We start from the raw sequence: 144,179 nt of genomic DNA, 5'->3' as shown, positions 1-144,179 counted from the left end.
GGGTTTTGCCGCTAATCTCAGAACTGCGGGCGAGCTCCGGTGCTGCTAATGCTGGTCTGGCACAGGAGTTCTGTTTGCTAACGGAGACCAGAAACAAAATCAGAATTCTGATACCGGCTTCAGATGGAAATAGAATACATTTTGTTCTCTGATCATCATTGTCATATTTAATGGGAAGCATGTGTGCTAGGTAAGCACAGCAGGATCAAAATAATTCCCTGATGGAGAGACTGAGGCCTTCAGGAAAGGGTCAGTCTTTATTGCCTGTGAGGGTGCTGTCAGTGTAAATAATTATCATGAACTTCAACTTCAAGCAATCAAACTTCATCGTATTGAAGAAGCCCCATTAAATGCTCATATTGTTCTTAATTTGATCTAGTGCAGTCAATTCCTTGGGGAAGGAGAGACTGCAAAAAAAAAATCAATACAGCGTCGCAAAGGAAGCCGAGGTGTCTTGTTGGTTGTGTCTACCAGGGGGAGTGGAACCATCGGAAGGAGGAGGGGAGTTTGTCTGGGTGCCGCGGAGACACAAGGGCGACAAAGCTTGTGAGCTGGTCGGAAGCCCCAGAGTCGCTTGGACCAGATGCTGAGTTTCAAAGACAACTCACCTGAGATGACTCAGACTCGGAGCAGCATTTCTCCTGAAGCTCCGCTGAGATGGCATTAAGCTCCTCCTTTAGGTTTCCTTGTTTCCCAGTTTGCATGACGGCATCTGGTCTGCCGTGACCTTGCTTTTCCGCCGCTGGCTGCGTGCAGCTGCTGGGGCCATCGCCGCCGGCTCGTCTCGCTCGGCTTTAACTTCTCCTGTCTGTGGGGAGAGGCAGGGAGCGATGCAGGCTTCAGTGCACCTTCTGCTCCCTCGCCGTGTATAGTTCTGCAAGTCAAAATAATGCTGCTGGCTTTAATTTATTTTTTTTTAAATCTCCCCTCATCACTTTCTTCAGAGATAGTGAAATACTTAAGGGAAAGATTGTGGATTTGTGGGCAAATCTAAGACTCAAAACCTAACCTACTAGATCAAGCTTTAGTATTCATAACATTTAAACTTATTTAACTACACTGCCTGGACCCGTACAAACACCCCCTCCCTAAGTGAGCCCCTTTTCCTACCCTATATATCTTGCACTGTGAGCTCCTACACTACCTTTTGCAATTGTTGTTAGAGGGCACTAAAAAGTTGAAACAATTGGCACAAATTTTTTTGTTAGAAGTACTCTTGTCTCTCGTGATTTAAAAATTACCCTCTGGCACTTCGTAGTTATTCTTTTAACCAAAGTTCGTATTGAAATATTTCTAAACAAAAGAAGAGCTTGTGGTGAGCAGGTATTTTTTTGGCTCATATTTTGAGGACTGTGGAAAAAAAGTTAACTTAAAAAAAAAAACAAACCCAAAACAGCAAAAATAATAAATCCAAGGCCATTTGTAAAGTAAAATGCCTTTTCATTTGAAAGCTCCCTGGACCTGCCCGCTTACAGGAGTGGGTATCGCACGTGTGCATTGGGCTTTGGGGATCCGAGTTTTCCACCAAAAAAGAGAATGAGAGATGCTTCTTCTGAATTGTGGCTTAGATAATTAAATTAATTTAATGTCAGAGATATTGCAAATGACACAGATAAAGATTTTACAAACAGATTTCATGGTATTCCCCCTTCTTCTTGCTGGTTGAATACTGGGAAACTTGACCTAATTCAGAGCAGGAATAACAACTCCTACTCTTTCAAGTGGGCTTCAGTGGACAAAAGACGCCTTGCTCCTACTCCTCCGAGGGAAAGAAAGAAAAGCGGGCTTTCATATCGCTTTAGCCTTTCCCCTGCAGCAGGTTCAGAGTGCACGCTTAAATCTGCAAAGGGAGGATGCCCAGCTTTCCCTTGGCTTTTCAAAATAAATGAACAAAACTTTCAGCTTGCTTGTACCGAGCAGCCACCGTTTTGTGCGGCAGAAGATGGCTTTTGACTGACTGACACGGCAGGTGCCGTGGGAGCCAAGACAATTCTGCATTTCAACTGATTGTTGTCACTACCAAAGCCTATTATCTAGGGTAATAAAGTTTAAGATTAAGGGGATTGTGCATGTTTGTGTTATTCTCCACAAAGCTTATCTTCTAATAGACCAGCTGCTTTATTACACTTCGCCCACCCCTTCTCATTGTATGGAGAAGCCACATGCACGGATGGGAACGCACCGCGGCAGGCCTTGGCTACCAGCTGGGAATATCACATCGCCTTCCCTCTCCATCTGGGAGTATTAAGTTACCAGCAGTTGCCAGCTGGGAACGTCGCATCTTCCACCTTGCCCAGCAAAGCACATCGTGTTATTGTCAGGCTTCTGCCAAGACCATAACCCGGTTGCGTTCCCACTTTTTTTCTTCCTGACTTTCTGGCCCACGGTGACCATGCCTGCCTCCTACGAGAGATGCAAGTATTCCCATGAAAACCTCTCCTCATTCTGTTCTCTGGCTTATGCCCTTGGAAAAAAATGTTAAACATCTGTAGCAGAAAGTACTCAAATGAAACTGCCAACCATTCATCACTCAGAGAATTTATGGACATCTTTCCCTCAAGTCTTAAACCTTGCATTCACTGAAGGCCACAACATTGAGATATTATTGCCATATATCTTATACCAAACAGGGACTCAACTAACCTCAGGTCGGGGGGGTGGGGGAACATGGAGAGATACTCTGTGTCCTTGTTCCCCCAACCCTTTTTTTTTTTCTTCTCTGGATATATCCTAGATGCATTTTAAGAAATAGGATCTGCCAGCATAACATCCCGCCTTCCTCACAGCGCACATAGGAACATTAGCATTTCTCTTTCGATCCAAAGATCTCGGAGTGTTTCCGAGGGACAGAAGCAGACTGGAGGAACGGGCCAACAGCAGCCTTACCAAATTCAGCAAGGACAAACACGAAGTGCTGCGCTTCGGAGGGACTAACCCCGTGATACAGGACCGGGGAGCAGCCACGCTGAAAGGAAGCGGTGGGTCGTGGGAGGCCGTGAGCTGACGGGGAGCCAGCAGAGTGCCGTGGCAGCCAAAGTGGCCAACACCATCGGGGCTGTATTCCAGAGAGCATGGCCAGTAGATGAAGTGATCAGACGCCTGCCCTCAGCACTTGTTAGGGCATATCTGTACTATTGCATCCAGTTCTGGGGTCCCTGGTGTAAGGAAGACAAAGAAACTACGAAAACGATTTTATCTAGCTTCTGTATTACAATCTGATTCTGCAATAGGAGTGTCCTTAACAGCCCCCCGATAATGCAGTGGGGGGGAGTGCAATAGCAAGTCAACCCCAAAGTCCCTGTCCTTCATTCAAGGCACTTGGTGTCGGATCTTATGATACCTTACAGCTCCAGAATGAAGACCAGGGCTGACAGTTTCGGTCTTTTGGGGATGTCATTACCTTTAATTAGCAAATAAGAGTACCCCTAATGTAGAAACTGAGTCATCTTTGGGATTGACACAGCAAAGCCAGAATAAACTGTCTTGAGGTTTGAGAACAGCTTCAAATATCACTTATTTCCAGCCCTGATTCAGGCACACTGTCTTCATATCGGCTCAAGAAAACAAGCACATCAAAGATCAATATACTTTAGGGAACAGATGGGAGGAAGAGAAGAAGAGTAATGGTGAGATAATTCTCATATTTCTTTGAGGCATATTAATATTTCCTTGGCCACAAAATGCAGCTCACAGGTGTCCTAAACTCCAGAATATAGTAGGTCTTTGCTACAAGATGCATAATACTTGTATGAGCTGTGAGCCCCGCAGGTATCTCTAACAGGCACCAAACTTTTATAGGGAAAACAAGAAGAAAGAGTGGCGACTGTGGGCCAAAACGGTCTTCATGGATGGGAGGACTCAGGCTCTTCTCCTCCTCAGGGACATCTGCAGCAGTAACACCCCCTGACAAACGTAGGCAATAATGTGCATCACTCTGCAAACCCAGAGCCGCAGACAAAAAAGACCGGGTAAGAATGAACCAAGTATCAACAAAAAAGCCAAAAGAATATCAAACACGAGATTTCCCCTTCAGTAATTCACTTTTGGGAAAGATCTAGCCTGTCTGACTAGAGCTCGAGATCAGGGCAGAGAGTGTACGTACACTATAGTGACAATACCACAGTTCACACTCTGTAAGCTGCTTTATCATAAGGCAACAGCACTTAATTTAGCTCTTAATAAAAAGTGTCAGAAGATTAAGACCAAGCCGAAGATTTCTACTGCCATCCTGGGATTTAGAGGTTATGCTGAAATCATTAATACAACCACTATTTGAACTCTTTTGATCACCAAGTATTAAATTCATCCGTAAGTACATAAATCCCAGGAAGCAGGAAAGCAGAGCTACCCAGCATCACCCATCCTTTTTCACTTGCTCTTCTCATCATTGCCTGTGGTTGTAATGTCTTTCAATCATCTCCTGAACCGCATAAAGAACCAATACTGCAGTCCCTCCCCGTAAAACGCTGTCCTAAATTCTCTTGGAAGCTCTGTTTTCTTATTTCAGGCTCTCAGATGCATTAAAATCCCAGGTGGCTCAGTTCCCTCCCCAGGCAGATGCTTTGTGCCACCCCTGAGTGCAGAGAAGCAGGCTTGGCTTCGGCCCCGGCGCTTTGTGGCAAGCAGGTATTTCTCAGGCGCGTTTAAATGATGCTGATAAGCCTGGATACATTTGCGGTACCCCCGGGTCGTCACAGCCAAGCTCAGCCACTGTCCTTCTTTTTCATGCTCTGGTCTTGCTAGCGTGTATGGCTTTTGCATTTATCCCTGAAGATTTTATTCCGTATTTTATTATGTTGTTGTTGAGTCCGTGGCTATGAGTACTCGTCTGCAGGCAGAGCTGACCTAACCGAGCTGTTCTGGGTTGCGCGTGCCACCATGGTAGGTCTGGTTGTAGGTCCGAGACCTTATCCCTGTGCTGCGGTGATAAAGAAGAAAGCTTTTATTTATTTATTTTTATTTAATAAAATGAGTGACTAATATAAAACCCACCCTCAAACCATTTATTAAAACAAAATCTACGCTGGAAGTGGATGAGTTAGCACAGCAGTCAGGGAACTCTAATGGCAAATGTTTTGTTGTTGTTCTAGAAGTTCTTAACAAACATCTCTAAGTCAGACAAAGGATTATGCTAGTGACCCTGCTGAGTTGACACTGCCTTCCCACAGCCGCAGCTTTTTAGACAATGGCTGTGTTTTCTTCTAAAAACAACTCCCTCATTAAAAGAAAGACCTCCAGAATACACCGATTCTCACAGAAAAACAATTCCTTTAGTTATATCTTCTATGCTACTTTAAGGAGTATTTGGATAAAACTGTCACTCCACAGTATTAAGCCATTGTTTCATATTCTTTCATTTCCCATTCTTTTCTACCCTTAAAATGAAAATTTGTGTGCAACCTCTGCTTACTATTGCAGAAAACTGTTGTTTCGAGTTTGTTTTTTTTTAAGTGCCCCTCACGGCAGCGCTGACAGCTCAGGTTAGATTATGGGATCTCTGAGGAGCTGAAATGGTCTTAGTAATGCTTTCGAGTTTCATTACTCAGCCAGATTGTGGAGTCTATCAATTATACCCACATTGACACGCTGGTGAATTAATTGGCGCATTTGACAAGGACGGCTATTACCTCGTGTTGTTCTGACAGCTGGGTTTGATATCAGAAATTTGTCAACCTTCCCCTTCACGTGCGCTGCTGGAGGAAGAGTTGAGTAGATCAGGCGAGGACATTGCAAGACTTTTTTTTTTGATTCCCCCCCTCCTTTTACAATCTCAACATCTGGCGATAACCTAAACCCTAAATAAAATCACAGACATTCATAACATCAATAAGCAAACAGCATGCCAGAGCCGCGCTATAAAACAATCTCCTGTCTGGGCTGACAAAGTGTTCAAGGAGTCAGAAAACTAATTTATTATGAGAAAAGTTTGCACCTTTCAGTAATGACTTTCTACGTGTCCTTCAGGTGCCAGTTATACTTATTGGGTGGAAGTATTTTAAGTTTATCCGAGTTTGGGGACTGGCGGTTACAAGACAGCTGATAACTTAAACTTCACCTCGCTTAAGATCAGGGGCAAGACTTGAGTTACAGTTGGGTGTAAATAGTCCTGGGCACAGAGCACCTTGCTGGAGAGCCGAACTGCTCGCTGGCTACCGCTGCCCCGCTTTGAGACAGTTTCTGATACTTTCTCATTTTTCTTTCTTTTCCGTGGCTGCTCAGGAGAGCTTTTCCCTTCCCTTTTAAGACCAAACTAGAGAATTACTCAGTATTTTAATAAAGAAAAGAACACGCAGGTGTGCTCACCCCTGGAGCTGGCAGGGACTTGCTGGCCTCACAGCCTTAGAATTTAGCACCAGTCATGCCCAAAAGCTAATTTGTAAACAATTAGCATACGTTAAAGCTATTAGAGAGTCAAGACTTACAGCAGCTCTGTAAAACAGAAAAAAAAAGAGCCCCAAACTTCCTGATTTCCCCGCTCAGCAAACAAGTACCAGCTACTTGACTTTCCTAAGGCCATGTGGCAAATTGCAGCTGTATCAGGGAGAGAGCCAGCTGTTTTGGGGCAGTCCTTCAGACACAAAGCAAGTATCTTTTTTCTTGAAATAGAATTATTTCATTTTTTTAAATAATAATCTGCAGAATAGGTTATCAGCATCTGTTACCCTACGAATGCGGACATGGACGGGCTTTCAGCTGGGCTCTGGAAGGGATGAAATCCATGGGGGGACTGGTCTGCCTAGCTGGTGGCACCATGGGAGCAGAGTCCAAGCCTGACTGCTGGCCTCTCCGGGAAGTACTCTGGACTTCACTGGTCATAGAATCATAGAATTGTTAGGGTTGGAAGGGACCCTAAAGATCATCTAGTTCCAGCCCCCCTGCCATGGGCAGGGACACCTCCCACTAGACCAGGTTGCTCAGAGCCCCGTCCAGCCTGGCCTTAAAAACTTCCAGGCATGGGGCTTCCACCACCTCTCTGGGCAACCTGTTCCACTGTCTCACCACCCTCATGGTGAAGAACTTCTTCCTAACGTCCAGTCTGAATCGTCCCATCTCTAGTTTTAATCCATTCCCTCATGTCCTACCGACATCCTAGAAAGTCCCTCACCAGCTTTCTTGTAGGCCCCCTTAAGATACTGGTAGGCCACTGTAAGGTCTCCTCGGAGCCTTCTGGCATTTTTGGAAGTCGTCATGCTCAACAGAGAGCTGCCCAGAGCTGCCCGAACTGGCCAGCAAAGGACAGTTGAATCCCCATCTCTGCGCTTTCCTTCAACGCGAGCGAAGCGTTTGTCTCCACATAGAGCATCCCTGTAAATCCTTTCTCCTACAACTGCGGTTCCCTTTCTTGGGAAAACACAACGAGGAGGAGCTGCTCCCCTCCACCTCTTAGCCAGTAATCCCTGGCTTAATTGTGGGCCTTGATAAGATTTCAACACCAGCTAGGTACTGGAGCGCACAGCACTCCGAAGGTTTCAGCAAACTCTGGCTATGCCAAAAGCATTTAGAAATATTTATTGGGAGGCATTTAAACACCTGAGGAGTTAAAGCACAGTGGCTCGGTGGCAACAGAGCAGGAGGAGGGAGGTCTCATTACTTCCTAGGCACTTACATGGTTAGGGGTTTTTTGCACTTTCCCACCCTCCTCACACTAAGAAGCCTTTAAATCTGTGTTTCTTGATATTACACTTGCTGCTCAGAAAACCAAAAAGGACCTAATTGTTAAATATTGTCAAGACCTTGGCATGATGAAGCATTGCTATCCTGGATAGCATTTGGCTAAGAGCTTCAAAATTTCGAATGACCATATTATCATTAGATCTGGAAATTACTGGTCTTTTAAAAAGATAGTAATGCAGCCAGGTTTTTATTTATACTTTACTATACCTTTTGGGAGTAGGGGATGTACAGTAAGGATTCAATCATCCAAAGCTTGGTGAGAAGATACATAGGAATTGCTATTACGGTGTTTATGACTGTTGAGGGGAAATAGCTGTAACCAGCTCATTTATTTTCTTTGACCAGGTCACATGTTGGCGGACGGCAAATTCATTTCATCCGACACACAGACACGTGGTTGACACCAAACTTCTTTAGCAGCGAGTCCAAGAAAAGTGAAGTTAAAAAAGTAAAGGTCTTGTTATAACACATTCAAAAAACTAGCAGAAGGCGATCTGGCAGGCTCAGTCCCAAAGATGCTTGTAGGAAAAATTTGTCTCATGAAAGTCAGTGGTTCCACTTGCATGACCACGGGCTGCTCGCGTGCGCGAGGGTTTCCAAAGCTCAGCTGCAGGCTTTCCTTTGCTGCTGGCTTTCCACTGCAAGAAGCACTGTGACACCCGCCTGTCTCGGCCTCCTGCCATAAAGAAATGGACTCCTGGGTGGTGTCTTGTTCTGCATTTCATCCCAGAGAAACATAAGGTGGGGGCAGGATGCAAGGGAAGCTGCTTGCTTATTCCTTCCACATCTGGCTGCAAAGCTGGTAAGTGATAAATTGTTAGTAAAGAGCTGCAAATATGCAAGGGACATAACATACCCTGATCTCTGCAAGTTTGGTGATATCACCTCTGAATTAAATGGGGGATTTAGAAAGATGATTCAATCAGCGAGCAGAGAAAGGTGCAAAAATTAAATGCAGCTTAATGGTGAAATATTTCAATTTTTGAGGCACTACATTAAATTATGCAGCTGTACATCAAACTAACTTTCAAGTCAAAGTGACCTTTGGTTAAGGTATATTGAAATAATCTTATTTTATTAAATATTTATTTGGGGGGGGGGCGACACATGACATACATAGATTTTGCCATTTCAGGTACTAGTCTTACTAAATTAAAAAATACAGCCCTGTGAGCGTTCATTAGCAGCAGAAGCACAGGGATACACACAGTTAGTGTGATCACACTGAAGTGTTAAATTACCTGAGCCAGAACTGCAGTAGCAGATTTCTTTTAGAAAAAGGATGGTCAAGTAGACATAGGCGGTAAGATTACCTTTAAAATGTTTTACTGTAGACCTAAAATAGCTACCCAGCTTTAAAAAAAAGAAGAGAGAGAGAGAAGGGGAGGGGGGGAAAGAGAGAGAGAACATAATTTCAAAACCCTTAGCTTATTTTTAATTTATAGTCCTTGGAAAAAAAATAAGTGGATAGCCCAATCATTTATATGCCTGGGCAAAAGCAATACATCTATATAAAAGTACAGTGATATATTTCTGTTGCTAGTTTAATGTGCTGCTCTGTGCCCTGCGTGTTCTGATTCATTGGAGAGCAGCAATCATGTCGACAGGAGCTGTTCTTCAGTTCCCATCAGCGACAACTAAAGGCCAATTCAAGGTTGTGGTGGGGTCATGAATCTAACATAGTCACTGATAGAACAATTTCCCTTCCGCATGACACTGTCGGTGGGACACAGAGGGAATATACGGCAAGGACTGCTGCAGGTATGTCTTGTTATTCCCACCCCTCCTCGCCTCTTCCCCCCCCCTCCTATTTTATTTTTAATTTTTGGCAATGGCCTGTGCTGTTAACAAGGAGCCTCTGGGGAATACAGAGTCAGTCAGTGGAAAATAAGAAGAGGGGAAACTTCTAAGCCTTTAAGAAACCAGCAAACTCCTGGCCTCTGTGCAGGGCAGCTCCGCAATACCAGCTCAGTTTGAAAGCTGGATCCACCCCAAGACAATACGAGCTGCACATCCCTGCCAGCCTTATAAACCAGAAAGATGCTGGACCGAACTCCACAGCTATTTCACCTCTGGTCCAGCACCCCTTGGATTAAATAAAAAGGCATTTTTTAGAGTCGCTATCCTTCTGCGGTATGAAAATCAGACCTGAATTTTGCCAAACGCTGCTGCTATTTTCACACACTGAAGCCCATAGATGATCCTTCCAGGGGACTTGGCACAAGCCTTGAACAAGTTGCAAAAGAAAGAGCGAACTCTCGCTATTGTTTCTGCCATACGTGTCCCAGGGAGAGCAGATTTTGGACCAGATGAGTAATATTTCATTCTCATGACACTATTGGTCACCACGAGATTAACCACACAGTTAATTCGGTGTGGCTTAGCCCTGCAAATTCTAACCACCGGGCGTGGGACTGATGTTGAGGAGCAACTGCATTGCAGCTGATAGAAATAGGTAATGCAGTAAGCTTTACATTTTGAAAAATTACTTCCAGTACCTCAAGTCTGCAGACTGTACTGTTTCCTGCTTTCCCTATTAGAAGAAGCAGACCTGTAAAATGCGGATTTGCAGATTTTGTTAGAAAGGGACCACATACTACGACAGTTCATTTGCAATTACTGTTTAAATGATGCTAGAAAGAGTTGCAGACCACTGGTTCAAAATCTAAAGTAATCAGCTACAGCAAGATGCATGGTTATACACAGTGCTTTGTATTTCCCATGTCTCGAAAGCCAAAAGCCAAAAGCCTAGGTCATACTCACAGCGAATATGGATAAGTCCAAGCTTTTCTTACGACCTAATTTTCCTCCCTTGTGCATTATGCTTAATTCACACCCGTAGCAAGGCCATGCTGCAGAGGTCTCTGAAAAGGCCATAAGTGACCTCGACCACCCTGAGGCTCAAGTCCTCCTTCAATGGGCTGAGCACAGAAGGGCTGCAAGGACGACGACCGTTCCTATTCACATGGATGGTGTTCAACAGGGGCATGGGGAGCTTGGCCAGCCTGTGGGGTTGAGCCTGTTCTCCGGTTCAGCCTTCCCCTTCTGGTACGAATACACCAGGCACGACTCAGCAAAGATGGGAGAGAGGGAGCCGCAGCAGTACCAGCAAGCTGTGGCAGTCCCAAGAGGACCTCTACTCTCTTGAGGTATCTCCCCAGCTTTGTAGTCAATCTCCAAAAGAAGTTCTGCCCTCCCTACAAAATAAGGGGGTTCTCTCCTTGTTTTAAGCAGCTTCAAAGCTAGATGAGCCCCAGTATGCCATTTCCCTTTGATCCCCAAAGCAATTTCAATGATAGTTTACACGGAAACACCAACAGGAGCCATTTTAGGTACCCAAACAAAATTTAGATCCTCTCCTCATCTCTACTGCTATGGCCTTTAAGATTTTTCAGACCATCAGCATTTCACAGCTCAACATTAGGAAACTTGAATGCACCTTGGCTTGCACTTTGGTATCAGGATTCTTAGACCAAGGAGCATGGGGGTTTCATGTGAGTCGAGCGATGGAGCCAGCATGGCCTCAGGCCCCACTGAGGCCTCAGTACATCAAGTAGTGTCGTAGTGTATTTGGGTGGTGTTTTGGTGGCCTCCCCAGAGTCAGCACGAGGGCTCGCAGCCACGTTGCCTGCACAGTTAGCATCTTAAGTAGGACCTCAGTGGAGGCTGTGATGAAGGACCTCACTCTGAGCACTCTTCAATCGGTAGGCAAAGGCACAAGGAGAGGTCACCTGCTCATTTGTGATGGTTGGTTTCATGGGCATCGCTAGTACATCTGCTCACATGCACTGATATTAAACCACAGACATTAAATGAGAAAAATCATCCCTTTTTCAGTGCAAATGATTCTTCAACAACATGCAAAGCAGCTTTGCCTTTGTGTGGATTTGGATGGGTCCATGAAGCTCTGGACAACCTTCTCAGTCCCAGAGATGGTCCTTCTCAGGCTGAGACACATTGGCAAAGCAAAGCCTGAAAAGTGTTAGTGGGTCTGTTTGTATGCCGGGATATAAATATAAGGCTTCAGAGCCCAGAGTTGTCCCACAGTTACCAGCTGCAAATACTAAAATCACAGTGTTTCTGGGAAACATTGAAACCAAATTAACAAAAAGCTCAAATCTAAAAATACAGCTGTAATTTACGATTCCCTTTAATAAAATGTTATTCCTGCACTTGTTGTAATTGAAGATATTTATAGAGAGCGTAAAAAAAAAAAAGGGAACTGGAATTTTGTGTTTAAGAATAATAAGGAAGAGCTGTAAATGGAAAGAAGAGAGGTTGTGCAACGTTCCTGCTGAAATGCCGGCTCCCCCACCAGCGTCCCATTGAGGATGTTAGCCCTCACCCGCTAGCTCGTGACTCTGGCTTGGGCTCCGGCAGCTGTACGCAGCTGTGTTTAAGCTTGGGATGGCTTTTACTCATGTTTATACCGTTGTAGATGCTCCTCATCAAACCAGCTGCAGATAAGATCACAGCATGCATTTGAACACGAAGGTGAAAGCACACATCTTTATCCTCTTACCGACCAACTTCAACGTGCGTGTGGGCATCTGTCGCACCACAGGTGAAGAAAATGGTGGGTCCGAAGCCCCTTGTCCTCAGGCTTTACAGATACGCTCAGTTTTTAGCCTTTCTTCGGGCAGAATCTTTTGTCATATTGATTTCACGTGCATTAAAAATTCTTCTCTGGAAATGAAAGACTTGGATCTGTCTCATTATTTTAGATCTGAGCTGGCAACTGAGTTAATATTAAAATGCCATACACACACAAATCACATTTCCTATGTTACAAATAACTAGAGCAAAGCGAATATACCAACATTAATAATTTACCTTATGAGCTTAGCTCCTTTTTCTTTTTCTGGAACTTCCACAAGCAGATTGCAATTTTCCCCAATTTATTTATTATTCAGATTCAGTCAACAGTTTAAAAGAAAATGTTTACCTACCAGATAGCTTGCATTTTGCTTCCATTTTCACTACTCAGTATTTGTAACAAAGTGTTAGTCACAACTGTGTAATTAAATCGCATATTATAATTTCTTTTCCTCAGCTAAATCAAAATTCAATACCTCTCAGAAGAAGTACTGTCGATGTGTCTATAAAACTCAAATTTCTACAAATAGTCTTGTGCATGTCTGAATTTCATTGATGTTCATTCTGACTAACAGCCCAACTGCTCAGATATTTAGCAAATGATCATTAACACAGGCAAAGCAGTTTTATTTCCTTGCTTCTCTGTACGGAAAGAAAATACATTTTCCCTCCTTTAGCAACCTTTAACAACTTCTGCTCCCCAGTTCTTCCCCTTTCCCCTGGTTCTGCAGGTGCCATTAACAATTAAAAGGCTACCGACAGCAGCCGTCTTTTAGCCAGCTTTTGTTCACTTCCTAGAAGCAGCCTTTGGGTTTCTGCAGATCCATGGGCCACAAGAAGAAAGGTTTCCCACAAAGTTTCCAAAGAAACCTCGGGTATCAGGAGCAGAACAATGAATCTTCTTTCACTCTTCCCCCAATTCTTATTTTGTTTTCATTTTTCTTACCCGGCTTTTTTTCAAGCTTTTTTTCATCCCTTTTTAGTCACTTTTATTGTTAATTTCTAATCATATTCTTCATTTATTGAAGGCTAACCAGACCTGAAACCTGCAAACAGAAGCTTAAAGGCACCAAAGAGACCTTTGCCACTTCTCCCTCTGATTTCAGCTAAGCATTCAGGTGTTCCTCCCACGCAGAAATCTCTGCCATCACAGTAGGATGCAATTTCTTCCATTACAACTGGAAAGACGTCCGCCCACCAGCCCGAAGTCCTTACCACATAATGCAAATACAAGCAGAAGACCAAATTTGGTCAGACATCATCCCCTCGTGTGAACAGTGTAAGTTATCGGTGAGACACTGGCCCAGGTTGCCCAGAGAGGTGGTGGAGGCCCCATCCCTGGAGACATCCAAGGCCAGGCTTGACGAGGCTCTGAGCAATCCGGTCTGCTTAAAGATGTCCCTGCTTACTGCAGGGGGGGTTGGACTAGATGACCTTTAAAAGTCCCTTCCAACACAACACATTCTATGATTCTGTGATTCTATTTTGCCAAGCTCCGTGGGCTGCGTGGTTCCTGTGAGGTGAGAAACCCAGATGGCTCTTGGTTACTGTCCCAAATATCTGTACCGTCAAATGAGAATAGAAATAAATACACAAAGATGAAAAAAATGTCCTAGGACACAGCACTACTAAAGCATATTTAGGAGCAGTTTCTCTCTGCTGCTCCTCTATAATGACGGCATAACTTTCAGCTGTCTGCCACAGCGATCACTGAAGGTGAGCAAATTGAGTATGAAACCTGTGGAATGCTCTGTTAGACACCGTGAGGATTAAAGGTGCCTGCCACCCGGGCAGCTGCTCCAGCACAAGCACTGCAAGTCCTACAATGGGAGATGGAGTTCTATCAAAAAGCAATTGTGGAATTAACATAGCGAATATGCAATAGCAGGTGACAGCTGTATGCAAACTGCAGATCTTCCAGGTCGAGGGAGGTGATTCTGCCCCTCTACTCTGCCCTGGTGAGACCCCACCTGGAGTATTGCATCCAGCTCTGGAGTCCTCAGCACAAGAGGGACATGAACCTGTCGGAACGGGTCCAGCGGAGGGCCACGAAGATGATCAGGGGCTGGAACACCTCTGCTATGAGGACAGGCTGAGAGAGTTGTGGTTGTTCAGCCTGGAGAAGAGAAGGCTCCGGGGAGACCTTATAGCCCTTTCCAGTACCTAAAGAGGACTACAGGAGAGATGGGGAGGGACTCTTTACCAGGGAGTGTAATGATAGGACACGGGGTAACAGCCTCAAATTGAAAGAGAGTAGATTTAGATTGGATATCAGGAAAAAATTCTTTACTGTGAGGGTGGTGAGACACTGGCCCAGGTTGCCCAGAGAAGCTGTGGATGCCCCATCCCAGGGGCATCCCAGAGGTGTTCAAGGCCAGGCTGGATGGGGCTTTGAGCAGCCTGGTCTAGTGGGAGGTGTCCCTGCCCATGGCAGGGGGCTTGGAACTAGATGATCTTTAAGGTCCCTTCCAACATGAGCCATTCTACGATTTTATGATTCTATGACTCTGCAGCCTGATTTAGCTGCCCTGACAATAGGGCTTGTCCACAGCGGACACTGGCTACCCTGGCCACCACTGGTAGGAGCTGTTAGATACCTCCAAGGTCTGTCCCAGGTTCAGCCGAGCACTTGCAGCAGCTGCTGAATCACAAAGCATATATGTGATTCAACCCTGCGAGAAGACTTCATTCCGTGGAGGATTTCTGCCAACCCGGTCTCTGATGCTGCTAAATGAACATAAGGATTGTAGTGCCGCTTAGAAATGGGCAAGGGCTTTTCCGAAGCAGCGCAGGGTCACGGCAGGAGCCACGCTGCTGTGGCCAGGGCTGTGTGATGGCAGGGTCCCCAGCAGGCACGCAGCTCTCCGAGGGCAGCGATCGCCTCCTAAATCCATTCTACCTTCCGAACGCCAGCGCTCTCCCTGCATTTTTGCAGGAGACAGAATAGATTTAGAAAGCGGCTGCTTATCGATTTATAGTCTTTATGCTGGACATAGCTTTTTATTAAAGAAAGCAGATACTCAATATTGTTAACTAGTAATGGGAATTGACTTTTCACTAATTGCACAGAACCTGGCATTAATACACTTTAATAGAGAATAGGCCTGTGCACTCCAGATCAATCCAAAAGTTTTTCCTGACTACGCTACAGACAAAGGACTCCAACAACAACAGCACAGCTAAATAAGACATTTTATTTATTTATTTATTATTCTTCCAATTATTGAGATAAGGACATATCTCCAGGGAACGAGGGAAACGCTTTAACTCGGCTGCTCGCCCGCTGTTTGTTTGCTCCACAGGGATCATTATTTCCCGGTGTGCTTTTTCTGCCCCATTCACCTAGTTTGTACACAGAGGAGTGTTTTTGTCTGCCTCAGGTACGGTGGCACGCGGGCAGAATAAATGTCCTGGAAGTAAGGTTGACATTTGAAATAAAGCTATCATTTAATAAATATAATTATTTAGAAATGAATATTATCTTTAATTTTTATTACAGGCTTGTTTGAAATATTAATGTTACGAAATGAATTCTCTATGTGTTCAGCTTCACCTTGTGGTTTCTCATTAGAGGAGCAGAGGGGGATGAAGAGCTGTGCCCGGCTGAGCATCCTCTCCTTCCCCAGCCCTCTGCCTCCAGCCAGCCCCCTCTTGAATTACTCCTTCACTTGAAAAGCTCCAGCTTCCACAAGAGCAGTCCCTGCTTTGCTGGGTTTCTCTCTTTTTGTCCAGAGACCGTGTAGCCACCGTAGGAATTCTCTGTGACAAAAAGGTTGTTAGAAACCCCTCAAGGCTCTCAGGTGTGTCGCTCCCCAGGGCTCAGCAGCTGGTTGCTGAGAGGACACCGTGAGTTTGTGGAGGCTGGCAAAGGAAAGCTAGTGTGCTCGTTTACAGACATTGCATTTTTCATTAGCTGTCACTAATTTTGAACATTTACTAAGGTCAGTCTTGCTCTCATTATGCAGTTTACATGTAGCTTGCATTGCCTGTCAGCCACCTCCATAAAAAAGTTGAGGACGGATGAAACGGGATCAAGACTCAGTCACTGTCCCACTGACACTCCTGTAGAAAATGAGAATATATGCTCTCACAGCAAGTAGCGGTTCAAAGTGAAGCAAATTGGAGTCCCGGCCCCTTTTAGGCACTATTACCAGTCAAATAAAGCAGCTAATAATAAAGGATTGCTGTTTTATTTCATGCACTTAAATAAAACATATTGGCAAAACCTCACTAATGGTTTGTGACGCTCGAGCCTTACACCAGCTGGCTCCTGGGGACAGGCTCCTGCACAAAGGCAGTTTTTTCCACCAGCTTCAAACTTTTAAAAGGCAGAAGTCCACGACTCTATCTGCATGAGGTTTGAAGAACCCTCGCCTTTGTAACTACCCCTCCCATAGTTATCGGCTGCTTTTAGATCCCCCTTTAGCCGCCTCTGAGCCCAACTGAAAAAAAAAGCCCCGTTCCCCAGGGTACCAGCAGTGATAGGGGGCTGACGAAGGGCAATGCTAATTAATGCTTCATGCTAGTTAATGATGTATGCTAGTGTCACGAGAAAATAATTTTTAGCTCCCTGTAGTTTGCATGGCTTTACTTCTATCACCGGCTTCCCATCGAACGGACCCTGAGGTGAGCCGGAATACAGCAAGGCTGTATTTCTCCCCATGGAGGCAAAAGCAGCGCTGAAAAAGGAAACTTTGGAAAACTTCTGGCTCACCACAACACTCCTTGTATGACAGAGCCAAACTGCAGAGGGAAACTCCGTCCACAGGGGAGAGGACATACTGAAACCTCTCTCTGGGCTGGTCCCACTTGGGCACAGGAGGACGCAGGAAGGCAGGAGGTCCCCTCTGGTAGGGCTTAAGGTGGAGTGTGTAGATTTGCCATCTGAAAGGACAGTGAACGTGGTCTTGCAAGCAGCTGAAGGGATGCAGTACAAAAGTACTCGTTTAGCTCAGTTTTGGCCCGGGTCACAGGAATGAAAACCCGGAGCCACGCCACCGGTGTTGCTTGGTTTGTGTTGCTGCAGGGCTCCAGGCATGGAGCTGGGGCCGGCTGTCGCAGCAGGGGGATGCTGCACCTCCCTGGTGGGCTGAGCTTCCACTCGGGGCCCGAAGGCTCCGCTTTGCAGCTCGCCTGTCACACCAAATCCCTTCTGCTGGGGACACAAACCTCCCCCAGTCCTCACTGGGGCTACCCTGGAGCGCCCTGATAAACATGCTCCATAACTACCCAACAAAGCATTGACAACTACATAATTATTTTTTTCTTCTCTATTTTGTTCCTGATAGTTTATCAAAGAAACAAGAAGTCAAACTACAGCTCAGTATTAAGGAAATAATAGCAGTTTGCCACGACTATTTAAAAGCATGTTATGGTATTGCCTTTAAAACGCTACTAATATAATGTTAATATCTTATCCTGGTGTGAATTTATGCCATTATTAACCAGTGATAAAGCCATCTATATTTGTCCTCTTTTCATAATATGGTAGTTTATACACAAAGAGCTGCTCTAGTAGTAGCGCTGGACATTTGGTTTCTTCTGGATACCTGCAGACATGCGGAGTAACTTGCCCCGCGGGAATGTTTTATTTAGTAAGACAGGACTTCGAAGTGAAAGGGTAACCATTTCTGATCATAACCTTGGCTTTTCACTTCTAGTAATTATCCTTTAATTGCATTACCCTATTTGAAATGAAGTTGTAATTGGAAAAAAACAATTTGACATTCCCTGATGCGTACTCTGACATGCGTTATTTGCTTTTTATTCAAATATAAATGTTCTCTATAATACTGTCAAAGAAAGGGGAAAAATAAAGCTGAAATGTCAGTAGCAATTTCTGACATGTGAGAAGCATCATCAACTAGTGCTGGATGGTAGGCAAGGGTTTTCAATTCACTCAAAAAAAAAAAATCAAATTGCAAAATTAGTGGAATCAGAGGAAAGGAGAGATGTAAAGCGGAAAAGAGCTGCAGCTCCGTTCCTCCAGGAGCTCTCTCTCTTGCACGTGGTAGTATCAAAATAGCAAGCCAGCTACCAGCTGTAATGGAGTGATGAATGGGCCTTTCAGATTACATTGAAGCAGAAGATGCAGAAGGATAATTTCCAGCCTTCCAGTTAACTACTGAATAATTGTTAAGGCCAATGAAAGTCAATGAAAGGCAGGTCCCCTTTACTCATACCCTAGAGGACAGAACATGAGATTAGGTAGAAAAGTGGTTTTACACCTTCCTTCTCGGGCAGATTCAAACAAACCCACTCTGACCAGTGGCAACTTATACCATGCCATTTGCACGCGTTTCTGAGAGGAGAGCTCCAACTGGTTTGGCTGGATCAACTTCATATACAGTCCTATAAGCCCTTACACATACACACACAGAGCTTCAGAAGAAGTAAAGAAGAAGTAAAGAAGAGCTTGGAAGAAGTAAAAACTACCTGATGAGGTTCAGGATCTGAATCAGCCTTGGACCATTTGGGGCACTGTGCAGATTAAAAATTAAATAAATTACAGGTCCAAAGTTAGTGGCTTAGGTTCTGCCATTCTGGAGGAAAAACATTAATTAAAACGAAGGAATCGGTATGTTTTCAGACAGTAGATGAGGAATACCGTGGCTCAGCATGGTACCCCAGTTTGGGATGGAGGTACCCGGTTGGGATGGGGGTGCGTGCATGTGGAGCTGGATGTTGCAGTTCTCTCACACCGGAGGAGGAGAAACTGCAGACGTCTTCTGCAGCGATGCCTATGATGGATGTCCTTTGTCAGTGGCCCTGCATTCTCATTTGCTCCAAACCAGATCCAGCCCAACGTTTTACTTCAAAGAGTCAGCAGTTCACAGACAAGAAATTAACACAGGGGAGTGATAAAGCAGAGGTAGTTGGCACAGACTAGGCTGGATACATTGTGCCTTTTCTGTTCTTTTGATAAAAGCAAAAACAAACCCAAAACACAACAGTAGGAAGAAAACCTTCTCTGGAGAAAAAGTAAAATTCTGGGTTTGCCTAGAGATATAACCAACTTTCATTAGTGGAAGTTAATTACTCTGGGCTTTCTACCCAGCTAGTTCATTATGACCACATCCAACAGAAAGCATGGGAGAAGTTATCTATTCTACCTCTCCGTGTTCGGCTGCCTTGTCCCCATCTCCAAGCCTGACTCTGAACTCCGACGGGAAGCCCAAATATTTAAGCCCAGATCCAGGCATTCGGCACTTATCGTTTCGTAGGGACTTCAGGCTTCTCCAGATCTGGTCTTTAGGGGACAGCCCTGTAAATCTTACCCAAAGATTTTGTTTTGGGGCCCCAGCAGCAGAATTTATTTGAGATGTACACTGATGGTTGCTCCGTAGCTGCCTTCCACTGGGGGGGCTCGGTGGCTTCTTAAGATCCTAAGTTCATAGGATCTGGGGCATAGCCTCTGCTCCTGTGTCAGTACCAAAGCACACATAACAGCTGAGGGTGAATGGTGTCTTCGTCCAAACAGTCCCACCTGCTTCAGCATTTCGTCATGACACATAAGGTCTCCAGGGACACCTTATAGCAGCCTTCCAGGACCTGAAGGAGGCCTACAGGAGAGATGGGGAGGGACTCTTTATGAGGGACTGTAGTGATAGGACAAGGAGTAACGGTTTTAAACTGAAAGAGGGGATATTTAGATTGGATATTAGGAAGAAATTCTTTACTGTGAGGGTGGTGAAGACACTGGAACAGGTTGCCAGTTGTGGCTGCCCCATCCCTGGAAGTGTTCAAGGCCAGGCTGGGTGGGGCTTTGAGCAACCTGGTCTGGTGGGAGGTGTCCCTGCCCAGGGCAGGGGGGTTGGAACTAGATGATCTTCAAGGTCCCTTCCAACCCAAAACATTCTATGATTCTATGATTTCACTTGTGCAAAACCCATCTATTTGCTCGGCCTGCTTACCCCCCGAGCAATTTCACTGAAGTCCGTTAAGCTGAGTTCACTAATGAGACAGAAGAGCCTGCTATTGCCAATCAAACACGTAGACAAACTGGTGTGATGGAACAGTGTAGCTGAGATTTGGGGCCCTTTTGGTGGTGACCTGAGGAGCCTGTGCAGTTTAGGGAGTCTGCCTGGAGGTTAGGCGTCCTATACAAGTGTATTCAACCGGGTAATAACTCTGATTATCTCCTTTCTTAGACCTTGAGCTAAAACTTCCAGGAAGCAGCACAAAGATAATAAATGAATAAGATAAGTCAAAATGTAATCTCTCTAATTAATACCTGTTAAGAAGAGCAGGTTGTCAGGGGAAGGGTTGCAGCAAGATTGAATTCAGCTGGCAGGACCCAGTCTGTCTGATTGGAAACTGCCAAGGCAGTCACCTGCCAGTGCACCGCGGCGTTATAAAACAGAAGGAAAAGAGTAGCTTGGAGCTTTGCTAGGGTGGGATTTTTATGCTTGTTTCAGATTTTTTTTGTGTTACAAATGTGCAATAGAAAATGAAGTGAGGAGAAAACTCATTCTCCTGAATATATCTGGATTATCAGATACTCCTGGGAAGGATGAACTAGAATGAGAAACACTGAATTTAGGAAACTTTGCTACTGGAAGTTGGTAAAATTTTATTTTCTACCTTTAAGCAAAGTATTTGCATTAATGGAATTGCTCTGTAGTCTTTACATATATATATCAGATTATGATGCTTATTTCTTCTCGATCTGGAGAACATACTATAATCCTTAGTTCCAGTTTCTTAGATGACTTAAGAGGCCTTAAGAACTGTGAATTGAATAGGATCCCAGTGGTTTCTATCAGAGAAGTTTTTAAGTTCTGATGGTTCTGGTAAGTGGCTCAAATTGGGAAATTTATTTGGTGCTTCCTGGGACTATTTTGGTTTGTGTTTTGGTTTTGTGTGTTGTTTTTTTTTTTTTAATGGAAATCAATGTTGTCTGCTTCATGGCATTAATTCAGTAGCTAAAATTAACAATTTAAAATAGGTAGAGTTATCAATTAAAATGCAAGAACAAATAGAAGAATAGCAAGGCGAAAATTGGAGGATGATGGAAGAGAATTGCTTTTGCATCTGGTTGTAGTCTGGGGCTGTGCATGGACACTAAGTCACTGGTTACTCTGGGGAGGTTACAGTACATAGTGCTGTCACCTGTGGGGGAGATGGAGAACTGAGGGTTTTTGCAGTCTAGTTGTTAACATTTTGCTAACTAGAGCCTAGAAGGACAAGTCATTTAGTGTGCCATATAGATTGAATTTGCTGGTGAGTGCATGTGAAAGGCTGCCAAAGGAAGCTGGGGGAAGAAGAGAAGAATTAGGGCAATTTTCTCACCACTTAGTAATAGTAGGAGACCCAAGGAAACTTTTCCCATCCCCAGCTGCCCCCCTTATCTTTCCCCACCCTGGCCTACCACAGCTTATGCTGGACTTCTTCTGGTTGCTATTGTAGCTACTGTGGTAAAATACTGCCACAGTATTTCTTCTGTTTGTCTGGCGAACAGGACACAGGCGGACCTCCAGCTGCGTGTTGCACCCTGGCAGTAGCGCCAGTGTGGAAGTCAGAAAGTCTCCTGTTTCGCTAAGGAACGCAGGACCCTGCTGTGAGTGGCTTTCTCAGCTCTGCGACACTGAATTTCCAAGGGAATCCTCAGGTAGAAGCTTTAAACCAAGGTTTCCTAGTGAACACTGTAAATTGCAAATGTATCTATGAAGAATTGTGTTGCTCTCTACTTAAAGAACAAACAACTGGCAAAGTATCTGGGGGGAGGAGATAGGTGAGAAGCTTTTATAAAGACCAAAAAGAAAATCAGTTTTGCTTACTTTTAAATGCTAATCTTGTACTTGAGCCTGCTATATTTCAACCTCATAGACGTGGGTAATGCATCTCTTGTCTTGGGCTCGATTCCTGAACCTGCCCAATAACGAAACACCCTCTGCTCAGGGGACTGGGGATGGAGCTGGAAGAGGGGCACCAGGAGAAGTTCATGGTCAGGTTTGCAGTAAGCTGATGCCCTCTGCTGGCTATGAGGAACTTTTAAAATGTAAAAACCCTCTCTCAGAGCAGGACAACGAGTTTCCAACAAAACCCCTACAAAGAGTGAATGGGCAGTCTAATCGCAACCGTTCAAATCTCCCTACAATATTTTTTAACATGTGCTTGGAGGAGATATGTTCATTTGAAATCTAATAATGGTGAATGAATATGGGAGTAGTTCCATTTATGGCTTCCACGTTGGTAAATATTAGATGCAACTTCTAATTAACAACCTTTAAATAAAAATATAATCATTTTAATAAACTGTTCCTCTACTATTAGTAGGATTTAAAAGCATGTATAACTTAAAAATGGAGACGACTGTTTAGCCTGCTTAAATAAAGTTGTCATTCATATGATATCAACTGGTTAGAAATCAGTATAAAGGTGAATAAAATGTTAAAAATGTTTGCTGAAGAATTATTGGGAAAAATTATCTGGATCATGAGGGACAAGCTACTGCACATCTGTACATCCTACATGGAGAAATCAGTTTAAAAATGCTGAAACTCTGCATTTATTGAGACACAAATGTGACCAAAACCGTGAAATGTTAATTATAGAGGAAAACAAACTGAAACTGGAAATTGTATGTTTATGCTTTGTCATGAGACTGGGAGAACGCGAAGGCTTTCATGCTGATTCCAGCAAGTTGTAGCTGTTTGTCACATAGCGAGTGACGGGTGTCCACCTGGCCAGTTAACCTCTGTGCAGCTGTGTCACTGCGGGAGCTCAGGGCGAGCTCTTGTGCGCTTGTCTATCGGCCCATTCTGGCTCATACGGGTAACACCTGTATGAAAAGGCTAAATAGAACATTAAACCTGGTCTTAAATCAGGGGGGGAAAAAAAAAAGTTAGTTACCTTAACTCAGTTTTCTGATTTTCCTTTAGAGGCTTTAATTCTGACTTCTAGGTTTACAAAAAAAATTTTTGTGTAGGTTTGTCCACTTTCTGCTGTCTCTGATGTCTTGAATGGTCAGGCAAGAGGTTAAAAAGTTTAGAGTCTCCTCATGCTAGTTTCTAAGAGTTATGAACTTAATGATCAAAAGAAAAACGGTTTTCTGCACAATATGCTATTAATTTCAGAGAGTTAGAAGCGGTTTAGCTAAAAGTAAAATTACAAAATAGAAAGTTGGTTCTGTTTTACCTCAAACCGGGACACCAGGGCAGGCTTTATCAGTTTGAAACTTTCACCTCGACCCCAAGTTCTCTGGTAACCCTCAGAAGGTCTTCACAGGAGAGCTCTCACTGACTTTAGAAGATGTTAAACTTGACCATGTTCTAAACTTGATGTGAATTTTGCTGTGTGTGAGAAAGAAACCAAAACAGTACGTAACACTGTACTTAACAGATCACAGATCTGGAGCTTCTGTTCAAAAAAACCTCAAATCGATCTATGGGATGTGTGTTATTCATAAACCAGGTTCTTTTATTGTCATTGATTTTTGTCTTTTGAATCGGCCAGCGTAGAGGACAACATTCAGCATCTCCAGGACTTAATGCAGCAAATGGAACGACCTACTGGTGGTGCCTGGCTGGATGAGTGGTTTGATTCCCTGACGGGGTGAGTGGAACACCTGATTCAAAGCACTACTGTAGAGAGATGTTTGTTCCTCTGCATTGCATGCCTCTGTAAATGACCCTGCCCTACATCCCCCAAGCCCAAATGGACATCTCCAGCTTTGCCAGCCCCAGTGGCAGTGGTCTCAGCTCTCTTGAGGGGTGGAATGTGAGAAAATAATGGAGGATTGTAAACATGCTCAAGTGACTTGCAGCTGAGGTGTTGAAAAAATGCATATATCATACTAATTTTTGGCCTTGTGTGCTGGACAAGTAGAACATCTGTGTTTAGGTAACATAGGCCTGCGATAGACTTAGAGGTGCCCTGTTGAACGTGCGTGAGATTCCTGCCCTGGGAAAGATCCAAGCACAGTGGTAAACTACACCTGTGTGAATCCTCGATAAACATGTGGAAACAGCAGGTTCGCTGATCCTCTAGAATGAAGAGAATTCCGTGGCGCCTGTGTCCCCACTTGTGTGCCTCTGCCCGGGTGCTGCTTTGGAGATCCCCTGGTTGGCAAGGTAAGAAAAAGAAACTTATTCTTTGCGTTTCATCCATGTTTTTGTGGTTCTTCCTGCATCCTGTCTGCGCAGGCTCACACAGCAATTAATATCAAAAGGTGAGTTTTAACATGGTAATGGGGGTATATCTGCAGCTGGCTTCTCTTTAACGCATGCAGAGTTTAAAGTGGTTATTATACCTGGTTTAGGAACTTTGGCTTTTATGGAAAATAGCTGTTTCCTTTGGCTATATTAAAAGAACAGACCGTTTAACAGGCGTAGTTGTAGAGTAATTCTGAAAGATGGGGAACTGCATGTGCTCTTGGGAACAATATGCAATCGCTTTTAGATGATGATAAAATAGCTTGTATTATGCTGATAGCATAAGCTTGTGTGGTGTTTATAAAAACACACAGAAAAAAAATCAGACAAATTCATAGCTGTAAGCATTTTAAACCTAGTAAGATGGTAAAGTTTGACTTGCAACAATGTCTTTTAACAGAAAAATAGGTGAGGGAGACATGGAAGTGTATAAAAGCATACTATTGAACTTAACATGCCTAGGTTGTAGTGCATTATTAAGGAAATGCAGCTAAATGGAAATGCCCTAAATATGTAAGCAGGACATGTGAACAACCAACAAAGTCCCATTTTACTGGAAAACCCCCTGAGTCTCCTGTAGCTTCTATAGCAATCAGCAGTACCTGGTACTTGGTGCGGGTTTTTAGTCACACAGCAGTCCTATGCATTTTGTTAGGAAACAACTTGAGTGATTGATTTGGGAAAGTACTCAGGACTAGTGAATCTGTAAAATGAGAGACTGAATATACCAACTTTTCTGAGACTTAATGGAGAAATACGGTTCTAATAATGGGATGCTCTAAGCAATTTAAGCTACTGGTAGACTTCCCTTTCCCTTCAGTGAAATCATAGAACCATAGGGTTGGAAAGGACCTCTGGAGATCATCTAGTCCAACCCCCCTGCCAGAGCAGGGTCACCCAGAGCAGGGTCACCCAGAGCAGGCTCCACAAGAACGCGTCCAGGTGGGTTTTGAATGTCTCGAGTTGGAGGCTCCACCACGTCTCCATGGTGGAGTTACAGCATGAAATGCTGTAACAGTTACTGAATCCAAAGTCTAACTGTGGACTTAAGTGGTAAACTATATTCACCAAACAGTTGGAAGCCTGTTAAGTTTATTGACAATGGGTACTGCTGACTCTGGTGTAACTTAAAATAAAAAATACATAAAAATTACAAGATTGGACCAGCTTTTCCCCCTGTCGCTTTCATGGAGGTATCATCTATTTATTTTTTTCATGTAATTCAAAAGGTTGGTTAAGAGATGAAACAGTTACAAACATGGATCAAGCACACAAGATTTGCTGTGTCAGGACAAGCACGCTCTATAGTCAACAAAGTAAAACATATTAAAAGCCACTTGCAGGTAGGGGAGCCATGGGTATTATTTAGTTGTGGTGTTGCTATCTGGAAAAGTGTAAAGAGCGTGCTGCTTTCCCTAAATAAACTCACATGATGGTTCTTGTCATAAATGTGGCTGGAATGAAAGGCCAATGAGAGAGACCTCCATTGGCAGAACAGCCAGTGCTCTGACCAAAAAAAGAAAGCCTGTTTATTTTCATAGCAGATATAATAAGGATGTCGTTGATGCTCATACTTCACTAGGACCAGCAGATGTCAGTACAACTCAAAGTGTAACTTTGGATTTTAGCGATGCACGCTTGATGACGCTTACCAGAAAAGAAAACACTCTAAACAAATAGCAAGATTACAAAAATGTATCATAGAATCAAAGAATAGTTGGGACCCTTACAGGTCAGCTAGTGCAACCTCCCCTGCAATAAGCAGGGAGATCTGGTTGCTCAGAGCCCCGTACAACCTGACCTTGAATGTTTCCAAGGATGGGGCATCTACCACCTCTCTGGGCAACCTGTGCCAGTATTTCACCACCCTCATTGTGAAAAATTTCCTCCTTATATCTAGTGTAAATCTACCCTCTTTTAGCTTAAAACCTTTGCCCTGTGTCCTACTGCTACAGGCCCTGGTAAAACTTTATCCCCATCTTTCTTATAAGCCCCCTCTACGTACTGAAAAGCTGCAATAAGGTCTCCCTGGAGCCTTCTCTTCTCCAAGCTGAACAACCCCAACTCTCCCAGCCTGTCCTCATAGCAGAGGTGTTCCACCCCTCTGATCATTTTTGTGGCCCTCCTCTGGACCTGCTCCAACAGGTCCATGTCTTTCCTGTGTTGCGGGCTCCAGAGCTGGATGCAGTACTCCGGGTGGGAGTAGAGTAGAGGGGCAGAATTCTTTCCCTTGACCTGCTGGCCACACTTCTTCTGATGCAGCCCAGGATACAGTTGGCCTTCTGGGCTGCAAATACATGCTGCTGGCTCATGTCCAGCTTTTCATCCACCAGTACCCCCAAGCCCCTCTCAGCAGGGCTGCTCTCCATCTCTTCATCCCCCAGCCTGTATTGATACTGGGGGTTGCCCTGACCCAGGTGCAGGAGCGTGCACTTGGCCTTATTGAACCCCCTGAGGTTCACATGGGTCCACCTACTTTACCAAGTGGGTCTTCAGCAATCAACAGTTAACAGTATTCTTTAATAAATGTGACCCAATAGACATGCAGATCTTCCAAGTCTATCACAGAAATAAGAAATTTATCCAAAACGCAACAAAAATACCAAGGGTTAACATTTAATGTTACCAAGATTTCAATTATAAAATCTCTTCCATAAATCCTGTTATATTGTAAAATTTTAATGTTGTGAGGATAGGATAATGCATCAACCAAACATAATTTCAATTCAACTGTGGTTTTTTTTGTAGCACTGTAGATATCTTTAGTTTGGGAACAGACATTCATTTCAGCTGCATGTAAACCTTTACCTTAAGAACAAATAAATAGTAAAAAAGGGGAAAGGGCTGTTGAAGTACCAGTCCAATCCAATTACAGACTGATAACAAATACAGCAGAACTATTTCAATTGTGTTATATAGAAACCAACAAAACAGTACCGTATTTAAGTACTTTAACATATTTTTTCAATGCCTTGACAGTTTAATAACACTTTAACAGTGAGGCCTGAATTCATAAGAATAACATGATCTGAAATTCCAATAACTTGGGTGGGATCTCAACTCCTAAATGCCTCTGAATCCATTTAAGTGAACAGGATTGAATTTATCAGATGTAGCTGGGATAATCTACAGAAGATACAGCATTGACTAGTAACACTGGAGAGAGCATTATTAATACTGCATGTAAATTCACCGAGAACTTTTAGAGCGTTTCACATAAAACAAATTCAAAACCATGAGATCCTGAAAGAGAGAAGGAAAAATGAGGGATACATCGAGATGGTACACTCTACAAAACAGTATATGAAACAATGGTGAATGGCTCAGGATTTGTCACATGAAAATGTAGTACCTTAAATACAGTGTAAGACTGTTCAATGAAAACTTTCTTAGATGACTAACAATACAAGGCAGACTGAAGTATGAAAAAACAGTAGTATGATTATTTCCATGAATGTAAAAGTGACCACATGAATCATGTGGATCTTGATAAATTCAATGGTTTTTATTAAACCACTGAATGATGAACGTGCTGAGTTTAATCAAAGCATGGAATACCTACTTAGGATAAACAATGTGCATATACACTAACCAACATGTTTATTTTTAATTACTTCTCCTCCCTCTATCTCAATTTGCTCATATAGCCACTTGCGGTCACAGCGACATTCTGCTCCACACTTGTTGGAGCCACACTTGGGGCAAGCATAGAAACATCCCAGGCAATCTTCATCAAGACAATCACAGAGGTCCATCCCGCTGTAAAGCAGCAGTCCCTGGCTATCGTAGACTTTACTCTTGGCTGGTATAACTTGCCTGTACAATGAAAAACAACAGTTACTTCCGTATTAAAAATCCACCTGTTTTGATGCCAAGCTGACAATGGTTGTGGACAGAAGTTTGCTTTCTTCAGGTGTTCATTTTAAGACACTGTTAATTTTAAAGATGTATATATCTTACTGTATTTGACAACATTTCTCAGTCCTAGTTGTATCTCCACTACAGTGCTTTTGAAATAATTTCAAGAATGGGAATGTTTTATTTCTTCAATAGCATGGTTATTCAGGCACTTATGAATATTCTTTGTTATAGGATGTAAAGTTCAGATTACCTTTCAGATAATGTGAAACGCTCCCTTAATTTACTCTTCTTTTCTAATGTCTAGCTGTAATTCAAAGGCGGTCATACAGAATCATTTAGGGTGTGCACATCCCAATTTAAAATTTTTTTATGCTTTTATCATTACTCATCTCTGTTAACAGTTCTGTTAAACTGCAGAATTGCAGAAAAACTCTGTTTGGAAGGGACCCTTGGAAGTCACCTTGCCTGACCTTCTGTTCAAAGCCAGGTCAACTGAAATTAGGTTGCTTAGGGCTGCATCTAGTTGAGTTCTGAATACCTCTGCTGTCAGAGATGCCACGTCACTTTTGATCCAGCGTTTTACTACACACATCATAGAAAAAGTTTTCCTAACATCTCAACAAAATTTCCCTGGTTGCAACCTGTGCCCAAACTGAGTAGAAGAAACAAATGGAGGGGGAAAAGGATGTGTAGTTTGTGAGCAGCACACTAGTGTCTGTTTCTGTCTTGTAAGGTTAAACTTAGGTGGAGAGCAGGGGAAAGGCATTAATGTGATCTTTCTCGCATGTTTTAACAAATATTGTATGACTAGTTAAAGCTGGGATTTCTATCACTCTCCTATTAGGACAAGACTGAATTGGTACAAACTTTTAGTAGAAAATGACAGGCAAAATTCTACTGCATATACCTTTCCTCTGCAGAAAGAGTGACTTTACGATCAGTCACATTAGAAGGCTGTAATTTGTTATCCAGTATTGTCCAACTTGGACACTAACTTCCTGTTTTAAAAGGAAGGCAAGGTCCTAACTTGCACACTTTTGTTTAAAAAGTGGAAATACTGAGTTTATGGAAAGATGACAACTCCAATATTTTAAGTGTAGTCTACTTGATCTTAATATATTCAAATTTAGCCTAATATTGTAACTTTAGTTTATGCATAAATTAATACCTTCATCTACGATCTGTGTAGCATTATCGTGCCTTACCAAATACTTTTTTGTATTCTAATTGCCTGAAATATGGATTACATGCTAACACTTTATCTTCTGTTTTATCTCAGTAATGAGAGTACCAAAAAAGCAATCCATAAACACACAAACATCCATATAAAAAGTGCTAGTGTTACAAGGACACTGACCAGGAAAGACACTTTATTTTGAAGTGAAAGTTAAAGATAATGTAAATACAGGGAACGGCTCACCTGTCTGAATTAAATGATGCATTTTTTGTTTGCAGCCTTCTCTTTTCCCTCTTACTGGTCTCAGGAGTGAATTCAGTCTGTCGTCCTGGATTAGCAAACTGTAGAGACTTTAAAGCCTTAGCTGTACGCCCCTGAACAAAGACAGGAAAATCACATTTAATTACAAATACAAACCTAAATTCATAGAAAATGTCCAGTCAAACCAGGATATTGTAATAACTTAGGTAAACTGTTGACCTCAACTCTAAGCACTGGATTTCTCAGGAGCAACAACTCAAGTCTTAAAACTTTTATACTGGAGAATTGTACCAGTCTCAAAACCAAACTATACAAGCTTTACAGTAGTAGTTTTAATCAATGCTTTCCAATTCTGTCCCCTACCAGTCTCCTAATCATACTGACATGTAATTGAAAAGTACAGTGGAGCAAAAGTCTCTGGGCTGAAAGCGACAACAGTGTCTAGAATGCAATTCTGCTTTGCTACATCTTGAACAATGCATCCAACATGGTACAAGCTGTATTCCAAACTCAGTGCTTACAGCATTACCCTCCCACACCAGTTTATTACTGTCTGAACAAGCACCATGGCCTTCACAGCTCAGACAGCCACAACAAGAGTACACTTAGTTCACGTCAATGCAGATTCACTTGGTAATGAACTGATAGAGAAAGTGGATTTTTTTTTTTTCTTTTTTTCCAAACAGAAGAGACTAAACCAGAAGTTTCTCAACATCCTTAGGACCAACCTTTGCTGTGTTCAGTTTTAAGCACACAAGCTTGTTTTTGGCAAGGCTTAAGTAATAGCTTAAAATACCAGCAGCAGTCTGGTATTTACATAAACTTTTGAGTTTTAAGTCACCCTAACAGACAGGGTCATTTGAATTTAAAAGGCCACAATATTAAATTAGGGAAGAGGATTTTTTTAAGGTCCTCCAAATAAAGGTTTAAATACAGTAAACTTCCACACATCTAAAAGACTACTCTTTCATATTTCTATCAAAAAACTTAATTTCTATATGTAGGACTTGCATGAAGCCCAGTTCCAATAGCTTGCAGAACCTGGTGGCGGGGGAGGGAGGAAGGAAAACCTGATCCATATACATACATCTGAATCAAGTTTTCTTCTTTGGCGATCTTCAGATTCAACATCCACACTTCCATTTATTATCTGCATACATTTGGGACAAAGCTTCCAACCAGGTACAAACTGTCTTCCAAATTTGGCACTTAGAAAAGTTGCATCATCTAAGTCAATTGGTCGTAAGTTTTTCTTTGATAGTTTTCTGTGTATATTAAAGGGATCACAACATGATTTTTGTAAGTCTTCAAATCTTTCAATGTAAATTTTTGCGTGGTGGAAGCAGATTGTATTGCTCTCTGAAAGGGTTATTCCAGTCCTAAGCTGAAGTAACAGTAGATCAGACGAAGACAGATCTTGCTTAGTCTTGAAGCCAGTATGACGTGTATAAAAGATCCTGTGGCATTCGTTGGTAGCTTGAAGCTGAACTCCAACTGAACAAGGATCCATTTTACTTTATCAGAACAACTTATTTCACTTATTTTGTCTCAAATGAATTCTTTGAAGTCTTCAGTAGTTTCTATGAAGATGACCCTAGAGAAAGCATTAAAATCCATCAGATTTGTGCTGCAAACCTTTTATCTACCAGCTAGACAGACTAGGTTTAAGTAATTTTAAAAACATGTAAAGAAATTATAGCCTTCTAGTCTAGATAAGACTAAAAATGCACTAAATTTAATTCTGGAATTACCATCTTAGTGAACCAGCTATACTCAGAACGAATCTTTTTTTCGTTAGGTGCACAAAGTTTGTCTTTCAAACCAAGGTAACTGGAACTGTGTACGGTCTAAGCTCACTACAGCTGAGTTAACATTTTAACAACTTAGCTAATTTCAAAGAGGTCTATTATGGGCTACGCACCAAGCTTGCTTCAAGTGCAAACGTGTATTTTTGACTGATTCCTGCTGTGGAAGGTGGGGGTTATGTGTGTGGATGAGGAAACACGCTAGGTCAATAGAATAGTAATGATCTGAATTTTCAAAATTTGCAGACGTATTAGAAATCAGAACTCTTGCAAGATGTTATAATTAAAAAAATAACTTGTTTTCTATAAAACAGAAAGTAATTATTACAATGCTATCCTTGGCAGGCATCTGTTTTGACAGTGGACTATACTACCTGAAATACCCCTATGTTAAACAGACGGAAAGTGCACATCAAGTCTTTCGCCACACTTTGTTCAAGTAACAGTGTGCTGGTGATATAAGTTCTGTATCTCATCCACTTGATTTGTGAGAATTCTTGGTAGAAGCTTCAGAGGAATTTCTTCCCTTGGGGGAAGACACAGCTTTTTGCCTTTGATTTCTCTTTGGTGGAAACAGGAAAAAGCTTTGAAAACCAAGTACTTGAATGAAGGTTTGTATTGACACCTGTGAAATCATCAATTAGTGTTTACCACACTAAACACAATAAACTAAAGCAGAAGACAGCGATGAAAAAGACAGGCATGTGCAGAAATAAGCCTGCTGTAATAGCACCGATTCAGCAAGAGGCTTCTAGCTCCTTGCTGCAGGAGGAAACAAAGGACAGAGGAAAATGCAGTTCTGACAGGAAAAGGAAGGGAAAGATCAGTCCTGAAATTGCCGATGTGACCCCCTGTCCGAACACGCTGCGCTGGATGCACAGCACTGCACCACAGCCCCTCATCCAAACGGTGAGGGAGCCTAGGCCAGGGCCGCGAGTTGAGAACCGCGCGTCAGCCCAGCGGACAGCCCGGCTGCTCCTCTGCCTTTGCGGGGGACACGAACCCTGCGAGAGGCAGCCGGCTGGGCGGAAAGCAGGGCGGGAGGCGAGCAGCGGGCCTGCCCGCGGCCCAGGCTGAGCTGGCCACCACCGGGAAGGGCCCTCCGCGGCCTAGGCGCGGCCCGTCGCCTCGCACCGCCCATCCCGCCGCGGGCAGGTGGCTGCCCCGGTACCTTGCTGCGGACTTTCTTCCGCCGGGACGCCGGCACCGAACTCCTGCGTTCGCCCAGCAGCAGCGGGAGCAGCCATTAACCGCCCCTCCCTCTGCCTGCCCTCCGCCTCACCATAGAGCAGCGGAACCGCCGAGCGGGTCAGAGCGGCACTTCCGGCTGGAGGCGGGGGGGAGCGGCGGCAGGGGCCGCTACGGAGCCAAACGGCGGGAGGATGAGGAGGGTCACGTGGCCAAGCACGGGCTCGCGCGCGGCCGTTCAGTGCGCGACGTGACGCGCCGCCGGGCGGGGTTCGCGCTGCGCACGCGCTGCCCGCTCGCTGCGGGGCGGTGTGAGGCGGAGGCGGGGCGGTGTGAGGCGGAGGCGGGGCCGGGGTCGGGGCCGTGAGGGGAGGAGAAGGAGAAGGAGAAGGAGAGGGGAAGAGGGGGAGGTGCCGGCGTCCGCCGCCACCGGGAGAGAAAATCCGGGGGGGAAAATCCGGCGGGGACACAGGGGTTTGTGGGGCTGTTCAGCTCGTCAGGTGTAAATGTCCTACAGAAAAACAGCGGTGAAACGGAGGTCCGCGCCCCCAGGGCTCTCCATCCCTCCCCGGCGGCTGCAGTGGGGCGGTGGGGGCCGCAGAGGGCGCAGCATGGCGGCTGTCGTTGGGTGCTTAATGAGGGAGCCTAGCTAATTAAAATGGGGAAAGCTTTCAGTGTTACTAGATTAGGGCAATATCAGGGAGTAAGTAATTATTTTGTTTTTTCCTCCAGGATCGTCGCGACACTACTCCCCCTTCTCACGCCCCGAAGTCAGTGCTACTGAAGCTGTTATTTATTTGAAATAAAACAGAAATCTTGAATATCTGTTGCTTTGTTTAGGCAGGAAAAACAAAATCCCCAACAATTTCTCCGTCATTAGACTGTCCCTCAAAAGTCCTTTATGTGTGTTATGTAGTTGGGGTTTCTTGTTTGTCTGTTTTTTAATTGTATAATGTTTTCAGGATAATGGATCTTTTCAGGGAGGAGGTATGAAATTGTGACTATTATTTGTTTGCTCTAAAGCTAGGTAGTGACACCACACCCTGCTTGGGAGTTTTTGGGACAATAATGATAAAAAACAACATAGATGTACTAATAAGTACCTTAAATTTATAATACTGATGCTTTGTTAGTGATAGCTAAAAGTAAGCCTTAAATTACCATTTAATGCCTATACAAAGTAGTTGTTGGTTATCTCTTTCAAGTTTTAGTGCTTGCAAGAAAGAAGTGCTGGACGAGAATATTTTTCTTCTATTTCAGTCAGCTTGCTCTCTTTCCAGATTAGGTGTAACCCAGAATTTTTTAGAGGAAGTGACTGTTCTTTCCAAACCTCTTCAAAGGCAGGATAGCCTTTTGAAAACGTTGCCCTTCTCATAAATAAGATGTGACGTGCAGACTTGTTAGGCGCTGGGCTGCTCTACCTGTGTTGCTCCTGTCCTGCACAATAACTGCATATTGCTGAGTTATGACACGATGGGGCAGAAAAGATCTTTGAGATCATCTGATGTATGTTTCTGCCCACTCAGAGCTATTGCCAATAGTACATCAGCGTATCACAGCCCAAATAACATCAGTAGCAAATTAAGGCAACCCAGTTAGTCACGCTAGAGGCTTAAGTCTCCCTCCCCAGTCATTTATAACTAAATAATTACTATCTGGCTTTCCAGCAGGTTTTCAGTGGGTGGTAATAGTGAGAAAGTTGAATTATAGTCAGAGCAAATACAAAAAGGCATGGCATGAATTTAAAAAAATAATTTTAATGAGCCATAGAAAGTAATATATAGTAACAGAATAGCGAGTAATACTGTCCCCGTTACTTGGGGCTTGACACAGCTGGTGGGTAGTATAACAGGTGACAGTTCTAAACAAATAAACAATTTTGGGACTGGGCTAGGGTAGTAATTAGTGTAATAGAAGCCAGTCTTGATTCACCATAGATACTTGGGTGTAGGTCTAGGTGATTGAAGTTGTGATTCAAACAGCTTTGGGGCCTCATTTCATTGGAATCATTCTTAAGCTGAAGCTATGTCAGAATCTTGGATTTGGCAAATACTAGCCAAGCCTTAAAGAAACTAAATTTGCCTTAGAGGGCAAAACAACTGGCTTAAAATATGTAGGCAACTTAAGCTAAAAAAGTTTTAAATACACAACTTTCTTGAGGCCTAGTAGTAGTTTTTTATGGCTCTGCTATGTTTTGCTTTTAGAAAAAAAAATCTGAGCATAATGAAATACTGAACACTAGGCACAACTGTAAGAAGCAGCATGTGAGATCCAAAGCAGCAAAGTGGGGGATTTTCTCTTGCAGTCTGTTATTCACAGTAGCCTTTGTCAGTACTGGTAAAGAGATCAGTGAAAGGATATTTCCAGGTAGAAATACAATTTTGAAATGGCTTGTATCCCTTTAAAATGCAAGACTGTAAATCAGGACGTCTTTTTATATAGCTTTTTGCACCAGTGTTGAAGAATTGGTGGAATAGTTGTCTGAAAATAATTAAAAGCCTGTGGAGGTGAGAAATAATTTTAGACTTGCTTCAGGAGATACCCAGGAATCTAAAGGAGAGGAATATAAAGCTTTAATTGTAATGTGACAGTAACAGCGTGTAGGCTGTGCCATTTTCCATTTCTCCATCTGACCATTAAAAAAAGCCGTTACAAATTCCACATATATTACTTAAGTCATATATTGGCTCAGTGATGACAGAGAGACTGCGAAGTGCTATCATTCAAGGAGGCTTCAATGAGGCTTCCTCTGCTGACTTGTACTGCTTAGGATGAAATGTGTGGAATTAATGAAGGTGAATAATTCATGAGAGGAGATATTTGACATACAGGTTGTGACATCGATTTGTGTTAAATAAATATAGGAGGAGCAGTGAGGTGTGTGTATTCACTTTTTCAGTGTTAGTGTCAATTTGTGAGGCGGATTGTATAGGACTAGATAAGAGATTTTGGGTTATTCAGTTGTTAACTTGTAACATGTCTGCCATCCATGGATTTAGACTGATTTTGGTTGATCACAATAGCTTTTATCTATGTAAACAGAATTGTTCCTTAATGAGGGAGAAGTTGGGGTTTAGAGTAAAAGGATTCTGGATATGGAAGATGGAAGGTAACAGGATGATGAGCTAGACTAGATGTGGTAAAAATATTCTCATGTATTTTTGGTAATGCTGGGCTGGAATTTAAATTTGTTTCTCTGCCAGTGCAGGTTGACTGCATGTGCCGTTTTCATTCATGAGTGCATCTGAAAACTGTCAGAGCTTGTGCTGCAAAGGAATATGTATGTCAAGGTAATTTTTAATGAATTTCATGTTAAAGAGTAGTAGATGTCATACTCTCTAAATCCAGTTTTGGTCTACTTGCTAAGATTCAGTGATTAGTGTGTGCCTTAATTCACTTACATGTAAGATTGAATAAAGTAGTATTGACAGATATAATCACATAAAAATTGCTACGTCTTTCTGTCGCCCTGATTTTTCCAGAATTTGAAGCAGTAGCAGATTTGTTACTGACCTGCAAAACACAGGGATAGACTCAGAAGAAAGATGATATTAGTACCGTATTCAGTACAGTACAAATTCCAGGTAGCTCAGCTCAATTTCAAAGATAATCAAGCACAAGTTTTTACAGGAGAGGACTACCTGAGAAAACACAGAAAGTAAATCTTTTGGTAGTTTCTCCTTTGGAAGCACTACCTCACTACCTGGGGTTTAAGTTTTTCATAACTTTACCTTGCACATGAACAGCATTGTTTTAAAAGCCTACAGCTCATCCATTTAACTACCTAATATCCAGGCAGACTGGCCTAGAAACCAGCAAAATGCTGGTATAGGTCAGAGATTTGATTTAATTGCTTCTGTAAGCTAAGCAAATTTGAGGATGCTGTTAAATTGTTTTTTTTTATTAAAGTGAAACAGATTAAGATACTACATTAGTACAGAACCTTTGTATCTCATGAAGTGTCTCTTTTAAACAAGCGTTGAATGAAAACAAAATTTGCTTATTATTATATATGGCATATTTGATAAGAAAAAAGCATTTAATTTAGTTTATTTATTTTTGTTACAACCAGAGATCCTGTTTCTTTCTTTCTCAGTTTTTAGGCAAGCATCTAAATGTGTGTAGCTCCTAGCAAATGTGCGGGAACACTAAGTAGGTATAGATGATGTCTGCTTTGAGTTTTTCTGTGAGTTTCTTATGAAGTATTGTCATGTGCTTTTTTAAAAACATAAAGTCAGAGACAGAGTGATTGTTGCAGGAAAAGAGAAAGAAAAAAGCTGACAGCTTTGGGAGGGAGCATTTAGTCAGAAATAGAAAAAAGAAAACCTTTACTATTAAGGAATACCCCAGTAAATTCAGTGTGAAGGGGCAAAATCCCGTGTGAGGTGCAGTTCACATCCTTTGAAGGTGCATAAGGAGTAGGAAGACCCAAGGGGGCTGTATCAGTTGAAAGGATTACTGGGCTCTTGATAATAAAAAATAAAGATATGATGGGAGAAAGCAGGTGACAAATTTGGAGTAAATCCTAAATTGTGTTTGGAAGCTGCCACTCTTACACCTTGTAGATACCCTTATGCTGTTGGGATCCCCAGCTCAGGAGGCTTCTTTCTCTTGTGACTGAACTTTACACTCTGGGAGTAAGTATTAACCTGTCTAAATATTGCATGTGGAACAAAAACACTAGTTTATGGAAGGGCGAAAGAAGAGGACCTTTTAGAATTTATTATATCGCTGTTGAATTTATGTTGTCTAACTGAAGATTAATATTTAATGACACGAAATTTTAAATCTTAATGAAGATTTTTTTTTTCTTTTGTGTTCCCATTTGTTAAGTTGCCTTGTCTTTACCCTGTAAAAGAAACTACAGTTTCATTTGAATGACACCTAAATAAATACCTTTTGTTACAAATAAGGGTAAATGTCCTTCATGCCTTTGCCCACACAAACTCAAATACGAGCAGAAAGACTAAACCCTAAACAGAGTTGTAAATAAGTAGCCCACACGATTTTTCATTTGTAAAAAATGTGATGTCAAGTGCTGCATTTTATCAGTCATGAGCTAATGACGTGTCACCAACAGAACTGTTTCTTTCATACCAAATCTTAAAGTTGTCAAAAAGTCTGTATATCACCATAAAGAAATCTTAAACAGTATCTGAGGATACTTTGTAACATGATAATAACTTTTATTTTGTAAGATATGGATATAAAAGCATGCATACACTGTCTTAAATCACTTTCTGGCCTGGTTGTGGTTTGGTTTTATTTTAATTTGGCAATATTATAAAAATTATGAATTGTTTTCAAAATTTGCATTTAAATTTTGACCCACAGATGATGTATATTTGGATTCATATCATGCTGCATTTTTTGATTAATATATTTCTATTCTGTCAGGCTGGAAAAAACCCTGAAATCCCCTCAACGCTTTGATTCTCACCGTGTCACAATGAGAATCTTCTGCTTTCCTGGCATCTGGCTTTGGGATGTCTCTTTGGGAATCTTTTGCCCTTTCCAGGCTGATTTCTTGGTAGTCTTTATAAATTTATTGCCCAGAATGTTCTGTCTGCCTCCTCAGTGAGATCTTTCTTTTTTTTTTTTTTTTTTTTTTTTTGTGTTGAGCAGGATTTTGGCTGCTACTTCCAATCTGCTCCTCTTGTTTCAGCAACTTCACAGATGATGTAGCATCACCCTGTTGCTATACTGTGTTCTTTGCTTCGGGGCTGAAGAGAACGTGCTTAGAAACATGGATATCTGCTGTCCTTTGGAATTGGTGCAGCATCTCTCTGCCAGGTTTGTATCTCATTAGAAAGCCCCAGTAGATAGCATTTTGTTCTAACATTTGTGTCTCAAATGGTGCTGATTTTCAGAAGTTTTCCTTACCCATCTGTAAAGTTATTGAATTTATTTCTGATTCAAAAAGCAGAGACATTAGTTTTTGCTGTTATTAAAAGCAATCTCATTCAGCCACTTCCTAGCCTCTTAGAGAGCAACAAATATTTGCACAGACCTAAGACCAGTTAATGCTTACTCACTGGTAACAGGTCAGGGTGTTCAAGGAATTTAGGATTTGTCCTTTGCTAAGAAAAATGTCCTCTCCATGCTTGGTTTGGTGGAAAATGGGGTTTGTTAATCTGACAGTTGGCGAATCAAAGAGGGAAAAATACTGTTTTCACATTGGTGTATGCTCAAGCGTTTGTCTATTTATCTGTTACTTCTTCCCGATGCACTCTTACATCCAAGGAAGCAAACAGCACAGATAATGAATACATGCCTGTGAATGGGCATTATGTCAGAATGTAAGTGTGCATTTATGGGTCATACATCATTTTAGGAAGCCTTGCATGATTGTTTCCAATTAAACACTAGGCCTTGATTCATGGTTATTCTGCATTTCTTTTGTCTGCCACAGAGAGCAAGCTCTAAGGCTGTCTTAATTGAACACTAAAGTGGAGGAGAAGAAACGGACAGATCAGTTTTCAGGTCTAGGAGTATTGGTTGTATAGCTGCCATCAGCTATTGACGAGGACTGTAGTTTAAAGTCCTAGTTTTGGAAAGCCTATTCAGCGCAAATGGCTAGTGATTATTAGCCATATCCTGGAAACTCTTGTGCATGATTGTGTATATGTATAAGAAAATTTCCTGTGATATTTTTATTCAAGGAAAAGATTTACTCTGTTGACATGGTTATAGTGACATAAAAGTATTTCTGATACTATGGGTAGTTGACACATAATATATTTTAAAAGGGTGTTTTCAAGGGCAAATCATGTCTATCTTAACACTCATCAGTTTGTTACCTTATTGAGAAGGCCCTAAACAATATCACTTAGAGAAGTTGAATGATGCGCTGAAATCCTGAAGCAGTTCAGTAGCAAAGCAAGAATAGCATCGAGCAAGTCTCAGTGTAGACTTATGTCCCCGAAGGCACCTGTGCAAGGTTTTATTGGTGCAGTTGTACTGGTGTTATTCATAGGGGACACATACTTTAGTACAGCCTGTTGCTCTAGTGAGGCCCTGCTGCAAGAGTACCTTTACTTACTAAGCTTGCTGTTCCTAACGCATCCATTCTACCACACTTCCTCGGTTACGCTCATGGAACAGCGAGTGCTGAAATGCTTGTGACAAGGAATGTCAGAAACTGACTCTTATGTTTGACTATATTAAGTGTGTTGCAGAATATAAAGTCTTGGTATTAAAATGGTCAGTGCAGCTAGGTGTATACGTACACCAAAAAGAAACATATCTGTGAGCTTAGATTTTCTTTCCAGGCCTCTTCTGTTACAGGAGTTAGACTCTACCCACAATTCTGTAACTGTATTCTACAGTTCTACAGCATTCTGCTCCATGACTTACTGTTCATCATCAACTGTAGCTATGGGAATTGCCATGGTTCCTTGAAATCCTTATAGAAATGAGACAGTTATCCCATTAAATCTTAACTGAAATCAAGTTTATTTATATACTTTCTATTGTTACATTAGAGAATGATTTTACTTTTTTTTTTTACTTTGAGACATGTTACATTGCCCAGTAGTTTTATAGCATGGGAGACAGTTACATTGTGCAGTAGTTCTATAGCCTTGTGACAAATCAGTGACCTAAAAACACGCTGTGTGTTCCCTTATTTCCTGCATTGTTATGTATTTGGAGAGAAAATGGTGCATTTGTCTGCAACTGATAGGTTTTTTAGTAGGTACCATCAAATACTGCAAATAATCGGAGTCTAAACATAGCGGTTTTTAACTTCCAAAAACCAATGAAAAACCATTACGTATTGTATTAGACTGTATTATTTTAAAATGTTCAAGGAATCAGATTTTGGATGTTTTATCCTCTGCCTTTGTCATTTTGAAATGGAAAACAGGAAAGCCTCTGATAAATTATGGGAGATAATCCAAGTGTCGTCCACCCCGCCTCAAAACACACCGTATAACATGTTCCAACGTAAGATCACTTTGTTGATGTACTTTAGTGTCAAAACCAAACCAATACTATTACTTATTATGCTGGAACAAACCAATTTACAAGTCAGTCAATCTACAGTGCATCAAGAGTGTTGTACAGTAGTTTATAAGTTACAGCAGCAGTTTTCTTTATAGCTTTTATTGACTCCAAGTAACATACTAAAAAGAGGACATCTCAGGTAATGAATATGAGTTAATACCAGCAGCTTTACTGACAAAAGAAAGCTATTACCAAACTGAAAAGATGTAACTATCCTAAAGACGACCTAGGAAAAGTTTCTTAGTTTTGACAGTAATTATAAGCTTGTATTTTTCACATGAGAAATTTTCCTCTTATGCCTTTATTGAAAGCTATAGACCAAGAAAGATGGTGACACCATGGAACATGCAGTTAAAATTTCTTTATGGAGGGAGGAGGGAATGACATTGTATACTTCATTGAGACTTCTTGTTTCTCTAGGTTTTTTAGTGTCATTCCAGTGCCAACATTGTAGCTGAGGGGAAGAGGAAGGTCCTGGTCATTAGGGCCTCTCAGTGAGTCACCACATGCTGTCAAAGCACTGAGGTAAGGTCCTATGTGTGTATCTAACCCCTGGTTCCCTGGATCAGCTGGAGTTGCTTTAGGCCCAGGGTGCAGGCTCAGTAGTGAGTTGCTTTGAGATTCCAGGGTTCCAGAGTCTGTTTTTTTCACTATGTCTGAACAACTTCTAAAATATCCTCAAATGGCTTGTTAAGGCAGCTCATACCATGAGCCGAGTTTACTTATTCATGTCTTGATATTCTTCTTTTTTCATTACCAACTTCCAGTGCTCTTTTTCAGTTTTTTCCCCTGGATAAGTTGCATACTAGTTTCACAATAATGACCTGCTGTCATTTTAGCTGTAAAGGTTTTCTCCTGTCTGTCTTGGAGGCAGTCACAGCATGTAAGTCTGACGGTTGATTTCTGATAAAATTCTGCTTTTCCCCAATAATATTTCTGATATAAGCATTCCTTGTTTTCTAAGAAATCTTTGTCACTATCATATCTCAGAGGTTTTGTTTCTTGTGTCATAATGTGAATTTACTATGCCCTATAAACACAATTACTGTGGAAAAAAAATATTCACCATTTAAGTAAATTTATATTTGCAGAGTCCACAGTTTTTCCTGAACTTTAATAGTTAGTAAATTGTTTAGAACATTCTGTGATTCTGTGGATTTTCTTCAGTTTCTTACTTTGGAACAGCTTTGTGCCATTCTCAGACAATTGAATTGCTTTGCTCCTTCTTGTTTATTCATGCTTTGATTGTTAGTACCAATTTTTTATTGTCAGTATACTGTGTTAATGTTTTACTTCTGTAGGATCGTCAGTGTTTCTGTGCGACTGAGGATAGAATATGCTCTTATCTCTTCTCCTAGTCGTCAGCAAGATATTTAATTTATTTTTTTTGGTGGTAGGGACTTCTTTTAAATTCACTGAGATGTTTTGTAATTACTGAGACATCCAACCTCCTCCAAATCTGGTTATGTTTGGAAGTGTACGTGCTTTTGCATAGTTGATAAAAACATGCTTAGTGGTGACTGAAATCCTAAGGAAACGATGATTTCATGATGTCATGGGTTTAATTCTGCTTCTGAAATCTGCTTCGTGCAGCCCTGAAGTATAAAGAACGGTTCTGATATCAGGAGTAATACCATTGCATCAAGACTCCAGTTTCTCATTTTTTAGCGTGAACAAAATTCTCTTTATCTGCTTGTCTAGCTGGTATCTACTCAGCTATACATCATTGGAGGTTTCCCATTGTAACACAATTGCTAGTTGCTTTGAACAAATCTCCTGGTACTTTCCCGGTTTTTATTTTCAAAGGAGCAGGTGCCTTTTTCTCTTATGCAGTTAATATCTGATTCTTAAGTTCTCATGTATGGCATTTTGAATAGTTCTGATGAGGCAAATCTTTTGCTAATCTTTTATTTGTTTTACTGTTTGGGCAGAACTGCCATGTTGTTAGAGTGCCACTGTAGAATCAGATCTTTGTTGAACATTCACTCTCAAATTATACTTCAGAATTTTTTTTTATGGGTATTGGTTCAGGGTGTTTGTTTCTCCAAGACCTCTGAAGAGCAGACTTAAGAAAGGGCCATAAATCACCTTAAGAGTTTGGTAAGCAAGATACTCTTCCCATTCCCAACACTTACATCCTCTTTTATATGTACATGGTAAACTGAATACCTGAATACCAAAGTTCACACGTTGTATGCAGATAATAGAGGGTCTTGTCCGTACTGCAGAGCAAGAATGTTCTCCGGTGTGCTTGGTATAGTTTCGGATTGTCCAAACTGAGGGACCTGCTGGAATGTGTGACAGCTCTAACCGTGTCTGGGTTTGTTTGAAAGAGAAGGATGGGATGGTGGCCACTGATGTAGTCAGGATCTGGAAGCTGGGAAGTGCTTGCAGAGCCCACGGTTGTGCTTAAAGAAATGTGGGTAGGATTGAGTTACATACATTAATTTTAGTTACAAAATATTCATATTTTGTAGTGACACTGTGAAGTATGCTAATGAAAAGACTTCTCAGGCTTATGAAGGGGGGAGTTAAAAGGCTGATTTTTCAGACATTGGAAATGAATGTTTTTTCATTCATTGGAAACGAATGTTTTTTCCGTGAATTCTTCACGGAAAGAGTGGTTAGACACTGGAATAGGCTGCCCAGGGAGGTGGTGGAGTCACCATCCCTGGATGTGTTTAAGACTCATTTAGATGTGGTGTTAAGGGATATGGTGTAAGGGAGAACTTTGTAGAGTGGAGATGATGGTTGGACTCGATGATCCCAAGGGTCTTTTCCAACCTAAATGATTCTGTGATTCTATGAATATTCTCCTTTCTGTACATGCTTTATTTTGTTTTGTTTTCCTGTCTTTATTATCCTCCAGCTATAGGAGACAAACATTTGGGCCATTTGTCACCTTGAATTCATGTCATTTTGCCTTATTTATGCACTTTAATGGACTGTGACTGAAATGTTATTTTCCTTTTGTGTAATTTCCTTTTCTTTTGTGTAATCTCTACATTTATGGTGTTTTATATTGCTTTCTTTTCCTTTGTTTTGAAGTTTACATATATTATGTCCATACAGCCTCTTTACGGTTGTTTTTAATCTGAATCTTCTCAAAATGCAGAGAGACTTGAAAGACCCCACTGTGCAGGCTCATCCTTTCTCAGATTAGTGGCTCCTCAAGTAAGGGACATGCAATGGAATTACAGTTTTCTGTCTCGGGAGAATATCTTCTCATAAATTCATGTTTTTTATATTTATCAGATGTCTCTGAATGTGTTTTTTCTTTTAGTAGCCACAAACTCTTAGGAGTGGTATAATGCAGTGAAGTACACAAAAGCGTCTGCTTTGTTCTGTGTTTGTTCCCATGAGGTAACTCGTACTCAACACAGTGCTACATTCTTTTGGTGGCTCTTTGCTGAAGGAGGGGAAGCTAATTTTCTGAAGTGAAATATGGTCACTGTGTACTGTGCTTGGATCAGGGTGAGTATTCTGGAGTTAGGTCAGACTTGTATTTAACGGTTTGTTTTCAGTGTGGTTTTGTGTCTTAGCACTGATTTAGTATTTTTGTCTTTAATAGTGGAAACCGTCAGAAAATAATGGCGAACATAAAAAAGTAGAAGAAAGATTTTGCGTTTGCATGGGAATAGATTATTTATGCCACCAACTAGGATGGTTATTAATTATTTTTATGTTTCTTTACTCTCCAGATAGCACCATGACTAATAGAAAAGAGGTAATGTGCTATGTTATAGTCATTTGCATAGAAAAACTGTATATACTATCCAATCCTTTTCAGGCTCTTGTCTCCCCAAGCACCAAGTGGTGTCTGAAATATCTTTTTTTAAGCAGAAGCCCAAGTAGGCTGATGCCTGTACAGGGCAACCCTGTGGGAAAACTTTCTGGGCTTTGCAAAATGTTTAGCTCAGAGAAGCTAAAGCAGATGTTAGAGCAGAAAGAATTTATGCCAGAATTTAGTAAGATGAACAGAAGGGGAAAAGATAATGTAAGAAAACATGAGAGACTAGCTGGTCTGGGACAGAATAAATGGAGGAACATTGAGGACTGACCGAGAACCTAAGTTTGATATGAACTGAGAATGCAAGATAGTAAGACTCAAGGACTGGGGAAGAAAGGGTGGAAACAGAAAGATGTAAACAGCAAAAAAGGTAGAAGCAAAATAAATGGTGGTAACAGAAGAGACCAGACCTCTGAATTTAGTGCAAATTTTTCCCCTCTAGTTAACTTCACTTGATAAAGTCATAATGTATAAGAAATCTGGCCTTGGTCCTTCTGGCAGTCAAGGTATACTGGTTTCTTAAAACAGGGAAAATAGCAGAAAAGTAATATGTTTTCACCTTAGGAAGCGAGTATGAGAAAACTCAGTACAGTGATTGCTTTCCCTTTAGTTTATGAAGTAGTCGTCATTTGTTGAGTAGGTGGTACAGAATACTCTTCTGATCACCAACTGTGCACTTTTTTCTGTGTTTTTGTGCTGTTTTATGAATACTGAGAGCCCAGAATATAGGCATGTAAGAATTAAAACATTAGATAAGACCAGTGGTTGTATCAAACTCTACAAAGACTCTTGTTAGTCAAAACAACCGCTTCAAGAAAACACAAGGCAGCAAGTGGAAAACAGTTTGGAGATAACTGGCTGTGGATTTGAGAATAATAATAATGCATGCTCGGAACTGGGGGAAGAAAAGATAAATCACGCTGTTGTTGTATTAGAGAAAACAGAGGCTGAGGCTGTGGCCTTTATTGAGCTTTTCACAGGACTTTATGAAATTTGCAAACAGAATTGTACAATACCTTATTCATATTGAAATGTTACATAATCATAAGCTAAGAAATTAAATTTCAAGTGTCTTGATCCACACAATTTTTACCCCAAACATTTTGGCTATGAACAAACTGGGGTGAGAAAACTCAAGAAGAAGGTACGTGCTGCTAAAACACAGCAATTCAAACAGAAGCGAAAATTTTCAGACTGTTCCCTGACTGTTCATTGTACTAACAGTCTACACCTCAAATGGTTTCAAAATGTTGTGCAAATCATGCTTTTAGTTAAGTCTCCCCACAAGGATCTGTTTGCCCTTGAGTAGAACGCTTTTGTAGCTTTTTGTAGCAGTGAAAAGCAATTGTTGGCAGCAGTTTGTATAGAAGAATGATTTCTCTTTGTGCAGGAATCTTTGATAGCACTGAATTATGGTTCAATATGCCAAGCTTTACTTTATTCCCTCTCTTATGGTCTTCAGAAATGTCACTAAAGTTCACAAATGGAGAGGGCCAAGAATACAAGAGAAGCCAGCTCAAATGCTCTTGAGATGCGTTATACAAGACCCATTACAGGGATGAAAGTGACGGAAGCAGTGACTTGATTTTTTTCTTGCAGGCCTTAATGAACAAATCAGAGGTGCGTCAGCAGTCACGTGTTGATACTCCATCAGTGTGTTACTTTGTGGTCTCCCAGAGCAACATGCTTAGTATTGGCTATAAGCTGATAAATCACCGCAGTTACCTCTTTGCTGTGCACTTCTGGCAAATCTTTTCCCATTCAGTTCTTGCTGGTGATGCTCTAAAAGTCCATGTGTGTCACATGGCAAAATCAAGGCATCAGCAGTTACATATATAGTAGATTTCTGATTTGAAGTTGAATGTTTCATTTTATACCAGGTGATGCTAGATTTTAAACTGGGTATGTTTAAAACTTGTGAAACGGTATTCGGCATTATCAGAAAATTCTGACTATCATTGCATTTTAGATATAGTGATAAATTAATTGGGACTACTTAAATCTTTATGAAATAAGTTTATTTCAGTGTTCTGTAGTAAAAAAAGAAAAACAGAAATCATGGCGTTGAAGGGGGGCATAAAAAAGAAGGATCAGGTTAAAATTGTAATTTAAAAGTCCATTACATATATGCAGCAATCAAAGCAGATAGGGGTGGATATTTATTCAATAGACAAATTAATTTATTTCTAAATTCTGAGGAAACCAAGAAAAGCCTAAAGAGGGTTATTAGAGTGAATCTGCAATCAAATATTCAGTTCAAATTACTAAGATGGGTGGGTGGGGTTTTCAAATACCAGGAACCAGACAATTTGGATTGGCCTGCAGTACTTACATGAGATTTACCACTTTTACCCTACTAATTATGTGTTGCCATACCCATATAATTATATTTTCCATTATGTTCCCAGTCACTCATTTGAACATCAATTGCAGGAGAGAGATAATATCATATAATTTATGTTGTTAAAGGGAAAGAAATGTCAGCACATCATCTTGTTTTGCTAGAATGTAATAATTTGGGCCCAGTACTCCTACTTTCTTCTGTTGCAGTTATTTACAATTATTGAAAAAAGGTTTCAAGGAGGATAAAAGCCACTGCCTGCTATCTGAAGGGTTAAGCTTGGTGGCCACTGAAAAAAAAGGACTCGACGAGTATTAGGAGTGAATGAATAGGCGGTTTGAATTTGCTAGTGATTTTTTTATTGTCTTTCACAGATATAAATAGGCTCATAGAGTCAAAGATGATAAATTCAGAAGGGATCTTTAAGGTCATTCAATTTTATTTCCTATATTTATTAAAACATAAAAAAAAATAATTCCTGATCAAACACAAAACTTCTTGTTGAGCTGGAACATGTGTTTTATAAACATGAATGAGATTCTACTGTACCTGGCTGTATTTTAGCTAGCTGTAGACTTTGCTTGCTCATATATAGAACACGTTTTATTTTCTGTCGCTTTGTTACTTTTGAAGAAGTTGCATATTCTTCGGTGTAATCAAAATTAGGTTTACTTACAACTTTCTTTAGAGACAATGAAATTTTAGCATAGATTTCATCTGTATCTTTAAAGCCTCTGTAAAATAAGTGGATTTATTCATTTGTGTTGATCATATGTATTAAACTAGAGTGAGTAACCATTACTCCTCTTTGTTCCCAATTCTGTTCTTAGTGCGAATTTATGTTGTATTCCAAGTGTGTTGTCAGAGTTCTTTCTGAGTTGCTAACTGGATGATCCATGCTGAGACAGCACAGACAACAGTTTCTTTGCAAGAAAGGCTCTTGTATGCACAGTAGTTAAATTAAGGGATGTTATTGTCCTGTCTTTCCTGGGGCAACAGACTTGACCCTTCGATGCATAATTTATGGAACAGTATCGGTTTCTTTCTCTATTGGTGGTGATATCAAATGTATGATGAAGCAGAAAGGAAAAAAAATGGTTTGTGAATGAAAAGTTTTCTGCGTGACAGGCAGCATGGATAACTTCAAAGGGAATAAGTAATATCAGCCCATTTACATTTCATCTTTAGAGGTACTTTTAATCACAACATTGTATCATTGTGAAAATCATCCTTTCTATTCTTTTAAGTATAACAGTATTCTGAGCAGTAATATTTGTAGTAGTAGTGTAATGGAGACAAAACAAAAATCCCAGTCAAGAGTCTACATCTAAAATATAAATTTTTTTCTGGTTGCCATGGCCCAATTTTAAAACTTAAGAATCAAGCTATAGTGTCACAAGTGGTAATTTACAGCATGTAAAACATTGAAGATTCAAGCTCAGCCTTCTGTTGGATATAACTCTCTGGCACAGACAGTGAAAGTGTGTTTTTTGTCAGACATAAAAAGATATGGAGTAAATAGCAGACTGATGCCAGACCTTATAAGTAGAAATACATGATTTGTACTTTTTTTCCACGTGAACAGCACTTTGATAATGATGCTAGCCCTAAATCCTAACCCACAGTTCATTTTTTTGATCATTGGCACCTTTCATTGGTTCTTTACAATGCAAATAAAATTAAATTTAGATTAAATCTGAAGAGGCATTTATGGCTTTCTGTGCTATCAAACACACACACACACACAAATCCAAACTTTTTAGAGATACGTTTTCTTTAGTTTAAGCATCTTGTGATTCATCAATTTTTAATGTTAATTTCAGTTTCTGTATCAATTTTATTAAGGACTGCTTAAGCCACTGCAGCCAAGGGCAGAATTCCAGTAGTCAAATGTAATTTGAAAAGTTTTTCTAGATTTATAGCAACATAAATGTGATGTGAATATGGTCATGAGAATTTAAGCTTGGTCCTTTGCAAAATAATTCAGATCTTCTCATGAGACATCTAATGCATAAAATCTAATAATTTATTATGAATTTACAGAAAACATACCATATTTTATTTGAAGTGTGACAAGTGACCCTTATAGTCGCAAAGAAGAAATATTCTGAGCAGTTTTCTTCTTTAGTCCTATGTTTATTCCTCAGAAAGCAAGACCCATTGCATTTGTCCAGCCTTTTGTATCAACTTTCATTTCATCATTTTCCACTACAGTTGGGAAGAAAGATGTTAACGCACATAGTTTTCTTGGAAGCATAGCATGAGATAAGGGCTAGACTGGCGTGAGCGACTCAGGCTGGTTGCTACGTTACTACCCAAAATGGCCTCAGACCATTCTTTCCGCCCTACACACTAATTGTAGTCTTCCTGGTGGGGAATATAGTGCTGCTGTATTTAGATGTAGTTTGTCCTTTTTACAAAATTCTAATTCTTCGTAACTGATATCCCCTTAACGCCCTTCTCAGTGTTTTTTAATCCAACAAATATCTTCTGAGCAGTGAGGTCGTATTGTATGTTGCAGCTCGCGGAAATTCTGCAATCTCTTTTTTAAGATTCCCTGACCTCCGTTCAGTTCAGAAAGTCTTCAGAACTATTACTTTTTCACACTGTTGGCTTCTGTGTTATTTTTTTTTTAACCTCAGTATTTTTTTGGTACTTGGAGAAAGCCACACTCTAAAAGATCAACCTTTCTGTTAGAATCACCATTTCAATTGCTACGATGATAGCTTGAACTGGAAATGAGGATCTGCCCCCAGTGAAGTTACTGGATCTTCTGTAACAACTGAGCAATGTAATTACACTAGTGGATGCTGCTTTTTTTTTTTTTTTAAGTTTTCTTGCTGATGATTGTACAAGCCTATCTGCTGCCCTGGGAAGCATAAAAATAAAAGCATTCCCATTAGAGTAACAGGCAGGAGGGCTGGTAATCAACCAAGTGCCTTGTTAAAGAGATAACTGAAAACTCTTCCTCAGCTAAGGCTTGATCCAGAGACCATTGAAGTCAGCAGGTGGCTTTGAATTACATCTGGCCTGCAGTGCTTCAGATGAAACAATAAAGCAGATGCTGCCATGGGTATTTGTTTTAATAGATTCTCCTATCACTTGATCTCTGGGAAAGAGGTAGATTACATTAGTTAGGTTTTTTAGTGCTTTTTTTGTTGGGGGATATGAGACTTTCATGACACCGGGAGTTTAGTGCACACTGTACTGCTGATTCCATGACTCTATGTACCATTGAGCAGGACAATGTCTAAACAAGTGACAGCTCCGATACAAATCTATTTTATCTGGAAATAGTGCAGGAAGAATTAGAGACCTGGAATAGTTCTAGCTGCCTAGATTATCTTGCTCAGTCTATGAGATATTATAGTTCATAGGATCTTTCTCCTGCTGTAGAATTATCTCTCAGCCTCTGCATGCATCCTTCAAGACTGCTTTCTGGCAAAGCCTCTGAGAAGATACTGTCTCAATCTTGGTGTGGTACTGGCTTATCTGGAATAGGCCCCTGAAATCTCATAATGCCATGTTGCTAATGCAGAGGTAGTATGCATCATCTGCACTGAGCATAATTTAAGAGGAATTTATTTGACTCTCAGGAGAACATCAAATTGCGCTGCATTTCTTGAGCTAGCTGGATACTTTTATTAACTGCACAGAGAGGCTGAGTTGCTATTTCAGTGCTACGCTAATTTTCACTATACTGAAATGTCAGCCTGCACCCCTCATGGGCCAGTCAGCTTGAGTGAAAAACATTGCTTCAGCTAGAGAACTGTAGGAACTGAGTGAGTATCAGTGCTCAGAATGTAATTGAACTGATTCTGCAGTGACAACAAGCCTATAGCATCCTATAGATTGCTCATGTGCAGTTTTTTCTGTATAAAATATCATCTATGAAGTGACTACTCTGTGTTTTCTAAAAGGAAAAAATGTAGTTTTTACTGTTCTGTGTTTTCATTTCCTTTATATGTTTTCTCATGTTACTTTCAAGAGTAGGGATTGGGATGTCAGCTTTCTGCATGCTGGCTATTTACAGATGATTTGATAAATACCGAATCTTTCCTGAAAATAAGCGGTCAAGAGAGTGAGTGTGTGCCAGTGCCTCGTATCGCTCCACCTGGGTGTAGTGTAATGCCATCTTGTGGAGTTGTTGTTATATTACTGTAGATTAAAACGAGTAACAAATTTTGTGTGTTTGCTGAGTGCTTTCCCTTTAGCCTAGAGGGAGACCTGCACATTTGCCTTGTCATAAGAGATAGACTAAACCACCAAGCTCTAAAGCATTATCAAGAGGAGTAAATAATTCATGGCTTTAAAATAACATAAAGGTTCTTATAGACAGGTTGTCAAGGAGACAATTTAATATTCTTGATCAACATGTTAGTGTCTATTTTCATACACCACAATATTATTCTTATTGGCATCATAGCAAAGGAGAATTTTAAGGGAAGATACAAAGGAGAACCAGAAAGTGCCTTTTGGATATGTCAACTCTTAACTTGACAGAAAGTATAGAGGTGCTTGTCTGGAAAATTAACAGCTAGATGATGGAAGCTGTCACTATAGCTTGATTGGAGGCCTCTAAATACTTGATGAGAGATGATGGGTAGGAAGGATCAATCATAAAGAGTCTGAAAGTGATGGCAAATAGCTTATGGTTAATGCAATAGAGAAGGGACAGTCATTAGAAGGTTGCAAAGAGCAAAAATATAGTTAGATTGGCAAGCAAGGCAGCAGCATTCTTCATCAATCTATTATCTATAAAAAGTCCAGAAGATTATTACTTTTCCATGCCTTTTACTATTTGATGTTAACATAATCACTGACAAATAAACATTCTTTATCTTCATTTTTTCCTTCTGTCAAATGTGTCACTGTGGCACAGTGTCACTTGGGGTAAGGCATGTTCTTGGGAAGTTCTGCAGCTAAAACATACACAATGATACACTTATGTGACATAAATGTATGCAGAAGGTATTTATAGTATAGATCAAACAGCAATGCTTACTTCTCCACGGACTTTCTGTTGCATTCTTAGTACACAATAACTGCATCACTCACTTGAGTGAAAGTAGGTAAACAGGTAAATATTGTTTCTATGAATATGAAATGCCCTCTCAGCTGAGGTGGTATGGTGTGCCTGGTATCTCTGTTGTTCTGTGTATGCTTCTCTGCCCTTATTTGATGGTATCTTTATGTGGAAATTATCATACATGGGGAACTTCCTATTTATACCCATACTTAGTGGTGCCCAAAAGATTCTTTGTAAGATTCAACATTCTTCAGCGGAAAAAGAATTATGCTACTTAATTTCGGTGATCCATCACAATGGCTAAGACTGATAGGATTTCAAATATTGAGTCTTTACCACTTCCCTTGGAAATATTCTGAAACAGTCTGTGGGGTAAAATCACCAGATAAATCAGTCTAGTTTGCTTGTTAGCATTCTGTGAGCTGAGAAGGAGGTTTTTCAGTTATTAATATCCTAGCTATTCATACTGTTTGAGACACTTCTATAAGGTTATTTTCTGAATACTGTAAGGGTTGATTCAGAGAGCAGTAGGACTCCTAAAAAAGACCTGTGGGAATTAAAAGGAAAATTCCCTTCCCTCCAGAATCATGTCAGCTTGCAGTCTTTCTGAGCCTTCGACAGGATGAGAAAGATCAGTGGAAGATTCCGAGGCTAAGATCCCTATCCATTGAAATAAAAAGGATCTAACTTCTTATGACTAATGCTGGGGTGCATTTTAAAGTCAGAGAATACTGTCATAGTATCCTATTCAAGGAGAATCTTGCCATCCCCACTTAAAGAGTATTTCCCTGGAAACTGAAGGGTAGTTTGCTTATAGACAGGATTTGGGTTTTTTTTTTGAAATCAGAATATCTGGTACTACAGCTGTTTCAGAATGTTATAGCTATTGAAACTTTTCTTTTTGGTGGGATTGAAAAAGGATTATGGCCAAATTTTTAAAAACAACCTTAGGCTTTGCTCTGCTCCTTGTTTTACTGACTTATTGTTCAGGAAAATGGACTGTTTCAGCTTCCGTACTGTTTCTGCTTTCAAAGAGTCTTTTATAGATATTATATTTCACTTTAAAATAATTATTAATAAATAATCACACTACTAAAATATGATGAGATTGCTGTCTGATTGTTCAGGTTAGGCCTGTGCCTGGACCTATGTTTCCATTTTTGAAGTTTGAGATACACTTGATTTAAAAAAAAAAATAAATCGGAAATCAGAGATAGTCCTCAAAATATAATTTGGGTTTAATCCAGTATAAGAACTATGTAGAAAAGCACCATTTAAAATGTTTTTCTTCTACATTCTTTACCCCCACTTTTTTGAGTATGCTCTTTCTTGATTTTAAATAAGTGAAGAGTATGCAGTGGATTGTCACAGCTGGTGTACATGCATTGTGTTTAGGGATTTGCAGCTGAATATATGCTTTACTTTGCTCTGTTGAATGTAAAGTCAATCTTTGTTAAGTTTTTAATTATGTAGCCTTAGTTTCTGAGAAACCTTGTAATTGAAGAGGGAAACTCTCAGATTGGGCATGCTGTTTAAGTTGAAAACTTACCAGTGTTGATGGAATGAGAAAAAAACCCTCTTCCTCTGTTTTATAGCTTGTTTTAGTCCCCTATTAATAGATCTTAGGATGAGATTTTACGTGTCTGCAACAATATATGGTTGAGTCATAATTTCATTGTCAATCACTAGAACTCAGAGATTCCCTTTCTGATGTACTGCTGCTTGGTCAGTTTTTCTAATCTTAAAATTTATCTACTTTATCTTTCTTAAGGGTTACACTTAACAGATGTATGTTTTGTGTGTCTATGTTTTGTGTTTTCCAGAAAGGACATACAATATCGCTTTTGTGGGAAGCTAGGACAACTAAAACATCTAAATAGATGCCTGTGATTGATAGAAATTTGACAGAATTTATATGACCTCGGAAAACATATACAGTCCTGCAGATGGTGCTTCAGGGTTAAATCCTCACTTATAAGTCTTGTGCTTCGTTTTCAAACATTTGAAGATATTTGGTTTTAAGGCATTCCCACATATGTGGGAATTTCATTTCTTGTCAACTTCCCTGAAAGGGACGTAGCCCAGAAATGTTTTTAAATTACACTGGAGTTGAATAGACTTCAGGATACCTGTATCATAAAGATAATGGGAAGCCACAAGACCTTTGATTTGCATGAATTCATTGCTGCTGTTAATGCTATGTAGGCAAATGAGAATGGTTCTTATGTTGAAACGCCCGTTTGTCATTTAGAGTTTGTCTCTTTCATAAAAGAACTATGTATTTAGAAAGGACTGTTCAAATGCAGGAAGTCTTACAAGCTAGGTGGAATTTCAGAACCTCACTTCAGACAACTGTTACACAGACTCATAGCTTATTCTGTTGAGCTATCTGAGGACACTCTAGTGTACTAAAGAGTAAATTAGATGTAGAAAACCTGACTTGTGGAGATTTTAATTTAGATAACTAAAGCTGCATTCCTGAAAGTATTGGCTACGATGAATTACAACATGATTTGTTTTGGAAACTTGAAGTGTTCACCGGGAAAATCTGTCTGGCCTTGGTTTCCCAATGAATTTTACTTTAGTGCAGGTGCCACATAAAGGTCATTCTCATCCAGGCAAAGAAAAACATTACTTGAAATCAAAACATTGAGCTCAATAAATGCCAGAGGCTGTCTGAGCTGAAGAGGTGAAAGGGGAAATTATCTTTTGTTCTACATTGAAAACAGACTTTGTGAGTTTCATTACTCATATGTGCATTTCTTCTTGTCACAATATCAATTTCATTTTTATATTTTTTATTCTTGCTCAAAGAGCAGTAAAATAGACTCAGCGTTGTGCTCAGCAGAGGTGGAAAGCCAGCTAAAGAAGCATTTAAAAATATCAGTGATAGCTTATTTATAAACTTTATGGTACCTTTTTCTGATCTGGAGGGACTTACTCATATAACATAGTTTTTTCCAAAGAGAACCAGAGTTGTAAGTCCTTCAGAAGGTTTTTATGCTGTCTTCTTCACTGCAGAATTTGAGCATTTCATAGTCATGCCGTGCACTAACTAGCTTTTGCCATATGTCCTTCAGCTGAGGACTTTTAAAAAAGACACATGCTGTTGTGCATTTGAGTCAAAGGCAGTATCGAGAACATCCGCTTAGCATCTTAAGCAGAAGATGACTAATGATGGTTCTTGGTACCTAACATCACTGACCTTTATCAGTTACTGAAAATTTGACTTTCAAACTTGTGTGTGCCATTATGTGTGCCCAAAAGTGAGAATGCATCCAGTTTGTATTAGAGCAAAACTACTGAGTAACTGGATATATGCATACTGAAACATTGAATCTGCAAACTTGAATAAGGTGAGTGTAACACTATGCACACAATTTGGAAAAGTAGTTGTGATTTTAGGTGCTTATCATGTGAAGAGTTACATCATGAGAACAAAGTTACTGACAGGAAGAAGTGACTAGAATTCCGCTTCAAAAGTCTTTCTTTGGAGTAGATAAGAGTTAGCAACGTCACGATCGAAAATGTGCAAGAATGCCTCTCTGCGCTACTGTCAGTAGACAGAAAATGTGGTAAGGAAAAGAAGAGGAAAGCAGCTGTTTCATTAAAACTTCTAAATACAAATGTAAAATACTCAAGTAGGTTTTTTTTTAATTTTATTTTTACGTAAAAGCCTTACACATCCTGAAATCCTGAGCATCAATTAAGAGACTGAAAGGGCAGTAAGATTTGTCTGGCTGGCAATCCTTGATGCATTAAATTGACGCCAAAGAAAGGCTATTCTTCTCTTGGACTTTTGCTAAACAATTAAAGCATCGTGGGGTTCAAGCCTAGTGAGACCTAGAGGGAAATGACAGTTGGCTTCATGAGAGAGACTGTATACATCCCTGTGTTTAACAAACAGACGATGTCTAGCATTTTTAATTTGACTTCTAAGTAAGTGTGAACAGCATGAACTGATGTTTCATAAATACTCAGCTGTATTACTGGCTCACGTTACATGATAGAAGCCTGTCTGCACACCCAGAAAGGAGCACAGAGAGACAATGGTGGGTGGGCATGCCGAAGTAATGCTCTGCTCAACTCCCACCAGGCCCATCACAGGAGAGCTGTCACCCCATCAAAGGCTCATCTCTGTAAGCCCAGAGGAGCACAGAGACACAAAGAGACAGCAGGAACCCAAATTAAGGACTCAGAGGAAGCAATGCCCCTGTCTGGGCCCTCCCCAGGACTGCCCCCCTCAGCCCCAGTTTCCAGGTGTGAAACACCATCAAGATGAGTCAATACTGGAGCACCTTTCAGACCGGGAGAGGTCGCCACTTAGGGATATGTGACACATTATGGGATGCAGGGGAAGAGTATTTAGGGATTGCACAGGTCTTATTATGGAATGTTTAGGGGAAGAATCAAAGGTGGGGAAAGAGATAGTTTTAGGTGATTTGGGGAGCAACAAGTATGGGAAAAGGTAAGGGGATAAAAAGATCTGGTCTGGTGTAGACAACTCACTGGTTGGTATGCTTGTCTGGCCATGCCTTGCACCTGATCAGCATGGTCTGTCCTGTCTTCCAGAGGGGCCATGTTCCTGCGTACCAGTGGCTGGAGGTCCTGGAGTAAATGAAATCAAGTACCAGCCACTGGTGGGGGGGGGGCTGATCTGTGTCGCCAGCCATGTATATATGTAATATAATGTATATATGTGTTCTCTGTGCATATGCCTACTGGGCGTATGTTTTCAGCCTTGCTGCTGGTTGGACCTGGGGGTATGGAGCTGCAGAAGCCTTGTCTCTCTTGGGCTGTTGGATCCAGCATGATATATTTTTCAATGTCCATACCTGTTGAGTCAGAGATGCAGTAATTGTCATTGGAACCAGTCATTAAACTGCGTAACAGTTGATAAACAATGAAAAGTCTCTTTGTGAGGATATGGTCCATTTCTGTTTAACTCATCAAATTTATAGTTTCCTTTATCCCTTGTTTTCTTTTGGGAAGAAGCTTGTGCTGTACATTGCTCTCCATCTGTATAAATCTACTGATGTGAAATTTAAGATGAGTTTGAAATACCTGTTTCTTGAATACCCCTCTTTCAGACATCTTAGGCTTTCCCTGTTGCAGGAAACCTGACAAACCAGGTTGCAAGGGAGGGAATGCTTGACTAGAGAGTATTATGCAACTAATTCCTGCTGGTAACATTTTTGATTCTGTGATTGATTTCTTGCCTCATTGTTTTGCAGTGTCTGAGGGTCTTTTGTTTTGTGCCACAGTGATACTACTAAATTTGTTTTACCTGTGAAATCTCTAGTGTTTTTAGTTTCTTTATTTTCACTGACATAAATTTAGGTTGTCAAATGTTCTGCAGCGTGTCCAGGTTCACAGTAATAAGTCCTAGTCACAAACAGGCTAGCAATATTTATTGCCATGTCATTACTCACACAATAGTTGGAATGTATTGGGAAAATAGGTCCCTTACTGTCCCCCCTCACTGATATGAGGAAGAAATGTGACTAAGTCATCTTGCTTTGTAGTGTTGTTGGGTGGCATTATCCATTGCAAACAAAACAGTTATCAACATCTACTTGGAAATAATTCACAAATTGAAAGAAGAGCTAAATTGCATGGATTTCTCATTAAAAATCAGCTGATGTAAGCAGGAAATCCTTTACCTAGCACAGACATGTTCACTGCGAGAATGTAACATATTTCAAGCAGGAGAATCCAATTATGACACAAAGTTCCTGATGTGTGAAAGATCTTGTTTCAGTGCTTTTGCGTAATGTTTTTGGAGCCATATAACATAACAAGGATTTATGTAGTGATGTCATACCAAGACTGAAGGGATTTCCCAGTTCAGTTCTCTGTTTTTGAAACCTGGCAGGTCTACGTGAGGCTCTTTTCATCTAGAAGTAGGGTTACGGTTTGACACTTAGGCCTTTTTTCTTCCTTTTGTCATGGCCAGAAAGCTTTTATTTTATTTTGAGCTCAAGTATGAGGATACATTTTTAATAAACTGGTGTAGTATAGTAATATTACCAATTATATAATGCCTCAAACTGTGTTTTTATGTAGTTTTGCTGGAGTGAGAAGTCAGGAGGTCCTGAAGTCTCCCTTATGGATTGCCATATCCTTGGGCACATCACTTTTCCTATTTTGAAGTCAGGGGGGTTGTGTATGTCAAAAGCAGAATTGCTTGTTTCTTTCAAGAAAGAGAAGATCCTTTTTTATGCTATTAATATTACCTAGTTTCACATGTGGCAAATAACCTGAAATAATATGACAGAAATTAACGCAAGAGTGACATGAAAAGGAAATTTTCTAATTTGAGATCTGACACTATTCCAGTCTTCAAAGTGTTAGTGAATATTTAATGGATCAGACATCTACTGAAAGGACATAGACTGAATTATTTAAGGGCATCACAAACCCTTGAGTATTTAACCCCTGAAGCATTGAAATTCATAACTGAGGCTTAGTTATTCTGCTGTAATGTTGTTCATTCCCAGGCTTGCGCTCGTGCTATTTTATTTTTGATTATTAAAGCGATATTGGTCTACACAGTACAAGCAAAAATAAACAGATCTTCAGATGCTATGTCAGAATACTCTGTAATCCCACTAGCTATCCTAATAGTCTTAAAATAAATGTTCTAAAATATTATAGTGTTAAATAGATGAAAATAAATATTCTTGGAGTGGTTCTCATGAGTCTAGAAGACCACTGCAGACAATACACTTTCTATTAACTACAGTGCTTGTTCTTAGAGGTGGTGTCTGGGGCTTGTATTGAGGTAAACTGAGTCTTTGTCAAACTGCTGCACCTTCATTGTCTCCAGTGAATTTATTATCTGGATATTGGAATTTGACAAGGTAGTCTCTAAAATCTGCTTAGAGAAATGCTTAATACAGTGACAGTCTCCCATGTGTTGTACAAGCTGAATAATGAATACTAAGTAACTACAGTGTGCATAGACAGGAATAGATTTGGTTATTGTCCCTGAACAGTGTAAAGTGGTTTCAAGTTCCAGACATAATAATCCAAGTATATGAACACGTCCAGATACTTGTAGATCAGGATCTACTTGTCTTGAGGCTAGCCTGCATAAACAAAGCCAGTTTGGTAAAGTTTCTATCCATTCACACTGATGGTATAATTCAGTCTCCCATCTAAAGCATTAGCTCAAATGTGATTTAGAATTGTCATGAAGATTCTAATATTTATTTGAAAAGGAGAAATAATATAGGAAAGAAATTTAACTGATTATTCCAGATCCATTGCTTGGCAGAGCTGTCTTTGGTACTATTTGGAAGTGGGAGCAGAATTAATTTTAAGCTGCCTTATTATTTCTCAGTCACTGGTCTAGTTGAAGTGTGTGCGCTGCTTTTGTGTTACAGAGCTGTTGATGATTCTAAGCACCTGTTTGAAAAGGCAGGCATTACCAGGGCATAAATCTGATCCATAACCCTTTGCCTGACTGTGACATAAATTTTGACAGTGTTGTAAAAAAAAGTTTTCTTACTGACTTCTTAACGTTTTTCTTCCTTATCACATTATTTTAACTGGGAATTCCCACGGCACTCACAAAAACATTCTGACTTGCCGGTACTGTATAATGAGAGGAGGAGATAACGAAAGACAGCGTAATTTTTGAATGAAACTATAAATGTAAGCATGTGAAGCGAGAGGAAAATTGTATTCCTTAAGTTGTTCAAAGGTTTGTCTACAAGCCATTGGATAATGCTAGATTACCTTATATGTCTTGAATGTTGGTATCTTAAGAAGGACATATTTTAGGGGTTAAACTCATATTTGGACTGAATATCTCTGTCAATAGTATTATTCAATGTATATAACTAGAGCCAGATGTAATCTAAAGATACTAGATCCAGAATTTACCTTCCTTTTTCATACAGAATAATGTCATACTATACAAGTATTACATGTGACAAAACCTCCCCCCAGTATTTTTTCAGTGAATTAAGGGGTCATCAGCGTAAAGTAAGAAGACTTTGCCTCTTGCCTCTCAGAGTTGCTACATGAAAGAAAACTAATGGTTAATGACTGTGGAGCACAGCTAGTTAATTCTTTCTCTTCCCCACCTACACATAATGAAACACTGACATTTGATTTCTTGAAAGTATGTCCTTTCTGTAACCCTGCTCCTGTCTTGTTTTCTATATTTCCCAGAGACCGCAGCCTTGTGAGCTGCTGTAATGTCTATCAGTATAAGTCATGTTGAAAGACCAAGGCTTTGATAGCTAATGTTAATAACATAAATTGAAGAGAAACATGAGATGATACACAGAAAAATTTTATAGATCCCATTGCCCGAGTGGAGGGGAACCACTAATCTCAAGGCTGCCATCTCCAAATGAATTTTTCAGGTTAGCTGCTTAGCTCTCTTTTTTTGTAGGGTTTTCTTTTCGTTTGTTTGTTTGGTTTTTTTTGTTTTTGTTTTTCTTTTAGTTTCAACTAAGATGCTAGTTGTATTTTTTAATGACAATTAAGTGTGTGGCTAAATATTGCATATTGACAAAGCAAAATGCACTTGCTGAGGTGGGAGGGTGAAGGGGAAGCATAGCATATTAACGCCACGCTCCACTGACTGTCTTCTTCCCATTCAAATAGCCCAAGTGCAGCCTCAACTTGACATGGACAAGCCAGAGTCCTGTCATACCTGTTTTCCACCTATTATTTGTAAGTACCTGTCTCAGGCTACATTTATCTGAGGATTTGTGGATGACTAATAAATTCTTATTCATTAATGGGGTTAATAGAAGGAGAGGACATTTATATTTCTTGCTTATGGTAAAAAAAATATTGTGAACCCAGTTATATGCTAAAATTACAACAGCAAGTGTAAACCTGTTTTAAGCTAGAAGGAATGGTTTACAGAACTTAGGCAGGGAATCATAGCTGAGCATTGACAACAGTGGGGTGATGCTAATATGTTGATACTTTATTAATGGCTTCAAGGTGAGGAATTTGTATTTCTTCACCTGTCTGTAAAATCAGGGTGTGCTTTCTACCTAAAAAGGCAGTTGGGATTAAACGGTCATTTCAATTAGTAGGACTATGAATACTACTCCTGCACTTCGTGTTCCCATCTTGATGTCTGGACAGCTTCCAGTACTACTGGCACAGACACTCATAAGATCAAGGTCAAACTGTCTGCATAATAAATGACAGAAAGTATTAGTTCACCCACAGATGTGGCAGCAGAGATGAATAATCTTCATGCAGTTTATCTATACATCTGAGTATTTGAAAAACTTAATTACGACACGGTGAATCTGCATTAAGTGTCCCTCTCAAAGGTCTTTAAGGGACAGTTCAACACTGTGTATTGTGTTTATGCTGTATGCCTTCACCAGGGGATTATAAATTAGTTTTCCAGGTTTGCTGCTTTCAGGATAATGCAAGACGAGAAAATTTTACTTAACTGGGAGTAAATAAATAGATAGTTCAGTCCATTTTAGTTTTTACTGCCTCTATAGTTAGTCTGTAGGCTGGTGGGTAAAGTCTGGCATCATGTAAGGTCTTTTTGCAGACTCTGCCTTTAAAAATAGAATTAATACGCGGTTTTTGAAAAGTTCACTGTTGGCAGAATAGTTCTGTTGAAGTTGAAAAGCATTTTACCTATTGATTTCAATGGAAAGAGTTAGGCCCATGGTAGGAATTTTTGAAAATCTACTTCTGACCCTATTGGGAATGTTTCTAAAAGCTTACCCGCCAATTCAGTATTTAGAGTAGCATGTCATACTGAGACTTTCACCTTTTGACAGAGTTCCCATTCATTCATCATGATAGAGCTAGGCAAAGCGCATACATATTATTTCTTCACTATTTTTCTTCAGTAATAATTCGAAGCAGATTTGGACCTCAGACCGCGCTCGTGGCCTGCATGTACCTTCACTAAACTTTTGAAAGAATGTTGATGTAAAAGTAAGTTTAATGACATGATTATTTGGCATTGAAGGGAAAGTGAACTTTGAGAAGATAAAGTCAAAGTCTGTCTTACAAAATCACAGAATCACAGAAACTTCAGAGTTGGAAGGGACCTCTAGAGATCATCTAGTCCAACTCCCCTGCTAGAGCAGGATTGCCCAGAGCACATCCCTCAGGGCTGCCTCCAGGCGGGTCTTGAAAGTCTCCAGAGAAGGGGACTCCACAACCTCCCTGGGCAGCTCTGTCACCCTCACTGTAAAGAAGTTTTTCCGTGTATTTGAACGGAACTTCCTATGTTCTAACTTGTGCCCCTTGCCCCTCGTCCTGTCACTGGGAACCAATGAAAAGAGTCTGGCAAAATATCAAAGGTATTCCAAGATATCTTCAAGACAGGCCAGCTATCTGTAAGAATTTCTGAATTTCTGTCAGTGAAACTACTGACAGTGAAATATTTGCCATCAGTCTGTAGAACAAGTAATTGTTGTCATGATTTGGAACAGATTTTTACTTCAGAACAGAATACCAACGCTAGTTTCATATAAATGGAGGCATGCATTCAAAACTCACTGATGTTAACAGCAAGACTTCATGTGGGACTTAGATGTTTCCTGAGCCTTTTATGTGATCACTTATGATTAGAAAAAGAAGATAAATTATTTGTTTGCTGTTACCCATTGATCTTTGGAAAAGCAGAAAGCTTTTGATGTATGATATACCCATTTTTCAAAAGGCCAGCTTTATGGAAGAGATTTGGGTAGAACTCGTATCTAGGTACTGGACAGGGGTTAAGACGGTGTTCGAAAGAGGTATTCCCAAAGGCTACAATTCCCTTGGCAGGGGTTAGTGCTTGTATGGAGGGCACGTTTTTCTTTGCATCTTTGGTATTTGTCTCAGCGTTTGTACCTAAGATGTGTGAAAGTCTGGAAGCTTGTAGTGATGCGTGATCAGTACTTTTTTTGCCAGCATTCTGATATTAACTTCAACAGTCTTTTGACTACATTAGTTACTTGTTTAGATTTGAGATTCTGAAGAGATTTGTTTGCAAAATGAAAACAAGTGATGCATTTGTCTGACGGATGAAATGAGAGCTGTATGATTTTTGTTTTCACATGCAAACTAATTTGTGACAGAGATGTGGACGCAGCTCTGGAGAGGTTCTAATCCCTACAGTTTAAATAAAATATTAATGATAAACTTTCTTCTCATCCACGGTTCTTTTGTGTTACAACTATGTTTAATCATCGCGTTACTGGATCAAGCTGAAATATACCAGTCTTTTGTTTGATGTGATTTGGCCATATAATGCAAATATGGCTCAGGTGAGTGTATTAGTTACATGAAAAAGATTATGGGGGGGAAGAAAACATTTGATGTGAAGTGGGCAGGTGGACTCTCAAGTTTTTTAGTCGGCATGTCAAGACATACATAACAGAAGTGCAACAAAGTTATTTTTATTATTCCAAAATGCACAAGAAACAATACAGGTGTTTACAGATCTATTTTGAAAACGTAACTTTTCCCATACTTTTTTACCGCAAGGTACTCTGTTTTGCAATTTTAATTCAAAATTCTCTCATCCAGAATGGAACAATTCCTTATACGAATAATATCCTTAGTTTTAACAGAAGGCAACTTGTGTTTAAAACAGAAATGTGTGAGAGGCAATTTGATTTACTTATTACTTTACCACTTTCGAAACTCCACTAGATGAAAGAAAATGTCCGTGTGGACTAATCTTATAAATAAAATTAAGTTAAGAGAACTAATATCTTTCAGTACAAAAGCTAAAAATAAAATAAGTTAAAATATCTATTGTCTATTATAAGAGAGACCCAGAGTAACAGACAAATTCCCTTCAAATAAACATATCTGTAAGTGTCTCCAAAGCAGACATGCCACACAACCTCAAGAGGTCACCCACTTCAGTCCCTTGACTCATGGCAAATTAACTTTCTCTCTCTCTTTTCTAACAGGTTCAATGTGTTCTTGAAGACCTGTAGCGGTCTCTGCTCCACAGAACCCACTCCCTCCCTCCCTTCCTTCCTTCCCTAACCCCTTGACAATTTGTTTCAGTGTCTAGCTGTCTCTACCTTTCAGAAGATTTAGACTACTCTGAATCTTTCATTAATTGTTCTGTTCATTATGAACATGGAGAACTGACTGTTCCTTTTCTCTTTGTAACAGTCTTCAAGCATGTAAAAGGTTCCACTAATTTCCCTCCCTAAGTGTTACCTCCCATGAGCAAAACAACCGCATTTATTTAAATCGTTTTCTCCTAGGATGTTTTTTAGGCATCACTCCATTCTTATTACTCTTCTGTTGATTTTCTCCAGTTTTTCAACACCTTGAAGTTCTGTGTCCAAAGCTGGAAATAACAGCTCAACTGAGGCCCTCATCGTGTTGAACTGAGTGGTGGAAGTAGGTTGTGTCTTGTAGGCTCTACTCCTTACATTCCCACTTTTCTGCAGCAGTGATAGCATTGAGTCATACCTAGCTTGTGTAACCTCCAAGTCTTTGGTGCCGAACTGCTGCTGAACCAGTTGCTCTCCGTTCTGTGTTTGTGTAGGTGATATTGTTTCTGATGAAGAATAGTATCTTTTCATTTTCCTGATAGGAGTTCATTCTGTAGGTTTCAGATAATTTTCCCCATAATGTGAAATAATTTTCCATTCTGATTCAGTCAGTCCTCCAGCTTGCTCCCAGACCATCCCAACTTCATATTGGCCACTGCAGAATTAGGTTGCTGCAGAACTTTATGAACTTCCATTCTCAGAAATGACTACTTTCAAGGCATGTTTGCACTACTGAGATCAGGTGCCTCTGGACTCATCCCTAAATAATTTTTGAGACTCCTGTGTTAAATAGTGTTAAAAAAATTCTCATTCTGTTGCATAATGAGAGGAAATCCAGTGTTGCTGATAGGTGGCAACATTTTCAGAATTGTTTAACTTAGGATATGTTTACTCAGGTGAAAGTAGACAGCTGATGATTCATTTTTCAAGTTATCCAGGTATGAGCTAGAGTTCATGTTATTTGTGTTACTGTGGCACAGAGCCTGATCTAACAAGCCTTACTGAAAAAGCATAAGGGTTCGGGTGACATTCAACATTTGAACAAAGATTTTGGCTCTTAATTAAACATGCTGTTATTATTTACAGAGCATAATGGCTATATGAAGTATTTCGCCAAAAAGAAGTCAGGGTCTCATCTGAGAGAGATTTACAGCCCAACTAATAGTAAGTGAGGGCACAGATTTTCGTTGTAAGAAGACCAGTGCGGCAAGGCTTTTTAAATAAGTGCGTTCTGAGGAGAGATGGAAAGCAAGGGATAATAAAGACTTGGAACTTGGGAACTTTTTGAACGCGTAGGATAGCATAGAATAAGCTAAATGAACTAGGCAGTGGAAATACAGGAATATAAAGAATGAAGGTATAATAGAGAAGAGGAGGAGGCAAGGGCAGAAAGAATTGGAAGCAGCGTTCTATAGACCTATGAAAATGATTTTAAGGAAACTGATGGGATAAGTAGGGAAGGCCCGAAGAGAAGTTTAGTCGGTAGCTCTCCATTTTGGCCTTAAAAAAAAATATCTTTGTTTCAATCTTGTCAGTTTCTAAATAGCCTTGCCTGTTATCTTCCACTTAAGCCCGATCAGTACCTTTATTTAGAAGTGAACATTTAAAGCCGAACTGCCATCTCAAGTAGCCCTCATTGGTTACTTCCATTCTGACTGAAGGAACAGTAGGATGGCCCCAGTCCCCTCACAGTGCAGTCAGTGCTGTCAGTGTCGCAGGTCTCACAATGGCACTCCGTAGCTACCGGGTATGAATAAAAAGATTCGGGATGATTACCACAGCCAGGGAGCTTCACTGTTTCATACACAACCTCCTTGAAGGTACATGTTTGCTGAACGGATGATACTGGTGGATATTTATATACTGGATCCTGAAAATTACAAGAAAGAAATACCTATTTTGAAATTTGTTATGGGGTAGAATTCCAAATTTTTATGAAATAAAGGACCTGCTGTGAGAATTAATTAAACCAGTGGGAAAATCCCACTGAGATCAAAAGAATTTGGATCAGACTCTTCTGATTTCACCTAGAGCCTTAGATTTCTCATTTCAGGAGGACCGATATGGCAAATTTGTGTCATATCATCACCAATCTTGCAGGTCAATTGCTTGATTCTTCAAATCAGTTGGAAAAGTAGAGGAGTCTACATAGTAATGACTGCTTTATTGTATCTGTTTGCAACCACAAATTGAACACAAGGCAGAAATCCAGATTGTAATACTTTCAAGTCTGTTTATACATTATAAACATAATGCTTGCAGCCAGTTAAAGATCTGAATTTTACTAGCATCTTTTCACTCTTCCCTTTGTGGTTCAGATTGGCTGTGTATCTACTTTCCTGTCAAATAGCCTAGCAGTTACTCAGCCTGTTCTTTCACAAGCCTCATCCTGCTTAGGTGTTCGTTATGGACTGGAGAAATGGGTTATTTATACATCACTTGGAATATTTAATTCCGGTGCCTGAAATTAAATTTAAGATTCTCACCCTTGTGAAGCAGTATCCTGAGCACCACGTGGCGTTCACTGTAATACAGAATTCACATTCTTCTCTTTCCACTGCTATAGTAATATTGGTGAGCTGACAGCTATTGCAACAAATTGCTTTCCAGCAAAATAAAAGCACGTAACAATTAACTGTCTTCATCCTGTGTATAAAGCAAAAAAAATACATCTATCCTGAAGAAACGGGTATAGTTATTTTCAACAGGAAATAATTACAGAAACAGGGAGAAACTGAGTCTTCACATTATCCTCAAGTGGTTCTATAATAGCAAGCTTTCAGAAACATCAGTGAGAACACAGGATAAAGCCATTACATAGATCTATCCATATGTTTATTGTTAAAGGAGTTTGATTTTCCTAAGTGGCTGAAATGGCATGTCAGCAATCTTTGCAGAATAATGATAGTGGAGCACAATACTGCTTTCAATGAAATATTTTTATCTAAGTTTCTGTACAAAAAATTTGTCCTGTCTTTAAGGAGAAAGAAAAAGAAGCAAGAGAGAGAAGCAAAGGATAATCTATTTTTCAGAATCAAGTCATTACATACAGTGTTTGGAATTTGAAAAAAGATTTCTAGATCAGGATCTGATGAAAACTTACCTGTATTCTACTTGCCTTCCTGGTAACAGCTGCAGTGAAAAGAAAGCCCTATGCTTACCTTTTATACTAAATCGTGTGTAATTTATACCTTGAGGATTTACAGTGTATTAATGCAGAAAGCATTAGTTTGGTACTTGGTGAAAGCGGATTAATTTTCAGCCAGACAGTGAGATCAAGCCTTGTTAAGAGGAAAAAAGAAAACCAAAACACACTTAGGAAGCGATGGTGAAGGTTACTGTCACAATGTCTTTTTAGAAGTTTCACTGGATTTGATTCAGTGGCATTTAGAAATAGCTGAGCCATTCCACAATTCAAAAGAAGGTTGAGAAGCCTATTTTTTGAAAAAGAAAAGTTCAGGTGTTTTAATTGTGTTTTATGTCAGCCCTCAAACCTGATAGGCTTGGGATGCAAGCTGGTCCTCTGGTAATTCATAGCAGAGACATTGCTAGAATGTTTCTTGGCTAATGAACATGTTCCTGAGTTTTTCGGGGTATCAATCTTAATTGCTTTTCTCTGAATTGGGTCTTACCCAGTGAGCAGTATATGTACTTGTTTATTGATCTGTGGGCCAAGAAAGCTAGTAGTGTGACTTTTGTTAAACTGTGAGTAACTCCACTTTTCTTTACCATTTAAAATACCACTGTGGTTATTAAAAATTCAGATTTCTATCCCAGTATATGCAGTCCTGGTTCCTGTCTGTCACATGGTCATGGTTTTTTTAACTTCTGTAAGGGATGTCTGTATTCTGGCACGGGACTATAAAGATGTCATAATGAAGCTCCAGATCTGTGTTTTCAGTAATCTCAGATCAAGTATTGTCATGTTACAGGGAAAATGCTAATATTTTTAACAGGCAACCATGCAAACTCAACTTGAATGCATTCCTTAGTTTGTCACGATAATAAAAGATTCTACGAATAGTGTTCCCCTGCTCGCTGCTCACTTCCCGAGTTCCCAAGTTAGTTATTTGTGCCTCTTCACCAGAATAATGACAGAGAAATAACTTTGTTGAGCTTCACATATCACTTCTGGGGAAAATGACTCACACTAGCACTGTATTTACGAGCATCTGCCCAGAACAGCCAGTCTTGCTTTGTTATGACTGTTCTATTATGGTCAGTCTGACTTTTACGGAAATCTATCCACAAAAGAAAACTAGGCAAGGACATAGAGTTAAAAGCATTTTATCATGAAAAGAAATTCTCACTGGCTTATTAGTTGTCCTGCAGACGGGATACTTTTCAAAATGGCTTTTACAAATGAGCCCCTTAAGTGTCTCATACCTTCCTGTGGTCCTGCAGACTGGCCATCTGTTCCAGTTTCCATCCAGTCCACAATACCTTAATTTGTTAATGAATTTGCTATCACACCAAAGTTAGAAAGTGATCCACAAATTTTTCCTGGACATCCCCTGAATAATAACTTTGATTGATTGAATGACAATGCAGCTCAATTAGATTTATAAAGAAGCCAAGAAAGCAGACATCCTCATTACTCATATAAACTCTGATTGTTTGATAATGGTCTTTTGTGTCACTTAGTGTCAACAGAGTCTGCCTACTCAGAGAAGAGTCTTACTTGCTGTAAATCACTAATTCCAAAGATGCCAGACAAAAGCTGATTACAATTTATTATATCCCTACTGAGGATCTGTCCTTTTCTAAGCACTAATTTATGCAAATTAAAGAAAACTAAATTAACTTCATTGGCAAAGGACGATACAGAAAAAATCTAATCTTTCAGTTGCAATGATCTGTTTCATGGTTTGAGGAAGTCATATACACTCACTAAACCCATTGTTTCACAAGCAGAGAGTGCAAATTTAGCACCCGCCATGCTGTTTCTTCCCTCCCCTAGTTCCTTGTTCTGGCCCACTCAGCTCCCTCACCACATTCTGATTAAAAGGAAAAAAAACAACCCAATTGTTGTTAATCTATGTCAGTTTTTTCCACAATGAAATGAACACCTGTAGCAGGGTAATTGATGGGATTGATTGGGGAGCGGGAATGAGGGGAGAGGTTAACAGGGAATGCATCACATAGTGTTCTCACTGAAGAGTTCATGAAGCCACATTGTAAACACAATACAACCTTTTTAACAGGAAGATTTCCTCCTGCACTGACTTCAAGGGCAGTTGTTTCTGTAATCATCAGTTCTAGGTTGGTTCTCCAGCTACCAGCTCTGCTAAATTCATTGTGTGGATACATGAATATGCATTTGCATGGTAACAGAAAGCTACAAATTGAAATCAATTAATCACCAGTCTATCATCTGAGGAGTGGTAATTTGATGAGTTGTTACTTGGTTGACTTTAATTCTGTTGTAACCTTTCATCAGAAAGATACGCTGAAGGAATTATTTCTCATGATGGGCAAGAAGCTGTGTAAGTATGTGGTTTTTTGAAGATTATCAGTTCATACCTCTGGGAAATGTTTATATGCTAACTATGTCATACTTTCAAGTTTATATTCCGTTAGATTAAAAAAAAAAGGTTATGGTAGTTGTGAAGGGAATAACAAATGTTATTTATCCAGAAAGCTGTAGTTTTCACATATATGTGAATGTTATATGTAGGTGTTACTGTGTTTGGTATCTATTTGAGAAATAGAAATGCTTTCCATTTTAAATAGTTTACATTTCAATTTAGAGAATAATGTAATTGCATTATGACTGGGAAGAGCTGGATTGGAATAGCTAGCCCTTAATTGCCAAGACCTCTGTCAATGGAGATTGCTGTATTCCTATTGAAGTGAGTGGGGGAATCTGGCAAATGCTATAACGGAAGATCTGGTCTTCAACGTGAACAAGGAGTTGGTTCATGAGGGTATAGGTAGTCTGTAGATGAAGACTCTCCAACCTTTGAGCGTCAGATTCACATGGCTGTGTTAATGCCTTAGTGGCATCTTGGGGAAACAAAAGGCTTCTCTATATTGTTATTTTTTTGTATTCTATGGCTATTTCCCTTGGACTGTTTACTGTTGTAACCTAGCAAGCCATTGTTACCACTGCTGCCACAAGAGAGCACTTGCTTTGCCCTTTCTGATCCCTTGGACTAGAACTGCTGTGACACATTCTGTTGTTGTTTCCCTTCTAAACAGTAAATGTTTTTTTTTCTTCTGTGGTTTAGTGAGTTTTTTGTTGGTGGTTTGTTTTTTTCTTTTTTTTTTTTTTCCTTTTTCAATAGCATCTAATACAGGACTGAAAGCTATGGTTTCTTATATGTCCTAAAGTAATGAAATGTCTTTCTTCAAGAGGAGTGGTGGTAAGACTAGCAATTGTGTTACTGCAAGTTGTAAATCTGCCTTGCTTAAAAGGAAGTACTTTAGATTTTTCAGAGAAATTCAGCATCTGTCAAAGCGCGTATGGAAAACTTGGTTATATGTGTGCAACATACACCATGAGTAATAAATCTGACTCTGTCCTAATAGAAGATGTATTGAACCTTTTAATGGAAAAAACACGGCTGATATAAAAGACAGGTTTTATCTGTAAATTATTCCAGTTGCGGACTAGCTTTAGCTTCTGATATATTCTTTTTAAAGTGTCAAGGGATGTGGTTTTAGGTTTGTTAGATTCATGGTTGTGGTTACATGTTTAAGGCCGTGTTATATGTTTCTGAGGATAATAGTTTCTGCATCTGAAAGCTGTTTTTCATTGAAAGTATGTCTCAAGGCACATTTAAGGTGCTTAAATCTATGGCTTAATTAAATTTCTGTGGATTAGAACAGAATGAAGAGTTTTTGGTCCAAAGTTTGGAGTTGTTCACTTCATTGCCATCATACTGAATGTAACATGTGCTTGTGTCAAGTTTCTTCTGCACAGAGCCTGTCTTGACTGAGTACCCTTCCTCTCCTCTTTTTTGTGTTTTCCCAAATGTTTTTCTGCACAGGTCCAAATTTAACCTGAGGTATTTAAAGCAAAATACCTTATTGCTGCTACCCAGTGACTGACTAAATTGATATCCTTGAAGTATACAGATTGCAAATTGCTTCTGCGCTTCAGGACTCCCTATGCTAGGTTGCTATTTCACAGCACTGCAGCACAGGCCTGTGTTAAGTAAATTGACTGGAATGTTGTTTTTCTCTTTTGTTGTTTTTGTTTCTTACTATTGGTGGGAGATTATTTCTGTCATTGCTTTAGCCGTCTATATGCCTTTGGGGTCATTGGAGAGACCCTCATTGGCTCTAGTGGTAACTGCATTGGGTAGTTGGTCACTGTCGTTCAATACAATTTTTACTGATACTGTTTTAATTTCCTAGCACTGTTGATGCAGAATTGTGAAGGAGCTTGGGCCTGTCGAGTTCATAGCTGGATAGTTGAAACTAATTAGTGCTGGCTAAAGAGTTAATCATTACTGAAGAATTCATATATCCACTCATATGCAAGCAGGCTACTTCACCCTCAGGAGAATAAAGAAAACACCAGAATGCATTGACTGTGTATTTAGTAGCACAGAATTTTAGAAAGCTTTTGAGATACAAGGTTCCATTACTTGGAGCAAAGGTTATACATCCCATGTTTCCAAAAACCTATACAAGCTGTTAGTCTTTCTAAGTCTTGTGAAAATCTTGCTTGCAGTCAACAGCAGCAGAAACTAATCCGTCTGAAAAGTGTTTCCTAAACACAGAACAGTGCAAAGAACAATACAGATGCTTATGTTACTGTCATCCCATTATTTTTCCTGTAGTTTTTGTCTCACATGATATAAATTCATTCATGGCTGATTTTTATACCATGTTTCTGAATATATAAGCCAGCTGCATTTTCTTACCCTTTTTAGTGATGGGATTTTTACAGCCTCCAGCTGTTTGCTCTTGTAAAACCACGGTGTGATCTTGGCTTCTTATGTAAGATCACTTGATAACTCCAGTGGTATCTGTTAGGAAGTGTATGTTAAGATTCTGCTCAAGACCAAATGAAGTTTAAAAATTATATGTTTGTTTGGATTTTTTTTTCCTTTCTTCTTTATCATTCTTTCATTTTACCACCTCACTTTGTTCCTAAGTATTTTATTCTTCCAATGAAAATTTTTTTTCTAGGAATAGGTTCTCTGTGTATGAATAGGTAGCAGTTTTGATCCTGTGACTGTCCTGAAGGGCTACTGTTTTATTTAGGCTTTCTGGGTACAACTGGTGTTTTTCAACAAGGACAAGAAAGCATCTTAATGGTCTTAACAAAATAGATTAGTCATATTAGAAAAGAGTTGACAAAGCATGGGAGAGACCTGATGGACAAGATATTTATAATATATAACCAGCAGCTGGGTTTTCCTTTTTCTTATGTGAGCAGTTCTTGGGTCTGTATGGGACTGCCATTATGTTGTTGATAGCAAAAGTGCAGAAATACTTTTATGAGGATATGAGTTAAAGAAACTAGAAACAGGGGCATGAGGCTGCATCTGATATGATTCATTATAGTTTGGTTTTGCTGGTCTTGCACAGAGTACAGAGACATGCCCAGATCTGTTCCACTCTAATTCAAGCAGTGCCTGTGTGTGCCTGTAAAGAAGGAACCATACTAAGTGTTGTCATCTTCCTCACTGAGCCGTGTGTGTGCCTGTAAAGAAGGAACCATACTAAGTGTTGTCATCTTCCTCACTGAGCCGTAGCGGAGAGCTCTCTGGATTTGCTTGTGACTCGCGGGTTGTTAAGTAGCAGAAGAATTCAGTGTGAATGGAAGCAAAACTATCCATGAGAGGAAGACCAGTTTGTTTTTTAAAATTTCATTTCATTCTTAAAAAAGAAACCCCAAAAGTTTGAAATTCCCTGTAGAAGGAAAGCCTTTTTATTGTTGAGTTGCTTAAGGTTGCTGTCTTTCTGTCTTAAGTTATGTCTGTTGAAGCCAGAGCATGCACGTGGACTGCCTAGGCAGCTGCAAATACTGGAAGCACTGGATTCCCCAGCCTTGGAAATGCAGTATGGATCAGCATACTACATATCCTCAGCAACCCAGCTTGATAGGCTTCTGAGCAGTCACATCAGAAAGCTGGCAGGAAACCCGGGTTTTGGTGAACTTCATGGAAATCATCTTAGGAGAGGGAGAGCAAGTTTTCAACAAATTTGAAATTTGTCATTTGCCATTACCATAGAAATGGTAAATTTTTGGAAAAAATCTGTCGGGTTTTTTTTAGACTTATGTTTTGGAGGACAGTGATCTTAGATTCCTAAAGACCCTTATCAGCACATTACTCTCTTAAGCCATATTAATCAGGAGATGACTGAATTTTGAAATCCAAACCCAAATGAAAAACAAATAAACATATCTGAGTATTCATTTGAAAAGCCGAATCAAATTTGACTGCATTTGAGTGCTTTGGTACTGCATATGCTTCCTAAAAGTAAGTGCTTGAGAGAAAGATGAGATACTTAGCTTCATTGACACAACTTGCTAGTGGCAAACCTGGCAATTTCTGAGCTAGGAGGCCTTCTGGTTTTCTTTCATGTCAATGTTTACAACAAATTTACACAGATTTTTATCAATAACAACTTTTTTTTTTAATTTTATGTAAATAGTACTTCAAGACAGAAATATTAAAGAATGACTTGAGTCCAAAGGACAAAGGCTGCCATTAGTAGTTTGTGTATGCAATAATTGCATTTTTTTCTAGGTAGCTTGTTTCACTGATCTGTCACATTCATATTTTCTTAACCATAGAAATAAAAAAGACAATGTTTCAGACCCTTTAAAAATTCATCAGTTCTATTATGTTCTGTAACCATGCAAAGAAGCAGGGCAAACATGTCTATGGTGGATTTTATGAATGGCTTCTGAAAAAATGTGCATTTCTTCTAAAATAGTAAGTTTGGCAGGACTGTACCTTATTCACACATAGGCAACAGCACCTGCTAATTATTTTCAAACTACTGCTATCATAGGTAACATAAGGCTTGTTTGAAACTTGCTGACAGTGTGCATTGATAACATGATGAAGTTGATGCAGAGCAGTTCAGCGCACTTGGATAATGGATGAAAAGCCCATCTTATTTGGGTTACTAAATAAAGTCTTAGGCTGGAGATGTCTGACCCATATTCTTTTTGCAGGTGCAGTAATTTTTAGGTCAAATTGCTTAAGAAAAAGTAGGTTGAAAAGAATGCGTACAGCCATAGCCACCTCCAGCTGTGATTTTAACATTTTTCTGAGCAGCTGTATCTACAATATTCGCTGCTTTTAGGGATTCTAAATATTTTTTTTTTTAAGGATTTTTTCTCAGCGGTCCTATGGAATCTTTATTTTAGGGCATGGAGCTGTTATTACACAGAATATAGGGGATTGGAGTTGCTCTGTGAGCTGTAGGAGTTTGATTGTGATCAGATTGCAAATTTGCAAAGAAACTTCATGAAACTACTGCAGGAATCAGTATTGCAGAGCTTTAATGAGGAAACAGAGCTGAAGTTTAAAGAAAAAGCTTTACAGGTATCGGCCCAGTATAGCTCAGTAAGAAAACCAAACCTTATTTGTTAGGTTATATTAACAGAATGATGAAATAAAAAAACCCCAAGTATTGTATTTGGCTAAATTTCTGATGAAAGTGTATTTTTCCAGACAATTATAATAAAACCCAGAGGCTTTATTTTAAATAAAGTAGGTATGAATTTGGTAGGTTCAGGCTTGAGCTGAAGTCTTAACTTGTGGTTCCTTTGTATAGAATTATACGCTGTTCAACTAAATCAGTGGTTAGTAGGATCTATGGTTACTGTTCTCAACGAAGGGCGTAGCTTTTTCCTTTCCCTCCCTTTCTGCCTTTTTTGTTCATATGGTACTCTCTCCTCATTAACCGTGCTGTAGGAATGCCACTGTTCTCAGGCAGAATGAGTCCCAGGCACAAGTAAAGCAGGCTGTGGCAGAGAAGCAGACTTCCAGGGAGGGGAGAAGAACCATGGCCTTGTTGCCCCTTTTGCCTGCGGCAGAGCTTGAAGTGTGTGTGAGACCAAGAGCTTAGGGTTATTCCTCTTGTGGAAGAAACAATTGTTTATCTCATCCCTCCAGATGCTTTCCTGGCATTAGCCAGACTGAGACACTGAGATTTCTCTGTTTTTCTGGTAGCAGCTCTTGGACTCCAGCATCCCGGTTCTGAGTACCAACAATTCAGTTTTGCTCATGTTTCTAGAGGATTTGACCTGACACTGCCATGTGGTCATTTTACTACAGAAAAAAATCCATAATTGATAAGAGATATTGAAAAATAAATATCTGAGCACCTTAATGTCACTGACTTTTAAAAAAACTACAATGTGACAGCAGTCAGAAAATCACTTTCATTTAATTTAGGGTATTGAGAATCTTTTGTCTGCTGAGGGCTGAGCACATTTTGGGAACACGTTTTGCGCAGGTAGCATATTTATTCAGACAAATAGAGGTTTAGAAAGCTTATTTGGAGGTGTGTTATTTTAGGTATTGTGTTAATGGCTTCTGTATTTGATGATGTTTCCTTGGTGATCGTTGGAGGTAGAGAAGTGCACAAAGCAGTTTATGATGCCATGACATAATATCATCCTTTCATGCCCTCTCCAATCCACAGGGAAAACCTAGAAATCTTGTTCTTGATAGGAAGCGGGAAGGTGAAACACCATTATAGCTCAGTGAATTATAGTGATCAGAAGCACTCTATTATTTAAGGGCATTAAAAAAATAGCTGGGAGGGCCTAATAGACAGGAGGAGCCTTCCACGTCGTGTGACTGAGAGCGTGCACTGCACCAGACTGTGCTATGGTGGGATGCATTGGCTGCTTAGCCTTTGGGGTAAATACTCCTGTATCTGCCATGATGTCAGAAGATGGAAAGCCTTCTTATGGCAGAAAAGTAAAGCTACTTGATGGCTGGAACCTCCAGCCAGAGTCTTGGCCTGACTGACATCAGAAAATACTGCTCCTTGTTCCCTTGAGGATCCTGGAGTCCTTCTTATCTTGCCAAGGTCCCTAGAAACTAATTTTCTCTCTCTCTCATTAGGGGCTTGGGATCCTCCTCTCCTACCTCCATGCAGGTGAAGGCAGTGAAGGTCCACCTGGCCGGCAGCTCTGTGCAGGAATGGGGGAGTGTGGGATGCCAGGCAGGGAACTGGGGTAGGCAGGGGAGTTGAATGGTGCTGTGGGAGGAAAGAACAGGGCAGGCGTCACGCAAGACAAGTGGAATGAGCCAGCCTGTGAAATAAGAGTTTCTAAATGTGATTAAAATTACCTTGGAATTGGATACCTGTGGTCACTGATCACCTTTTAAAATATTGATCTATGTTGTGTCTGTTTCAGCATGGTATGAAACAGCTGTTTGAAATGGATCAGTCTAAACACTGGCTGCTCAGCTTTATAGGAATAGAAAAGTCACTGAGCAGAAATCCATTTGTAATCTCTGTATTACTGCCTGAAAAAGAAACAATCCTGCTCAATTGCTTTATTAATTATATAAATGAGCAAGATCATCGTTGCTGATAATGGAACAGGTGTTGTGACTTCTTGTGGTGCCATCTCGTGGTTCCTGAGTAAAAGTTCACGTGTTGAAAGTTACTTCACAGCTAAAGCAGATTTTACAGCATTGCGGCAGGCAAAACTAAATGCTAGAGTTTAGAACTGAAACAGCACTTTAAGCCTCTTGGCTATTGGCCATATTCCTGCCGTGCTCAGTCCCTTCTAGATCTAGTAAAGCCTTTGGGGCAAAAAGAAGTTTCAGAATTCTTACTGTAAGAGTGGTGATAATACAGCAGTGATTAAATGCAGTGACATTAATTACTTCAGGCCATTTTGCTTGTCCCTGTGTATGAGAGGCATGGAGAATTGTGCTCAAGAAAACATGCCTTCTCTTTTCTTTCTCTTGAAACTGTGAAGCATTAAGCATAATCATTCCTGCTGGTGTCTTAAGCGTAGAATTGCTCTGAAAGTGGATAGGAGGAGTGCAGTCCTGCTTCTAATGCACTTTGTTTGGGATAAGGAAAGAAGATTTATAGAAAAATGTATATATAGCGGTCCTTTCCATCTCATTTCCACCTACTCATTGCAGAGCTTGCAGGCTGAGGGGCATTCCTCCTAACATCAGGCGGTCTTTCTATGTCCTGTTCAGGGAACCTTACTCATCTTACTAGTCTCTAAACCTTGGAAAAGAGTAACGTTTTCTTGAAGTTGTACTGCATGTGTCCCAATGTAATGTTGTCAAGCAGATTGTTAATGAAAGTCTGATTTTTATTAGACTTTAATTTTGCTTTCAATCCTTAAAATCTAGGAAACTTTCAATAGCATTAAAATGGTTTGCAGCCTCCTATTTTGTTGGTGTTGTCCACTGTTATCCGTTCTGTTTTGCTATCACATTTTATCACTTTTTATTGCATCCTGAAGATTAATGGGCAATTTCAGAAAAATGTTCGTCATGTGTGTCTTGTCTTGAATTCTGATTTCTCTTTGAATGACTTTTACATAACTATACTTCTGAAAGAAACTGTCAATATATTCATTGATCTGATAAAAATTTCTGCGTGCCTGTAAATACTACAAATCCCGCAGTTGCCAGCCACATATGATTTAGTAGCTCCAAACAGAGGTTTTTGCTTCACATCTCAGTTTCCATAGGTAGTGGACATAAAATCTTCACAAGAGAGCTGAGCAGGTGGGGCACTGAAAGAGAAAATGACTTCTGCTATAGAATATGCCCTTTCCTAAATAGCCTGGAAATGTATCATGTGGTAGTGCCGTAGATGCAGTCTTTGAAGAAGACATGAGAACTGGTGTCTTCATTGCAGCCCATGGAATCCTGATGGGTAATTTAATAGGCTGTGGTTTTGGTAGACTTGTGTCGTGGTTTAGGCTGGGCTGGCTGCTAAACAAATGACAGATGCTCTCTTTTAATCTCTCTCTCCCTTTCCGGAAAAGAAGGGAGAGAAAATAAGGGACTTACGGGTTGAAATGTAAACTAAAACTACTTTAATGAAATACTATTAATAAAAAGAAAAGAAATTAATATTAATAAGAAAATATTGAGATATATACAAACATATATGAAACCAGTATCGAACTCCCAGGGTGATGATCCCATCACCAGCAGGCACTGGGAAAGTCCCAGATTGGACTCAGCGATGGACAGGAACTGGATTCCAGAACTGGATTCAGGAATGCACAGATTAGGCTCAAAGGCAGAGGAACAGACAGAGTCCTCTTCGGATGGTGGCCATTGAAGAAAGAGGCTGATCCCTTTGATCCCTCAGCTTTTATACTGAGCATGACGCAGATGGGATGGAATACCCCACTGCTCAGTTCTGGGTCACCTGTCCTGTCTCCTTCTCCCTGCAGGTGTGATCCTTCTATGCCTTTCCGCTTCTGACCCTCCAACGGGGCAAACAACGAAGTTAGCTGACCTTGGTTGTTATAGGAGAGCCTCTCTGCATACCATTCCTTGGTATTCACTGTAAACGTCAGACATTATCTTCTAGAAGCAGACACTGTCTGAAAAATATGCCATTAATTTCAGTCAGTTAGAAGAGGCTTAACTGAAAAGTAAAATTACTGAAAAGAAAATTGGCTCTGTTTTATCTCAAACCAGGACAACTGGTAAAATGCTTAAGGCAGGTCTCTTGCTGGCTGAGAACCCTAAGATCTGTGCTGATGTCTGAGGGTACAGGAAAGGTGAGGAGGTGGGCTTCAGGCCTCAGTTAGGTTTGAACACTTTACAAAAAACTAGAAGGCTCAGTAGGTACTTTTGGGATCAGCAAAGGAAAGTTTTATCGTATGTCCACACCATACTCCCATTATAGACAACTTTTTATGGCTTCAGATATGATCACAGGGACTGTGCTACCATACTTCTGTAAGTAGAGCAAAGTTGCTAATGAAATCAACTGATTAGTTACCTTCTGCAGAACATAAGAGAGGAAGCTGTCTAACTGAAGTGACCGTGATTCATTAGCCAATACTGGCTAATGCAGAAGTGAGATCAGAGAACTGGTTGTTGCCCCAGTGAGAGGACTAGTCTACCTTCAGTACTATTTAAGGGATTCTAAGCAGTATTTAAGTGAAATGCAGGTATTTTAAGGATATGGAGCTGTTCTGCATATTCTTATACATATTTTTGCCTTCATACATTTGATAATGTATTTAAGGTTTACCCCATAGAGCATCACGTGTGCTAGAGACAATCCAGTGTTCATGACACCTATAAACTCTGCAAAAAATGTCAGCATTCTCTATTCTTAATTTCTGTTCCCGACTACCAATGTCATCACCTGCTCCTGGATACTGGAGAGTGTTGTAAGACTTGAATGACCTATTTAGCTGTTCTGAATTTTGAATGATGTTTTTTTTCCTCCCTTATCTGCTGAATTTCTTCCCTCCCACACCCTTTTAGAATAAAACAGAAATTCTGGAGGATTATGACATAGTTTTGTAAGACACTGATCCCTATATAATCTAGGAACCCTTTATAAGGAGACTGAAGAAAAATTTATCATGGGTACTATAAGATTGGGGAAAGGAGGAATCATTGCTTTTAAGCCTTATAAACAATAATGTCTACCAGATATTCTCAAGTCTCAATCCACTATCCCATGGGGACGGAAACAACTTTTAGAAGGAAATTATACATTCCCAACAAGCAGCAGTTAAGACTCACAAAATTTCAAAAGCATACCCACACTTTTACATGCAAATGACATAGTATACCTGTTTTCCAGTGTGCATGCTCAGGTCAGAATTTTGTTTAACTGGAAGGGATCCAGACTCAAATAGTTGAATGTTCTTTTTTGTCACCATTAACAAAAAAGAATTCTTGATGTTTTCAGGAAATAGCATCAGTTATTTCTTCCACATTTAATTCCTGGAAGATGACTCTTATCTCAGACCTGGGTAGACTGAGTGTCAGGGAAAGTTTTACAGCATTGTACTAGACTCAAAGTACGTCTCAAAGTATGTATGTTGAGTATAACCACTTTCAAGGTGCGTTACAAAGTTCTTTCATAAAACTTTTTTCCCCAAAGGCAGTCATAGTAAAGTTGTCATTTATGGAAATGGGAGATCTTTTTGGTCAATTTTTGAGATATTGCTTTGTTAGCTGAGAGATTATCCTTAATTTTGTATTGCACAGCAACATGGTAAGTTTATGGGAGAAGTTTCTGAAGCACAGGAAAGATTTCCATTTTTTTCTCATACATATCAGATACTGATGAATACTGAAAGATGGAAAAAAATGTAAAAAAGCAAAGGTTTGCTCCATTGACAGTAATTCCACTTAGTTATAGTATACTGCAGTTCATTGCAGAGCAAAGGCTATAATAAACTTTTTCACCTAAAACTTGCAGTCATTTTTCTCACATAATTTATTTCCTTATGATATAAAGCTGTAATTTGTTTGAAAAGCAAAATCCAATTATTCCCTAATTAAGACAATCCATGTCCTTTGTTTAAATCTCAACAATTGACCAAAAAGATCTCCCATTCACATAAATTACAATTTTACTATGACTGCCTTTGGGGAAAAAAAGTTTTAAGAAAGAACTTTGTAACGTACCTTGAAAGTCGTTATACTCAACATACTTAGACTTCAGTCTGTAACAGTGGAAAAACTGGCATGTGAAATTACTACTAGCAAGGATCTTGTACTTAGTCTGTTAAAACTGGAGTGGTATACAAAAATACTGTACATCTATATTTAAAAAACCCCCACGAACAACCCAGCCTAAAAACATGTGGACAACTGTAATACCCATGAGTCTGAATTAACAGTATGCAAGGATTGTGAACTTATCAACCAAAAAAGTAGGCAAAAACATAAAGGAAAATAATAACGAAACAACAACAAGCTAATTAAGATGGAACCTTGTTCATTTTGACTCTTTTATAAGCAAGGAGACTACAGCAGATATTACTTATAAGGTCTCCAGGAACGTATTTGGTATTTTGCCATATAAAGTGTTGTTTAGCTGGGAAAGGTGGCATGTAGCAGATGAATTGTGAAGTGATGAAAAATTCAATGCAATAATGAAAATTTTAATGAGATAAGAATTAGTGGCCTGAAAGAGAGAGTCCAGAATAGTGGAAGCATCAATCTTATGCATTTTTTTTTTTTTTTTCATTTTTACCCTGTTCTAAATATTAGGCAAATTCATTGATGTCTTAAAACTGGAAAACATAATTTGATTCAAAGATGAGGTGAAACTGGCTGAGTGAATTTGAAGTGAACTAATAGAAACAGGATGGAATACCGTATTAAATTGCAAGGTCATGCAGTTAGGGACTAATTGCAAGAATTTCTGCTATCAGCCAGAGCTTCATCAGCTTGTAATGACTGACAAGAAGCAACACATGAGTATACTGATCAGCTGCAAGATAATTATGTTTCAGCAGTGATAGGGCAGGGAAAATGGCAAACACGATGCTCAGGTTTATAGAACAGGAGACATTAGTGATGCTGTTGTACTGGTAAGACCTCCTCAGGTACACTGTGTGTATGGTACAGGTCAGCTAAATCAGATGAAGTTAAGCTGGAGCATGTGGATTGCTTGGATGAATATGGGAAATGGAGAACCTTGTCTGTAATTCATTAGCATGGGCAGTGTAGGATGCTCACAGAGATTATGGTTGTAGGACTAGAGCTGGCTTGTGCATTGCTAGTCTGGAACAGGGCTATATAATGTGACAGTGTAGACATTGGCCAAGAAACCTGCTTTGGTAAGCCAAGCAAAATAAAGCTGAAAGAGATGTCTTCTCTCTATAAATGCAGTGGGAGGCATGTGAAAGGATGGCTAAATGCTTGAACTAAGGCACTGTCGGCTGAGGGATAAATGATTCTGAACCTGCTAATGAATAAATTTAGCCTGGAAATAACATTGGGCTTTAGGAGGCAGCATGACATATTTATTAGTAGGAACATATTGTAGCAGACTCTTGTCTGCTTGTTTCTAGTCTTTGAGTTAGGTTTTTACAGGTGGCTTTCAGACAGAAGGAAGAATAATTTCTGTAGCTGGGAGACTTTCACAGCAGTGCTCACAGTCCCTTCAGTTTCATACCATTGATTGCAGCTGTAAAGTGGCAGAAGAAGAGTGGCAGTCTCCCAATCAGACTAATTTTACTATTCTGTAGTTTGTTTTTACTATAATTCTAACAATGAAGTAATTTTTTTTTGCCTTAAGAAGGAAGGGTTTGGGCAGATTGTTTTTCTAATGGGATATTTCCTCTGCGATATTCCTCTGACTAAAGAACAAGTAACTTGTGAATATCCATCACTTTTCTTTATCATGTGGGAAGACCAATATTTAAGGAATGTTATAAATTTGATGTTTGCATTTCTTGCTATAGTTCTATTACCTTCCATTCTGTAATGTAGTTTATGCATTACAGTGTTTAGGTCAGAAATGTTTCTTGTGTAAGAAATTTCAGTGAAGACCCTTTCACTGAGGCTGCATCCATGAGAATATAAAGACATAGGTCTTTCAGTTGTTACTAGTATCTTATGCTTCTAATGTATTTCTAATGATCTTCCTGCGCAGATTTACTGTTTCTGATTTCCAACCGTACCATCTTGTGCTATTCCCTGAATTCCTCTGTGCTAAGTCTGCAGACCACCACTCGTCACTTTCATTTATTTTTTCCATTGTCTTCAGCTTCCTCTCCTCATCCTTTCATCATTATGTCACCTAAACTTAGTTCTATTTTGAGATTTTTGGTGCGGGATCTGCCTTCGCTGTCACAGTTTTCCTCTGAAGAAATTTTGATCAGCCCTTTAGTGATGAACATAGCTATAAACCATGCAATAGCTACATTTTTCTTTCCTTCTAAAGGAAGGTATTTGGTTCATGTTACCTCATTTTTAGGAGAAAAAAAAAAATTGAGACAAGGAAAGGGAAGGGAACATATGTCTTTGATATCAGAAAAGCATTTTCCCTGATACAGATATATTGGATTCCTGTATTAAAGCTTGTTTTGAGCATATAGTGGGCATGGATATGAAGTTAGCTCAAACCTGTCTTATTAGGAATGACTTGCTTCTCTTTCAATTAGAGTTAAATACTGCACTTGTTATTTTCTACAATTACTGTCCTGATCTATGTGCAACTTTGATACCCCATGAAACCTGCCTTAGCTCAGAGGAAAAATTAGTAATTTATTTTCTAGAAATTCTTCAAGGTAAGTTGTGCATGTTTAGATGTCATTGCAGTAGTATTTTTCTTTAGCACAAGAACATTTTGCTTTTGTGGGTAGTGTACCACTTGCACTCTTACAGTAATTAATAGTAATCCACTAGGGTTTCTTTTCAATTTAGAAGGTTGAATTCAAAGGACTGCAAGTGCACAATATGATTTAGCAAGCTTGGAGACAACAATATTAGTTTCTCCCTTTTCTAATGCTTGAGCTGAGTGTTTCTCAGCCTCCATATTTTCTAAGCTGTGGAGTGGTATCATCAACTGGGGTAGCCAGCATACCAGTGTTGAGGTTGCGAATTGTTGACTGACAGTAGCTGAACGTTTGCCCCTGAGAGTTTGACCTTGATTTCCATGCTTGCTTAAAGGGAAAAAGAAGAATGGGCAGTTACTTTATGCTTATGGTGGCTTATAGCAATCTACTTCAGTTTCCAGAGTTTGTATGCTCCTCCTTGAATTCTGCCTGAACTGAGGCGTCACTGTCCTTTGCCAAGGTATCTTTAACCATGTTCTTAGTGAGAAGCAAACAAATAAAAAAGCTAAAAAGGCCTTGCTCTATTATGATTCTTTCTTTATGGCATTATTTAAGATTACTACAACAATTGTTTGAGTCTCTCTATCGGAAAAGACTGAAAAAGTGGAGTTACTTCATAGCTATATTTGGTTTTCATTACAAACAAATCTGATGAAAATTTGAATGGATTGTGGGTCTAGTTTTCACATTTTAAAAAATCAAACATGGCCTAAGAATGAAAACACTTGAATCTGTTCCTCCTCTAGTTTTGGTTTAGTTGTAAAAGAAGTTATTGGAAGTGGTCAACATGGATTTACCAAGGGTAAATCATGCTTGACCAATCTCATAGCCTTCTATGGTGCTATAACTGGTTGGTTAGATGAGGGCAGAGCAGCAGATGTCATCTACCTTGACTTCAGCAAGGCTTTTGAACTGTCTCTCATAACATCCTCCTTAGAAAACTGAGGAAGTGTGGACTAGACAAGGGGACAGTGAGGTGGATTGAGAGCTGGCTGTGTGACAGGACTCTGAGGGTTGTGATTAATGGAGCAGGGTCGAGTTGGAGGCCTGTAACCAGTGGTGCCCTCCAGGGGTCAATACTTGGACCAGTATTGTTTAACGTATTCATCAATGACCTGGACGAGGGGACAGAGCGTATGCTCAGCAAGTTCGCTGATGATACCAAACTGGGTGGGGTGGCTGACACCCCAGAGGGCCGTGCTGCCATCCAGCGTGACCTAGACAGGCTGGAGAGCGGGGCAGAGAAGAACCTAATGAGGTTCAACAAGGACAAGTGCACCCCTAACCTCTACTGGTGCCTGACATTCTTCCTCCCCAGGTGCAAGGGAGGAAGAATGTCGGGCACCAGTAGAGGTTAGGGGTGGACCTGCTGGAAAGCTGCTCTGAAGAAAAGGGTCTGGGGGTCTTGGTAGACAGTAAATTATCCATGATCCGGCAATGTGCCCTTGTTGACAAGAAGGCCAACGGAATTCTGTGCTGCACAGGTAAGAGTGTGGCCAGTAGGTCAAAGGAGGTCATTCTCCCCCTCTACTCTGCACTGGTGAGGCCACAACTGGAATACTGTGTCCAGCTCTGGGCTCCCCAGTTCAAGAGGGACAGGGAACTACTGGAGAGAGTCCAGCACAGGGCAACAAAGATGATTGAGGGATTGGAGCATCTCCCTTATGAGGAAAGGCTGAGAGAGCTGGGACTCTTTAGCCTGGAGAAGAGAAGGCTGAGTGGAGACCTTATTAATGTTTACAAGTATCTAAAGGGTGGGCTGAAGGAGGATGGTGCCAGACTCTTTTCAGTGGTTCCCAGTAACAGGACGAGGGGTAATGGGCACAAGCTGGAACACAGGAAGTTCCGATCAAATATGAGAAAAAACTTTATGGTGACAGAGCACTGGAACAGGCTGCCCAGGGAGGTTGTGAAGTCCCCTTCTCTGGAGACCTTCAAGACCCGCCTGGATGGAGTCCTGAGTAATGTGCTCTGGGCAATCCTGCTTTAGCAGGGGAGTTGGACTAGATGATCTCTAGGGGTCCCTTTCAACTCTGAGAAATTCTATGATTCCATAACATTCATGGAAAGCTGGACACTTTAATTCAAAATTCTCAAAAGCTGAAGGAAAATCTTGTTTTATGAATAGAAAAAAAGGAGCTTTTGATAGGTCTTTCCCATTCCTGATGCCATAAAGTAACTAATATAATCTAGGTGACATAATTAGGCTTTCTTTTGTTTCTTTAAAATTGCTATTGGGTCTGTAGGAGCCACAGTGTATTGTTTTGAATTCCAATGTACTCCTAAAAGGGAAGGCTGTCTGTATTGCCCTGAATTGGTGAACAATGGCAGAGGAGCATTGGGTGGAGCCATCTGCCATGAGAAGGATCCCCTGCTGATGCCTGTGACCTCTGTGGAGATTTCCTGACTTCCTGCAGAACTGGCACCTTACAAATATGCAAGCCATTACATGCAGAATTCTATGGCTAATTGAATGTGCAGTTATCTCGATGACACGCACAAATAAAGTCAATGGTTTATACCCAGGGAGAAGCTGTCCTCAGTCAGTGACTTGAGAAAACACCAGAACATTGAGAATTTTTACAGGGACCAGAATGGAAAAGGATTAATTCCCCCAAAGAGCTTTGCAGTTCCCGTTATCTTGAAGATTCATGTGTTCTTGCATTTGTCAACCCTGTGCTTGCTCCTCTGCTGGCTCACATCTTATTATCTCACAGAGCCTACAGAGACGTATCAAAATGATCCATTGTCCTTCCCTTATCAAGGATAGAAATTCACCAGTTTCACAGGGGTTGGGCTGCAGTAACTAGGAAAAGAGTGGAAAGGGTATGGGGTGATAAACCAAGACATGCTGTTTCTTCATTCTCAGTCTGTTCATGTTTGATGAGAACAAAGTAGATTCATTTTCATTATAGTAAAATGTAACGGAAAATGCATGAAATGGAAATGAACTTTAGCTGTAGAATCTAATTTTAAACTAGAAAGCTTTTCTTTTACTTCTTTATTAATGCAGTGTATTTTCTTTGTCTTTTCCTCAAAACAGCATTAGAACTTTACAGTATGTCCTCAAATGACACTAGAAATGCGGGTTGCCCATGGTTTATGGTTTTGAAATGAAAATAAATTACCAAGCATTGACAAGGGCCATTTCAAAGTGCTGCTGCAACCTCTTAATTATTTAATAGTTGCTAAAGAACCAGGCTTTTATCACAGCTCTGACACTTTAAAACTTTGATTCAATTTTACCTGCAGGCTCAAGGATGCTTTTCTGTCACTAAAACAAGTACAAAATATTAATGGAGAAAGAATTCATAAACTCTAACAATTTGGCCAGGGGAATGTAAGTGCATTGAATTTCTAAGCATGTAAATAGTAAAACAGCAGCACAGTATCCAATGATGGCAAAGCTTACATCTGCCTCCGAGATGCTCTGCTGCTCCAGAAGTAACTGTGCTTGTGAGATGTTCTTTACAATGTAATGGAAAAAGGAATGTACCCAGAATGGATGCTTTGAGATAATCCCTCTCTGATAACGAATTGAAAATGTTTGTGAAAGTTCCCTTCAGAAGACCATCTGTTTACTATTTGTCGAACAGTTTCTGTCTTTTTGTCTTGTTAATTACTGGGGCATTATTTAAGCCAAGGCTCTGCCAGGGTCCTGCCTTTGGTTCCAAAAGATATATTTAAAGATATATTTTCTTTCTTCCCAGCTACTGGTGTTGTCGTATGAGTAGGAATAGCAATACTAGGTTGGGGAATGTGTAATGGGAAAACTGAAAGTAGTTTAACTACTTTAAGTTAAGGTAGTTAAAGACTACCTAGTCTTTAGTTGTGATCTGTCACTCAAACTAAATCGTAAGTTGCTGTCCCCCTTTTCTTTTTTATTTTTTAAAAAGCCCATAACTTTAAAAATTATTCATAAAATATAAACATGATTGTGCAAAATATTTAGAAATATCAGTAGGTAAGAATGTAAAATTGAATGCAACGTAATCTTTCCCATTTATAGGCATTGCCACTTATTGTGTTTGCAGTCTGAGCAAGTACAAATTTTGCATTTATCAACAGACAAACAAGAATTTCAATACCTAAGAAGTTACTACGAAAATGGAACAAGGTTCTGAACTGAGGCCTGTAGTGGTGGAAGAATGAGACGGTGCTTATAGGTGGAAACAGGGAGTGGCTTGGATTAGGTATATGGAAAAAAAATCATCATGGGATAATTAATCATTGGAACAGGTTTCCCAGATGGGTTGTGGAGTCTGTGTTCTTGGAGATTTTCAAGACCCATCTGGACGAAGCCCCAGGCAATCTGGCCTGGTCTTACTTAGCTTTGGGCAGGAGGCTGGACTACGTGAACTCTTTAGATTCCTTCCAACCTAATGATTCTGTGATTAATAAAACCTCCTGTGTAACAGGAAATGCACAAAACAACACTGCACTTAATCACTTCTTGTATTAGTATATTTTGCAAGAACTACATTAAATATTGAGAAACCAAAATGAGCGATCAAATTAATTGTAAGGTAGGAATGCAATTTTCACTGTAATGGTTTACCCTAATTCTTCTTCGAGTTACAGAATATAAAATCAGACCAAAGCTTGTAAGTGCAGAACATGGTTCTATATATGGGTGTAAAATATTTCATTTAAGAAAAAAATCAAATTTTTCATTTTTAAGGTTTTCAGCCTGCCTGTCTGATTTGATAGTTTTGAAGAATGAAATAATTTTTTTCCGTCAGTAGGACAAAGAATAAAAACAATCTTCTTTCTGTGAGTCCGCTTTTTCTAGTGAATTTTCCAGGGAACATGAGGATGAATACCTTACTGAATTTCATTGTGGGAAACAAAACAGTAGAGTTGCTTTTCAAAAGTGCTTTCTTTAGTCAAAGTTCCCCAAAAGACTGTTTCTGATTGACTTTCTGAGACAGTTTATTCTGGTGAAGTGCATCTTTTGTTTCCATTAGTTCAAATTACGCTGTGAGTTAAAGAGGAGGCCTTCTAGACAGCTCAGTGTGAAGTCTCCAGTAGTGATCTAGAAGACTGTTGCCTTTGATGGGTGTTATACTCATGGTATGTCCCTCCATAATAGGGTCATATTTGACTGCTGCTGTACAGTATCTATGGGTAATTCTGTGTAATTCACTGTAATGAGTATTTCCTTTCCTTTCCTTGCTATGAGAGGAGTAACTCTACTTGGGTTATTTAATTATTATTTGAGCCAAGAATCACTCCAAAACTTCAGTCTTCACTGTTAGACTAGATACCTATCTAGATACTGCCATAACTTGTCCAAGAGTCTTGGTTAGCTATTAACTTTGATTGCATTCTCTTTGAGGAAAAAGTTAACTTTGGGATTTGCCATTTCCAAATTATGCCAAGGAAAATTAGACAGGTTATCTTTTACATAATAGAATCTATATACTTAAAATATTTTGGCATTCTGAGTCTGAGGTTTGCATCCAGAATTATATTCACAGAATTCTTCATAAACATCCAAAAATAGCAATAAATATCAAAAGAATGCTGAGATGTGTTTTGTTATTAGTGGTCAGAAAGAGCTGGATTTTTTTTTCTCTCTGAATAAAATTATGTATTATATCTGAAAAGTGGTCCATTCTTGTGTTTTACATAGCCTCCCACAGTTAATGAAATTGTGTCTAGCGTGATTGCTGAATCTAGGATCCATTACAGCATAATCTTTGATTATCTGATTTCATATTTTGCATTGTTTAATAGTCCACTGATTGTGTATCTTCCATACCACTTGTGAAGCTTTAGACCATAATTTTACACAGTGTGAAACTGTGTTATTTTTTTATATTCATAGCAAGAAGAAATGATTAGACCTGACCCATATATCTCTCCAATATTGGGTACAGATTATTATTGGGGAACTTTCAACACCAAAGGCCAGTTTTCCAGTGCTTATTCTTTAGGAAAAAAAAAAAATTAGTTCTATTTGCTATTGCTTTCTGCATTGTGTTCTCTTTCTAGAGGTATTTTGGCCATGAGTTCTAATATTGCCAGGTATTAGGAATTTCTATTGAAGCATCTGCTGTCAGCAGCATCAGAATTTGGCTCTGTAAACACGCAATTCCAGAGCACTCTTAACTTGACGTTGTTGGACTGTAGCTAAAATGACTACATCAATTAGCACATAATCCTAAATACCCATGTATTTGACAGAGTTTAATGGAACACCAAGAAACAGATTTACTTTTCCTGCTTCAGAGGTCATTACATGGGAGATATGCTGCATTGTAATGGGGATGTAGATTGTTTTTTCAAGGCTTTCTTGCTTAAAAATTGTGAGAAAATAGGCTCTTTTGACAGGTTTTCCAATTAATCAGTATAAGCAAGCCTAGGTATGCAAATGTTGAAGACTGGTATGAGCCTTTATTCAGATCAGGAATACAAAATACACGGTTTTCTGTGTTTAAGTAAACATTTAATGGTGTATTTAAAAAATTCAAGATTATATAGTAAAATATGAATGTAAACGAATAAATTTTGAGTCAGACGATATGAGTAAGATTCTAGATTCTAGCACACCCATCTGCTTTCATGATGAATATTCATTAAAACTGGACAAAAATGGACACATAAAAAAGTGTCAGTTTTGGAAAACTATCACAGTAATTAAAAATATTTTTTATCACTAAATTGTCCACTATTTCTTTAAAAAAAAAAAACACTTTAGTACAAAGATCTGGGAAAGAAAATGATATGATGATGAACTGCAAGGTCAAGAGTAAGTTAAACACAAAAATGCCTGTGGTCTATGTACTTCCCATTCATGTTAACTGACCAAGTGTGCTGGTTTCAACTGGGATAGATGCAGGTCAGGTGTAGATCATCCTCACAGTGCGTAGGAAGAGTTTTGATTGGAGTATCTGCTTATGTGTAAGCCTGTAACATTTTTATTGGTGTTCAGTCCATGTAAACATGAAAGTATGTAAACAAAAAGAGTCCGAACCTGAGAAAAGACTTGGACCTTTACTTCTTTGCAAAGTAGACACACCTGCTATGTGAAGTATGTCTGCAAGTAAGCAAGTATGGGGGGGGAAAGTAAGCATCTGACTTGCTGCAAGAATGACATAATTTGTTAAAAATACAGTCTGGTTTAAACCTATGGCTCTGCCAGAAAGTGGAAAAGAGGGAAAGACTTCTAAGTCATGCCCGATCCCTCCCTGAGCTCCTCCTAGGGCAGTGCACATCACACGCAGCACGCTTCACTTGTGTCTGTATGCGTAAAGACACAGCCAGCCCTGCGGTTACGTACGGAATGTTGTGTAAGATAAAAGGCTTAGGACTGTTACAAAAAGATGGCAGGCTGGAGGCCTGAAGCACAGAATGAATATGGTACAGCCAGACAAATCTTCATTTCATTTAATATAATTCAATTCTGACTATATTGGCAAGCTTTTTGAGCTTGACGTTGCAAAAAACCCTCACTTTTGGTTAACTTTTCGGTATAGTTGAAGGAAAAGATATTGTTAAAAAATGTTTGCGTGATTTTTTTTTCCAATTTTCTTAAAAAGAAATTTTGTTTACTTAACACTAATATATACGATGGGACTACTCACATGAGTGAATTTATTTGGAAGTATCAGTTTTCACAGTGTGCGGTCTTCTGAAATCAACTGACTATCTGAATTGAAGGTCATTGGGAGGTGTATTGTTTTCTTCTCTGATTTATGCATTGATTCTATTCTGGCTTTTCTGTGAAGACACTGAACAAAATGAAACTAGAGCTTTCAGACTTAAGCTTTATGTGTCCTTTTTGAAGGTAGCTGTGGAAATTTAAAACCTTCACTCTTTCTTCCTTACTTTTTTCCTCTTCATTTTGATTAGCAGTCTGAACACGCAATCATAAATTATCAATTTAATCTGAAGTTCAACTCATCTCTTTACATAAAGTAAATGATTCTCCAAAGACAATGGTTCCATTATCTTCCAAGAAATTAATTTTCATTAGTAAAAAAAAGTTCTTTTTTTTTGTTGTTGTTAGACAGATGGGGTCTACATTTGCAAAACCACTGTTCCAGAGTGCTAGAAACTTCTTAAAAATTATTTTTGTGCACAGTTGAGACCCATTCTTAGATAAGCCCTTTAAATTATATTTTTATGCACAAACTAAATATCATAACTAACACGCCTGTTTAACTCTCTGAACCCATGAATCATCTATCAGGACTTATTTCTGATGGCAATTAGTAATTTTGATAAACTATTACTGAAAGCAAACCAGCTTGCTGTAGCATGGGAGGAGAAAAGAACATTAATGGCTCCTTATGGCTTTCCAATATTGGTGTTGTATTTGCATCATTTTTGTGAACTCTTTTCCTCATTGTGGTGCTTTTTATTTTTTTCCACTGTCATACCACACAACAATTATTAGTGACATCTTAGTGATATCCTCTGCACCTTCTCAAAATGTACAACAAATTCCAAGCCAGGTAATACTTTGGCATCGGTCAGAAATGATCGGTCAGTGTGTTGATGATCTCAGTCCTACAACAAGGAGCAATCATTCCCCTTTCACAAAACCGCAGTTTTGACACATTTTGCACATGGTCTCATAAAGTTTGAAGAGTAAGCTGGAATGAAGACTCTTTAATAGGTTAGATAGCTGAGGCTGTTGCTTAAAATGTGTCCTGTCATCACCTGCCATGTGTAACGTATCTCTACTTGCAACAATATGTATAAGAGGAACACAATCAATTATATTTACAACTATAATCAGTGGAACTCAGTACCAAACTGGAATATTTGAGTTAGTAATGATACTATGAAACCTCCCCACATAATTAACTTAAATTTTCAGCAGGCATTGACTCATTTTGGAAACCCCCTATAAATAAATACGAGTAATCGGTTGAACAATATTGTTTAACATTTTCATCAGCTTCAAAGTAATAGAGGAGAACAAAATGGAGTTTGATTACAAGTAGCAGAAAAATATTTCGAAGTGGTAATATATGTGAGTCTAAAGTTTGATTACAGAATGTATTTATATATTTCTGACAATGATCAAAATTTTCCTAGATGGTTTTCTTTAAATGGATATACTCTTAATCTTTATAAATGATGATAACCTCTGTAAGATGCATCATTCTGAAAAATGCAAGAATTCTGAAGAAGTTGTCTAATTACCAGAACATATAGGATCAAAACACTTAATTAAAAAATAATGCCATCATCTTTTCCTCTGAAGGAAAACTTTCCATTACTTCTGATAGGCACTAGGCACGCCTGTGTCTCTGAAGATTAAAACTTGGTTTCAAAACTCCAAGCATCAAATCTTGATTTATAAATAAAAAATGACAAAGTGGGAACATTAGATGTATTTATTAATACTTCTTGGTTTACCACAAAAAAAGAATAGGGATGGGAGGGTAGAGGAAGGTTTTATTAATGGCATGAACCCATGAGATGAATTTATTATGCTGTTACTGAGTGGTACTATTCAATTGCTACGTGTTCCACATAGTGGTGTATAATTTGGGTACAAGAAAACAGTACTGCAAAACTTAAGTGGGAGAAGAAAAAGATGCACATCTCAAAAAGATCCATTGTGTTACATAATTTCAGAAGTTCCAGTAAGTAACCAGAGGAGTAAATCACGAATTTTGCCAATCCAGTAGCTATTGAGGCAAAGCAATTACGGGGGAAGTAGTATGGTTTTCCTTTCCAAGAGCCACAAGATTTCCTAGTTTTTTAAACTCAAAGTTTTTTGTCTGTCATTGCATATATATCAGAGAAAAGGAAGTGTAAGTCAAGTGAATGGATAAAGGTGGAACTAAAAAAGACCTGTAAATACTTTGGAATTCCAAATCCGCATCATGGCCATTCAGCACAAATGGAATTTGAAAATCCTGAGAGGTTAGCATTCACAGTAGCTGTTTCAGAGTCCATCAAATCAGCAGGATTATAATAAACTCTCAGTGCAGCACTTGTTACTTCTTTTCTACATTTAGTTCAGGAACAATCTAAGAATAAATCAGATGAGTATAAAATGCTTTGTTGTGTGGTTAGAGTTCAAAGAGAAAGTAGCCCGAGTATAAATGATCAAACTGAATATAAACAGACACCCCAAAATCTTGTTGAATTTTTTTTTTAAGAATATCTACTTTAAAGGTACTATTACTGAAATCCATGCAAGTTTTACCACTGAAGTAGAAAAGGGCTTGATAGACAGAACCTAGCTTAAAAATTGATCACTTCACACACAGCCTGAAGAATTCAGTCCATTTTGAGGATAGATTAGGAATGTTTTAATTTTTAGATACTACTGGTTGTTTATATATCGTTTACTTCCAAGATTTGGAGTCCTTTATCTTTAAGATTTTTTTTTCTTTTTTTTTCAGTTTCATCTTCAGTTATCTTTTAGGTGGTCCTTCACCTAAAAATGAAATGTAGGACAAAAATAGTATTACCTTACGTAACAGATTGTCCTTACATGGGCAGTAGCAGAGTTTAGGAGCTATGTAGGCCTTGTGCTGACATTGATTTTTGGGGTAAATTTCATAATATGCAAGTGATCTTCTAACTCTGATTAGTTTACAGTTGCTCAACTAAGTATAGGAGATACAATTTCTATTGTATTTATGTGAATAAATGCAAAATTCAATACCTGCAATTACACGCCCACATGATTTTGAAATTCAGTCTTCTTGAAGATTCGTGTCAGTAAAACTTAACTGCATGAATCTTTGTAGAGAGAAAATCAAAAATGAATTTGTATATGTGGCTCCAGAAAACTTCAGTGGAAATCAAGAGTGGATATACATGGTTCTCTCTTAGCATTTCCTTATAACTTCTTGTGGTTTTTTCCCAACTTTAAAAACACTCAACCACTGTGATGAAAAAAAAAAAGCATACTTGTGGGGCTCTACAGTCATGTGATATATATATTCTGACCATATATACATTCTGGCTATCTATCAAAACATAAAAACCCCCAGACAGTAGTTTTCTGAGCTTAAAGAATATATGCGACATCTGGCAGGCTGACTTTAAAGGATTAAGGTGTAGAGAAACAAAGGTAGCATAAGAGAGACATCTTTGATTTATTCATTGCTTTGTAATGCAACAATACAAGCAAAGTAAGCAAGCAATTTTTATATAAGTAATAAGTAAACATTTTCTATTTAAAAAGAAGATTAAATGCTGTTTTTTACTAAGGATTTGTGCCTGCTACCTACCTCTCCACTGAAATTTTTAATCTTTTTTACATTGGCTTTCCTGTGGAAACTAATCAATCTTAAGTTCATCTCAGGAGACAGATTCAAAAGCTTGAATTCTGTGCCTGTTTTTGATGTGGTGAGTGGTAATCCAGTTAGATTTCTGTTTCTGCTTGCTGAATTTAAGCCTTATCAATGTTATGACTGCTGAATAAACATCTTGACATCTTTACTAGTTAGTCTGACGATTTTTACCTGTTAGTTCTCAAATAGTTCTGTTTATATGAGGGAGTTCAAATAGAACATTTCAGTCAATCCTTTGGAAAAAGCCTTGACTCACCGCAGCTCACTTTGTTATTGGTTTTCAGGTTTATTGAAATGGTCCTACGTTTTCCTGAGCATACCATGCTGTTATCTGTGTCGTTACAGGGTCACATCTTCAGCTTCATTCATTGGCAACGTAGACAACATTACTTTCCAATTTCTGAAGATGATGGAGTTCCTGCATGTTATAAAAAGCTTCTCAAGTTTGTGTCACAAACCTTCTGAAAAAGGGACTGGAGCTCGATAGTAAGCTGTAATTGTAAACATAAATAAGTAGTTTCTGTAATATTTAACCTTGTGGTACCCTTATTAATGTGATATATAAATCAGGTTTTACCTTGATTGAATTGCTGGGGATACATAATGATCCCACCTTGAAAATAACCTAAATTGGTATTCTGCTCATGGAATAAATTAGTATACTTTTTAATTATAATCTAAACCTGTATCTCTCACATTTAATTCCTTTTGTACCTTTTAATGAAGCATGCTCTATCACAAAAAATACTATCTAACACTGATGAAAGAGTAATTAATCTATAGCTAGAAAACACAACAAAATTAACTTGTAAACACTAGGTAAATTGTATTTCTTTCATGATATGGATATGAAAGTGAATTCAGCATCACTGTAATGATAACGTGTAATGAAGTCAATTTTTTAACAAAATAATATATTACTTAGACGTCAGCATTAGAAATGCGGATTTATGGAACTCCATTCAATATGTCAGCTTTAACAAATGTTTTGCACACCTGCAGCCACTGTACAGTTTTCCAAATTAATCTGTAATATATGGCTTTTCGGCAGTGGCTACAACAAAAGGGCCTGTTGCTGCCTTTTGTAACATGCTAAAAAGGTCAACAACTACATAAACAGCTGAAAGAAAATAGCATTTAATATACTTTATTAAAACTTACTATTCTCAGGCTAACAGGGAAAATCTGATAATGACTGGGCAGCTTGTATACTCTAATGTTTCTTAATTAATTGCTGGCTTATTGTTATCTGGTATGTCCCTTTTCTCTTCCAGATCTGTTCCATCCACACGGCATTGTTTTTGCAATTATATTGCCCTTGTGAGCCCTTTGTGGCATGATCCACCATTTTTCATTTCACTTTCAGTGCCTGATGGTTAGAGCTGGCTTTGAGATGCTCCTGTAATAGAAAATACTTTCTTATTGTTCTTATTGCATGAAAAATTCTGAAAACTCCTTATTTGTATAAAACTCACGTGTTCTATCACGTCAATTCATGTATGTTGCAGTGGGCCTGGAGGGGGATTCAGTTGGACACTGGGGTTAATCTAGAAACAAATATATCGTAAAAAACCCAGTCCTACCTGAGATTTACAGGGTCTGCTGGGCTATATGGAAACTGGACTATCACAAGATGGAAGGAAAAGTGGGGAAATATACATGAGAGGGAGAGCATGAGTTGTTTTACTGGAGAAGGTAACACTTTCCCACAGCAGAAAAGTTCACGTAAAGTTTATGTATGTATGGAAACGTTTCTTTCTCAAAGAACAATCTAGCATATTTTTACTCTCTTAGGACCCATATCTAGAGTGTTAGGGAATATGTGAGCACATGTTCCTCTTTCATGTGAGGGTAGAGTTCCCTCTGAATCCAAAAGGTTTCTTTGTTTCTTTTACTCTGAATGCAGTGAAGAGTCATGGGAATTTTGCTATGAATCTGTTTTACAGCTATTGACGGACAAACAGTTCTTTTGTTATCTTTCCACTGAGGGTCTGATTCTTTGTTGCACCAGCAGAAATTAGGGCTGATGCATTATTCTTGCATGCACGCTTTCCTCCTCACTGTAACTGGTTAAATCACATACCATCTGCTTGCCTGCCAGGTCTGATCCGTGTGGTACACATGGAGGACTGGGATTCAGACCACCAGCCTTCACATCCTCTTCTCAGAGAGAGAGAGAGAAAATATGGCTCCTTATATGCTTTTAGTACAGATTCTGTTCTTCCATTCCTGTCTGTAAGGGACTGATTAGAAGACCAGAGAAAGTAATTTTGAAAGGCTGCCAGCTTCTCTTCAGAGGTGAATAAACGTTTGAGTGGTGCAATGGTCTCAGAAAATCACTGCAGTCTGCTCACTCTGTACCACAGGTGGTTTCTCCATGTTTTTTTCTTTGGGGGGAAAAAGGGAGGATATTATCTTTTAAATAGTTTGTGCTACATTGGATTCTGCTGTATGGGGCACATTATAGATACACAAAAATGGCTAGACCTACAGTCCTTGAAAGCCAAAACCCAGAGGCTGGAGAGGCTGAAGTAATTTCCTGGATTTGTCATTTTATTTAAGCTGTAAACACCTTCACAGCTCTGCTTTTTATTTCACAGAAACTTTTCAGTGTATTCAGAATTTAGCAGCTTGATTTTCCAAGGTTAGAAACTAAGGAGAATTGTTAATCTCAGTTTGCTCTATGTCCTCACAGTCATAAACTAGGACTGGGTTGGAGTCTGAGTCCTGGTCATGTTCCCATTGTACTTCATGTTTTATGCTCCCCGTGATCAGTAACTAAACCAGGTGAGTGGCTGCATGGCTGGGGTACTGCCATACTACGTGAAAGATAAACTTTCTGACTGAGACATAGGTCTGTGTTGTTACAGCTTCCTATGACTGCAGAAAGCCACTTAGCTTCCCTGTAAGTGAATTCCCTCACTATAAGATGAGGTTCAATAGGACATCTTAACCTCAGAGGAATATTGTAAAGACGACTACTTGCAGATTTTTGAGGTGATATTACAGCAACAAATGCCATGTAAGTAACTAAGAATCACCCTATGAATGCTGTACCATCAAAGTCTTTTGATGCCCACAGTTTTTCTTGTATTCGAAGTAATGATCTTTTCATTCTGGGAAACCCATTAAGCTTCATTATCTCAAGTCATAGAATCATAGAATATGTTGTGTTAGAAGGGACCTTTAAAGGTCATCTAGTCCAACCCCCCTGCGGTAAGCAGGGACATCTTTAAGTAGATCAGGTTGCTCAGAGCCTCATCAAGCCTGGCCTTGAATGCCTCCAGGGATGGGGCCTCCACCACCTCTCTGGGCAACCTGGGCCAGTGTCTCACCACCCTCATTGTAAAGAACTTCATCCTAATGTCTAATCTAAACCTGCCCTGCTCTAGTTTAAAACCATTGCCCCTCGTCCTATCGCTACATGCCCTCGCAAACAGCCCCTCCCCAGCTTTCTTATAGGCCCCCTTTAGGTACTGGAAGGGGCTATAAGGTCTCCCTGGAGCCTTCTCTTCTCCAGGCTGAACAATCCCAGCTCTCTCAGCCTGTCTTCATAGGAGAGGTGCTCCAGCCCTCGGATCATCTTCATGGCCCTCCTCTGGACCCGCTCCAACAGGTCCATGTCCTTCTTGTGCTGAGGGCTCCAGAGCCGGACACAGCACTCCAGGTGGGGTCTCACGAGAGCAGAGTAGAGGGGCAGAATCCCCTCTCTGGATCTGCTGGCCATGCTTCTTTTGATGCAGCCCAGGATGTGATTGGCCTTCTGGGCTGCAAGCACACATTGTTGGCTCATGTCCAGCTTTTCATCCACGAGTACCCCAAGTCCTTTTCCACAGGGCTGCTCTCTATCACATCATCCCCCAGCCTGTATTAATAACAAGGATTGTCCCAACAGGTGTCCTACTGTAGGTGCTTGCCTTGTGAGTGTCCTGTGAGAGGTAATGAATGGTTTTGTATTTTGTGAGCAAAACTACACGCCCACTTATATACAAAGTTTGAATGTCCTCCAGAACTTCAGTTCAGCTGCGAGGAGTGGCTTCATCAAGCAAACCATGCAAATTGAGGAGGAAGAAAGTGGATAAGAGAAATAAGAATGAGGGGCTATATATGTAGCACAAGAACACAACTGAAAGCCCACAATGAATACAGTTTCATTAAGATGCTAAAGCAAACTTCCAGCCAAATCAACTAAAATAAACAGGTATCAGTATGATACATGGCTATGTTTTGAAAAATGAGCTCTTAACAAAAATCAGTAGGAAGCCTTTACGGTGAAAAGATAATTTGATCATGAAAAATGCCTCTAGTAACTGTTTCATGGAAAGGCCGTTTTGTTAGTGTGACTTCTTGTCTAGCAGCTGAGGATACTTAAGTAAACCACTTTAATTTGTCAAAATTATGTTCTTCCAAACTTTGTGGGTTTATATGCTGCTCTGCCAAATATCTGGATGGACTTAAATTTTTTTTTTTTTTTTGCATTATAGCACAGTATTCTAGGTAATCAGAAAAAGTAGTGAAGGAGGATTTCTATATTAATCACTTCACAGAACACTTTTCTTTTTAAAACTACTTAGTCTGTTTTGGTCTGAGCATTTGTGATTTGCTAAAAATCCTTCAACCACAGTGGGAGTTTTGGTGATGCAAAGACTGCAGAACTGGAATGTCATTTTTTTCAGTGGCTTTGTAAAATGTAAAATTGGAATGAGAGTCTGGATGAAAATAATATCCCTGGTCCTTCTGTCATTACATGAGGAAGCTACAGTCTTTCAAATGTGTTTCTGTCCATAGTATGCTGCCTAAGGTCTTATCTTTTAAAGACTAAAATAAACAAGAATTTTGGAGATACCACTATTAATATTGCTGCAACAGTTATCCTTGAATGGGTTGGTTTGAAGTAAGATGTGCTTCTTGTAGCCCTAGCGAACTCATAAGGCAACAGCCTTATGATTGTGCTTATGTTGATTATAATTGGATTGCCAATTGCTGCCAGGTCATACTAACTGCATCACTAAAAACCAGATTTCTGTTAGTTTACTCTTGTACTTGGATCAGACTCAAAGTTTCTGAGGATTTCTTCTTTTCTCCAATCATACTTAGCCCATACAGGGTTTCTCATGTAATGCATACGGAGTTGTCCATAATGACTTCCTTCCTCTCTGTTGAATTTCTGAATACATCATCTTTGGAGTCACTGCTCTCTCTCCTTTTTGTACCAGTTCATTCTCCACAGTCAATCTGTATTTTCATTCCTTGCGTTCATGACCACAGCCGGAATTTATTTCTGTGACATCTTGATCCACGATTTCTTTTAAAAGGTTCACCACATCATTGCTCTGCTTCTCTCTGCTTGCTTCTGTACATCAGTAAATGCTGTGGGATCATGTGACGTTTCCTTCAAGACTTTCTATTATACGGCATCTTGTTCTTCTAAAACTGTACAAGAAATGCTCTCCCAGGGAACCTTTTTTTGGCCCTTATTTTACTCTCTGGGTTGTATCTCGGCACATATGTCTTTTTATGATCTCTGTGTATCTGTGAATTAGACAGTGTCATAAATAGGAAGTGAACTAGAAGAGGATAACATAGCCACAAGCTAGAAGAGGAAAACAAAACACCAAAGCAATGAAGTATCATTGTGGATACTCTGTGATAGGGGATGAAATGGAAAAACATCAACTCCAATGCACAAAAATGCTTTTTGTACATTAAAGTTTGCAGGCACAATTAGTGTATTTTATTAGACTGGGAAATGGTTGGGAAAATAGACAGAGGCACATAAACTCTTTCACAGGCATATTTTTTTTAAAAAAAACTTCCCATTTTCTTTTAGATATGGTACAATTATTTTATCTAATACTACCTCACCATTCTAAATCTTGCTTTACTGAGATCCTTAGGCTACCATACAAATGCTGTAGCAGGCAACACTATAACAGGATACTGTTGGCGTGTGAGAAATCTTTAATATTTTGAATCATAAATCAATTTCAGCCAAGAGATATGGAGAGAGAATCAAATCCTGGGTTAAAAAAAGAGGTGGTAGACTGTAGGCACTTGACAGACTGGACTGGGGAGGAGTCACCCTTTGTACATTTTGCCAACAAAATTGGCACTTGTGTCTTCACTAGGAAAAGAGCTGTGCCCTCAGTTTGTGTAAATTTGCAAGTTAATGTAACACAAAAGCCAACTGTGCTGTGCCCTAGAAGTTCTGCCACCTGCTCTGTATCAGATGCAATACAGGTCCTATAAATGCTGTGTGGTTTTATGGTTGGCAGTTTCTGTCGAGGGCAGAATAAGCACGTGGGAGCTTCTGTGAATGAACTGTGCTATGAAGCTAAGGCAGTTTATTTTTAAGGGAGTCAGCAAGTCAAACATACTAAAACCTATCTGTCGAAAGCGCTATCTTTGAGCAACTTTGTAGCCAAGGAGGACAAATCTGTGAGTCCTTTCAGAAATGAAGCCCTAGGAATGCCAGTCTTCAAATATTTGTAAGAGTGCTAGTAGCTGTGATACCCGAGTCGTTCATTACTCAAGGCGAAGCCAAAAAGTGAATCACAGAGGACAGGCTCACAATGTTGAATGCAAGAGCAAAACAAAATATTTCTTTAATACAGGAATTATGCTGATGCTTACTATGAATACTTAAAAGTATTCCTTTTATTTCTTCTTGTGGTTTTTTTTTTTTTTTTTTTTTTTTGTTCTGAAAATCCTAATCCCAAGCACAACTGCAGACAGAAACTGCCTTGCTACAGGTAGGCCAGACTTCTGTTTCTGCATTTTTTTCATGCAGGAGTGACTTCCACTGGTCCAGTCAGAGTTTATAATAAAGCAGCCCTGGTGCAGCTTAATGTGCCTCACTTAAAGTGTATCTGTTCCTTAACTGCGTGAAAATAATATCCGTCCTGTAAAAAAGAACATGCAGTTGTCATTCCTAGTAGTCCTACTTACTGCGCATTAGGACCCATCCACTTCTTACAAATCTATTGTGAATGTGGAAACTTATAGTACGTCCACAGGGTCTCTTAGCCTTGGGTTGTTTCTAATTTTGATACCACTTCTCTTTTCATTAGTGGGTTTCAAAGACAGCTGATATTGTCACTAATACTCTCGCTTCCCATGTAAGCAATATATGTTGTATTTTAAAATACGTTCACACCAAGAGGAGAAATCTACAGTTTCATGAAGGTAGCTTCTCATTTTCTGTTTTCATAGCCTATTTTCTGGATAGCTGTATTGCCGGTTCTGTTACCCTGCTCTGCTGGTTTCAAAGAGCTATAGCACAATTTCTTGGGAAAAGTCTTGAAGCCTTGCTATATTTTCACTGTGGCATTTCAGTCTTTTTGGTTTAGTCTGTACAGCTGTATTTTTCTTCCTCATGATTTGCTGTTTGGTGCAGTAAAAGTATTCTTTTGCAGATATAACGGATCTCAAGAGTGTCCTTTGGGTGAGGATGAACTTTATCAGATAAAGGTTTCAACTGTCTTCATCTGCTTTTGTTAGTATGGAGGTAGCTATTTGTAGTTATTTTTTGTTGAGGTCCATTGAAATGTCAAAGGTGTGTAAAACATCCCCTTATGACGTATAAGCTCACCATGAACAGTTGAAAAAAATTGAAAATTGAATCGGTATTATTCTTTGCTTGAATGTGATACTTGACTATTGTACTGCTGAGTTAAGCTACTTAAAAACAGAGAGTAATAGCATCCTTGATGACTAAATAAAACAGTTAAATGTTATCTGTCCTTGTCATGATGTGTCAATTCCCTTCAAAAATAATGCTATCGAAGAGGCTGTAGAAGTAAAACTTGAGATTTCCAGTGTCGCCAACGCATTAAATGAAGCATTAGTAGAACTGTGGCTGTGGGTAATACGAAATGAAGATTTAGCATTAAAAAAAGTTTTATTAGGAGGCTAACCTAAAGGGAAGAAGACTTGCTGTAACCGAGGAAGAATCTGAGGATAAGAGGTAAGGGTGGAAAGAGCCCAATCATTACATGATTTATATCCCTAGGGAATTACATTTTGCCAGAGAGATGAAAAGGGAGTTTAATTATGGAAAACAAGCAGTAGACAGAATAGGTTTAAGTGCTGGTCATTTTAGGAAAGCAGAAAAAAAAGTGCTTACTAAAAGAACTGTATACTTTTGCAAAACAGGAACTTCTTTGATTACTGGCAAGGAGAAAAGTTTGGCACACATATTATGTTTTTCTAAGGTAGGGTTTCTTCCCAGGATTTTCTGATACGTGCTGTCAGAAAAACAGGGCACTTTTGTTCATATTTGGAAGATGTTGTTTCTAAATCCTGCCTTTCAGACTGTGTTTGGCATTGTTTTACCATGAGGTTCACAGAAATAATGAATGTATTTTTACAGACTTTTCAGTGAGTAGGCTCCAGCCTGGTAAATACCTCTCAGTTCTGCCAGAATAGTCAGGGGCAGAGAATTGCACCTGAGAATTGTTTGGAATTTTTGCTAATGTAAAGCCTGAGAATCAGTTTGTATCTTTTACTAATTTTTTTTCTGTTAATGTAGGGTATATTATGTTTTATGTATTTTATTTCATTATGCTGCCCCAGAAAAACATGGAAAGAAAGGTGGCAAAGATCCAATGAGTAATTCCTTGAAAATGAGGAAAGTTGCTGAAAGTCAGGAAAATGTCTTTTCAAAAGAAGTGACAAAGTTTGTAGTTTAATGACAATGGCAAAGATTTAATAAATATTAGTTTCTTAGCAAAAGCTGCAGAAGACAGAAAATTGCAGGTGACTGATGACATATTTTGATGCTAAATATAAAATAGAAAGTAGGTATCTTTGTCCTGTCATCCTTCTGATTTTTTCAAAGCAAGTAATCTTTTATTTTTTTAAAGGATTAACATTTTTCTCATCGTCATTAAAACATAGCAAGGTGAAGTAAGAGGCAGAACTTTGGATTTAATACAAGACTGGAACAAACAATCCTGCTGGAACAAAAACCTACCGAATGCCAGTTTGTATATCGGGGCCCAGTGGAAACTGGACTGCTTTGGCTATGCCTGGGCAAATAACCTAACTGTGAGAGGAAGTGGAAATGCATGGTAAGAATGATTTAAGTTACACAGAGTCGCATAAAAACAGCTATAGCCAAATTCCCATTATGTGAGAGAGAACGGAAAAAAGATACTAAGATCCATATATGTTAAGAGTTAGTTACAGCAGAGTTCAGCAAGGAGCATCAGGATCTGCTGGTCCACAAAAGGCAATGGAAGTCATCGCTTCCTTTCAGTAAGAGACGCGCTTATTTACCTTGTTGAACCAGAGTCTCAGTGCAGTGTGTAGAAAGTACTGAAATGCCACAAACAAATTGTGTAAATCTCAGCAGAGTGAATTAAGGGATGGCACAAAAATCTTTTAAAGGTGCACTTTCTTGCCACCTGTAAACAAAAATCAGCCTATTTATGTGTATAGAGGGTCTTTAGTTTGTCAGCATCTTGATTGCTATAGTCAGAATATAATTGCTACTCTGTGAACTTTGCAATTATCTACTTTGTTCATTTGGGTATTTTAAGAAGGAAAGCTGATATGAAAACCAATTATGATTTCCCTAGATAACGGACCGTTTTATACCAGTGTTTTGTTTTTTTTTTTCTAATAGTTTTGACAGATTGTGTTGTTAATATAAAGAAAGTTCCAGAATTGCATAAAAAACCTGATCTGTCAGGCATTTACTCAAATGTAAAATAACATTCATTTAGAACTCCCACTCTGCTGAACCAAGACTTTATAAATTACCCCATGAAGCTGGTAGTTGCTCATTTATCTGTCTTCCTAGCTAAAGATAGGTAACGGACTCTTACATATGCAAGCAGTGAGAAAAGCTCTTTATTTGTGGATAAAACGGGATTTGTTTTGACTGTATTCAGAGAAAGCTATTATCAGGATCTACTCGCTTTTTGATCATTAAAATGGTAATTTTTACCTTTAGATATTCCAGATTTATACTGGGCTTTATACTTTAGCCACCTTTCGATTGATTTTCAGCTAACCCTTGTTTTTCCCTTTGCCACTGCCAACAAGATCAATATGCAAATTAAGAATTTAAGATATGTTTCACAGAAAGGATTTGTATTGTTGTTTAAATCAATGTTGGAATTCGTGCCATATGTGTAAAGGAAAGTGAAGATTATTTAAGGCACGATGCCGTATTTTCCTGAGTAATGTTTTTCTTCCCACAGGTGATTCACACACCATGCTCTGTCATTTAATAACTCCACGGATGCACAAAAGAAACCCTCAGAGAACAGTGAGTTGGGTGCCATATGCAGGGGCATATGGGTGTCCACATACCTGTGCATACACACGCACTGCAAATGGATCACTTCCACTTTGCAGAAAAGAGGGAGGAGTACTAGACGCTTCTTGAAACAGTTAAACTTTTTGTATGTAAATAACTGTACTAAAGAGGTCCGAGTACAGAATTCAGCTCCGGGTATAATGCACACACACACTTATGTCACTCAGATGCCTTTTCTTAGGCTGCATTGTTTAATGCAATCCAACCACCTTGTCAGGACAACCACTGTAGGGCTTTCTTAACACCTTCCATTTGAAAATTCTTGGTGGGGGTTAAATTGGTAAGTTTCATTGTTTTGACAAATACTTGTATTGATAAACAAAGCGTATCTGTACATTTGAATTATGAAGAATTATGAAGAGACCCCGAAGATAAAGCCAAACTTTATGTTAGTGAGATTTATCAGATTAGGACAATGGCATGACAACACAGCCAACAGACCATGATTTTTTTTTTTGTTTGTTTCGGGAATAGCTTTGGTCTGGCTTGAAGTTACTATTTTTACTTGTGCATAGAAACTGCTATATTGTTAGTCTGGTGGCTGTGTACAATATTCGTCAACTAATCCATTTCAGAGTATGTTGAGAGGGTGGTGCAGAGGCATAGGGTGAATGTTCACAGCACTGTTAGTGCAGAGGATGTCTTCACAACTGACACATCAACAACCCCTTGTGTGAAGCACTACTGTGTTCCTATGGGGAGTGTTGTTAAACGCTGAGAGTCAAGTAAGGGGATCTAAGAGCCTAGGTAGATTAGGCCTTTTCAGTTAGTACAGAGGGCTAGTTAGCTCACCTTCAGCTCAGAAACCTCACCAAATTCTTCAGCGTTAGACCTTTCTAGTCAATGGGTTCGGAGAATTACGGTGACAATTTGATTCCTAGTGGATTCAGATGGGAGCTGGATGTTTAATAGCTTTATGTGCTGTTTATACAGATCCACATGGGGAATATGATAAGCTGTTCCTAAATAAATTATACACTTAGCTTTGTATCCCACAGAGCAAGTTATCTGCTAGTTACTAAAGGTTCCAGTTCCAACTAATTAGCTATGCAGGTCTAATCCTGAACAATGTGGTGAAGCTTTTGACTTCAATATAGAAAAGAAATTAATCTGTGCTGGACTGAAAAGTTCTGAAGTCTCTGGACCCTGAGATCCACATACTTAACGCTGTGTTTAGCAACGCATTCAGTCAGAGTTTCAACCCAAGGTTTCCATGCTGAGGTTAACATTTGGGCTGGGATTTCTGCATTCTATTTCTGACACAGAATTTTGACACAGGTATAGTGCCAAATTTTTAAAAGAGCTAAGTTTAATTCAGTTTTCAGGATCTCATATGAATGGTAATTGTGTTCATAAACAACTAGTTTAGTTTTTGTTCTCCGTATGAAAACTGCTCCTGTTTTTGTTCAACAACAGTGAAGCAATGCCCAGAGACACTTAATAACACAATGAGAGTTCCCAAACTTATACACAGGTATGAGGAAATTTGCTATAGTAAACTGCAGCTGAGAACCACAAGATTTCTCTAAAATTAAGGCTTGATAAGGAGGGTTTTTGACTGTCCTGGGATAGGAGTAGGGTAGAAATGAGCTAATTTTAACTAGGGATTCTTCAGGAATTAACTCTGTCCCCAGTGTACAAAAGAATATCAAGTCTCTAGAGGTTATATCTGATCTCTGTGTGGAAACTATTTAGTTGGGCTGCAGGGATGAGGTGCCACTTTTGGGAACTCTGTGTTGGGCTGTACTAACGAGGCTATGCCAGTTACATCTTACAGCTTTACCTGCCCAGATGCATAAACACAGAAAGGGTGCTTCTGGCCGCAGCTCCTTCCCTCACCTGCTTGTGACAGCTCTGCCCGAACACGAGGAGAAACACTGGTAGGGCAGCATGTGATTTCCAGGACACTATTTCCTGTTTTCTCTGAAGAAAAGACAACAGGCTGGATGATTCATTCAACAGGTTAGATCTGACATAAGGAGTATATTATTTTATTGTGTTAATTGTACCTTAGCTTTCCCAAGCATCACTGTAAATGATCCTTAATGTCCTGAAATGCAGGTCTCCTTCAAGGGAGTAATTTCCAAGCTACTTCTAGTATCTCCATATATACAACAGTATTAGTGCAATTTTTATATTGCCTTTCCGATACCTATTTTAATTTCTCAATTCCTAGCTAGTCTCTGGTCCCCAAACTAATTTCTTTCTCAGTGGCAACCCTCGAGAAAGGGCATTTCCATTCTGGAAAAGTTTTCCTCAGTAAATACACTGACAACAACAAAACTATATGTTTACCTCACACCAAAATAAAGGCTACCATAAGATTCTTTCTAAACTGCTTGCTAGTTCAAAATTAGCCTCAAGAATATTTATTTCATCTGATAATCTCAAGAATTTATTTTTCTCCAGACTTGTATAGTAATAACTGTTGTTACACCCTGCCAAGGTTGGTTAATTCTCTGTGTTTATTCAAGCTGTGAACATTTTTTTTCTATGTTAACTTCATGCTTAGTACACCCCTGAGATCATACAACAATATCTCTGAAATAAAGAGGTTTAATGAACTTTTATGAGGATATAATTTATTTAGGAACAGTTTGTTTTATAATCTTTCCCATGTGGATCAGTACATGTGGCACGTAAAACTTCTAGGCATCTAGAACCCATGTGAATCTCATCTTGAAGCCACTAGGAATAAGGCTGAACAGATTCTCATTTTTGTCAACATAGTTCTCATTGTTAAAGTTGCTTACATTTTCTCTGATATGCAAGGCTATCAACGTTGGTTAAAAAAAACCCCATACATTCTTCCAGGGTTTGTGTTTGTGTGCATGTGGAAAAGAGTGGAATCAAAATTTTTGCGTCATATCTGAATACTCTGACATACTTCTGATACGTCATGACCTTGGATCTGTCAGAATCAGTCTCCTCTTAAAAAATGGAGCAATTTTCTGTATCTTTATCATGGCAGGAGGAAAATGATCCTCTAGTGCAATGGTGGCATGAAAGCATTCCCTCGCACACACCTCTAAAGGCCAAACGAAAATGGCTGTGCTCTTTGCCCTGTTGACCTACCTAATGGGAAGGGTATGAAGTCTGATTGCTGCTTCTCTCTTCACCAGTCTCATCTGGTGTCTGTCCTGGTTCTTCTCTATTTGTCAGTAGGGTGACAAGATGATGCCAGAGCAGACTATGCTGATTTTGACCCAAAGGTTCCTCTGGAGGCCATATATGATTACCGTCAAATTATGGACCAAGACAGTTAGCTGTGAAACATGTAACTCTTGTAGTTATAGATAAGAATCTTTAGTAGGAATTGTTCTAGTCTAGTCAATTTAGGTTTCTCACCTAATTTAAGTGTAATACTAAGTGTAAGTGGAGCCTTCTAGTGCGATTTGGAGCTTTACAGATACAATGGTGTATCCACTATTTTTAGTTTGATCCTGCAGTTCCTTCATGCACATGTCCCTTCGTGCTACTTTCATAAATAAGAGTTATAAAAATATATTTGCTAGAACTTGAGCAACATCTATCTACTAAAAATCTTGAGTTCATAGAAATACCCTTTTTTTTTTTTACCTAAAAAGCTGTATGTGAGGTATGTTTGATGCCATACTTGAACATCTAAAATTCCTTTCTTTACATGCTTCTTTATGCTACTGCATGTTCCTGAAGCAGAAGATACTTGAACTTCTAGCTAATAAGTCTTCATGATTTTAACAGTAATTTGAGCTGTTGTCCTACAGATGTTCCTTCCAGTTGTTCTGCAAGGCCTGGTTAACTTAATAGTGCAAAGCTATGTTAAATATTAGCCCACTACCTAATTTTCCTCCAGAGTATTCCTGGTAAACTCCCAGTGAGAAATTAACCTGCCATGCCCTCATAATGTTATGTGACCTGCACAAAAACATATGCAAGCCAGAATTTAGCACCTGATATTTCCAGGTTTTATAATTATTGCATTTACTGTTAGCCTAGTTTGAAAATGGCATATTCAGAATAATACACTGATTCTTGAATACATAAATGGAGCAAATCCAGTGACACAGTAATTTTAGTAATTCTGTGAATCTAACTCATTTCCTTCATGAGTTAATTACAGTAACAGTATCCGAACTGGAAATCCACACTGCTCACTACTACTTGGCATATCTGTAAGAAGGGGCATTGACTGATCCAAGTCCTTATGTTCTAAATAAAAACAAGTTGTTAGGGGAAGAAAAAAAAAAGGTGGAAAATTATCCTTAATATGCTGGAAAAGGGAGCTCAGCATTACGAGTAATGTGGCCATGGGTATCTTGGAAACCTGGAGTAGGACCAAGAAATAAGTAAGGTCTCTCCATTCTCAAGCAGTTCCTTATTTAGATGCTTGCTCTCCATACTGTCCTTCTTTTTTTTTTTTTTTTTTTTTTTGCTATTGTTGATTTCCAGAATATCCCTGATATGAGTCTGCCCAGAATGCATGGAGAAATACTCAAGCCGCAAAGTAAACCATACATGGTATTTTTATCCTAGTTTCTGAGTGGGTCCATACTCCGGTACAAGAACTTAGTCTTCAAACATAAATATCATCAGTATTTTTACTGCTATTCATCCTAAATTCAGTGGTAAATGGCAGTGGTTTTGCGTACTTTCCTAAGAAAGTACAAAAGGCCTGCTGTTCTCTGGAGTGTCAACTTCCTTGGATTAGCCTGTTGCAGTACCAGTAATGAACAGATGTGCTATTCATATACGTTGTGTATAAGAACAAACTGAGAATAGGCTCTATTTTATTCTGCTAAGTACCTCGTTAAGTAGTGCCAGTCATATTCAAAAGAACAGTACTCGAGCCAGATTCTTTGACAGGGGCGTCTTACTGAGCCTGGTTAGTAAAATATGAATAAAATATGAACTCCCTAAAGCAATATAAAGCCTGGGAGAGAAAACCTAGTTGTGGAGACAAGAATTCATTGCTACTTTGGTACCTAAGGATCTCCAGCACTGTAATCAACTAAGAACAGCGGGGAAAAATAATAAAAAAACCAAACCATGTTTTGAACCATATTTCGTCACATCTGAAATGATATAGCAACCGTAGTCTTTTCACTTGATTATCCTGAGCGCCCACTGCTGCAACATTTTACTTGTTTTGAAAGGAGTTCCTGATCTTCTGGGAAGTTGGCTGAGTTGCGTTGAGAGGCTAATAGAAATTATAGTGAAGCAAGCATAGGAAGGAGCAGAAGAGTAAAAAAAGACGACTAAAAGAGAAATACAATAATTCGTAGTCTAGAAGAGCAGTTAAGTACTGAGCTGTAGTGCAGCCTTATTTGCTGCCCAGAGCTCTTGATTACAGCGGGAAGATTAGTGTTGGACTGAGGCCAGACTCTGCCGGTGTGAATTGCAGCAATTGGGGGGTAGCAGAAATTAATATTGGGCATAGCAACATAAATTAGGCTTTTTACATCTCATGTTCCCTTTGCATGAAAATGCGTTAAATTGTTGTGTATTTTTTCTGGCACTGTATGCAAAGAGAAGCAATAGCAATGCTTATTTCTCCTCCACACTACTGTAAAACGGAACAAATCTATGTGATAGCATACCTTACAGAACCTTTGCTATGCTATAATATTCTTAATACAGTACTAGCAAAGATAATGACATGTACGTATTCTCTTTGTTCTACCAATAATAGTATCCCATATAAATATGAAGGAGCAGAGGGAATGTAATATCTTTTAAAAAAAAATTGCTCTTTGAATACTATGAAAATACAAATCTGAATGAAATGAGTCACGGTATTCATCTGTAAATACTTAAAGCTTGTTTTTTGCTTTTAAATCAGTTAAAAATTGGATCAAATAAGACCTCTGATTTAGATTGAATTGCATGTAGTTACGTGATCCCTATCACATTAGAATGGATTTAAAAAAAGGTACAAAAAAGCTATTTGGCTTCTCCCGTTAACAGTGTTATGTGTGTATCCCATCATACATCACAGTTTATTTATCCTTCCTCAAGAATATGCTTTAGCTATTAAACTGAAAATAATAATGATGATCAAAAAAGGCATACTAACGTGATTGGTCTGTTTCAACTTGTCTTTCTTTATACTCAGATATCCACTGAATTTTCAGTTTAGTGGTCACATGAGACAATGACCAGAAAATGCATCTGAAACTTTGGAAGAAAGGTAAAAGCAAGATAAGCAATTTTTTTTGTTCTTAAGCCCTTGAAACATCTCAAAAAGGAATAAAAAAAGTGTTCAGGTCCTACTGATAAAAAGCAACACAACACTTCATAGAGAACGAAGTGACTGAATGCTGGAAAATGCCCCTCGAATTAATTTTTACCGAAGGAGCAATAAGTCTAGATGTTTCTAATAATTTAAAAAGCATACCTATGATATCTCTTCTGTTTTTATGGCATCGTACATGTCCTTGTGACTGAACGATAATAGGGTTTGATCTCTGTCTTTGGTATGTTCTTGTGCCAAGTTGCAGAAGAATCTGGGTTTTGGTACGGGAAGTGAATTTCTAGAATGATTTTAAATTCCATCCAGGAGCATCAAAATTTTGGACTGCTCTTGTGATGACACCACTTTGTATTTTAATGGAGTTTGGGGTGACATTAGGAATTTCGATGTGTCTTTCACTTTATATTGACTATAGAACTTGAAGGATTGTGATTGTTGAAAAATCGGTTAGATCCAGCTGCCGTTTTGTACGTTTCACAGTACTTTTGACAAGATGTTTATGAACTGATTTGGTGCCTGACATTTTGTATGTTTATTTGGTTGGTCCTTTGCTCTCGCTTATATAGTCATATGTCACCTACTGAAATGAATGGGATTAAGAGTAGGAGCAGGTCGGCAGTAGAGACAGAGAGGTAACATGGATAACCTGGGTTGTGCTGCTAGGGATCTGAAGGGAAATGGTCTTCAGGCTCTCTCTGTTATGCTGGACTGGAGAGAACGACTTGACCTAAGCAATGAAAAAATGCCTAACTCGCTGCATGTGTTGAATTTGCCTCCGTTTGCAAACACCTTGAGGCAAACTGTCTGGAGCGAGTGCGCTCTTGATTTATCCTAGCTATGATCCTTGCTATAGGGCTCTAAAGCACCAAAATCCTTTTTGTTTTCCACGTTAAGTAGGAATGCCTACACTTAGTTTTATTGAGATGGTAGAATTGTAGCCGTGATGTTAAATGTAGCCAAGCTGCATTTTCATGGTGCTGGCTTACAGAGAGTGGAATCAGTCACAGTTTGGATTTTCTAGGCGCAGAAGGAATAGCCAGTTTATACACTGCTTGTGTTACAGACAGCGGGAACAAAGATGTCACATTTTTGGCAGAGGTGTTAGAACCTTAGCAAATCCACAACGGTACCCTATTCATGAACCAGGACCTACTTTTCCGTGTAGGAACAGAATTAGGAGTAAAAGTTAATTTGGCTCCATTGCATGATGGGCGCAGCTGGCCCGGCTGTGTTGGGCAGGAGCAGAAGGAATCGTTTTCTGCTTTGCTTGTACCATTGGAGGGTTTGGGGCGAGCGAAGCAGCAGGGCGGAGGTGAGGGGGCAGCTTTTTCCTCTTTCCGGGAAGCTTGGTCTGCACTTAGTTTTGAAATTCCCTCACCCACCTCAACAATGTCATTTTCTTCTTTAAAAGAACAGCCCCCTCCCCCACCTCCCCCAAAACCAGAAGCCAGGGCTTTGTAAGCGTTGCTTTGAGCACAAGGTTACCCAGCCTGGGCGTTATCCGGCATTGGAATGCTGCTTTCAGTCGTTCACAGGAGACGCGGGGGGCGGCGGGAGCGGCGGCGGGGCGCAGTGCGGGGCGGCGGCCGGCAGGGGCCGCCGGTGAGCCGGAGCCGGTGTCGGGGCGGTGCGGCGGGGCGGCCGCGGCCCCGGCGGCGCGGAGGGCGGGGAGGGCGGGCGGCGGCTCCGCCGAGCAACAGGGCGGGCTGCGGGAGCACCCCCGCCGCTCCGGCACGCAGCGACCGCGGCCGCCGGCCACAGCTTTAAAAAAAACAACCAAAACAACAGGCAAGAAAAGCTTTCTAGTAGAGAGCTGCTTTCTCCTCTTGGTGGTTTTTTTTTTATTAATTTGTTTTTGATTTTTTTTTTTTTTAATTTTTTGGTAAGCATTACCAAAACCCGGCACAACAAGTGGATGATGCGGGCGGGTGCTGGCTGAGCCCCTGCCGTCTGGACGTGTTTGGGGGAGAAACTGCAAGAAGCGGCACCCTGTGCTCCCATCAGTGGAAACAGGCTTAGTACGCGGACTATTTAGCGTTGATTTACAAATCTACTGCAAAAGCTGGGCTTGGAGAGACCAGTGGTCGCGCTTATCCATTCATTCTGTCTCACACACACACAAACACGCCGCCTTCGTTTTTGTTGGTTTTTTTTTTTTTTTCTTTTGGAACAAGACTCTTGCTTGTTGCCTTTCTGCAAATGCCTGGGCGAGAGGCAGCGTCTGTGGCTGTGCAGAGTGCCCCCAGCTTAAGCTGCCTCACTGGCTCGCTCTTGGCGCTCTTGATGCATCCAGCAAGAAGGGAGAAAAATAACTCGTCAACCTGTGGTGCTGACTGACCATACACACCTGCAAATGTGCATCAGTTGGCATAGCCCCCTCCCCAGGACTGCTCTCACCAGGTCCTTACACTAGCAAGGACAGCATTGCTATTTCTCTGCCTAGGAACAGTAAGTATAATAGCGTTTTTAAGATCCTTTTCTGCATGACACGTAGGTCGATTTTAAAAATAGCGTCACTTAATAGTTCATATTCACCTTCTATCACGTATTAATAGATATAGCTATAAATGAGGCTTCTGTTTCAAGGGGAGGGGTGTGTGTATTTTGGTGTGTGCTTGCATGTAGATGTTGCTTCAGTGCACCTGCAGTTGTGTTTTCTTGACATATCATATCACAGTATTTTCACTTGAGTGAGCATTGTATGTGCCTGTTTCCGAATTAAATTCAGTGAGATGTTCATTATGATTGAAACAGAAATCAGTTATAGGTGAAAATGTAGCATTCGTGCATCCTGTGTGTTTCTACAAATATAACAAAAGCTCTTTATGTAGATACATTTATTCTGTAATATTTCATAGAGATATATGTAGGTGTATCTATTACGTATGTACTTAAAGACCTGAATGCACTGTGTATTGCAGCATTTTTATTAGTGTTTATATGTGTTGGTGAAGCACGCATGTGTTTGTGTATGGATGCAAGTGCTTATATGGGTGGGGATTTTGTATCTCTGTCTATATATATATGACATACCCACCCACATCCTTACCCACGGAGTCGTTCAAAATCTCTGTGCATGTGATGTGGGTGTGTGTGTAATGTAGAAGTGTGAATAGTGTGGGTAGGGGAAGATTTGAATAGCGTGGTAATAGATGACACAGTTTCATTTGATCAGTGTGACCTTTTAGGAAAACAATCCAATCTTTTCCCTTTTTGTTTTGTTTATTTTTGTGTGTTTGTGCATGTGCCTCAGGTTAAGTGCTGCTTCTGCATGACCATAACCAAAGGGTGACCCATCCACTCCCTTATGTCCTATGGGGACCTCAGAGCCAGTTTCTCAGTCTTCATCTCCTCCTCCTCCTCCTCCTCCTCCTCTTACCACTGCTGCTGACGCCCTGGGTGCTGCTCCCAGGTTTGAGACATTGTTGACAGGCTGAAGAAAGGATTTGCAAAGACCTCCTCACTGTGTAGATGAAGTGATGGCTGGAATTAACTTCAACTCCCCGAGTAATGATTTTAAACAATAAGATTGCTAGGCCAAAGCATTACCAGGAACAAATTATGAGGAATTTGTTTGCATTTGCATTTGGTTGCAATGATGAACTAAAACCATTTGTGGAGAGCAGGTACGCTTTGATTTGCATATTTTTTTCCTCCTGAATGCAGTGTTTGTAGCCTGCAAGGTAGTCATGATTCTGATCAGATCTGCGTCAGCCACGGGAGATAAATGAAAATAAAGGGGCTTGGTGGATGAAAGAACGAGGCCTCAGCTGTTCCTTGGTTAAGTTTCATCTTTTCTTATTGGCAAAACAGTATTTTGTGTCAGATGTTCTGGACAATAAGAAAATGCAGATCTGTGGTTGTCCAAAACATAGATTCCGTGTAACAAGTATGTTGCTCTGCTCTATGTCTAAGGGACTGTCCTCCAAATGCAAATGGCTTTGAACTTTCTCTAGTGAAAGTAAAGGTTATACTATATATAAAAGAAAACCTTTTTGCATTAAGCTATCAAAAAAAAAAAACCAGTTGCAAAATGGAGGTTGCAATGGTGAGTGCGGATAGCTCTGGGTGCAACAGCCACATGCCCTATGGATATGCAGTCCAAGCTCGGGCCCGAGAGAGAGAGCGGCTGGCACAGTCGAGAGCCGCAGCCGCCGCAGCCGTAGCGGCAGCAACAGCAGCAGTAGAAGGTGGGGCGACAGGTGGAGGTGGACCATATCACCACTACCATCAGGAACAGAGTCGAGGTGCATCCTCCTCTTATGGTGGGAACGCGTCACGCAGCAGCATGCCCCACCGCCAGAGTGGTAAGAGGCGGAAGAAAGGGAAAAAGAGGAGCCACCGCCTGGGCAGCAGGGACTGTGGGGCCTCCTTCCCCTGTTCTGAGCTGCTGCCCCTCAGTGGTTCTGAAGAGAGAATACTGAAGGACTTGAGTGAGGAGGAAGAGGAGGATGAAGACGAGGATGAAGACGATGAGGAAGAAGGAAAGCTCTACTACAGTGATGACTATGGGGAGGATGAGTTTTCATACTCGGACCAGCCACCTGATGATGGTGGAGGCCCTGGGGGTTACAGCTCTGTTCGCTACAGTGAGTACGAGTGTTGTGAGCGTGTGGTAATCAACGTGTCAGGACTGCGGTTTGAGACCCAACTGAAGACATTAGCTCAGTTCCCGGAGACATTGTTGGGTGATCCAGCGAAGCGAGGGAGATACTTTGACCCTCTCAGGAATGAATACTTCTTTGATAGGAACCGGCCCAGCTTTGATGCCATCCTGTACTACTACCAGAGTGGTGGTCGGCTGAAGAGGCCAGTCAATGTACCCTTTGACATCTTCACTGAGGAGGTGAAATTCTACCAACTTGGGGAGGAGGCCATGCTCAAGTTTAGGGAGGACGAAGGGTTTGTCAAAGAGGAAGAGGACAAAGCTTTGCCGGAGAATGAGTTTAAGAGGCAGGTTTGGCTGCTGTTTGAGTACCCAGAGAGCTCCAGTCCAGCCAGAGGCATTGCCATTGTCTCTGTATTGGTCATCTTGATCTCCATCGTCATCTTTTGTCTGGAGACTTTGCCAGAGTTCAGAGATGACAAAGAATTCATCATGTCCCTGAGCTCAGGGAAGGGGCTTTCCAATGAGTCACTTCACCTGGATGCTGGGGAGCACACCATCTTCAATGACCCTTTTTTCATTGTAGAGACAGTATGCATCATTTGGTTCTCCTTTGAGTTTACAGTGCGCTGCTTTGCATGTCCAAGCAAAGCACACTTCTTCAAGAACATCATGAACATCATAGACATTGTCTCCATCTTGCCTTACTTCATTACTCTGGGCACAGACTTGGCGCAGGAGCAGGGCAGTAACGGTCAACAGGCCATGTCTTTTGCCATCCTGAGGATCATCCGTCTGGTCAGGGTGTTTCGCATCTTCAAGCTCTCCAGGCACTCCAAGGGTTTGCAGATCCTGGGTCACACGCTCAGGGCCAGCATGAGGGAACTGGGCCTCCTCATCTTTTTTCTTTTTATTGGAGTCATTTTGTTTTCCAGTGCTGTTTACTTCGCAGAAGCTGATGAGCCTGCCACCCATTTTCAAAGCATCCCAGATGCCTTTTGGTGGGCTGTAGTGACCATGACTACAGTTGGTTATGGGGATATGAAACCCATAACTGTGGGTGGGAAAATAGTTGGGTCCCTGTGTGCCATTGCGGGAGTGTTAACCATTGCTTTACCAGTGCCAGTGATTGTCTCCAATTTTAACTATTTCTACCACAGAGAGACTGAGAATGAAGAACAAACGCAGCTGATGCAAAATGCAGTCAGTTGCCCTTACCTCCCAGCAAATTTACTGAAGAAATTTAGAAGCTCGTCATCTTCATCCACAGAGGATAAATCAGAATATTTGGAGATGGAAGAAGGAGTTAAAGAATCTCTTTGTGTAAAGGAGAAAAAAAGTCAGGACACGGGGAATAGCAGTGAGTCAGAGAAGAAAAACTGTGTAAATTCAAATTCTGTGGAAACTGATGTGTAATGTTGAACGTTTCCAAATACATTTATGCATTAAAGAGTGCAGTGAAAATAATGAAATATGCAAACAAGAGTCCACAGCATACAGTAGTATGCCATTTAATGGTTAAATACAAATAAAAAGCATTGCTAAACTTGGATTACATATCAAGTAAGTGGTATAACTTGAGGAAGGGATTGCTAGATCTGATATAATTTCAGACTTTATATTTTTATTAGAATGCAAGTGTTTTGCACATGAGGCTGAAAAATTTATTAAAACCAAGTCAGTTTTACAGTGGGTGCATGAACTGTCGACATCACTAGTAACAGCTCTGTGGTAAAAGTTGGCATTCAGAGGTATTTACTATGTAAGAAGCAATGAAGTTTGGTAGTCATTTATCTATTTATCAGTGCTTTAATAGCAGCTACCATAAATCATTGGATACCATAGTCATTGTTTTTCAAATGGTAAATTTATTGTAAAAAGATATTCTACAGAAGATAGATCTAAATTTTTTTTCTTGAAATCTATTATGCTTGTTTTTAACTGGAAACTTACTTTGAAAAGGCTGCTGACCCTCCAGAAATTGTTTATTTTTATAACTCTCTTTGGAGGCATTGCAGCATTTGTTGTCTAATAATGAAAGAAATGAAGTAAGAGAATCATTTAACCTGGTCTGACTGCAAAGGCAAAAGGACTGGAATGCTTTTTTGCACTACTTTATATGCTGGAGATATATCGAAAGAGACTTCATACTGTGAATGTTTACTAATGTAATAGTTCAATGACAATCATTGGAAGAGTGAATTCTGCATCATATTTTATTGTTTCTTTTTTCTTTATGTGATGCTGATGGCGAAACATTACATCGACTCCATACTCTTTTTAATTATGAACATCTGTGATCTGGAAAAGGATTGTGAAGTAAAATTTTATAATCAAAATTATTTGAAATCAGTGTTTTCTACTGATGCCCTCCAGAAATACCATCCCGATTCATATCTTTTTCCTGGTTAATTTAACATTCGTAGTCTATGATTAGTACGTGCACTTTGTCAGTATTGAAGAAATTCAGTGTATGGGAGGAGAAGGTAGAAGTAATAAGATATTCAGTTGTTACAGTACTGACAATTGAGAATTGCTAACTTTTAACATGCAATTATTGGTACTGCATTTTCCCTTAATTACAGCTTTCACCCATGTGTATTTGAAGCAACATTTAAGATCCAAAATAGGCTTTCTGGGATTCAAAATGAACATGCTGGGTCCCATGCAGTCCTTGAGAAAACATTCTGTAATTTCTTTTCACTGATTCTTAGACCAGCTGTATTTTACTCTGTGTCAAAAACTTCCATTGCCCTTCCTAGGAGATTAAGGTAGGTAAAGATGGTCTGGCCTGCAGTACATTCCAGACTCCAGATTGAAGTAGGTAAGATGTTGCTGCGTACAACGTAAATAATAGAGTCAGAACAGGCATTTTTTTCAGACTTATAATTACCTAGGGAAGGCACAATTAAACTGGAACTGTTTTTGAAGAGGCACTGTGGAACATTCCAGATTATGAAACTTGAACCAAATTGGCATGTGCACTTTAAGGGCTGGGACAGGCCATTATGAGAGAAAAAGGGGCTTACCAACACTACGGAATTACAGTAGTTTTGCAATATTAATTTGAAGCCGGGTAGAGGATTTTTGCAGGGGGAGAACTAGTTAGTGACTGACTAGTCAGTGAGCTGAAAAGCAACAATAAAAGCAGTCCAAATCGGGCACCTACAACATGATGCATAATCTATCAGATAAGCATTGTTTGCTGCGTGCCGCAGCCCGTGGTACCGAACAGAGCCATAGACATGGGGTTTTCTGTAATGGTTGATTTTTGCCTTCGTGGATTTTCTGTGAATTTCCTCTTCGAAGTTTCTCTGCTTGTCCTCTTTTGCATTGCAGAAGAACTAATAAAACCCAAGACACACACAAAAGACTGCGTTGTGCTGAGCCCCGGTTCAAAACTTATGTGTAAATGTCTTGATTCCTAATTTAAAATCATAGGGCAGGCTTCACTGTATTTTTGATGTGAAGTGTTAAACAAAGCTGCTTTTTAGTGTGATGATATTAATTCCAACTATGTTTTGAATGAAACAACTCAGTAATTTTATACATAGGTATTTGCCAAAATTGAACATTGCATTTTGTTCTAGCTCGTATGAGTTAAACATACTAAATACTTTTTTCTACAGGGGCAGTATCAGCAGTGAGGGTGAGCATGCTGTAAAATCTGGCAAAAATCCATAATTGAAAGTGTTTCTTTAACAGCTAGTAGTTTATGATGTAAAGAGCACAAGGGTTCTGTTGTAAGCTAGCTTGCAAGTAGTTCTGTGTAATACCAGAGACCATTTAATACCAGGGCTCATGGCAAGAATGTAGGCGTAGAAGAAATACTAACTAGGTAAATAAAGAACTGAGCGAAAAGAAGTAGTAGGTCTTTGCAGTATTGCCTGGTTGAAAGGGAAGGTGTTTTATAAAAGGTGTCATTTTAGATGTCTAATGGAAAGAAGGAAGAAAACTTTGAGTAACTCTTAGAATATGTTCACACTGTGGATGCGGAGCTCAGCACGAAGTAACTGCTTAAGTAGTAGCTTCTCCAGCAAGTCGTTCAGCTGTTCTGCTATCAGAACGCAACTTCTTAGTTTCAAACAAGCGCGACGATGTCTACGTTATGCTGTGGTCATATAGCGGTACCTTACTCTCTGAAGGAAAAGGTCTCACTGTAGGGCCTCGTGGCAGCTGGCAGAGCAGCATTCTGGGCGTGTTGGCACTACGTACTGCAGTACTGGGGAGACCTGTCCCACGGTAACAGCGGAGCCTGCCCTGCCTCCTGCAACGTGTAAACCTACGTAATGTGTTGTTATAAATAACAACTGCTGCAGCTTAACGATAGATTGTGCTATCACTTTGGCAGACCATTCTGAACCACAGAAAGAATTTAAACCTTTACTTGGGCTGGTTTATAACCTGATTATTCGACTACCCGTCAGTCCAGTCAGTTACAACACAGCTTGAAAATGCCAGAGTCCTGCCCCTAACATGCTGAAACCCAAAGATCCCAAGTGCTTAACAAGAAACAGAAATTTCCATTAAGTCTTACTTCGGTTGAAATTGTGTGCCAGGGAAACGCTGTATTTGAGCTGTTATGGCTCCAAATTACTACTGCTGCTTCTGTCAGAGCTTTCCCAGTGTTACTGGATACTGACAACTCTCAGAAAAATACTTTCATCGTCACTTGAGCATTTTACATTTTAAATTATGGTGGTGAAATGCATTCTTAATGTAACTGACGTGAATGGAGTTACACTAGGGATCATTTTAGTTCTACTAATGTAGTTCAAATGATTTCACATTGACATACATTTCAGCTAAAAATAATGCAAAATGAGATATTTTGATACTTCAGGTTCACTTGCAGTGGTGAAAAAATTTGGAGGAGTTCCATTAGAATTCATGGGATCACAGCAGCATCAAATCAGATTTTGAATATAGGCTGATACTTAACTGCGTGCTGGCACTTATTTAAAGAAATTCGTAAGTCTTTTTATAGTAATCTTAAGTGCCAAGGCCAGACTCAGAAGGAGAGAGTTTTGCCAACTGAAGTATTGGAGTTAATGCCTGACTTCAGAGATCTATATATTTTTTTTTTTCTTTATTAAAGTCATGGAGTTCTATGATGTTCCATTGATTCCTTGAAAATTTCAGCCTGGATGCTGAAACTTATATAAAGGAAGTGTTGTGTCTCGCTGTCAAGGGAGTTCTTGGTGAAGTTTTTTAGTGTTCAGTTCAGCTTTCTCAGAATGATACTACAAGAGGCCAATTCCACTTGATGGAAAGTGTAATTTTTTTATTTGTATTTGAAGGAAGTTTTTTTTGTTGCGGGATCTATTTCTGTGATGACCGTGTAATGCGGAATAAATTTGGAAGCTCAAGGGAGTTAAAAAACCCCACTGCTATCATGGTTACGTCTAAGTCATGACAACAGCGTTCTTGGTGTTTGGGGATGCTAATAGGCATTATGGATTTCTTGTGGTCAATAAAAATGGGGTTTGAATGTGTTTTAAGTCAGCAAAACTATTCAAATAGCTTTGGAATGCAAAAATGATTTTGCATCATACTGGTGTGCAAAGAGTTTGGGATCTGGGATCAGGCCATAACCTTGAATAAAGGATCATTATCGTGTAACTCCTGACATGGAAAGTTCCTGTCAAGTATGCTTTCAGGTGTTGACAGTCATTTGACTTGGGATATGAAAAATCAGTGCTAAGCTACCCAAGAATACGAAATGCTTCCTGTTCATATTAGGATAAATGCGCTATGGAAAACCAGCAAAGTATCAGAAAGTCTATTCCATGTGTAACTAGTTTGTGGAAAGTCTTTCCTGCACAGCATTGAAGAATGAACTGTATTTTTCTGGTGATCCCAGACTTGTAAAACTAATTCCGAGTATAAATGAATTTTTAGCATAAGCTTTACACTTTATTGGTAGTCCTCAAATGAAATATGAGCTATTCATGGTGCTTTAGACTATGTCATTAGCTTCCTCTATTTCTTACTGGTTCCTTATTACTTTTACTGTCATTGTGTCCAGTTATAAATACAGGCCTAGATTTTTTTAAAAAATATTAATTGACATGAGACAGTAACAAATAAAAGCACAGATTTAAAAAAAAAATAAATTTACAATATCCAGCATATAAGTTACATATTTTTCTTATTATTAAATAAACCTAAATAACAGTCTGTAACATCTGGAGACATGGGACAGGGTACGCATTTTCCTGTTGTTATGACTGAATGATTAAATGCTTCTGATTTTGCAGTGAGTAAGATCTAGTTTATAGATTTACCGTACTTGTGCACCTCTGAAACAAATGCTTGTAGAAAAATTGGCAATTTTTAGAAAAAATGAACATTCCTTCATTTCCACAGAGATCATCTAATGTGGAAAAAACGATTGACAAATTAATTCTGGGTTAAAGTGCATAAATGTTTTTTACCTGGCAACCAGGTACAAACATGAAACTTTATATATTGCTTCCATGCTTTCTGTGTATTCAGAACTCCGATGGCGTTAATTCTGAAGGAAAAACTCATTAAAGCATTATCTACTGAGATGGTTGAATTAATTGTTATTTTTAATCCTTTTCTGTATAATTATAATGTACCTCGAGACCTTTTTCTGCAACAGGTCCTTTGGAAAATAAATACATAAGTATATAAGAAGGGAAGAAGAGAAATCTTAAATTACATGTCAAAATTTGATAAAAGATTCCAATTGAGGGAAAGTAGGTAAGTAAAAACTTTTTTCCTTCACTTGTGCGTTTGTGGTACTGCCATTGAAAGCAAATTGGGGGCAAATGGGTTGAAAAGATCCACAAGTGCAAGAGAGGTACGTCATGCCTGTGTCTGTTCCAGATACTCTGGGGTCTCAGGGGCAGCAGGAGCTGCGTCTTGGGTCAGCTGCTGCTCCTGCATGGTGCGACGGGGAGATACTCGTTACGCCAGGCGGCAGCAAGAGGGGTGGGAGAGGGTACGGTGACGTTTTTAGCTTGTCTGGTAAATCCATGCTCCTACCGCAACTATCCTATCTGAGTGCAAACCAGTTTTTAAATTATTTGCTCTGAAATACCGTGGAACCCTTTTAGATGGGGAGGAGCCTGCTAGTTCCTAAGCTACAGAGGGGCTCAGGTCCACACTCACAAAATGTACTTTTAGACACCTGACTTCCATTCATTTCATTAGGAATTAGGCTGCAAAATGCTTCCTGAATCTGGGACCAAGTGTTAGGGTCAAAAGGAGGACCGTCGTGGAGCGGGTTTCCCAAGTGTTACAGTATTCCCAAAGGAGTGTAGGAAGTGACAGCACATATTCAAGATAGATTTAGGTCTCTCTGTTTTCAATCTCTTGTTCGAATGTTCCTGGGGCATTTGTGTTCAGAGTAGGGAGGATGATAGAGAGATTCACTGAGGTATGTCAAAGGTGTCTTTAATTTTAGAGAGAGACTTTTTTCTGTTCTTAGCAGTCAGGATAAGATAAGGGTTTTTTTTAAATTTATTTAGTCCTAATGCTTCTTATACAAGCCATTTCAGTAAGAGAACATACACTGACGCTGAAGTTATCATCTTGGACATGAACGGTAGCTTTCAATCAGAAAATCAAATGAGACTTGTTCATTATTACTCTTGTACTTTTAATTTATTTTAAGTATGCTGGCTTTGAGTCCAATGCTCTTGCATGGAAGTAAGCTAAAATTTCTTGTGTCACTAGTGGCCTGTGCTCTACCTAGCATTGCAGTATATGACAACCGAGACGACAATTGCTTTTCCATGTTCCTTGTTTATATGGATATGATCATGACGCAGACTTGCGATGTGGAGGAGGGATGCTCCAGAGTGCTTCGCTAAATGTTTATCTGCATTGCTAGGTGAGCAACGCCCCACGATATGCTTTGGAAAGAAATGCAACCACATGCACGGAGAGGTGACGTTCCCTTTTCTCCTCTGCCTTGTCCAAGCGAAGGACAAAGCCTGTTGGATGCACCGTGGTATACGCTTCCCCCGCACTGTAGATTCAGCCGCGTTTCTCACTTCTGTTCTGTTTAGATCAGTGAAGGTGTGTTTTCAGTCAGAGCCCATGATCCCTGTCCTTGATGTGGTTCATCCGCTATGTGAATGAACTTTAATTTCTGCCTTTGTTGTCTCCCTGTCGGTACAGCTTTGTAATGAATTCAGGGTGTCATTCAGTGACAGTTTCTTCTTGCACAGTGGAGCCTGAGTAGCACAGGGAGCCTGCACACAGAAAACTGCAAAGGACTGTTGATATGAAAGGAAGGTAACTTTTGCTTTTCTGTCCAAATACAATAAGATATATTTGTATTACAACAAATTATACCTTCCACAGACCGTACGTTTTGGGGTAAACAAGTTCTGTTTCATTAATGCGCTTATACTTTCAAGGTGCCCTCAATTTGCCCTGAATTACTCAGGAATTTAAGACACTGAATATTTTTAATGTCTCAAGTGTGAAGGAAGATGATCCCTCTTTGCATTCAAAATGGCAAGGCATTATTATAAAGCAGAAATCTTGCATATTTTTAGGTTAAAGGAGGCTAAGGAATAGTAGCTTTTCTGTTAAAGTCTTTCTTAAATATTAGCGGCAGATACACGTACTGAGAAAAATGTGGTTTCATCACAGGAAAAGAGTAGAAAAGATTTTTGATTGCATGTTTAAAGGGAATCTTCATATTTAACTATGTGCTAAATGACAGATAAATTCTAGCAAGAAGCAAGAAGAGAGTGGAGTAGAGGTATCGTATAGCAATTTATACTTCAGGATTTACTTATGTATTCATTTATTTCTATTAGTTACTTATAAGCACTGTTATTATTCAGGACTTATGGATCACAAAAATAAGGACAAAAATGCTATAAGGATTTTGGTAAGAGAGAGGAACAGCAAGATTTAACACGTCTGAGTATCTTGTAGAAGTTATTTTGGCGCTATTTAATTTGCGAACACCTGATCTAATAAGTAATATGATAGGTTGGAAGGCAAAAATGTTTTCTCTAGCTAGTAAAATATTTTTTGTTACTCATAGCTTAATGGAGGATTAGAATTTTTCCTAGCTTTAAAATACGTAGAAAATGTGAAAAGACACTAGTGAAAAGGAATAGTACTAATTTGTTGCTCTTCAACCTGTCTTACAAGAAAATACTTCTAGAATCGATTGACTGTAAAGAGATTTACTTTTGAATTGATGCAGAAAAAGTTCATTTTAAATTGTCTCATTTTTGGGCACCCAGAAATTAAGACGTTCAGACCACTAGAAATTTTTGAAAATGTCTGCCCTGCTGGCTGTACTGATTTTGTTTCTTTGTGAGGAAAGAACTAGCTATATTTCAGCCTTTTTGATTTCTGTGGCTTTCTGTAGTTTTGAACTGCACCTAATAGAGGTGACCAGAGAATCCACGATGTTTTCAAGGAGAGTCTTGGTTGTACTGGCATTTGAAACAAAGCTATGTGGTTTAAAAGGGTTGCTTAATAGTCAGACATCTTAGATGGTAGCATTTTCTAATGAAATACTCCTCATACTTTTGGCTTGATTCTATGCCTGAAAAGCTTCTCTTGATGTCAGACTAACATTGAAAACACACATAACTTGAATGGCAATTTGAGTTGGTTAAAAAACCCCCACAAAACGTGTTAGGGAGCAGCAAGGGCTGGCTCCTTCCTGGGGGCCGGGGAGCCAGGCGCTGAGGGCGATCACGCAGCCGTCAGGGCTGGGACCTCGCCAGCCAGGGTCTGTCCCACCACCCTGAACGAGGGAGCAGGACAGGACGGCAGGGACACCAAGGGCAGCCCACAGCTCAGTCCTGCAGTGTAGCTCAGGCGGAGGCTGAAGGCACAGGACGAGGTTTAAATGGGTCTCCTGGACCCACAGGCAGGGGGTGTGGGTGGGGGCACCAGGTGAGGCTATTGAGGACCGTTAAGACTTACTAGAGCACTCTGGGCCCTGACAAAAACCTTGCATTTGCTGGTAACCATATTTATTAGGTCTAGGTCTGTTCTACTAAGATGCAGTCGTGGCTCAAGGTTCATCTTGCTCCAGCCAAAATTGAAAACGTAAATTTTTCAGAGCCTTAAACACTGAGCAATAGTTGAGCTTTTCGCTACTCTTGATTTTTGGCTCTTAAGCATCCCCAGGTCTTATTTCTTCAACGTTATATTGCTGGCCTTGCTGATGCCGTTACATCTGCGATTATTCTCCTAAACTGTGTTGCCGCTTGCTTTTTATAGACAGCTTACTTGTGCTGATAGGCCAGAATGTCTTCAAAGGCAAAGCTGTTTTTCAGCTGTTGAATGGATGGGTCCCAAAGATGCTATCATTTGTTTCTGGGAAGCTGGGAAATAATTAACGATGTTCTGATTTGGACTGACATCTAGAAAGGTGTTAAAGAGGCATGTGCAGTACTTTTTAAACTTTTGACTGAGACAATTAGGTTTTTTGCTGTGCTTTCAATAAATAGCTAGTGTCACTGTTGGAACTCTTGCAGATGTTGGTTTTTGGTAAACGTGCTCAGCCATAGGAAATACCTAGAAATTTGTCGTGTATATATTAGAAGATATCAGCTCTGTTACTATCATATTATGATAATGGTTGAAATATTTAAGAAGGTGTCTAAAAAATTACTAATTTTTACCCCAAATCCTGTTTTCCTTTATGTTTTATAAATAGAAGGGGGGGAAATAACCCTCTAGCCTCATGTGAACTTAACGTAGTAAAAAAATGCTGGGATGATGTTCTCCACTTACTCTATTTGCCAAAGGTGGGAGGTGATTTATGGGCTTGTACATAAGTTCTGAATATGACTAGTTGTTGAAAAGGAGATGGGACCCAGAATGTCATAGTTTCAAACAAAGCCAGACTGGTTTTTCCCATATTTATGCGCACAGATGGGAAACTGCACATATTTGAGAAGCAGAGTTTTCTGACAGAGTAGTTTTCGTGGGACCATCCACTCCTGCAGACTCAAAAGTGCTGGAGAATTCCAGAGTCCCTGTCAGACCAAACAACGAGGTTTGTTAAGGTCTGAGGATCACAAGGCAAAACTCCACCTCTTTTCCTAAGGCATGCTTCTTCACAGAGCCTTCAACCACCGTCATCACCTCTCCAGCCCACTGGCACTCCCAGGGGAGGGACAGTCATAAGCTATGAAAATACAAAGCAGGGAAGGAGAACTCCCTTGTTCCCCATCCGTTCCAAATTGTGTGGATTAAAAACCTGAAATAAAAGATGCAGTCAGTATATAGCAATGCCTTCCATCCTCTTCCTCTTCCCCTTGGGAAGGGGCTCCTTGAGCATCTGCAGGCCATCTGCAACCTCTCGGCTTTCTCCGAACACCCAGTGTTTGGTGCAGTGCTGTGAGCATTCTCTGGGTCCTTCTTCTGTGATGAACACGTAGTTCACGTGGCTTTCCAGGATAAAAGAGTCTAGAATGACAGAAAACTTCACAAATTCAACATACTGTGAGCAAACGCAAGAGTTTTTTGTTACTGTTTTTCAGTAACTACCGTTAAAAATGTTAATTAAAGAGGCTCACAGCTGCCTTCAGAGCTAGGTCCGTTGTTATATCCTTTCCAGTCTTTGAATTGTTATATCTTGAACCTTCCCATTTTGGATGACTGGTGTTCTATATTGTAAAGGATTAAAGACTTTTTCCCATTTGTAACTGGTTTTTTATAAGTAGGCGGTTGACGTCCTGTGACTGCTTGCTGTTGAGGCAGGGCTGCAGTGGTTTGTATGTCAGTGGTACACAGTCCTTAGAGGAAGGACGGGCTACAGCAGAATTCCCACTTTTAGTGAATTGGAAGAGCTGCCGGGGGGTGCCGTTTGCACCTTTGCTGCTACAGCAGAAGCAACTGCTCCGGTCCGACAGGCAAAGGTTCTGTTGCATTGCTCCAAGTCTCTATGCTGTCTGCTCACCCGCTGCAAGAAAAAATGCCGAGGGCAGATTAATGAAGCTGATACGGCTAGTATCAGAGACTGTATTTTTTCACATTGATAATGAGTTTCACGCGCTTGGGGAAAGTGCGTTTAAATGCCAGGATTAAGGAGAACTTGACAGGAATTACTCTACTTCTGCAGTAACCCATCGTGTTTCAGATTGTGGAGAAGTTTTGCTTTGTTCTTTTGAAAGTGTGGACACCTCTCTCTTTTCCTGATAGATTTACAGATAGTGGTCTTGCCCGAAATCACTTAAGGTGGATCATGTTTCTGTTTTACTAGATGTTATTACCCAAATAAATACTTATGACAGAAACATGTTCAAAATTGTGTTGTCTCCAACCCATACGGACAAGCAGGAGCTCCATGAGAAAAAAAAATCTAAAAAAAATTATTTAACTGTATAAATTGCCTTGTAAATCTAAATACAGAAATAGACATCAAGCAGGACACGACGTTCTGCAGGATTGAGATCCCTGTTTATGAAGATATGGAAATCTGCTGCATTTTGCAGAACCTGATCTTGAAAAGTTAGAACCAGAGTTGTGTAGGAATCTAAGGTTTGGAGCTTGGCCACATCTCTCTTCACACCACTGGCTTCAATATTGGGCCATATAAAAGTAGCCTGTGTTTTTGGGAGAGGTAGGAGGTCAGTAATGCAGAAGATGTAAGTGGAATTATGCGGATGTTAATGTGACACAGCTCATACAGGACAGCTCAGGTATTTGAGACAGTTCCAAACAATTTTGCTGAGGACCTGGAGCAGCCTGGCCTGGAATACAAGGGAGGGATGTTTGTGTTGATCACTATGAAGTGTATCTCTACTATTTCCCGGCCTAAGATGACACAGACCCTTTCGAATGCCACTGCAGTGCTGCAGGGATATTTTTTCTACACCTGTTCATCAGCTATTGTAAAATAACCTGACGTTTGTGGAATGTTTTCTTGAAGTGATTTTTATTTTTCTTAAACAGAAAACCAAACCACAAAAGGGCATTTTCTTGCTCTGCATTCCTCTTGTTTTAATACAAGCAAAGAACAGTGCCCCCTCCCACTTTAGATTAATTTTAATTTGGATTCACTTTTTTTTTTTTTTCCGTACTGTTGAGACTGTTGTAGACAGCAAGGTTTGGTACTCTAATACAATGACGCTGAGAAGACAACAGAGGAGAAGGAGTTATAACTTTATTACTGTTTGCTCTACAGACTTTATTGTTAGGAATAATGTGTACAGTGCATCTCACAAGGAGATTTATTAGGACTATGCATATATATAAAATGCCCCTAAGCAATGAAGGCCGTAGGCTGTTAGGTCAGATCTTTAAATGATAAATTGATTTACTTAACAGCAAACATCTGGATGCATTTGACGTTACCTGAGTTTTATATTTACTATAGACACAAGGAGCTAAAGGACATCATTGAATTTTACGGATCTTGGGGAATTGTGTGTGATTGCATACCTACTTATTTTCTGTTCTGCAGATCTGATATAGTGATATTTTAGGATGACTGGATTTTATTGATGTGAGGCTATTTATTATGAAAAGGACAGAACAGTCCTTTTCCACTGGCACATTTTCTTTTATGAAAATATTTCTGTATCTTTCATATCAGGTGTGATATTTTTTCCCCACCAGATGTCACGAAAACAAGCCATAATTATGCAGGCAGGTATTCAGTGTACGAGAGTGCAGGGAACCTGCTCAATGGCTGACTAATATTGCCAAGTGCCTCCTGAATGCTTTATTGTATAAATACAGCATTTACTTGTTCCAAACCACCTACAGTTATTTCAGTTTTGAGATTTATATACACAGTAATATTTTATATCTTCAGCCTATACAAAGAAGGTTTTGTATTAAATGAAGAAAACGCTGTAGTTAAATTTACCGCAGAATTTCTCATCTTACTTGCTAATTCTCTCTGCTCTTGCTAAGTTCATGGGGATTTTTTCCATTTATTTTGTAAACGCAGAGTTTGTTTTAAAGCTTTATTCCCTAGAAGCAAGTGATTTGATCATATACAGCCTTAGTTCTGAGACTTCAATATTTATCACTGCTTTGTGTGGTGTGGTTCACTGGAAACCTCTTGGTGGACTGGCTGTCATTGACATAAAATATTATATGGTACTGTACATCAAATTGTGAGAAAACAATTAGTGATTTGATTATAATCTACCATGATAATATCCAGGAGGTTCCATTCATAATCTCTCTCTCTCTCTTGTTATTGCGTAAAGAGTAGTGTATATTATGTCCACTCATTGAAGAGGCCAGGGAGCTACTTTCAAATTTAACGAACCCAAAGTAGTAATGAGTGATAAAGTGACCCACTCGGAAATGATGTGTTTCTGCAAAGGCTGTGGTGCTCCTTGCAGGCCAGCACACCACCAGTACTATCTATTGGCAGGGTTTCTCCATGACTACAGGGGCCCTGAAGGGAGGACTCTCTGAGGAGATGCTGAGATCATGAACCTACTTGGGCACGCTCTACCTATTGCTCCCGAGTCCACTCCATCTTTCCTGTTTTCTTCTGCAGAGACTCTGGACTAGAAGAGACAGTGCTGGAAGAGTAGGCAATCCCCACTTACATGTGACTTTAAAGAATAACGGGTTTTGTTTGTTTGTCACTTAACAGCCAACTCTTCCAGATATGTGAGAGTAACAGGATTTGTCCTAAAAGGACTTGAGTATGTAACTGCCAGGGATTTTCCTCAAAGGGACGAAAGGAAGTTCAGACTCCACAAATGACAGTCCAGATGAGGAGTCCTCCCTTTTCCTTTAGCTAGAACTTTCTCTTCTTAATCCAAACTGATCTGCTGTTACAACCAACCCTGTTTCTTGAGGGTTGCTTCCTTTTTGGTCTGTATCTGCAAGCATTTTTAACCGAATTGCCCTTGGGTAGCTAAGAGGTGACTGTTGGACAGGCATTTCTATATGTTAGGGGTTTTTTTTCTTATACAAAGCCTTAAACAGGGAGAGGTAATGTTCCGTTGTCAGTAAAACGAAGTAGTGGGATATCAGTGTTCTTAAATATATATGACCTAATAAGAAAACTCAGTAACTAACCATGGAAGTGTAATTTTAGCAGAGAACAAATTACATTGGGTATGTTCAGTTTCTTTTACAGTAAACCAGTGAGAATAGCATTACTAATTATTTTCAGGTGTCTTTTACTTAACTATAAGAATGAGTAGTCAAAGAATATAAATAGATTCAAGAGCAATTGTAAAACGCTATCTAAAGTGAATAGCTGAAATCTGATTTGGAAAATGATGGCTGTTGCCGTAAGAATGAAGTCAGTATCTTGACAAAGGTTTCTAGCTAGAGAAACTCTTTCTACTTTTGTTTCTAGTCAGTCTTTTGTACTGGTTCTCTTGCTATGATGCCGTTCTTGTGAGGACTGCAGAGAAATGCAGATACACAAGAAAAATGACTTTCATGAGAAATAAGGAAAAGAAATCCTGCAGGGTTTTAGGAATTTGGTTGTTATAATATTTTTAATTTTCTGTCTTAAATACTTGGCCTAAAATGACTGACAAAATCATTCTAATTATGAAAAGCAATATCAAGCCTTAGTGCATTCTGATTAGCGCTATCATTCACTAATGTGTTCTGCTTGGGATGCAAGATGGCTTAAATATGTAGTTCATTGTTATTGTGGACAGTTTCTAAATTTACTGAATTACTTTGCCCGGTGCTGCAAACTGTGAAAGTCTAAACAGAATAATACAGTGTTTTATACTGATGTTTATCTACTTATAAGAATTTGAATCTTGAAATAAGTTGCAAAAGAAAAGAATTGCTCTTTTTAAATAAAAAGCCAATACAAATAATAGGTGTTAATGCTGGTTGCTGTTACATACTTTAAAACATCCTTAAATTTATCCTTAAAATGTAAAGACAAACTAGTCGATGGTAAAAAAGCACTGAGTGTTCCTGTGGTTGAGATAATTCTGACTTTTTTTTTTTTCTGGCTACAAAAAAAGCTTATTGTACTACCTTCTCTCAGTCTGTACTGGGTAGAAAATTCTGATTAATTTTTGGTGGTGATCAAGTGTTAAATACTGATTAGAAATGTCTGTAGTCCCTGCCTGGGTTAAAAGTAGCCTTTCCGTTGTTTTAAACTTTCCGTGTACACCACAAACATGCATCCTGATAGAGGCATCCTAACCTCTCTCTAACTCGGGCATAGGCATTCGTCCTCGCGTGTCGTAAACATGTACTGCTGGTGCAGTTTTGCTAATGCACAGTTGAGAAGTGTCATGGGCACAGATTATGGTGTCTGATTCTTCTAGCCAGAAAGTTTTAATACACTTGAACCGACTTCTGGGTGAAAGGCAGCCCATTGGCATGTCTCTGTTACCAATGGAAATGTAATGCAAGTATAGTTTCTTTGTGTTTGATGTCACTAAATGGGAGAAGCCACTGGTCATCCTGAGTGAGCATTTGCCATTACGTTATTTAAAATTAGAGATTGCATTTTATGGCTTAGATACTGATTTTTCTATGAATAGAGATTCACAGACAAAGTATATATTCTGGAATGAGGCTTAGTTACAGAAAACATAAATAGTGTAAATGCAACTTGTGATTAAAGATTGTTAATTAAGGATAGGTATTGCAAAAAAATTCTGGGTTGACTGAAGAAAATCTCTGCGCTCCATTTTTTGTACTGGAAATAGTCTTGTAGTAATCAAGCTCTAGCTTATGCATGCAGTTTTTATTCTGACTTAGTACCTGAAGTATTTTTTTATTATCAGATCATGATTATTAGAATAAGGACAGATAGATAGATACAATGACAACTGGTTTACTGTTAGTAACTTCTCAGTCATAACTGTGGCTTCTTCTTTGCCTCTGGTAGCTTTGTTCATTTAATGGAAGTAATGCTGCAGTACTTCATGCTGGAGGTTGGATTAGTTTGTATGTGTAAACTATATAACCTTTTAAAAATGTTTTTCTATGATATTTGTGTATTTCCACGCATCGCGTCGATTACGTGTTGTAGTCTCTTTCTACCATAACCTACACTTCAGAATATTTTTTGTTAAAAAACCCCACCCAACTCTATGCATTAATTCTTGGATGTTAGGAAGCATGGGCTATAGTGTCTTCATCACTTTTTTTTATGCCGCATCTTTTTATCCAGATACTTAATGCAATAGGGATCAATATGCTTTATTTTTTGTCCACTTGTAGACTAGCAAATACTGATGACTATCTGTTTGGTAAAGTGCATCGTCTGAGGATGGCAGCACTTTGTTACATGGTTTGCTGGGCCACGCTCAGTTGTTCGTTACGCTGCTGTAAGGCTGTAGAAAACCCGTTCGCGCTGAGCTCTTCAGTCATTCAGCAAAAGCATGGGGAAGTAGGTGGTAGAAGCTGGAAATGTGAGGAAGAGTGACCCCAGAAGCAGGAAAGTCAGAAACTGTTGTGAATTTACTGCAAAGTGCTATTTGTGTAGTATTGTGGAAGAAATATGCATGCGTGATGGGTAGAAGAGCAATTCACTGTGGTCAGCCACAGATGTAATCTTTACTCTGAAGTGTGTGAATGGAAGAGTTAGAGAGGATGACATACAAGACAGTTCAAAATCATACTAGTCTAATGGCTCCTGATTCTTCTTGATTGGCTTCAGAACTACTTTCATAAGTTTGTTTTGAGGAGGAAGGCGATGCAGCTACTTTAAGTTATTGGTGGGTCTGGTTTAGGCAGTACAAGCTAAATGGAACGAAATACGATTTCTTAAATTAGACTGTCTTATCTTTTGGCAGTAGGTTTAAATATGATACTCTCTGCATTTACAGTAAGAAACGTTTCATAAACTGAAGCTGATGGACTGTACTATGAAACATTTTTTCACTGAAAGGGTTATTAAACATTGGAACAGGCTGCCCAGGGAGGTGGTGGATTCACCATCCCTGGACGTGTTTAAAAAAAGGGTAGATGGGGCACTTAGGGACATGGTTTAGAAGTGGCTCTTGTCAGGGTAGGCTAAAGGTTGGACTCGATGATCTTAAAGGTCCCTTCCAACCTCAGCAATTCTATGGTTCTATGTTAAAATTTCTAACACTGTTGAGCTCTATCACTCATTTCCCAGAGTGAGAAGTTAATGCTGAGATCTCATCCACGTGGGGCTGGATGTTGCCAGGAAATTGTGGAGTCTTACTGCTTCCTTTTTTCTGCACCTTTTAACGGCATTTGGGGAGTTGTTTTTCCCAAACTAAGCCAGAGCAGTGCTTTTTTTTTTTCTGCTTGTTGGAGTTCCAGTGCTGGCATACTCCAGCCAGTTGGTGAAACATTCGTTCTTCTTTAGGTCTTTGTGTTTGAATAACCGCTAATTGGCAAGTTTATCACTGTCATCATTTTACTGAGTAATCAGGCTAATTATGGCTTTTTAGGGATCCTGGCAGCTAGTGTCTGGGCAGCATCCAGTGCTGTCAATAGCGCTGTGGGTTATTTAAAATGACAATTTGCCCTGTCTGTATTTGATATTTGAAAATGTCATGCTGAGGGCTGCTTTGCAGTGCTGGAGGCTGTGCGAGGAGGCCCACCTGTGGCTTCAAGCCCTCTACTTCAGCATCGCGTCAAGGTGGCTTATAAGCCCTCGAGGTGCCTATGGCGCTTGCTGTGTCAGCCGGTGAAGGCAGTCATCGTTGCAGCATAAAGGACGGATTAAATTTTAAGTTTCCTCTAGTTTTGAAGATCAAAGGTGTTTTGAAAGGAATCCTCGTGATTCAGCAAAACCTCTCAAATTCACAGGAATGTTTTGAGGCTCACATCTGTGGACTGTAACACTGCAGAGTGTTCGTCTTGCATTGTCATTCTTAAGAGACTCTAAAAGTGAATCAGAATTTTTCTTGCTAACTCGGTAAAAGTTGAGGCAAGCTCAGTTTTGTGTGCTTTCGGCTCACATTCAAGGCAGTAAAAAACAGTATGTTGAAGAGTTCCAAAGATCAACTTTAATTTAGACAAAAAGTGGAGTATACTCAGGAAATTCTTCGTTAGAAGGCTAGTGAAGTAGTAGAATGAATGAAAGAATGAATGAATGTTTGCAATGCTAATTTACAAGAGAAAGATGGATTTTAAAAATTAATTTTATGAGCTCCCTGAGCGCCTTTAAAATTGATCAACAAAGATTCCAGTAATTGAAGAGCTAAGAGCAGCGCTGAAAGAGTGATTTGAGAATAAAGAAAAAGGTCTGCAGTATTGAAGAATGAACAAGAGGAAAATACAGAAAAAAAACCTTTTGGAGAACTGCTGAATATAGAGCCAAACACAGGAGAATTGTAGCACATATATATAGCATATATATGTTATATATATATCATATATAGCATATTAAACAGATGGAGCTGGAAGACATGAAGTGCTTTGCTCTGGCTTTCCAGTTCTACAGGATATGCTTGTAAATCGTTTGTTGCTTTAACTTGAACTCCCTCCTGCAGTTTATTCCTCTCTCTTGCCTCTGATTCTTCCTCTTCTATGTCTTTCTTTTTGTGTTCCAGTGTTTTTTGGGAGATTGATGCCGATTCCTGCATACTCTGGCAGAAATCTGATTGTACCTTATGGGATGAATTTTCTCATCTATTCCTTACAAACACCTTGCAGTTTCTGCCTAAACTTGGGAATGTCTCAACAGTGTGACTAGAGTTAGGGAAAAATGCCGCCGAAAAATGCCACCAAAAAATGCTACCAATATTTATTTACCCGAATCTTTAATCAGTCTGTAACGGTATTTGTCCCCTTGATTTTCCTTAAAAAGCTGACGCTGGGTTTTCAACTACCCTTTTTTCTTTGACTTGATTGTTTTTAAGAAGTGGCGTGATTTTTTATGCTGTGGAAACACAGTTACCTGGGTATAGCTGAGAACAGAACTGGGTGCTGTTAGATTATGTCTCTGCCTCTGAGGCCCTTTCCTACTTTGGCACGGTATGTTCCCTTGGGGACAAATTCTCCGCTTCACAGTGGCTGTACGTGTGTAACTGAAAGCAGAGTTTTTCCATTTGTGTCAAGTTTATTCAAATTTTATAAACACCAGCTTCAGCAGTTATTCTAGTTGCTTTGGAAGAAACTGCTATGCATTTGCTTTTGAGAAAGACCACGCTGTCCAGAAAACTCTAACAATTTTTTAGTCTCTGTTTGATTGTTGTCAATGTTTGTAGCCAGCTATCGATAAATATTTTTGGTTTTGAAAGCAACTTCAGCCCAGTATTAAATCATATCATAACTGATGCTACCCACTGAATGTTATTTATTATTGCCTACCGGTTCCAATAACTATTTTTCTTGGGCTGTCTGCGGTACTGGCGCAGCATGGGGAGCTGTAAAATGGCTAAAAAATTGGTTGGCTTTTTTGGGTGTAGTAGTTATTAATTTCCATTCATAGTGGGTCTGTGCCAGTTTGCTAGAATGAGTGAGAACATGCTGTTCTCATATTTCTGTATGTCATACAGAGATCTCCAAAGGATGCACGCTTGGCTCGGTGCCTGTGTTCTGTGTAGTTTACCACGTTGAGGTTTTGCAGTGTTTTGCTGTCAGTGTTGTGGAGCTGAGTTCTCATACCTGCTGTGGATCTCTCTGTGCTCGGTCTGCCTTCACGGGGAGAATTACAACCCTCGTGTACTTAAAAGCATTATTCTGCCAAGCTAAAATGTTGTGCTAGATAGCGTAGCATTTGATTTTATTAAGAAAAATAAATTGATATTTAGAAGTGCCCTTTTAATAAAGGACCACGGTCCTGAACTATCAGCTGGCATAAATTGGCGGTACTCCATTTAACTGAGTGGAGTTAAATGAACTCATACCAGCCTACCTGGGGTAAGAATCAAGCAGACTGAGTATTTCATCACGAGCCAAAGACAAATGAACCTGAAAGCCCTGATTTCTAATGTTTGCATCTTTACAAGGGACTAACGTAATGGCTTGTTGACTCAGTTTCTGGTTATTGAAAATTAAACATATAAAAATACTGCTTTCAATATCCTTGCAGATGTGATGCATTAGTCCCACATTGCACCTCTTTTATGACACCCCCCAGGCTGCCTTGATGATTTGGAATCTCTTTTAAAGGACCAAGAGATTAATTTTAAAAGTATCACAAGATTTCCCCTTCCTCTGAGGCGCGTGTTTTACGTTCAGACCTATGCTGAAGAACGAACCAAGTAAGAGCACTAGCTCAGCGCTGTCACCCTGGCAAACATTTCGGCTGCAGCCATTGAATAACGGTGCCTTCTGGAGCGAGTTCACTTAGGCACGTACGCCTCCTCCACACCGCCTCCACCTGCGGGACGGGGATGCAGCACGTGCCATCCCCCTGGCCAGACAGCTCTCGGGTGTCTGCAGTGTTTACCGTCCGAAGGCCGGGGGACTGCAAGCGTGTTTTGCCTTTGAATGTGCGTGTGTGGGAGCGGGAGAAGTAGTGAGAGTTGTAAAGGTAAGTCCTTTGCACAAGGAAAGCATTAAGCCACAGGGAGACTGCTAACTTGATTTTTATTCTTTTTTTCAATAAGGTTTCCTGCTTTCAAATATTTTCATTTTGATGTCAGACTAATTTTCCTAATGCTGTTGGTTGCCCACAATGATTCCTGACACAAGTGCTTCAGAAGGCACGGCAGCGCTGGACTCTGATGCCTTCGGTACCAGCAGCTTCAACACTGTTGAAGTCTATTTGCTTTACTAAAGCTGCTCCAGCATGAGCTCCTGTACCGCTCTCTCCTACCTCACGTGCCTTGGTTATGTGGAACTTTTAGATGCCTGATTTTTACTGAGGGAATGTGCTTGTGGAAAAGCTTGTACAGACTTTTGGACCTAATAAATCCGTGTAAATACTGCAGCTAGCTAAGGAGAAACTGTGATTCTACGAGAGGGCTGACATAACAGTATTATCTCACAATATGTGTTCTAGCGTTATGTGCAGTAAAAAACAAATAAAAAAGCCCCATAAGCAGCAGCAGGTTTTTTTCAGTCTGGCACAGAAACATGGTCATTGACGCTTACTTTTCCTTTTTTCCTCATAGGAGATGCAGTAATTGTTCCCTGAGAATTTGGTAGTGGAGGGGGATTTCTTGCAGTTTCTTTTAATAATATTGCTCTGTAGCACCAGTAGGTAATGGGTAGTACCTCCAGTGCAAGTTAATAATTTTCCAGCTATGTTATGTCTTCTCATTCTTCAGTTCACGCTTAAGTGAGCCTGTTTTACTTCATAATTGGGATAAGCTTGGACTGTACGTTCGATAAGTTATAAAAGGTCATCTCACAGGTACGATAGGTAAACTGCTGTATCCCGATTTTGCTATGTCATATGCCGATTCTCTAATTGTGAGCTGCATTAGTGCATATCAGGAGCAATTCTGTTAAAGACAGTGGAGTTGTAAATATGATTAAATGTGACGTTAACTGTGATGCTAAATGGAGAATAAGGTCCATTCAAACTGTGAATAAGTGATTTTTCTGTAAGACGGAGAAATGCTTTCCAAGTAAGCCTTTCTGAATTGGCATATGTGTGAAAGAAATATAAACTAACATGCAATGTGTTGTTGATTCTTTCACAGCTGTCTGAAACAAATGCTTAAATGTGCAGAGCTTTCAGCTAGCTGGAAACACCAGGAATTGGAACAGTGTTCTGTGTTTGAACAGCCATCTTTGGGAATTGTCTGTATTTGAGTGGCTTTAGCCCAGCACCTTTAGTGTCTGGGAAAGTCTGAGAGCACGAAGTTAACGCCTGCATCGAGTAATGTACATATTTCACAACTCCAGCTGTATCAACATCATTGACACAATCCCTCATTTCCCTGTAGAACACTGTGTATATATACTCATGGTTTCGCTTCTTGCAGTGCCTGTCAAAATTACTGTGTAGCTAGTAATAGTACTGTTATTAGGGAGGTTGCATGGAAATGTTACAAGTTGATGTTGGCATAGAGCAACCCCTTCGCCCTTAATGTCAGCCCGACAGATTGCTTTAATGAAGAGACATTCTCACGGTTTAGCAGGCTGCAAGGGAGCACTGTGCTGTGCGTTTTCTGCATGGTGCGTGCAGCGTTTTAGACTGCTCCAGCTTTTTCATGGAAAAAGATCCCCCCATAGGTGGGTCTTGGAAATACCTACCTGTGTGTGAAATCAGTGAGAGCACTGCATGAAGCTTAGGGGAGGGGTAAAAATGCCCTTTTTCCAACGCTGAGGAAGATCTTAGAAAAATTCTGCCGCAGAGGAGCTGGCCTGCCACCTCTAAAAGCGGTAAGGTGTGTGAGCGAGCACATCATCATTTCCTGAAGGAGGGTGGAGGCGATTAGCATCATAGCATGGGTTAGTAAAACAGACTTTTTTTGTAATTCAGGCTGTAAATGGATAGGTCCTTAATGATTGTGGTGCGGCCTGAAGAGAGCTGTGCAGCGAGTTCAGGCATGGCTGGTCATACAACGCTCAGCAAAATCTGGAAGGCAGGAAGCCACTTTCAGGGTGTGAAACTAAACTAACATTCAAAAATAAATGTGACTGTCTTTTCAAGGTCAGCTTTTTTAAACTTCACAGCCTGGAATGCCAAGCTCTCAGTACAAACTGAAAGGAAAAGAATGGATGCTGAAGAACACATGTAAGAGAGCCTCTTGCATTAAAAGCAATACGTTTTAATTGTCAGCTGTGCTTCCTCTTCCTACTAATTTACAAGTGTGGTATGTGAGCTTAATTGTAAACTGTACTAGCATACAGCTCCTGTCCTACTAATTCTATCTCGTTTCTTTTAGGAGACAGTATTTTTTAACATACTAGCTATCTGGCTGCAGTTGCTACGGTAAAATAAGCAAGCTGTGCACTACAATATATAGTACAGTATGGCTACCACACTACAAAGCAGAATTGCTGTATCCACCAAGTAAACTCTTCTGCTATAAAGAAAATAGCAGCTATGGTGGAAAAAGGACTTAAAAGCTGTGCTTTGAACTTTGGCTCACCAGTCAGAAAGAAACAAAACAGCCATGGTTGATAGAAAGAAGAAGAAATGCTGTATCTGTGTGCAACAAGGGGGAGAGTATTCTTTCTTCTTACGTGTATTTGTCTTAAAAAAAAGAGGATATTTAGTTCTTACCACTGAATCTTTGGCAATTTGCAGATAGATTTTTATTCTGGCCAAAACAACATATACAGCTCTTCTTCAGACAGCACTGACTCTGATGGTGCAGCACGGTGCCTGTTACCTACTGGGGCTTGCTACGGAACAGCTTGGAACAGTGGCACTGGAAAGTGAGATATGTCCTCAGTTGTCTTAGGGTGATGTAACCATCAAAGACAAATTAGGTCAGCATATTTAACGGCTTTAACAATGAACAAATATGCCAAGAACTTTCAACAGTCCAGTTGTCCATGAGAAGTGCCTGTATTTTCTAGCAGCATAGACAACACATAGACAATTTAGACCAGATTTTGCTTTTATTTACATTGGAGAATAGCTCAGTGGAATTTGATTGAGTAACTCAGAACATACTCCTATCTAAATGTGTACTAGATTGTATTTAGCTTTATGCAAATAGATGCTGGAGGCGGATATCTGAAAGCTTTTGCCTTTCTGTCCCTGAGCCAGGTTCATGTACAGACTCTGTCCTTGTAGTCAGGAGGAGAGCGATGACTGCTCCGGGCTAGTGACTGCACAGCGTTACCCTACTACGTAACACCCAGCATCATTACATGGAATTTTGTGTGGAGGTTATTATGCAGCCCTGACCATGACGGCTTTTAAAGCACCGGGTTTTGAACTGTGGATTGCACATGTAAAAATTCCTATCAATGAAACTAAATCAATAATACATTTCAGTGCATCTTGCTTTGTAACTTCGATTGGACAATCTTTACACTAAACATTTTTTTTTTTAAATTTCGTATTTCATAGAATCATAGAATCATAGGATTGTAAGGGACCTCTAGAGATCATCTAGTCCAACCCCCTACCAGAGCAGGGTCACCCAGAGCAAGTGGCACAGGAACGCATCCAGGTGGGTTTTCAGTGTCTCCAGAGGAGACTCCACCACCTCCCTGGGCAGCCTGTGCCAGTGCTCTGTCACCCTCAAAGGAAAGAAGTTCCTCCTCATGTTGAGGTGGAACTTCCTATGCTCAAGTTTGTGCCCGTTACCTCTTGTCCTGTCCCCGGGCACCACTGAAAAGAGCCTGGCCCCATCCTCCTGACACCCACCCTTTCAGTATTTATAAGTGTTGATAAGATCCCCCCTCAGCAGTCTTTTTTCCAGACTGAAGAGACCCAAATCCCTCAGCCTTTCTTCATCAGAGAGGTGTTCCAGTCCCCTAATTATCTTGGTAGCCCTTTGCTGCACCCTCCCCAGCAGTTCCCTGGCCTTCTTGAGCCGGGGAGCCCAGAACTGGACACAGTACTCCAGGGGCGCCCAGAACTGGACACAGTACTCCAGGGGTGGCCTCACCAAGGCAGAGTAGAGGGGGAGGATGACCTCCCTCAACCTGCTGGCCACACTCTTCTTGATGCAGCCCAGGATGCCATTGGCCTTCTTGGCCACAAGGGCACATTGCTGGCTCATGGTCATCCTGTTGCCCACCAGGACTCCCAGGTCTCTTTCCACAGAGCTGCTCTCCAGCAGGTCAGCCCCCAACCTGTCCTGGTGCATGGGGTTACTCCTCCCCAGGTGCAGCACCCTACACTTGCCCTTGTTGAATTTCATAAGGTTCCTCTTTGCCCAGCTCTCCAGCCTGTCCAGGTCTCTCTGTATGGCGGCACAGCCTTCTGGTGTGTCAGCCACCCCCCCCAGCTTTGTGTCATCAGCGAACTTGCTGAGGGTGCACTCTATCCCTTCATCCAGGTCATTGATGAATATATTGAAGAGGACTGGACCCAGTACTGACCCCTGGGGAACACCACTCGTCACTGACCCCCAACTAGACTCTGTGCCCCTAATCACTACCCTCTGAGCTCTGTCTTTCAACCAGTTCTCTATCCGCGTTACTGTCCATTCATCAAGATCGCTCTTCCTAAGCTTCCTAAGTATTTGTATGATGTCTGCATGGAACTTCTTGATATTGCTTCCATACATAAGACTAATAATTAATTTAAGCTGCCCTCGCTAATTAAAAGAAAATGGAACAAAACTTTAATCAAATCAGTTCAGTTGGAGGCATACATTAAGGAAGCCCATGGATTTCATTGAGTGGAAAATGTTCTTTTCTGTCTATAACTGCCACTTTCAGAAGCGTTCTATTTCTCAGCAGCTCAGTGGTCTGGAATGACTTGGTGAAAGAAGCCAGTTCTAAAGATCAGGATTAAGTTAATCAAATAGTGGACTGAACATAATCCTGTACTCAAATTTAAATTCAGTTGTGCCTCAGGATTCTGTTTGCTTGAGGGATCTTATCAACTTTGGATCCGTTGGCAGGAATGAAATAAACTGTGCAACTGCTATTTCAGTGGACCAACATTAATTCAGTTTCCTGAACAATGTTTTGTTGTTTTTGTTAATAAGTCTTCTAAATAAAATAATTTTTCTGTTAAAATCCTAGTAGTCATTAATGTTAATAGTTTATTAATGCTGAAATTCAGCATCGCCTTTACTGCCGTGCCTGGCCATGGTCATGAACATAATTCCTATGCATTTTACTCATTGTATGCTAGAAGGCTAGAGGTAAGTTTTTTGAAGCTTCAGTGAGTTGGTCTCCGCGGTTGAATTTAGGATGACGGTTTTTACCGACTCATGCTTGTGTGAATAAAAGGGATTTATGTAGCCTTGATATTCAGCCTTCTATTGAAGTGAATGTTTCATCGCAAGACAAGCTGCCTGGGATCTATTCGGAGCGGCTTGCCAGCAGATTCTTATTTGCTTCTTTTGCCATGTTGGGAGGCAATATCTTTCCGACATGCCCCGAACATTTAAGATATCTAGTTCTTCGCTTAAGTAAACAGCAGGTTAATTCATTACGAGAGAAAACAGGTCTCCTGGTAAAAGTTGAAGCCTAAGGAGATTCAGGCTCTGCTTTGAAGGAATCTATCCATCTATCAGATCACAAGACTCATAGGTGGCTTTAAAGGGAAGAATATTTTTGTTGTTATTCTTGGTATAATGACAAGGATGTCAGTATATATCGGAAAGTAACCACTAGTGCCAAGAAACTATAGCGAAGAACATCACTCAAATCTGAAAGGATTCTTTTCTCGTTCCTGGTCTTAGTTTTTTTCTTTATTTTATCTCAGTATTTTAGTTTTAATAAATGGCTATAATTTATTCAGCCTGTATTGCAAAATCATAAACAAATATCAAAGTTTTAACACAGCTTTGGAAGTAAAATTAACGCAAGGGAAATCCTTACCCTAACCAAAGGTAGCGATATCTGAGCTTTAGGCACTTCCTTTCTGCTGCTAAGTTTTTCTTGTAAAGTTACTTTCTGTGCCCTTGAACAAAAAATTGTTTACTCGTTTGTTTTATTGAAAATTGTCCGTGTGTCCATATGGTTTTAATTATGGGGTTTTGACTGGAGCATTGTTCAAGATATGCATTACTTACTGATGGGTTTATCTGAACTAAAGAACTAAAATTATTTAACATGATATGAAGTTCATATCAAAAATTCTAGTAGGGTTGTTTCTGGAGCCATTCTGCGTGGGGATGGGAAAAAGAAAACTTGTTACACCAAAAGCCCACCAGTGATTTCGTATAACCAGAGTTTCGGGGCTGTGGGAGGGAGAATGATCTGGTAGCTCTGTGTGATTTTGCATCTTGGAAGCTTAAAACTTGGGCAGAGTGTTGAAACCACTGTGCATGCCAGCTGACCCTCTACGAAGTGGGATGGCTACACTGCAGATGGGGCTGTCTAAGTAATTTAGATACAGGGTCAGGATGTCTCTGCAGACACGTCTCTGCTCAGTGTTGCTTTATTTTTAATACTGATATTTGCAGTGTTGGGCATTTTAATTAATATATTCAGAGACAAGGCTATTTGTGATGAAATTCATTATTCTTGATTCACAGATTAATAACTGGAAAATATCTTTGTTCTTTGGATTAAGATTCTTCTCTTCGTTTTACCAGTGCAGTCCTACTAACTGAGGCAGGACTTATATAAAAGTAGAACAATGCTGATAACCCACATAGAGGTATTTAATTAAAAATGTTCTAACTTGCAGCTGAGAGTCTTGAAACAGAATGAAGACAGAAAGCAGGATTAATCAAAAATGCACGCACATATTCACATGCATAAAGAGTAGTAAGATGGAGAAGGGAAGAAAGTAATGGAAGAATTCAGCTGGTCAGCACAATTACACATATGTGCATGTGTGTCTACAAAGCACATTTTACCGGCAGGATGTGGATCCTTTAATATCACTACTCTTGTTCTGTCTAGCTTACACAATTCCTATGGCTCTCTGCTAATTTGCTGGTTTCTCATCTACTGTCTTCCAGCTGTTGATCTGTTCTGTCTTTTGTAGCCTACGCTCCCCTTAGACATTGCATTTTCAGTCACTGCCGTGCGAGCACAGAGGATTGTCAGCCATCCCTCCCTCACACGTGCAGTTCTCAGACCACTGCTGAGGGGTGGCATCACACAGTCACAGCTCCTGCACAGCCTTTGGGTGAAGGGGAAGTCAAATTCAGAGGTGACAACTCTTCTGAGCTTGTATTTCTGTTCACAATGTCAGTCCTTT

General features: G+C 39.8%; 3 protein-coding genes and 1 long non-coding RNA gene across 6 annotated transcripts; 2 read left to right on the top strand and 2 right to left on the bottom strand.

The window, feature by feature from the left end:
- Window positions 1–25,609: 25,609 nt before the first annotated feature.
- ARL14EP (ADP ribosylation factor like GTPase 14 effector protein) lies at window positions 25,610–32,858 on the bottom strand. Its single transcript, XM_063333630.1, has 4 exons — window positions 32,701–32,858; window positions 30,812–31,318; window positions 29,707–29,837; window positions 25,610–28,241 (listed from the first exon to the last, which is right to left on the bottom strand). Exons 2-4 carry the CDS (start codon window positions 31,232–31,234, stop codon window positions 28,013–28,015), a joined length of 783 nt encoding a protein of 260 aa, XP_063189700.1. The 5' UTR covers window positions 31,235–31,318; window positions 32,701–32,858; the 3' UTR covers window positions 25,610–28,012.
- A 263-nt stretch (window positions 32,859–33,121) lies between these two features.
- Window positions 33,122–95,093, top strand: LOC134514677 (uncharacterized). Of its 3 annotated transcripts, none has more exons than XR_010070766.1 (6): window positions 33,122–33,255; window positions 35,926–36,007; window positions 37,283–37,354; window positions 38,343–38,510; window positions 41,145–41,249; window positions 94,760–95,093. It is a non-coding gene; the product is annotated as an uncharacterized LOC134514677 (long non-coding RNA). The 3 variants fall into 3 exon arrangements; XR_010070765.1 differs by having other exon boundaries at window positions 33,172–33,487; XR_010070764.1 differs by lacking the exons at window positions 33,122–33,255; window positions 37,283–37,354 and having other exon boundaries at window positions 34,789–36,007.
- On the bottom strand, window positions 65,532–66,543 carry FSHB (follicle stimulating hormone subunit beta). Its single transcript, XM_063333034.1, has 2 exons — window positions 66,385–66,543; window positions 65,532–65,768 (listed from the first exon to the last, which is right to left on the bottom strand). Exons 1-2 carry the CDS (start codon window positions 66,541–66,543, stop codon window positions 65,532–65,534), a joined length of 396 nt encoding a protein of 131 aa, XP_063189104.1.
- Window positions 95,094–112,678: 17,585 nt separating the features above from the next.
- Window positions 112,679–121,704, top strand: KCNA4 (potassium voltage-gated channel subfamily A member 4). The gene is made up of 2 exons (XM_063333302.1): window positions 112,679–113,421; window positions 114,227–121,704. Exon 2 carries the CDS (start codon window positions 115,007–115,009, stop codon window positions 116,993–116,995), a length of 1,989 nt encoding a protein of 662 aa, XP_063189372.1. The 5' UTR covers window positions 112,679–113,421; window positions 114,227–115,006; the 3' UTR covers window positions 116,996–121,704.
- Window positions 121,705–144,179: the final 22,475 nt, after the last annotated feature.

This window comes from Chroicocephalus ridibundus, chromosome 4 (genome assembly GCF_963924245.1).
Source record: "Chroicocephalus ridibundus chromosome 4, bChrRid1.1, whole genome shotgun sequence".
Taxonomy (NCBI): Eukaryota; Metazoa; Chordata; class Aves; order Charadriiformes; family Laridae; genus Chroicocephalus; species Chroicocephalus ridibundus.
The sequence above is the reverse complement of the archived record's forward strand: the minus strand, read 5'-3'. Positions and strand labels throughout refer to the sequence as shown.

Coding starts and splice junctions, on each gene's coding strand:
- ARL14EP (XM_063333630.1), bottom strand. CDS start 31,234: ATGGATCCTTGTTCAGTTGGAGTTCAGCTTCAAGCTACCAACGAATGC. Junction 29,838..30,811: donor GAAGAAAACTTGATTCAGAT/GTATGTATATGG, acceptor GTCTTTGTTCAG/GGGCGTACAGCTAAGGCTTT. Junction 28,242..29,706: donor GCATCATTTAATTCAGACAG/GTGAGCCGTTCC, acceptor TTCATTGTACAG/GCAAGTTATACCAGCCAAGA.
- KCNA4 (XM_063333302.1), top strand. CDS start 115,007: ATGGAGGTTGCAATGGTGAGTGCGGATAGCTCTGGGTGCAACAGCCAC.
- FSHB (XM_063333034.1), bottom strand. CDS start 66,543: ATGAAGACAGTTAATTGTTACGTGCTTTTATTTTGCTGGAAAGCAATT. Junction 65,769..66,384: donor CAGGATACTGCTTCACAAGG/GTGAGAATCTTA, acceptor TGTAATTTTCAG/GATCCAGTATATAAATATCC.